The 144179-nt window shown below is 45.7% G+C and overlaps 2 protein-coding genes and 1 pseudogene across 6 annotated transcripts; 2 read left to right on the top strand and 1 right to left on the bottom strand.

Annotated features, from left to right (window-relative positions):
• The first annotated feature begins 35976 nt into the window (after positions 1–35976).
• Positions 35977–79547, top strand: LOC136173168 (testis development-related protein-like). The gene is made up of 4 exons (XM_065942579.1): positions 35977–36058; positions 36598–36785; positions 75348–75451; positions 76763–79547. The coding sequence occupies exons 1-4, from the start codon at positions 35980–35982 to the stop codon at positions 77106–77108; spliced, it is 717 nt and encodes a 238-aa protein (XP_065798651.1). The 5' UTR covers positions 35977–35979; the 3' UTR covers positions 77109–79547.
• A 2792-nt stretch (positions 79548–82339) lies between these two features.
• On the bottom strand, positions 82340–111255 carry FBXO25 (F-box protein 25). Of its 5 annotated transcripts, none has more exons than XM_065942982.1 (11): positions 111131–111255; positions 100745–100885; positions 98190–98293; positions 97041–97090; positions 94762–94854; positions 93012–93105; positions 91309–91493; positions 90197–90376; positions 88870–89013; positions 84635–84661; positions 82340–84043 (listed from the first exon to the last, which is right to left on the bottom strand). In XM_065942982.1, exons 2-11 carry the CDS (start codon positions 100876–100878, stop codon positions 83954–83956), a joined length of 1101 nt encoding a protein of 366 aa, XP_065799054.1. In that variant the 5' UTR covers positions 100879–100885; positions 111131–111255; the 3' UTR covers positions 82340–83953. The 5 variants fall into 5 exon arrangements, with proteins under 5 accessions (XP_065799054.1, XP_065799053.1, XP_065799052.1 ...); XM_065942981.1 differs by lacking the exon at positions 111131–111255 and adding an exon at positions 110748–110864 and having other exon boundaries at positions 90197–90379; XM_065942980.1 differs by having other exon boundaries at positions 82341–84043; positions 90197–90379.
• A 16759-nt stretch (positions 111256–128014) lies between these two features.
• On the top strand, positions 128015–128857 carry LOC136173535 (integrin beta-1-binding protein 1 pseudogene; annotated as a pseudogene).
• Positions 128858–144179: the final 15322 nt, after the last annotated feature.

Genomic DNA, 144179 nt, shown 5'->3' with positions numbered 1-144179 from the left:
ACTTCCTACTTTCAACCCTGAGATTTCTGAAAGAAAGAAGCTGAATGTCACACCTTGGTAGAAATTCTTCTCAGAGGCCAAGTCCACCTATAAATGTTGGTTGTAGTTAACTGCTCAAACACCGAAAAACATTAGTTATAGTTAACTGTCTCCTCAAACAATGGTTCTCCCAGAAAGATCCCCTCAGCCCTTTTGTGTCTTTACATTCTTCAGAAACACACTGTGAGTGATCCTTGAACCCCAGCTTTGGGTTAAAGCTCTTCTTTCAGCATCCAAAACCTAGGTGATTTTACACTGAAAGTTACCTAGAAAACACTCTGGAAAACACTCTGCTTTCTTGTGTGTTATTCAGTTCAACAACTTCCTTAATCAAATCCTGTTGGTCTTGGAAACCAAAGCAAGCTGCTTTTATCTCCTTGTTAGAGGGTCATCTCAGAGTACATTTTCACCTAGGCTGGCTAGTTAGAGTACTCTCTGGTGCTATCCGGTATGGTGGCCCCTGGTTTGGTGACCATGTGGTTCCTCTGTCCCTTCATGAACAGCAGAGGCAGGAACCCCCCACAGCTGTGTCTCTGGAGGTTGTTGGCAGTGAGGCCAGGGCTGGATGACAGGGAGACGAGACCAAGGACACACAGGAGACTTTAGCCTCTGACGCCAGCATCTACAGCAAATGGCAAGCACAGCTCAGCCCCTGGCAGATGAAAAAAAAAACCTCACATAAAAGAACTGTTTACTTCAGTTCCTCTACCCAGTGTATCATGTCTGACATTCAACAAGAAATCACAAGCCACACTAAAAGTCAAAACAGCTTGAAAAAACAGAGCTATCATCAGAACCAGACTCAAAATATAGCAAAGATGCTGGAACGTGTGAACATGCTCAGAGACTGAATAAAGGAAGAGGACAACATACACAAACAAATGGCAATATAATCAGGCAGGGAAACACTAAGAAAGAATGAGAAGGAAATGCTGAAATCAAAAACACCATATCACAAGTGAAAAGCGCCTTTGACAGGCTCAGCAATAGACTGGATACAGCTGAGGAAAGAATCAGTGAGCTTGAAGAAAGGTCAATATATAAACTTCCAAAATCAAGGTGCAAAAGACTTATCCAAAAATGAAAGCTCTGAAAACTAAAAATCAGTTAATATGATCTATCACATCAACAGGCTAAAGAAGAAAAGTCATATGATCATAACAATAGATGCTGAAGAAGCATTAACAAAACCTACCATCTCACCACTGTTTTTCAATATCATCCTGGAAGTCCTAGCCAATGCAATAAGAAAAGGAAATAAGCCATTTGCAGATAGGGAAGCAAGACATAGCACTGTCTGTTCACAGATGATGTAAACTTCTATGTAGAAAACCCCAAAGAATAAGTTTAAAAAGCTTGTGGAACTAATAAGTAATTATAATAAGGTTTAAGGATGCAAAGTTATCATAAAAAAGTAAGTTGCTTTCCATACATCAGCAATGAACAAGGAGAACTTGGAATTACACAATATCATTCATGTACATTTTCACCCCCAAAATGAAATGCTTAGGAATAAATCTAAAAAATATGTGCCTGATATATATAAGGAAAACTACAAAATTCTAATGAAAGAAATCAAAGAAAAAATAAATGGAGAAATAATTTATGTACATGGATAGGAAGACTCAATAGCATCAACATGTCAGTTCTTCAGAACTTAATCTATATATTTAATGCAATCTCAATCAAAAACCTGTTATTTTGTGGATTGATAGACTGGTTCTAAAGCATATATATATATATAAAGAGCTAAGGCCCAGAACAGCTAAAAAATATTGGAGGAGAAGAACAAAATTAAATGACTGACACTCCCTAAATTCAAGGCTTCCTATAGTGCTACAGTGTGGTATTGACAAGAGTAGGCAAGTAAGTCAGTGAGACAGAATAATAGCACAGCATAGACCCACACAAATATGGTTAACAGATCTTTGTTCAATAAGCAAAGTTAATTCAATGGATAAAGGATAGTCATTTCAACAAGTGGTGCTAAGACAACTGGACTTCCACATGCAAAAAGAAAATCAATCTGGACCCAAACTTTACACCTTTTACAAAAATCAACTCAAAAATAGTAAACTAAAATCAGTGATCTAAATTTAAAATGCAAAAGTATAAAACTCCTGGAAGATAACATAAGAAATAATCCAGGTGACTTTGGGTTTGGAATGATTATTTAGATATACCAAATGCATGATCCATGAAAGAAAAATTTGACAAGTTCAGTTTCGTTAAAATTTAAAACTGCTCTGTGCAATATACTGTGCTTCCCAGGTGGTGCTAGTGGTAAAGAACCTACCTCCAATGCAGGAAACATAAGAAACGCATGTTCGATCCCTGGGTCGAGAAGATCCCCTGGAGGAGGAAATGGCAACCTGTATTCTTGCCTGGAGAATCCCATGGACACAGGAACCTGGAGGGCTATGGTCCATGTGGTCACAAAGAGTCAGACACTGTGGAAGTGACTTAGCACGCACACACATGAAATATATTGTTAAAAGAATGAAAAGATAAGCCACAGACAAGAAGAGTAACTTTACAAAATATATATGTGATAAAAGACTTGTATCTAACATGTACAAAGAACTCTTAAAACTCAACGATAAGAAAACAAGCAACACAATTTAAAAATGGGCAAAAGATCAAACAGATATTTCATTAAAGAAGATATTCAAATGGCAAATGAGCATATGAGAAGATGTTTACCTATCCTATGTCATTAAGGAATGGCAAACCGAAAAAACTACACACATGTTAACCTGGCTAAAGTTGAAAACACTGACAGCGTCAAATGCTGGTGAGGATGCAGAGCAAAAGGAACTCACGTTCACCGCTTGTGTGCAAATGGTTCATCCACTATGAAAGACAGTTTGGATTTTTACAAAACTAAACACACTCTTACCCTATCATTCAGTAATCACATTTCCTGGTTTTTACTTAGAAAAATTGAAAACTTATGTCCACACGAAACTGCACACAGACATTTAAAGCAGCTTTATCTATAGTTGCCAAAACTTGGAGGCAACCAAGATGTCCTTCAGTAGATGAGTGAATAAATAAACTGCTCTGCAGCCAGAAATGGAATATTATTCAGCTAAAAATTGCATGGATTGCTACCTCCAGTATAATGTTCTAAAACAGTGCTAGTACTGGGAATCGTTGCTTTTTCTTGATTTCAGTGAAAGTACTCTACTCCTAGGGCTTCCCAGGTGGTGGTAATGGAAAGAACATGCCTGCCAGTGTAGGAGACATAAGAGACACAGCTTCAATCCCTGGGTCAGGAAGATTCCCTGGAGGAGGGCATGGCAGCCAATTCCAGTATTCTTGCCTGGAGAATCCCATGGACAGAGGAGCTTGGTGGGCTGTAGTCCATGGGTTTGCAAACAGTCAGACACAACCGAAGTGACTTAGCACACATGCACACATTCTCATATTAAGCATGAGAATGCATTTTATACTTAATATATTTCTTAATAGTAGGGAAATATCCATCTGTTTCATTTTATTCCATGTTATTGTAAAGAATGGTTCTAGAAATACTTTTGTGGCAACTCCGAAGATGATCATGCAGTTTCTTCTTGTGATTGTTGATGTGATGATTATATGAATAGATAAATCTTACAGACACATCCTAGCATTGCTAATCACCTTGCATTATTTCTAATGTGCTACTGACTTTGTTTCTAGACTTTTCTTACCTTTTCTGCATTGACATTTGCAGGCACGTTGTTGAAAACCTGTATTTTCCTTTGGAACTATCTTTCCAGATCTTTGTCACTAATGTATTCATTTTCAAGAAAAAGTTGAAAGTTTACTTTCCTTTCCAATGCTCTAGAAATTTTTGTTTTGTTTTTCTTGTTTGTTTTTTAATATGTGTCCAAGTCCTAACTCTTTTTTTAATAAATTAACTTATTTTATTTTGGGGGTCTTCATTGCTGCAAGCAGGCTTTCTCTAGTTGCAGAGAACGGGGTCTGGCTACTCTTTAGCTGCAGTGCATGGGCTTCTCAATGCGGTGGCTTCTGTTGATGCAGAGCATGGGCTATAGGTGCACGGGCTCCATAGTTGTGGTGCGTGGGCTTAGCTGCCCCCACAGCCTGTGGAATCTTTCTGGACCAGGGAGCAAACCCATGTCCCCCTGCATGGCCAGGCAGATTCTTATCCAGTGTACCACCAGGGAAGTCCTGCAAACATTTTCAAGTTGTTGGAGACAGCTCTGTTCTGTCACAGAAATAAGCTATGAAAAGAGAGTTCACCATCTGATTCCAGAATGAAATGTCTCTATACCTTTAAAAACATATGATCTAGGGGGAAATTTTAATGATGAGCCACAGGTTACACTAGGACTGGAGTTTATGACTTTCTGATTCTGCAAAAAGATTGAAGTAAAAATGAATATTCTTCTTGTCCAAACAGGAGTCAAGGCTAAGGATACAGGAGCCAATACAGAGGTGGGTGTGATGACTGAGCCATGAGAAAACAACTTCGGACCCACAGTCTTTTGAAACGTGGTTCCTTCCCGTCACTCGTGTGGTTTCTGCGTCTGCTTCAGGCGGCTGCTTCTGTTCAGGCCATTGGCAAGTGGCACCCACGAACTTTACGGGCTGCAGGGACCACAGGCAGGCTGTGTGCAAGTCAGGGACACACCCAATGTGTGCTGGTCTCACACCACGGCAGGTGTTCACCTCAGGTCAGTGGGTAACATCATGTTGACTCCAGCACTGGACCAAGCTGATGTACGCACCCAGACCCAGAGGGATTCAGGTGTTTCCACCCTGAAATCCTGGAAGCCAGTGGTCATGGCTTGAAATAAACACCAGGGCTATTTGATTGTGTGTGGAGATGGAGTCAGCCTGCAGGCAACTGGTGCACACGCAAGGCCATGCAGGGGCGGGAGCACCATGCCCCGACACCTGGGAGCCTGGGGATCCCTGCAGCTCTGGCTGTGTGTCTTCTGTGTTCACTTAGTCCCCAGAGCAGACAGCTGCACACAACGTTTCCACCCTGGTCCCGGCTTCTCCCCGCCTTTGTTTGCTGATTGGTCCCCTTCACTTGGGCCCCTGCCCATCTCTGCTCCTCACGGCTCCACGGCCGAGGCCTTGAAATCCATCCTCAGACGCGTGTGTGGAGCGTGAGCGCCCAAGGGAGGGATCTCCAGCTGCCCCGTTACTGGCATCCGGAGCACACTGCATACCTCAGGGTTTGTCACGTGGCTCTGTGGTGTGCATGTGTGTGTTAATTTCATGAATGGCGGGAAGGATCCTGCTGATGCTGCTCTTCTCTGATGCTTTCTTGTCTCCACCATGTCTGAGACATCTGTCCACGTGCTGTATCAACACCTCGGTGCCCCTTCAGCATGTCCCGCCTGCGGGGATGCGGGTCCCTGTGTGTTCCTGGGCCAACACCCTGCGGTCACTGCCCACGACTCCGCCAGCCCCACTGTGATCACCAGCATCCCATGGGTACCTTCCCAGGGTGTTCAGAACACTGAACTGAGTTGCTCTTTGTCTCCAGGGACTCGGGAAATATGCACAGGGAGCGTCCATGCTCACTCTTCTGTGCACTGTGGAGTCGTTTCCTACGGCCACATCGACAAGTTCCCCCATCACTGCACTCTTATTCTGCTGCAGGTCTGAGGACGGCACCTAGGACTGGGTCAGTCAGGTTGGGTTCCTCTGGGGGTTCTGGGAGATCAGCTTCTCTGGCTTCTTCAGCCTCAGGAGCTCCATGTTCCCAGGCTCTGAATCTGTAACTGTTCCCGTCCTCCCAGCTACTTTGTGGCCCTGCCTCCCTGTTAGGTGGACTCACCCAGACAGCCCAGCAGTCACACCTGCACAGCTCCTCTGGTCAATGAGGTGGGTGGCCTCATCGGAAATTCTGGACTCAGAACCTGGACACCTCTGAGAGAGATATCCACGTTCTGTCCACCACAAATGCTGTTCCAAGTCACTTGAAAATTTTTCTGTTGGATTTTTTTTTGTCTTTTTCTGGATGATTTGAGAAAGCTCTTTATATATTTTAATGGAATTTAATCTTGGTGGTGCTGGTTTAGTTGCTAAGTCGTGTCCAACTCTTTGCAACCCCATGGACTGTAGACCACCAGGTTCCTCTGTCTGTGGGATTTCACAGGCAAGAATATTGGAGCAGGTTGCCATTTCCTTCTCCAGGGGTTCTTCCTGATCCAAGGATCAAACCTGGGTCTCCTGCATTGCAGGTAGATTCTTTACCAACTGAACCACCAGGGAATTCCCAGTATAATCATGGTTGTGTGAAATATGCATGGCGTGAGTTTCTGAACTCTATGGTAAACTTCACTAAGATTGACATAAAATTCTTCTAACTTTATGAACTGTGTTTTGAGATCCTTGTTTAAAAATCTCTCCCTGGCTACTAAGATCCTTACTGTGATTGTCCTACTTTCATCTCTAACATTGGAGAATGAGTCTATCTGGAGTCTACCTCTGCACCAAGGCTGTGATGAGGCACTAGTTCTATTTTTACCCATGCAGTCCTTTTCTGCACACACAGACTAAATGACCTGCTACATCTCCTGCATCATTTATCTGGGTCACTGTTTAAACTCTCCTTGTTTCATTCATCTGTGAAAATGTCCCTGTGTCAGTACTATATTGAACTTTTAAAAAAGATTTTCATCATTGAAAAAACAACTTCAAGAGGAGAGAGCAGTACACATCCCCACACGGTCCCTGCCTGGCTTCCACAACAATAGGTTCCCTGCTCACACTGTTTGTACTGTGACGTATCGTTTTCCCTCCTGGGTTCCCTTTGTAACAGAAATCACATCTACTAACAGGCATCTCTGCTTTCATATTCGTTTAGAATAAATTTGAGGTCAACAAAAAATCCAACTGAAAGAGAAAATTTATAGTTTGAAACGCTTGTAGAAATAAAAGATTAACCGAAAATAGATGAATTAAGCTTGTGACTCAAAAAGCTGGGGGAAGTATAAAAAGTAACCTAGAGGGAAGGGATTACTGAAGATAAAAGCAGAGTTTCATGAGAGGGAGAGGGAGTGACAAATAATTCTTTGGAAAAGAAAGTAGATAAACCATTCGGTGATGTCATCAAGAAGCAAGGTGGGGAAGCACAGACACGAAGGAGGGGGCGAGAGTGAGGAGAAACCTGAGCCTGCAGTGCCCTCAGGGTCACATGCTCCATGAGCCTCAGCCTGATGGAACCTGCTGGGCTGCTCATGAATGCAGAGCTTGGGGTCCCTGGGGAGGCCTCTTCCCGGCCCGAGGACGACGGGCCCTCCTGCTGTTCCTCAGTGAACTCTTCCTCTCCTTACAGGTCACCGATCCCCACTGCAGGCTCCCATCATGACCTCATCCAACCCTCAGCAGCTCTGAAGTCCCCTCCAAACACCCACACACTTGGGGGACATTCCATCCAGACCAGCAGGTTCCTACACCCACCCCACCTCCTCTCCTTTCTGCTGAGGACACTTGAGGGGCCTGTCCTGTAGCTGGCAGCCACGTGGGGCCCCTGGAGCTGTGGGACCAGCCAGGGTCTCTACCTCCCACAGCCTCGGGACGAGATGCTCCCGTACCATCTTAGCTGTCTGGGGGCACGGGTCCCCCTGATGCCCAGAAAAGCCTCCTTCTGTACCAGGACAGACTGTTTACAGAGCCCAGCAGGGGCAGAGCATGGTCACGGCCACTTCCCCATGCCCCGGGTTCCAGTCTGTCCATCCTTGGGGTGTCCAGAAGGGGCTTCAGGCTTGCTGGGTCTTTTAGGTGGCATTTGATACAATTCTGGGAAGGTAAGCAGCTGAACACAGGTGAGGGGCTATTCTCTGGGCAGGTGAGCACAGGTGAGGGGCTGGTTTCCAAACTGGTGGTTGCAAAGGGCAGGCTGGTTTCCTGGGCTGATTACTGCAGGCTGTGGTCAGGGTTCCACTTCTGCACCTGATCTGGCTGTATCACTGCACATGGCACTCGCTCTCTCCTTCTGAAATGACAAGAGCTCCCTGTCTCAGGCTTGACTGGAGCAGAGACCACTGCCTGAGGTCATGGTGGTAGTCTGCTGTCCCCTCACTGTGCTCAGAGCCCAGCTCTGCTCCTGGTCACCCTTCCTGGGTGATGCACAGGACTTATCCCCCCACCAGGAGTGACCACTGGCCATTCTGACCATTTCGTTCTCCTCTGAGTGGCCGCTTTATGCAAGGGCTTTGGCCACATCAGGTCAGCACCCTCAGGTGGACTTTGTGGGAAGGGGCCTTCAAACTTGCAGAAGGAGGGACATGTGAGGGGGTGCCCTCAAATGTTTCTTCTGCAAGGTCGGCCCTCACCCTCCAACCATAGAGAGGGCCCAGGAGACGCCAGCACCCTAGTGACAAAACATGGGGAGAGAGACGGCCTTCTTCCTAACTTCCTTCTTCCTAACACCCCCAGACTTCGTGTTCCTTGGGACAATGAGAGTCCTAGGACTGTGTCAGACTCCACTGCAGGCTCGTCCTCTGCTCAGACAGGCTGGACACTGGGCATTTACTGATGGGCATTTGCACCGAGTCTGTCCTGGGGAAGCATTCAAGCCCAGTGTCGGAGCGGAAGGTTTTCCGGGGTAGCCTGGTGTCAGTCATGGCAGCGCATGGCCTTGACGTGTGCACAGCTTAGGGGAGTAGGGGGTCGGGCCCCCAGGTGAGGCCCCAACTTCAAGCTCTTTGACATCAGAGAGCTGAACAGTGGCTGTGTTCCCACATAACTCCTGTGCTCACAGAAAAGTAAGATCAAATGGATTTGCAGCTGTTATTCTAAACATTCCCTTTGTGAGTTAAAAAATCCACCCATCGGTTTATGAAACTACCACAATCCTGTTATAGATCAAAGAGCCCTGCTTCCTGTGACCTGAAGGAAAAACAAGCTGGAATGTTCCCTGGGGAATGGATGGTAGGGGAGGGAAGCGAGGGAGAGGGAGGGCTGACCAAACCCAGCCTGCAGAGCCTACAGCCTCCACAGGGGATGTTGTTCAGGAGTCAAGTTCACAGTCCAGAGAAATGTCTTACTCATTCTGGTTGTGAACCAAACCATTTGAAAACTTTTAAAACCCCGTAAGGTTTCACACTAAGTCAGCAATTCAGATAATTTTTTTTAAACGTTTCAAAGTTCTTCCTGTAGATTTTACACTCACTCAGAGGATACAAATATGCTTTCCACAGGCTCAGAACTCATCATGTGTGTGTGTGTGTGTGTGTGTGGAGGGGCGATGTCACACAAGCCAATAAAATAATATAAGGTCAGCAGTGAAGCAGTGAAGGGGGACAGTCCTGGCCTGGAGGAGGGACACACAGGTGCTCCCCGGGAGCTCCCCACCAGATGGACAGTCCACACGGGAGCCTGAAGGGAGGGACAGGCGGGGACACGGAAAACTGACTTCTGGAATAGGGGTAAAGCACCTTCGTTTCTGATCAGATGATTAAAACCAAGTGTGTTTAGCTGTTTGGCTCACATATGTGAGGGAAAATGAAAGAAGGAATTCTCAAAAACAGGTGGAAACCTCCCGCACGCATGGGATGCACCAGGAGCCTCGGGAAGAAGGCAGTGTGGGACCTCCAGCCGTGACCACGATGGCCTGGGCTGGAAACTGCTCCTGCTGCTCCCCAAGTGGCAACATTAGAAGCAGCTTAGGAAAATAATTAGAGGAATTGCAAGGGCTCAGAGGTGTGAATGGTGTAAAGTAGAGTCTACCTAGTGAGAGCAATGCATCATCCCCTGCCCCCAGGCGCTGAGGACCTCCCCCCCACCACACACACACACACACTCCCCCACCAAGTGTCCAGATGGTTCCTTCCTTCCTCGAGGAACTGGGACGATTCCATCCAGGGAGGGGCCAGGTGATAAGCTTCCCATTGAAGGAAGTGCAGCTATGACTGCACTCCTTGTGGCCGAGAATCTGCAGACAAAATGCTCTAGAAGAGACACAGAAGGAAGAGAAGAGGAGGAAGAGGAGCTTTCACTGCCCACACACGGGAAAGCCTTTGCCTGGGAGCAGGGGCCAGGGCTCCTCGCAGGCCGGCTGTCTCCATCTGAGGGCAAGCGGGTGCTGCTCACAGGCCTCCCTCAGCTCCCATCTCCTGAATGAACACTGATCTCTGCACAGACTGGGGTCTCAGGCTCCGTGGAAAACATCTGGGCTCTGGCAACTTGTTTAAAGATAAGAAGAGAGAACTTGGGGGAAATTTAGACATGACTGAGTGGGCTCGGTGATCTCTTCTCTGAAGGAAATGGGCACATTTACAGGACAAGAAGCAGAGATGAACATGTTAAAGCATCCTGTGAAGATTGGTTTGTTTTATTTTCCAGTAGGAATGTCTTCTGCATCACCCCCAGATGTTTCTCTTACCTTGGCAGGTGACTTTTACCTGTAAAAGGTCAAATATTGTTTTCCTGCTTCCTTTTGTCAGGAAAGTGTGTGATTTCCCTGGTTCTGTCTCGCCGCAGCAAAAATTTGAAGCAACAGATGGACCAGTGTTACCGCTCAGTTTTATTGGCAAGCAAAAGAAAATACATCCTCGAGGCGTGAGGGTGGGCCAACCCAAAAGACTCGGAGAGAAGAGAAGCCCAAGCTCAGTTTTGGCTCCTCTTTTTTTTTTTCCACTCCCATTTATTTTTATTAGTTGGAGGCTAATTACTTTACCATATTGTAGTGGTTTTTGTCATACATTGACATGAATCAGCCATGGATTTACATGTATTCCCCATCCCAATCCCCCCTCCCACCTCCCTCTCCACCCGATTCCTCTGGGTCTTCCCAGTGCACCAGGCCCGAGCACTTGTCTCACGCATCCAACCTGGGCTGGTGGTCTGTTTCACCCTAGATAATATACATGTTTCGATGCTGTTCTCTCAAAACATCCCACCCTCGCCTTCTCCCACAGAGTCCAAAATTCCGTTCTGTACATCTGTATCTCGTTTTCTGTTTTGCATATAGGGTTATCATTACCATCTTTCTAAATTCCACATATATGCATTAGTATACTGTATTGGTCTTTATCTTTCTGGCTTACTTCACTCTGTATAATGGGCTCCAGTGTCATCCATCTCATTAGAACTGATTCAAATGACTTCTTTTTAATGGATGAGTAATATTCCATGGTGTATATGTACCACAGCTTCCTTATCCATTCCTCTGCTGATGGGCATCTAGGTTGCTTCCATGTCCTGGCTATTATAAACAGTGCTGTGATGAACATTGGGTGCATGTGTCTCTTTCAGATCTGGTTTCCTCGGTATGTATAGCCAGAAGTGGGATTGTTGGGTCATACAGCAGCTCTAATTCCAGTTTTTTAATAAATCTCCACACTGTTCTCCATAGCGGCTATACTAGTTTGTAGTCCCAACAGTGTAAGAGGGTTCCCTTTTCTCCACACCTTCTCCAGCATTTATTGCTTGTAGACTTTTAGATAGCATTGGCTCCTCTTTTTATATATTTCTTTCCCTACCCCTGAGCCTGCCCTGTGTAAATTGGGCTAGCCAGCCAGGAGGGCTGTTTTACATGAAGTCCTCATTCCAGTCCTTGGACCTTCCTTTGTTCTGTTTTCACAGGCTATTCCCTTCTTTGTCTTTTAGCCACCGCCGTTCTGGACTCCCTTTTCCTATTCTAACTACCTAACACTTTCCTCCTGTAAAAATCAAGAATTCTTTCTAACACGTGTTCTTTTTTTTTTTTTAATTTTATTTAGTTTTTTTTTTCAGTTGGTTTTGTCATACATTGACATGAATCAGCCATAAAGTTACACGTATTCCCCATCCCGATCCCCCCTCCCACCTCCCTCTCTACCCGATTCCTCTGGGTCTTCCCAGCCCACCAGGCCCGAGCACTTGACTCATGCATCCCACTTGGGCTGGTAATCTGTTTCACCGTAGATAATATACATGTTGTTCTTTCGAAACATCCCACCCTCATCTTCTCCCACAGAGTTCAAAAGTCTGTTCTGTACTTCCATGTCTCTTTTTCTGTTTTGCATATAGGGTTATCATTACCATCTTTCTAAATTCCGTATATATGTGTTAGTATACTGTAATGTTCTTTATCTTTCTGGCTTACTTCACTCTGTATAATGGGCTCCAATGTCATCCATCTCATTAGAACTGATTCAAATGAATTCTTTTTAACAGCTGAGTAATATTCCATGGTGTATATGTATCACAGCTTCCTTATCCATTCCTCTGCTGATGGGCATCTAGGTTGCTTCCATGTCCTGGCTATTATGAACAGTGCTGCAATGAACATTGGGGTGCACGTGTCTCTTTCAGATCTGGATCCCTCAGTGTGTATGCCCAGAAGTGGTATTGCTGGGTCATATGGCAGTTCTATTTCCAGTTTTTTAAGAAATCTCCACACTGTTTCCCATAGTGGCTGTACTAGTTTGCATTCCCACCAACAGTGTAAGAGGGTTCCCTTTTCTCCACACCCTCTCCAGCATTTATTGCTTGTAGACTTTTGGATAGCAGCCATCCTGACTGGCGTGTAATGGTACCTCATTGTGGTTTTGATTTGCATTTCTCTGATAATGAGTGATGTTGAGCATCTTTTCATGGTAACACGTGTTCTTAATCATGCCTGATGCTCATCTTCCTCTAGTCATGTTCAGTATACAATTGTGACCAAAGTGACATTTTTTTTTCCCCTTCCTTGTTGGGCCAAGAATGCTGCCACAGAAAAATAATTCCTGCCTGCTTTAAACTCTGTGGGCACCAAATTGAAATCATGGCTAATGGTTGAGCTCATCATTTGGAGCCTCTGGCTAGTCTACCCAGAAGGTGGGAGCAGGGGTGCAGCTCTGAAGGTGATCCTGCCGGACGACCGAGGAAAATGAGGGCAGAAACCAGAGAGAGGAAAGAGGGAGACAGACAGAGAGAGGACAGGAGCTACTGCCTGATTAAAAATTGCTTTAAAATTACATGTAAATAGCGCCAGCCAAGTGGTCTGCCTGTTCTGGGCTGTACTTTCTGTGAGTCAATTAACTCATTTTTTCCCCCAGGACATCAATAAGACTTTCTCAAGGCCTTTTAAATCTAGGAAATACTGACTACCTCTGTGAGCTCTTTGTAGAGCAGAACACTTTCTACCAACTTGTGTCTCTTTAACTGGAAGGGAAATTTACATTCTCCTCTTACCCAGTAGAGCAGCCCTTAGGGGAAGAAATTGTACCCATATTAGACTCCATGAATATGGGATTGGAAGTGGGAATTCATGTGGTCCCCACTGAAACATGATGCAGTGTCATCAATTGAAAAGTCAGCCTTTAAGGGTCGGGTTCTTAATACATACAGTCATCCCCCATGTCCTCAGGGGTGTTTTCCAGAATCCCCAGTGGAAGAGCACTGGACCCTACATACACAACATGACTTCTGTCCATATACCCCAGAAAAAAGTTCACTTTACAAGCCAGGCACAGTCTGAGGGATCCCCAGCATTGCTCCTCCTGGGCTGTGGGGTCATTAAGTAAAATCAGAGCCACTTGAACACAGGCTGTGACACCTCAGCCACCAATCTGATAACCAAGATGGTTACTGGTGATGAATGAACAGGACTTTCTGGGCAAGGGTAAATCCACACCCTGGATGGGACAGAGCAAGGTTTTGAGAGGGTTAACAGCTAGGAAGGCTAGGGGCCCCCAAGTGGAGGTAATAAACGGCAAGTGTCAGACATTTTTTTCCCTTCTCTATACAAAATTAAAAGGAGGTTACTTTTAAAATTCTGTGTTGCCATGACAACACCTGGTTTCACCTAAACTTAACTTTTCTCAAACCTTGAGCTAACCAATGCGTTTTTTTTTTAACTTGAAATGTTTTTCTTAAGATATCTTAATGAACTGTGTATTTACCTTAGACTCTTTCTTCAAGTGGGTTCCACATAAGTCTCAGAACCAATAATAGCTCAGCAAACCAGTATGTTTTACTCATGGAAATGTTCTCTTAAGCCATGTTAATGAGACTGTGTATTTGCTTGAAAATCTGCCTTTCTTCAAGATTCATGTCAATTGTTTTACGCCCCAGGATGACTCACTTTGTGCCAATGCTATCTCAAAATGCAGGTTGTGGGTGAAGGATCTGGTGCCACTCTCTGAGTGAGGCATTTCCTTTCTCTAATTAGCAGCTTGCTAATAGGTATATAACTTCTTGTTAAAAACTAGCAAGGGGGCATTCTTTCTGTCCCCTTTTGATGTCTATGTCAGAAGCTTTGCTATCTCTTTTATACTTTGATAAAACTTTGTTACACAAAAGCTCTGAGAGATCAAGCCTTGTCACTGGCCCCGGATCGAATTCCTCTCCTCCAGAGGCCAAGAATCCTAGCATCTGTCATGGCTTATAGCAACAACCTTTCAGTTTCATCTCTGTGCTCACAATTTAAAACTTATGAAGTGCTTATTTCTGGAATTTTCCATTTAATATTTTCAAGTTGCAGATGACCACAGATAACTGGGTGGGAGCTACAATATTTTTTTATTTTTTTAAGAACTCTGAACGGTTTGTTTATTTGGCTGCACTGGATCTTAGTTGCAGCACTCAAAAGCTTTTTTTGTGTGTGTGGTACGTGGGCTCTCTGGATGCCCCATGGCATGTGGGATCTTCATTTCTTGATCAGGGATCAAACCCATGTCCCCTGCATTGGAAGATAGATTCTTAACCACTGGACCACCAGGGAAGTCCCAGGGCTACAGTTTTTAAAGGATCAATGGCCAAAACATACACAAAGGAGAAGTCTGGCCCACAGCCTGCAGTAGCCAACCCAGAGGGGCAGCTCCTCCTCTGCAGTGACAGTCCAGGGACCAGCCTGCTGAGGTCACATGTGTAGGAGGTCAGGCTCTGTTTACTGCAACCAGTCCAGAAAGCCCAATAACCACCTAGAACAGCTGACCAAGCAGCTGGGACTGGATCATCATTGACTGCTGCCCTGAGTACAAGCCAGTGACTCCAGTCTAGAGGGAGCCCTTCTAGCCAACCCACTGGGAACACTGACAGACTATTTTCTTGGGCTCCAAATACACTGAGGATGGTGACTGTAGCCACAAACTTGAAAGATGCTTGCTGCCTGGAAGAAAAGTTATGAGAAACCTAGACATTGTGTTAAAAAGCAGAGACATCACTTTGCTGATAAAGGTCCATATAGTCAAAACTATGTTTTTTTCAGTAGTCATATATGAATGTGAGAGTTGGACTATAAAGAAAGCTGAGCACAGAAGAATTGATGCTTTTGAACTGTGGTGTTGGAGAAGACTCTTGAGAGTCCCCTGGACTGCAAGGAGATCAAACCAGTCAATCCTAAAGGAAATCAGTCCTGAATATTCATTGGAAGAACCGATGCTAAAGCTGAAGCTCCAATACTTTGGCCACCTGATGTGAAGAGACAACTCATTGGAAAAGACTCTGACGTGGGAAAGATGAGGACAGGGGGAGATGGGGGAGACAGAATGAGATGGTTAGATGGCACCACTGACTCAGTGGACATGAGTTTGACCCAACTCAGGGAGATAGTGAAGGGCAGGGAGGCCAGCAGTCCATGGGGTCAAAAAGAGTCAGACACAACTGACCAACTGAAGAACAATGAGTGGGGGGATTATTCCAGGTATTTGGGGGAAGGGGTAGAGATTTTCAGGAACTCGGCCCCCACCCGCTTTCTGTCTTTGATGGCCAGCCTTGGAACTGCCAGGTCGTGCCCTGCCCACATCCCTCCTATTTCAGAATCACTGGTGAGCTTGTAGCATTTCCACTATGTGAGCTGTGATTCCAAATGCTGCTGTCAACTTACTCTGCAGGAAAGGATGGAAGGGGTGTGGTTCTATCACTGTGCTTGCCTTAACCTCCTACCATGTACCACATTTCAGATGTGATATATGTTTCTTTGGTCTTAGATCCACTCATTTTAAGCAAAGACATTCATTCAGCTTGCAGAATGAATACTCGACTCTAGAAGCTATCTTCCCTAAAGCCCTTTTTATCAGCCATGAGCTATGCTATGTCGCTTCAATCAAACTGATCACAGGGACCACAGCCTTGTCTAACTCAATGAAACTATGAGCCATGCCGTGTTGGGCCACCCAAGATGGAAAGGTTATAGTGGAGAGTTCTGATAAAAAGTGGTCCACTGGAGAAGGGACTGGCAAACCACTTCAGTATTCTTGCCTTGAGAACCCCATGAACAGCAAGAAAACGCAAAAAGATTTGACACTGAAAAAGGAACTCCCCAGGTTGGTAGGTGCCCAATATGCTACTGGAGAAGAGTAGAGAAATAACTCCAGAAAGAATGAAGAGATGGAGCCAAAGTGAAAACAACAAAAATGGATGTGACTGGTGATGGCAGTAAAGGTGGATGCTGTAAGAACAATGTTGCATAGGAACCTGGAATGTTAGGACCATGAATCAAGGTAAATTGGAAGTGATCAAACAGGAGATGGGAACAGTGAATATCGACATTTTAGGAAGCAGTGAACTAAAATGGACTGGAATGGGTGAATTTAATTCAGATGACCATTATATCTACTACTGTGGGCAAGAATCCCTTAGAAGAAATGGAGTAGCCCTCAGGAGTCCAAAATGCAGTACTTGGGTGCAATCTCAAAAATGACAGAATGATCTCTGTTCATTTCCAAGGCAAACCATTCAACATCACAGTAGTCCAAGTCTATGCCCCAACCACTAATGCTGAAGAAACTGAAGTTGAACAGCTCTGTGAAGAACTATAAGACCTTCTAGGACTAACACCCCCCCCCCAAAAAAATGTCCTTTTCATTATGGGGGACTGGAATGCAAAAGTACGAAGTTAAGAGATACCTGGATGAACAGGCAAGTTTGGCTTTGGAGTACAAAATGAAGCAGGGCAAAGGTTAACAGAGTTTTGCCAAGAGAACACACTGGTCATAGCAAACACCCTCGTCCAAAAGCACAAGAGAAGACTCTACACATGGACATCACCAGATGGTCAATACAGAAATCAGACTGATTATATTCTTTGCAGCCAAAGATGGAGAAGCTCTATATAGTTAGCAACAACAAGACCTGGAGCTGACTGTGGCTCAGATCATGAGCTCCTTATCACAAAATTCAGACTTAAATTGAAGAAATAGAGAAAACCACTAGACCATTCAGGTATGACTTAAATCAAATCCCTTATGATTATGCAGTAGAAGTGACAAATAGATTCAAGGGATTAGATCTGATAGAGTGCCTGAAGAACTATGGATGGAGGTTCATGACATTGTACAGGAGGCAGTGATCAAGACCATCCCCAAGGGAGGGGAGGGGAGGGAAATGCAAAAAGGCAAAATGGCTGTATGAAGAGAACTTACAAAAAGCTGAGAAAAGAAGAAAAGCTAAAGGCAAAGGAGAAAAGGAAAGATATATCCATCTGAATGAAGAGTTTCAAAGAATAGCAAGGAGAGATAAGAAAGCCTTCCTCAGTGACCAATGCAAAGAAATAGAGGGAAACAACAGAATGGGAAAGACTAGAGATCTCTTTAAGAAAATTAGAGATACCAAGGGAACATTTCATGCAAAGATGGGCACAATAAAGGACAGAAATGGCAAGGACCTAACAGAAGAAGAAACTATTAAGAAGAGGTGGCAAGAATACACAGAAAAACTATACAAAAAAGATCTTCATGACCCATATAACCATGATGGTGTGATCACTCACCTAGAGCCAGACATCCTGGAATGCAAAGTCAAGTGGGCCTTAGGAAGCATCACTACAAACAAAGCTAGTGGAGGTGATGGATATCCAGTTGAACTATTTCAAATCCTAAAAGATGATGCTGTGAAAGTGCTGCACTCAATATGCTAGAAAATTTAGAAAACTCAGCAGTGGCCACAGGACTGAAAAAGGCCAGTTTTCATCCCAATCCCTAAGAAAGGCAATGCCAAAGAATGTTCAAACTACTGCACAATTTCACTCATTTCCCATGCTAGCAAAGCAATTCTCAAAATTCTCCAAGCCAGGCTTCAACAGTGCATGAACCAAGAACTTCCAGATTTTGAAGCTGGATTTAGAAAAGACAGAGGAACCAGAGATCAAATTGCCAACATCTGTTGGATCATCAAAAAAGCAAGAGAGTTCAGAGAAATATCTCCTGCTTTATTGACTACGCCAAAGCCTTTGACTGTGTGGATCACAATAAACTCTGGAAAATTCTTCAAGAGATGGGAATACCAGACCACTTTACCTGTCTCCTGAGAAATCTGTATGCAGGTCAAGAAGCAATAGTTAGGCCTGGAAATGGAACAACAGACTGGTTCCAAATTGGGAAAGGGGATGTCAAGGCTGTATATTGTCACCCTGCTCATTTAACTTATATACAGAATACATCAAGAGAAATATTGGATGAAGCACAAACTGGAATCAAGATTTCTTAGAGAAATATCAATAACCTCAGATATGCAGATGAGAGCACCATTATGGCAGAAAGTAAAGAAGAACTTAAGAGTCTCTTTATGAAAACGAAAGAGAAGAGTAAAAAAGCTGGCTTAAAACTCAACATTGAAAAAACAAAGATCATGGCATCGAGTTCCATTACTTCATGACAAATAGATGGGGAAACAATGGAAACAGTGACAGACTTTATTTTCTTGGGTTCCAAAATCACTGCAGGTGGTGACTGTGGCCATGAAATTAGAAGACACTTGCTCCTTGGAAGAAAAGCTATGACCAACCTGGACAGCATATTAAAAAGCAGAGACATTACTTTGCCAAAAAAGATCCATCTAGTCAAAGCTATGGTTTTTTCAATAGTCATGTATGGATGTGAGAGTTAGACTGTAGAGAAAGCTGAGCGCCGAAGAATTGATGCTTTTGAACTGTGGTGTTGGAGAAGACTCTTGAGAGTCCCTTGGACTGCAAGGAGATCCAACCAGTTCATCCTAAAGGAAATCAGTCCTGAATATTCATTGGAAGGACTGATGCTGAAGCTGAAGCTACAATACTTTGGCTACCTGATGTGGAGAGCTGACTCATTTGAAAAGACCATGGTGCTGGTAAAGATTGAAGGCAGGAGGAGAAGGGGACAACAGAGGATGAGATGGTTGGATGGCATCACCAATTTGATGGACATGAGTTTGAGGAAGCTCTGGGAGTTGGTGATGGACAGGGAGGCCTGGCACGCTGCAGTCCATGGGGTTGCAAAGAGTTGGACACAACTGAGCGAGTGAACTGAACTGACTGATGTCACTTCAGTAGCATCTGACTATAATGCAACCCCATGGACTATATACCCTGCCAGGCTCCTCTGTCAATGGGATTCTCTAGGCAAGAATATTGGAGTGGGATGCCAGGCCCTCCTCTAGGAAGTCTTCCCAATCTAGGGATCGAACCCATCTCTCACGTCCCCTGCTTTGGCTGGTGGGTTCTTTACCACTAGCACCACTGGGAAGCCCAAAGCTCTTCTATCAGCAAAGTCACTGTCTATCTGTGTCAGCTGTGCCTTCCTCCTGCAAGGGAATTCCACAGATGTCACACTGGTGAGTGCCACATCCTTGATGAGGCCCAAATCTCAAATTTTGCAAGAGAATCTCATTCGTCATGAACAAGGATCCTTTAGAAAGACTTAAGGAAGTGATGGGCAGAATTGCCTTGTAGGTTGATTCATTTAAGTTTACCCAATCAACCAATAGTGATTAAACACCTATTCTGTGAGAGGTTCGGAACTAGATTCTAAGTATGTATGTGAGTAAGACGGCATGCGCTGACACCAGGGCTGTCAGTCCAGCATACATGGTCAGGGGCCACAGCCAGTGCTGAGAACTGTGACCAGCCTGTCCCAGCTCAGAGAAGCACCTACCTCTCTGGACATTTTATTTCTCATGGATCATATATTTATTTCATCCTTATGAAGATAGCAGAAATTCTGCACAAAACTCACTCTTTTCTCTTTTCTCAGCATCTGGTCCTTGTCCTTGTGTTAATCTCTTTGCAACCCCATGGACTATAGCCCACCAGTCTCCTCTGTCCATGGGATTCTCCAGTCAAGAATACTGGAGTGGGTTGCCATTTCCTTCTCCAAAAGATCTTCCTGACCCAGGGATCGAACCCAGGTCTCCTGAATTGCAGGCAGATTCTTTACCACCTGAGCTACCAGGGAAGTCCCTAAAGGTGGGGGCTGGAAATGAATTTTCAACCCTTTGACTTTTCCCATGACTGACATGGCCTGTGGAAACAGTGTTAGTCGCTCAGTCCTGTCCAACTCTTTGCACCTCCAGGGACTTTAGCCCACCAGGCTTCTCCATCAATGGGATTCTCCAGACAAGAATACTGGAGTGGGTTGTCATTCCCTTCTCCAGGGGATCTTCCTAATCCAGGGATTGAACTCAGGTCTCCTGCAGTGGCAGGTGGATTCTTTACCCTCTGAGCCAACCGGGGAAGCCCCAGTATCTGGTAATTGAGCCCAAGACATGTTTGTTGAATGAATGGATGAAGGCTAGCTTGAGAAGTCCACCCGTGCTTCTGTCAACTACAAATTGGCACTTGCCAAGAGCATTGCCAGCAACTCAACAACAACAAGGGTGTTTGTCATGTGCTGCTGCAACTGTTAACCTTTAACAACCCCTTAGGGTGTTCAGAGTGGAGTAAGGCACTCTGTGCTACAGGGAATCTGGTGGAACAGGGCTTTAGTTAGATATTTTCAGAAACTGATTTCATGATTCCAATCCTTGCATCTCTTCTTATTTAGAAAAGCACTAAATACATTCATGGTGACATCAGCTCCTCATGACTAGCAGAAAACCTTTTGTAAAGTAAGCCCTTGATTGCATTGAACTTCCTCTTCACCAAAATGCTATAGTTTTACCTCCCCCCACTGTTTCTTTGGAGCAGTGTCTTAGAGCTATCTGAGGTGCTATCTCCCAGGCTGCAGTCCTCATTTTGTCCCATATACAACCTAACTCGCAACTATCAAGTTGTGCTTCTTTTTTAGTTGACACCTCCAAGTCCCTCCTGTGTGGGGCTAGGACCCAGGCCCCATAGTGGGGAAAGAGACCCCCCACACAGCCAAGCAGACATGGAGACCCACAACTCACTGCTTGGTCCCCTTGATGCTCCTGCTCTGGCAGGTCCATAAGAAGATGTTATATTTATGCTGAAAGTTACCAGGCCAGACTGGCAACTTCAGTGGAGCTACTTCTGGCACAGAGACAACCTGACCACATGGGATCCCATCTGGAGTTTTGTGTGTTGTTTGGTCATGAACTTTCTTAGCTGCTGCTGCTGCCAAGTCCCTTCAGTCGTGTCTGACTCTGTGCAACCTCAGAGATGGCAGCCCACCAGGCTCCCCCGTCCCTGGGATTCTCCAGGCAAGAACACTGGAGTGGGTTGCCATTTCCTTCTCCAATGCATGAAAGTGAAAAGTGAAAGTGAAGTCGCTCAGTCACGTTTGACTTTTAGCGACCCCATGGACTGCGGCCTACCAGGCTCCTCCATCCATGAGATTTTCCAGGCAAGAGTACTGGAGTGGGTTGCCATTTCCTTCTCCAGAACTTTCTTAGAGAGATAGACAAATTTATAATCTTGAGAATTTTTCATGTCACTGGAAAATTTTTACTATGTGACATTTAATGAAAAACGCTGGATGAAAATTTTGAAATGAAAGTATAGTTTTTTGTTTTTTAAGACAGAGAAGAGTGAACAGAAAAATTCTTACACACTTAAGCAGAAATCTGGAATGAGTTTTCCCCAAATGGAGTAGATGTCATGTATGTTTGTTCGTGTTGACTAAAAAAGATGCAAAACTTGAGAGCTGTGAGTTCAGTTTTATTTAAGGCAGAATGAGGACTGCAGCCTGGGAGGCAGCACTTCAGATAGCTCTGAGAGACTGCTCCAAACCAGCAGTGGGGGAAGGTCAATATATATGGTTTCGGTGAAGGGAGAGTTCAGTACCATTAAGCACTCATTTTACAAAAGGTTTTTTTGCTAGTCATGAGAATCTGATGTCACCATGAAGAAATTTAGTGCTTCTATAGATACGAGGAGATGCAAGGACTAAGATCATAAAATCTGCTTCTAAAAACATCCAACTATCTAAAGACCTGTCCCACCAGATTCCCTGGAGCACAGAGTGCCTCACTCTACCCTGAACTCCCTGAGGGGTTTTTGAAGGTCAACAGCTATAGCAGCATGGGGTTCAGTCTCTGTAGAGGCAGATGGCAAATGCCTTTGTTGTTCAGTCGTTGGCAATGCTCTTGGCAAGTGCCAATTTGTAATTGACAGTAGTTTCCCATCGCCTCTGACACATTACAAACAGGGTCTTACAAGGACACCAGTTATCTTACAACCTAGAGTCAGGAGTCTGCAGCCAGTTTCCCTGACCTAAAGTCAAGGCATGGGCAGAGTTGTGCCCCTTCAGGAGGCCTGGGTGGGAGTCTGTTCCCAACTTGTCCAGCTTCCAGAGGCTGCTGCACTCCCTGGCTCATCCCGCCCCCTCCCCCCCATTTTCAGCGGTGCTGCCCCTTCTCTGGGTGCACCCACATTATCCAGATTAATTGCTCATTCTAAAGTCAGCTGTTAACAAATGCAATTTCATTTGCAGCCTGAATTCTCCTTTGACCTAACATACCCGTAGGTTCTGGGGGTCAGGATGTGGACAAATTTAGGGGCCATCAATCGGCCAACCCTGTGGCGAGTGGTGAAATTCAATATTAGTTTTACTTTATTTCCATTTTTCCTGGTGTTGTTTAGATTTTTTAATGAATATATATAATTTTTACAATAAAGACATTTGTTTTCTTTTTCTTACAATTTTGGGGGGAGGGAAAGGTCTGTGTATGAACTGCATGTGAATGTCTGCTTAACAGTTCAGGGTACAGATGTCCATTTGGGGATTTTATGAGAGTATCCAGGCAGGAAGGTTCCACCTCATCTCTGCGGTGATGTTCTGGAGAGGACATCGGTGTCACGTCACCATGGAGTGGGATGGGCGGGTCCCTTAGGGACACCTGCTGTGGTTAAGTGGAGGGAATCTCACTAAGTCCCAGCCCTCCAGACAGCGTCATTCTTGTCCAAACACCGAACTCGGTGACATGTACCCAGCAAACATCCAGCCTCTGCCTTGGGTGGGCCCAGGCTGTGGCACCCACCAGGAGGGCTCCCTGCTGAGGCCGTGACATAGACTAGACTTAGGCCCTGGGGGTGGGCATGAACTCGCTCCCCCATCTGTCTGGGCTCCAAACCATCCTCCTCAGCCTTTTCAGCCTGGTCTTTGGCACTCTGGGTGATCACTGGGCTAGCCTCCACGTGACACGCACCACTCCCGGCTCACGTGCTGGCCTCCAACCTCTAGACTGTGGTCTCTGGATCTCCACAAGGCATTCAGAACATGACTCTCCTATTCCCTGAAGCCCCGAGTTGGCATCTTGATCCCTCTGAGCCAAGTCACCTGAGATGCCACAGTTACAGTAAGGGCTTTCTGACCTCTTTCTTCCTGAAAGCAGCACATGAACTTGCCCGTGAGGATGGAGCCCTTTTGTACCAGGGGGAGCAGAACATTTTAATCACCAGAGAAAGGGATCTGGGAAAACCCAGTAACACAACCCTGATCCCCCACTGGGTCCTCTATGTTTCCCAGTCTTCTCCCACCATTTATCTTTTGTCACAGCCCCAGGACTTATCATATTTTTGTTTAAAAAGTGTACGAGCTCTGGATCCTAACCACTTCTTCAGTCCTCATTTTTCTAATGAAGACTCCCCATGTGGACAAAAATATTAAATAAAATCTGTATGCTTTTCTCATGTTAAAATGTCTTATGTTGGTTTAATTTACAGGCACCAGCACAGAGCCTAAGAGGGAGGAAGGAAACTTTTATTGCCCCCAAAACCTCAAAACCTAATTCCTGTCGATGGAAACTGTGATTGGCTTAGTTAGGATGGGCTATCCACTTGACAACTAAGTAAAATCGGCCTTGAGCAGGAGTCTGTAGTGTAAGGGATGTCCTGTCATCAGTGATGAGGTAGACGGAGAATTCTCAGGGAAGGGGCTGACTGGGAGAGTCACGGTGGAGGCGTCTGCCAGGCCCTTGCTGGAGCCCTGGAGTCAGGTTGGTTTTAAACCCCAAAGCCTGCGTGGGCCAGCCCTGCACGTTCCCTCCGGCCAGGCTGCTTCACTGGGTGATGAAGTTACTGCAGACTGAGTAATTCCTCGTTACTTTGGGCTCTTCATTATTTGCCAGGTGGCCTATTATGGTTTTGCATTATCCTTGTAAGCAGAGAAAAAGTGAATATTTTTAAAAGATACTGACTCTTTTAGCACCAGTGTAAGAAATATGTTGCTATTAAACGGAATGAGAGGGGACAGGCAGACTGCACAAGAAAAAGCAAATACAATTATTGAAAAGAAGGAAGGGAGGAGAAGGAAGGAAGAAGGAAAGCCGGCCGCATCCTGACACGGTGGTGGAAACTACCGGCGCCGGGAACCCAGGGTCGACAAGGTCGACAAGGTCACCAAGATCACCAGTCAGCAGGCTCGCAGGCTTGGGCTCCCTCCTCCGGGTCCGCAGCCCTTGTAAAGACTGTGTGGTCTTTCTGCCCTGTTGCTTTTTTCCATTTGACACCTTAAAAAAATGAGTGACTCAGTAGTGAGATGGAATCTACTGTGGGTCTGGGAAAGTCAGAGATTCTGCGCTGCCCAGGGCCACCAAAGGTCAGTGTGGTGGGCACTCCTGTGTGTGTGTTGGGGAGTTTGTGCGGTATGTGTGCATGTGGTGTGTATACATGTACCAGTGTGGCACCTGCGCTGAGAGGGGGTGTAGGTGGGCACGGACCGATGCCACCCCTGCAGTCACTGCCGAGGTGGCAATGTCGGCAGGACCCCGGCCCAAGTACCCCCTGCCACCGGAGCGCCTCCCACCCAAGAGCCAGGCTCAGCGGCCTGTTGAACCCCCAGGTGGAGACCGCAGACCGAGTTGGTGCCAAAGTCAATGTGGAAGCCAGGAAGTGGCCCCCCACCATCTGCATGCTCCTGGGAGGAGGGGCCACCCCCAGGGAGGTGGCGAGGCCTCTGGGAGGCTGGGGGCAAGGAGGACCCGAGGCGGGGGGTGGGGGAGGGTCTGCCGGGGTTGGAATCCGACTGGGAGACGGCCCCAGGGCGCCCCCAGCCACCTGCCCGCCCTAGCCCTTTGCTCCGTGTGCCCGCTAGCCCTAGGCCGCCCTGAGAGGTGAGACCTGCACCTCCACCGCCTCCTGGGACAGATATCCCGGCAGAGAGAAGAGGCTTTGCTCAGAGCCTCAAAGCCCGCCGCGGAGTCTGTGCTGACAGCTGACGGTCCCCAACACTCACAGGTTTATAACTTTCGTTTCCACATTTCTTCAGCATGCAAAATAACTTTAGATACAGTGCAAACTCTTATCACGATTATAATTTTTAAAAGATACAAATACGATAAAACATACAAACTACAATACATAAAAGAGAGAAGCTAGGAGGATTTACTGAAAAGCACAGGGAACTACACTTGGTGTCTTGTAATAACCTACAGCAGAATATAATCTGCAAAACACCAAATCAGTATGCCGTACACTTGAAACTAAAACAATTTTGTAAGTCAGCTGTAGTTCAATAAAAAATAAAACCAAAGGGAAATAAATATTACACTTGTTAATTAAGATGTTGGGAATGATTCAGAAGGTACAGCAGATACAAAAAGGCTTTAAAAATAAAGATGCTAGGGGCGGCAGGACGCTGGACAGTAAGGGTACTCCTTGCTCCTCTCAGGGTTTTATTGCATTATTTACCCTTTTATTTCTTTGGAGAAAACAGGGTTAATTAAAAGGCCCAGGCCCTTGGTGTGGTAGGAACTGCTAACAGCCAGTAAGAGACAGCAGAGCAGGCTCCTCCTGGGAGGGGAGGGCAGGTTGTGGGGGGCGTTCCTGGGAGGGGGACTGGGGGAGGATTTGGAATTTTCTGTGCTTTCATGGTTCCAGAGTGAGAGGGGAACCGAGACTGAAGCTTGCTTCCTGGGCGGCTGAATTATTTGGACAGTTGCTAAAGATGATGAGCTTTATGCCAGCAGGGTTCTGCCAGGGGGTGCCAGCCCAGGACGGAGCAGGGTGGAGTCACGCTGGAAATCCACTGACAGAAAACATCGGAGGTTGGGGGTCTTGCTGGAGACAGCCGGGGGGTCAGATTCCCTGGGTGGTCTGCAGGAGTTCCACTAAGCTGACCAGGGGGTGTCTTGCTGAGACTGGGCGACACAGTCCAGCAGGACCAATGCTGATGGTCAGACCCCGAGGGTCGAGCCAGGAGGGGTTGAGTTTGGGAGGGGAGCGGGGTTGTGTGCCTCACAGAGGGCTTCTTGTGGAAGGGACCCGGGAGATAGGACTCAGGTCACAGAAGCAAGTGCTTCACACGAGTTTACCCAGAGACTTGGTCTGGAAGCAGGGCTTTAACAGTGCAAGAGGGAGGTTAGACCCGGAACACTGACCTGGAACACCGAGGCTCACAGAGGGCAAGGCCCTCTTGCCGAGCTTCACGGCGAGTGTGTGTTGTGTCTTTATGCTTAGGACGAGCCCTGCCGTCCTTAACTCATCCACAAAACCTTCCCATTACTGGTACCAAAATGACCTCTCAGAGTCACAGAGTTTGTAAGTCAAAGAACAGAACTATTTAGACCCCCTAAGGAACTTTTTAATTTGAAAAATAAAGAAAAGACAAGGCTGTATATTGTCATCATACTTATTTAACTTAATCATGCAAAGTGTGAGGCTGGAATCAAGATTGCTGGGAGAAATAAAAACCTCACATACACAGATGATTCCACTTTAATGGTAGAAAGGAAAGAGAAACTAAAGAGCCTATTGATGAGGGTGAAAGAAGAGAGTGAAAAGCTGGCTTAGAATTCAACATTGAAAAAAGATCATGGCATCCAATCCCATCAATTCATGGCAAATAGATGGGGAAAAAGTGCAAACAGTGACAGATTTTATTTTCTTGGACTCCAAAATCACTGCAGAAGGTGACTGCAGCATGAAATTAAAAGATGCTTGCTCCTTGGAAGAAAAGCTATGATAAACCTAGACAGCGTATTACAAAGCAGACAGAAGTCCACATAGTGAAAGCTTGTTTTTCCAGTAGTCATGTATGGATGTGGGAGCTGAACCATAAAGAAAGCAGAATGCCAAAAGAATTGATGGTTTTGAACTGTGGTGCTAGAGAAGACTCTTGAGAGTCCTTTGGACTGCTAGGAGATCAAGTCAGTCAATCCTAAAGGAAATCAACGTTGAATATTCACTGGAAGGACTGATGCTGAAGCTGAAGCACCAATACTTGGGCCACCTGATGCAACGAGATGACTTATTGGAAAAGACCCTGATGCTGGGAGAGACTGAAGGCAAAAGGAGAAGAGGGCAGCAGAGGATGAGATGGTTGGATGGTATCACCAACTCAATGGACATGAATCTGAGCAAACTCTGGGAGATAGTGAAGGATTGAGAAGCCTGGCGTGCGGCAGTCCATAGGGTCACAGAGAGCTGGACATCACTGAGCGACTGAACAATGAAAGTACAAAAATAGAAAACAAATTTCCCAAAAATATAGATGTGATTGTTAGTAACATTTATGCTGTACATTACATTTAATGGTAGGAATGTGAGCTTTTATACTTTCACTATCATTATGCATAAATTTGGATATAGTCACTGAAGTTACTGTAGGATTTTAACATAAGAAAAAAATAAGATAAATTTTATCTTAAGAAAAATAAGATAAGTTAGAACAAATCAATTGTTAGTTGTAAATTTCATATCTGTTGCAATGTGAAAACTGTTTATATTTTATAGAGTAGCAAATTTCTTAAAAGTTCAAAACAGCAAATACTGTTTGATCACCTTGCATATATACTTGTCTTTGTGTTAGTCCCTCAGTGGTGTTCCAACTCTTTGCGATCACATGGACTGTAGCCCACCAGGCTCTTCTCTCTTCTGTCCATGGGATTCTCCAGGCAAGAATACTGGAGTGGGTTCTCATGCCCTCCTCCACGGGATCTTCCCCATCCAGGGATCGAATTGAAGGCAGATTCTTTACCGTCTGAGCCACCAGGAAGTCCAATACAGACTAGATACATGATACACGTAATGCATAATTTGCTATCTATATATGTCAAAATTCATCTATCTATGTAGATAGATAGATAGATAGATAACTACAGAAGTCAAAGTGGAATTTTGTTACTGATTTTCAAGCTTAATTCCCACAGGTAGCCAGTATTGAAGTTTGGCGCAAATCCTTTGAGGCTCTGTTTCTTTTTTTTAAGTGGAGCTAAAATTGTAATCCAGGTCAATGTGCTCCAAATTCTGGTCTTTTTTTTTCCATTAAATAGGACAATGTATATAAAGTACTAGTGAATGCCTGGTGTTCAGTAGCCCCCAGTAAGCTGTATTTGTGTTTCACTTCTGTCTACACAGCTGAATGGAATTAGTGAGCAGTTTGTGAATTCTTGGTGCAAGTTTTGTTCTCAGCACCACACAGGATGTACTTGAGAGAACGTGAAAGGTACAGAATGTCATTTTTAATAATACCTACAGGTAAGGGAGAACTTCCCAGGTGGCTCAGTCATAAAGAATCAGACTACAGTGCACGAAACACAGGATTGATCCCTGGGTTGGGAAGATCCCCTGGAGAAGGAAATGGCACCCGACTCCAGTATTCTTGCCTGGGAAATCCCATGAATTTCCCAGAGGAACCTGGTAGGCTAGAGGCCATGGGGTTGCAAACAGTTGGATATGACTGAGTGACTAATCAACAAACAATAGTTCCTCTTCAAGGGACAGACATAATGATACATCTTTGAGCTCTATGGGAACGAAGGCCCTCACTAGGAGGAGGGTGAAAAATGGGGTTGACCCTACAGAAGGTAGACAACTAGAGTGTGGATTCTGTTGACCTTTCCCCAGTTCTATGCTGATTCTCCCCTACTCAAGCCCCTATGAATATGCATATACCCTAGCTTAAAGCTTAAGACCTCCCCAGTTGTGCTGTTCAGGAAACACTGCTTTTGGAAAAATCCCCGGCATTCTCCTTATTTGCTACCAATAAAAGCTGTTGTTCAGTCACTAAGTCATGTCCCTTTGCAACCCCATGGTCTGTGGCCCACCAGGCTTCCCTGCCCATAGCAAGAATACTGGAGTAGGTTGCCATGTCCTTCTCCAAGGGATCTTCCCCACCCAGGGATCGAACCTGGTTCTCCAGCATTGCAGGCAGATTGAGTCAGCGATGCCATCGAACCATCTCATCTTCTGTCGCTCCCTTCTCCTGCTGCCCTCAATCTTTCCCAACATTAGGGTCTTTTCCAATGAGTTGGCTCCTTGCATCAGGTGGCCAAAGCATTGGAGCTTCAGCATCAGTCCTTCCAATGAATATTCGGGGTTGATTTCTTTTATGATTGACTGGTTTGATCTCCTCGTCCAAGGGACTCTCAATAGTCTTCTCCAGCACCTCAGTTCAAATACATCAATTCTTTAGCACTCAGCTTTCTTTATGGTCTCTCACATTCATACATGACAACTGGAAAAACCATTTGTTATTGTTGTTCAGAACCTCAGCTGTGTCCAGCTCTTTGCAATCCCATGGACTGCAGCACACCAGGCTTTCCTGTCCTTCACCATCTCCCGGCACTTGCTCAAATTCATGTCCATTGAGTCGGTGATGCCATTCAACCATCTCATTCTCTGTTGTCCCCTTCTCCTTCCTTCAATCTTTCCCAGCATCAGGTTTTTTGCCACTGAGTTGGCTTTTTGCATCAGGTGGCCCAAGTATTGCAGTTTCAGTTTCAGCATCAGTCCTTCCAATGAATACTCAGAGTTGATTTTCTTGAGGATTGACTGGTTTGATCTCCTTGCTGTCCAAGGGACTCTCAAGAGTCTTCTCCAACACCACGGTTCAAAAGCATCAATTCTTCTGTGCTAAGCTTTTTTTATAGTCCAACTCTCACATCCATACATGACTACTGGAAAAGCCACAGCTTTGACTATATGGACCTTTGTCAGCAAAGTCTTGCCTCTGCTTTTCAATATGCTGTCTAGGTTTATTATAGCTTTTCTTCCAAGGAGCAAGCATCTTTTAATTTCATGGCCACAGTCACCATCCACAGCAATTTTGGAGCCCAAGAAAATACAATCTGTCACTGTTTCCACTTTTTCTCCATCTATTTGCCATGAGTTGATGGGACTGGATGCCACGATCTTCATTTTCTGAATGTGAGTTTTAAGCCAACTTTTTCACTATCCTCTTTCAACTTCATCAAGAGGCTCTTAAGTTCTTCTTCAATTTCTGCCATTAAAGTGGTATCATCTGCATATGTGAGGCTGTTGACATTTCTCCTGCCAATTTGATTTCAGCTTGTGAGTCATCCAGTCCCACATTTCACATGATGTCCTCAGCATATAAGTTAAATAAGCAGGGTGACAATGTACAGCTTTGTTGTACTCCTTTCCCAATTTTGAACCGGTTCATTGTTTCAAGTCTGGTTCTAATTGTTGCAGACCCTTCTCCCAATCTTTGGCTTGGCACTGTCTGCTGGCTGACACCCACCAAGAGGTGAACCCAGTTTTGCAGTAACAGAACCACCAGCATATGGCAGCTCAAACGCCATTGGACACCCCTGGCTTCATGGCCCCCATAAGTGGAATAATGGGACTTCACCTTGGGCTGCCTTGTCACCCAGATGGACCTCTGCACCATCCCCTCCTGGGGTGAGGACCTGCCGTGAGTTCACTGGGGCTCTGGTTGCTAAGAGGTTCTTTTGGTGCCCAGACAGCACTCTCTTTTAACACTAAGTTTGCCAGAGTAAAATCCCACTAAGTTGAGCCTTCAAACAGGGATGGCACACTCAATCTTTATTAACAGAGTTCCTACTCCAATCCAGTGAATTTTCAGGACTCCATTAGCCAATACAGGCAATTTGGGCTAAAATTAGCTTTCTTCAAGGAGGGCTCAGTAAGTAAATGAAAGGTTAGCCATGTCTTTCTAGATCCAAAAGTGGATTCTTAGGTGTAGGCATTGTTTTTGTGACACTGGATTGTGAAAAGCACATTTGTTATGGCACTTTCACCATAGCAAGACTTAATTTTATAAAACTCATACGTGAATGAATGAATGAGTAGGGTCAGACTCCTAGAACTCCCTGGAAGTGTTCAGAGTCCCAGGCTGCCTACTGTTCAGTCACTTGGCCCTCCTGCTGACCTTAGCCTCAAGAGCAGGCCTTCCCTGCAGAGCTCTCCTAGAAGTTAATGTGAGACACTGTGTAACTGATCTGGAATTGAGCTGTTTTATTTAGTTAGCCTGGCCTTCTTACCCCAGATTGGCCTGCATTTGCAGGAGGTTACAGATCAATTTATTAAGAAAAATCTCAAAACTGAGAAATGCAGATACACCAGGAAAAGCAGGCCAGTGGTCGGGCATAGGCCCCATGCTCTCCTGGAGAGAGTAAAGGCATCTGTGTTTATTTGTTGGAAGTGTTCTGAGTTGGTTTCCCATATTTTGTTTGTAGAGACTTTGAAGGGGCTGTGTTTGGATCCTGGCTTTGTTTTGTAGCCTCTACCTTTTTTTTTTTTTACTTTTATCACTGTTTGTGTTTGCAGTGTGTTTATTTTGACAGTACCCTGTGGGCCCTGGAGTACAAATTTATTGTGTATAGGTCACACATCCTAGAATCACCACCATGTCTACATTCAGTGTTTCCATCCTGAAATCTTTACAGTCGAGAAGACGAAGGTTAATTGACCTGGTTTGAAAAGATGTGTCGGTCAGTTCAGTTCAGTTGCTCAGTCATGTCCAACTCTTTGTGACTCCATGGACAGCACATCAGGCCTCCCTGTCCATCACCACCTCCCAGAGCTTACTCAAACTCATGTCCATTGAGTCGGTGATGCCATCCAACCATCTTATCCTGTTGTCCCCTTCTCCTCCCGCCTTCAATCTTTCCCAGCATCAGAGTCTTTTCAAATGAGACAATTCTTCCCATCAGGTGGCCAAAGTATTGGAGCTTCAGCTTCAGCATTCATCCTTCCATTGAATATTCAGGACTGATTTCCAGTGAGACCAGGACTGGTTGGATCTCCTTGCAGTCCAAGGTACTCTCAAGAGTCTTCTCCAACACCACGGTTCAAAAGCATCAATTCTTCTGTGCTCAGCTTTTTTTATAGTCCAACTCTCCATACATGACTACTGGAAAAACCAAAGCTTTGACTAGATGGACCTTTGTTGGCAAAGTAATGTCTCTGCTTTTTAATATGCTGTCTAGGTTGGTCATAACTTTTCGTCCAAGGAGTAAGCATCTTTTAATTTCACGGCTGTAGTCACCATCTGCAGTGATTTTGGAGCTCAAAAAAATAAAGTCTGTCACTGTTTCCACTGTTTCCCCATCTATTTGTCATGAGGTGATGGGACCAGATGCCATGATCTTAGTTTTCTGAATGTTGAGTTTTAAGCCAACATTTTCACTCTCCTCTTTCATCAAGAGGCTCTTTAGTTCTTCGCTTTTGGCTATAAGGGTGGTGTCATCTGCATATCTGAGGTTACTGATATTTCTCTCAGGAATCTTGATTCCAGTTTGTGCTTCATCCAGCCCAGCATTTCTCATGATGTACTCTGCATATAAGTTAAATAAGCAGGGTGACAATGTACAGCCTCGATGTACTACTCTCCCAATGTGGAACTAACTGTTGCTTCCTGACCTGAGATTTCTCAGGAGGCAGGTCAGGTGGACTGGTATTCCCATCTCTTTAAGAATTTTCCACAGTTTGTTGTGATCCACACAGTCAAAGGCTTTGGCATAGTCAATAAAGCAGAAGGAGATGTTTTTCTGGAACTCTCTTGCTTTTTCGATGATCCAACAGATGTTGGATCTCTGGTTCCTCTGCCTTTTCTAAGTCCAGTTTCAACATCTGGAAGTTCTTGGTTCATGCACTGTTGAAGCCTGGCTTGGAAAATTTTGAGAATTGCTTTGCTAGCGTGGGAGATGAGTAAAATTGTGCAGCAGTTTGAACATTCTTTGGCATTGCCTTTCTTAGGGATTGGAATGAAAACTGACCTTTTCCAGTCCTGTGGCCACTGCTGAGTTTTCCAAATTTGCTGCGATATTGAGTGCAGCACTTTCACAGCATCATCTTTTAGGATTTGAAATAGCTCAACTGGAATTCCATCACCTCCACTAGCTTTGTTCGTAGTTATGCTTCCTAAGGCCCACTTGACTCTGCATTCCAGGATGTCTGGCTCTAGGTGAGTGATCACACCATCATGGTATGAAGTCTAGGTCATGAAGATCTTTTTTGTGTAGTTCTGTGTATTCTTGCCACCTCTTCTTATATCTTCTGCTTCTGTTGGGTTCATACCATTTCTGTCCTTTATTGTGCCCATCTTTGCATGAAATATTCCCTTGGTAGCTCTAATTTTGAAGAGATCGCTAGTCTTTCCCATTCTGTTGTTTTCCTCTATTTCTTTGCATTGGCCACTGAGGAAGGCTTTCTTATCTCTCCTGGCTATTCTTTGGAACTCTGCCTTCAAATGGGAATATCTTTCCTTTCCTCCTTTCCCTTTTGCTTCTCTTCTTTTCTCAGCTATTTGTAAGGCCTCCTCAGACAACCATTTTGCCTTTTTGCAGTTCTTTTTCCTGGGGATGGTCTTGATCCTTTGAAAAGATGTATATATATATATATATATATATATATATATATATATAGTTTTAACATTCTTATATAGTCCCATGAAGAAAGAGTTCTTTAATTTCTAGTGGGTACAGTATTCTTCAGTAGGTATTCTCTGGTTCTACACCAGTTTCGGGTATTTGTGCCTTGTAGATCCAGAGATATTTGGGGCCCTGGTGGGTGTGTCTGTGTGTTTATCTCATGATCCTCCTGACTCAGTGAGAAGGGAGAATGGGGTCTCCTGGGCTTCTTGCCACAGGCTTGGGTTCCAGGTAGCTGGCTGATAGGTAAATTTTCCCATTCCATGCTGGGGCTCAGATGGTAAAGAATCTGCCTGCAATACAAGACACCCACGTTCGATCCCTGGGTCTGGAAGATCCCCTGGAAAAGGGAATGGTAACCTGCTCCAGTGTTCCTACCTGGAGAATTCCAGGGACAGAAGATCCTGGAGAGTTACAGTCCATTGGATTGCAAAGAGTTGGACACCACTGAGAGACTAACACGTTCACTTCACATGCCCTAACCACTAACCCTGAAAGGACTCCCACGCCCCTCACCACTGGGTCTTGTTCTTGGGGCTTCTGCAGGCCTCTCCCAAAGACAAACTCAGAGCCTCTCTTTATTTTAAAACTTTTCCTACTCATTACATCTGGAAAGTCCCGAAAGGTACAGCTGATTTTTTTTTTCCTTAGAGTAGTAAAATCACAAAGCTTAAGAAAATGTTATAGAAGCCAACAATTCTGGATTTCTCAACTAATACACATATGTTGTGAAAATACAAGCAATACTGAAGCATATCACATAAGTAAAAAGTTTCTCTGTGGGTGTTAATTTGCTGGGCAGAGGGTTTGCGAGTTTAAACTGTAATAGATACTAGCACCTGGTACATCCTTGCAAATGTTCACCATCTTGATAGGAGAGAAAAAGGCCTCATGTTCATGAGCAGAAAAGGGTTCTCATGTTCATTTGCATTTCCCTGATTACACTAGAGCCCAAAACTTTGTTTTTGGGCTCCAAAATCACTGCAGATGGTGACTGCAGCCATGAAATTAAAAGACACTTACTCCTTGAAGAAAAGCTATGACCAACCTAGACAGCTTATTAAAAAGTGCAGACATTACTTGACCAACAAAGATCCGCCTAGACAAAGCTTTGGTTTTTCCAGTAGTCATGTATGGATGTGAGAGTTGGACTATAAAGAAAGCTAAGCACAGAATTCATGCCTTTGAACTGTGGTGTTGGAGAAGACTCTTGAGAGTCCCTTGAACTGCAAGGAGATTCAATCAGTCCATCCTAGTGGAAATCAGTCCTGAACCATTCACTGGAAGGACTGATGCTGAAGCTGAAACTTCAATACTTTGGCCACCTGATGCGAAGAACTGACTCATTTGATAAGACCCTGATGCGGGGAAAGATTGAAGGTGGGAAGAGAAGGGGACGACAGAAGATGAGATGGTTGGATGGCCTCACCGACTCAATGGACATGAGTTTGAGTAAACTCCGGGAGTTGGTGATGGACAGGGAGGCCTGGCGTGCTGCAGTCCATGGGGTCGCAAAGAGTAGGACACGACTGAGCAACTGAATTGAACGGATTGCACTGAAGTTGAATATCTTTTATATTTCATTGTATGGCTCCTTTATGAGACAGAAAGTAAAAGTCATCCTGTATTGTGCTTGGGGTTTGGGTAAGAGGCCAGATAGCCGGGTGGACCAGGCCTCCTCTGCCACAGATTGGGGTTCGCTCGCCATGACTGTGACTGTAAAATGCAATTCTGAGAAAAAGTTACAAATTTCAGTTGTCATAACTGACTGTCTCAAAGTACACTCGGCTGCCAATGAACTACACCACGTGTGGGTCATCTTACTTGCTGGTCAACGTCAGGCTCCCGGAAAGCGAGAGTCCGGCGCGCAACAATGCTGCTTCCAAGGTGGTGTGGCCAGCGAGCTGCCCGCTTTCCCCGCGGGCCTTGCGCTCCGAAGGCAGACATTTTCCCGTCCCTCTATCCGCACCCGCCCAGGCGGAGCCCACCGTCTACGGCCCATCCCGGGGCTCGGCCGCACGCTCCCCTCGGCGGCAGGACCGCACGCCCAGAGCCTCCACCCTCTGGGGTGCCGGCCAACATTCGCGCTGTTACCCACCGGAGCCCCAGGCAGGACGCTTGCGCACCCCGGAGACCACCAGGGGGCGGGCCAACCTAGCGGGAACCAGAGCAGCCACCGCCTCCAGCCCCACCCACCGCGCCCCGAGCCGCGGACACTGGCGTATGCGCATGCGCACCATGCCTGCTCCGCGTCCGGTAGTTGTCGCCATGGTGACCGGAGCCCGGCCGCCCCGCCCCCCGCGCCGCCGCCCGGCGGGTCTGGCCGAGACCCAGCGCGGGGTGAAGGGTGAGGGGTGAAAGGGTCAGCTCGGGGTGGGGGTGTGCTCGGGGTGAGGAGATATCACGGGGTGAGGGGTGAGGAGGTGGGCCGGGTTGTGTGGACCTTGGGTCGAGGGGTGAGCGGAGAGGGTCCGAGATGAGTGGGGGCTAGGTGAAGGGAGCTTGGGTGAGGGGCGAGGGGTGAGAAGGTCGGTTTGGGTGGGCGGCCCGCGGAAAGGACCTCCTGGGATTTTGTTAGGGGGTGGGGACCTCTCAGAGGAGGAGGAGCCTCTTGGGGGTGGGGGGTCGGTCGAGGGCAGGGCCTGGCCGGGGGTGGGGCGGTGGTGACCTGAGAGGGGCGGTGAGCAGGGGAAGTGGAGGCCCGGGGGGTGTGGCCCGGGTCTGGAGGTGGCCCCGGGCCGGGACGGACGGCGGGTCTGGTTGGGTGCGGGGACCGAGTTCTGTCCGGGAGGGGGCGGGGTGGGCTGGGGAGGGCCGGGTCCTGGGGGTGGGCCCGCCCCACAGCCCGGCCCCGCCCGGCCCCACTGGCAGCGTCCGGTCCTCCAGGAGCCGCAGCCCGGGCGTCGGTGCTGCGGGCCGGCCGAGGAGGGGCACGCAGGGACACCGGCGCCCGCCAGCCCGCCTGCAGCATGTGGAAGCTGGGCCGGAGCCGGGTGCTCCTGGACGAGCCCCCCGAGGAGGAGGACGGCCTGCGAGGGGGTGCGCCGCCCGCCACCGCCCCCGCCGCTGCTCAGGTGAGGGGGCGCACGGAGGGACGGAGCGCGGGAGGCGGGGGTCGGGGAGGGTGACGCGGGTCGGGATGCGCGCGGCTGAGGCCTGGCCGCGCAGTGGGGGAGGCGCACAGGTGGGGCGCGCAGGTGAGGCCCGCGCCGCGCGGCCCGTTAATTTCCCGAGGCTGGTCCGGGCCCGGCCGCTGTGCCCCGTGGTGACCCCCCCTCCACATTACGAGTGACTGAACCCTGCGCCCCGCCGCCCCTCGCGCGGTTTCGGGATCGCGGGCGCAGTTCGCAGAGGTGGAAACCTCGGGCCGTGGCCTTCCAGCGGCGCGGGGGAACCTGCCTGCCGAGTGGACGCGGCCCTGGCCCCGGCCCGGGCCCCGTCAGTCCAGCTCCGAGTCCGGGGCCGCGCGCCGCGCTGGGCTGGACTCACCGGCGAGGCCTGGGCTGGAGGGGGGTACCGGCCCGCCGGCGAGGTCAGGAGCTTCTGAGGACTGCAGCGGTCGCGCCGAGTGCGCTAAATACTTCTTCAGATAACAAACAGACCTTCACCTCTGTTTAAACCCTCGGTTGGAGGAAGAAGGCAGATGGCCTTTATTTAGACAGACACTGCCGTTACAAGTTCAGAGATATGCCTGGAATGTTTAGAATTTTTTAATTAAAAAGGACCCCAGGTGGATCCTGTGCGCGTTACGTACGCTCCACTCCACCCCACCCCCAACGCTGTGTTCCTTTTCCTATGCAGTGAAATTAGGTCAGAAATTCAGCTTTTTATTTTTAAAATGACGGTGGTCATACAACTTCTTGTTTGTTAAATGTTTGGAAACCCTCTCCTGTTGCTGTTGGCGTAAGACGGAAGTTAATGGTGATCTGTGTCTTTCTTCTCGGCACTTGGACATAGTTCAGGAGATTGTTTCTTTCCCAGTTGGTTCTAAATAACTTCCCTTGAAACTGAAGTTGCTTCATTTGGATATTTTTTTAGTAGGAGTTGAATACCTTTAGATAAGCATTTCAATATGATCCCTATCTGAAGTGTCTCTCAGAAACCACTTTTTGGTAGTTTTAGTGCTCACCCTACTATTTACTTTTTAAATCTCAAAATTTTATGGTTATTCTAAGCAACAACTTTCTTAAATATAATGTTGAGAATTTAAGCGCAGTTTAAATATGGTTACAGAGTTATTTCTGTGTATGACTATTATTGGTCAGAGATAGCAGTATTGTTTCTGAATGAACTTAAAATTTTATAATCTATTTTATAATCTGTTCTTCTGTGTTCTGCTTCTGTTTTCTAATAAATCCCAAAACAGGTTTTTTCCCCTTTTAAGTTAAATTACTAACAGAGAAAAGTTGGAAGGATAGGAGATTAAACACCCACATATATATTACCTAGACATAACCATTGTTGTTTAGTCGCTCAATCGTGTGTCGGACTCTTCACCACCCCAGCGATTCCAGGCTCCTCTGTCATGGGATTTTCCAGGCAAGAATACTGGAGTGGGTTACTGTTTCCTTTTCCAGGGCATCTGCCTGACCAGGGATTGAACCTGTGTCCCTTACATTGGCAGGTGAATTGTTTACCATCTGAACCACCTGGGAAGCCCAGACTTAACCATTAGTGACACATTTATTAAAACTTTTTTTCTGATCTTCAGGTTTACAGAATTACAGTCTATACCTTTTTTTCTCTGTGTGTAGTTGTATGTGTGTTTTAATAGACTTTTTTTTTAATGTACACAACAAAACTCAGTGGAAAACAGAGTTCCCATATACCCCCAGTCCCCACATGTGTACAGCCTCCCCCATACTAGCAAAATCCCATTTGTTACAGTCAAGGAACCTCCACTGACACATCGTTATTGCCCAGAATCCACAGTTTACATTAAGGTTCCCTCTTGGTATTGTCTGTTCTGTGAATTAGATAAGTGTATAATGACATGAATTCACCATTATAGTGCCATGTAGTATAGTTTCACTGCCCTAAAAATCCCATGTGCTCTGCCTATTCATCCTTCCCCTTCTCCCCCACAACCATTGATCTTTTTGCTGTCTCCATAGTTTTGCCTCTCCAGAATGTCAGAGTTGAATCATAAGATGTGCAGCTTTTACAGATTGACTTCTCTTACTGACTGAGCAGTGTGCATTTAAGGATCCTCTGTGCCTTTTCACGGCTTGATAGCTCATTTCTTTTTAATGCTGAATAATATCCCATTGTCTGAAAGTTTACCAGTTCACTGCAGAGTGGCATCTTGGTTGCTTCCAGGTTTTAGCAATTATAAATAACGCTGCTATAAAATACATGATATGCAGGGTTTTGTGTGGATGTTAGTTTTTAACTCATTTGGATAAATACCAAGGACTGTGTGATTCCTGGATCATAGACTAAGAGTCTATTTTGTTTGTTAAAACCAGACTGTCTCCACAGTGGCTGTACCAGTTTGCATGCCCACCAGCAATGAGTGAGACTTCGTGTTGCTTCCTGCACTTGCCAGCATGTGATGTCAGTGTTCTGGGTTTTGGTCATTCTGATAGATGTGTAGTGGCATCTCACTGTTGCTTAATTTGCATTTCACTGATAACATTTGATGCAGAGCATCTCTTCATCTTGCTCATTTGCCATCCATATAGGCTACTCACTCCAGGATTCTTGGGCTTCTCTTGTGGCTCAGCTGGTAAAGAATGCTCCTGCAATGCAGGAGACCTGGGTTTGAATCCTGGGTTGAAAAGATCCCTTGGAGAAGAGAAAGGCTACCCACTCCAGTATTCTGGCATGGAGAATTCCATGAATTGTATAGTCCATGGGGTCATACAGAGTCGGACACTACTGAGCGACTTTCACTCCCTCATGTCTCCTTCAGTGAGATGTCTGTTCAGATTTTCTTGCCCCATTTTTTATTTGTGTTGCTTTTTCCCCCTTATTGTTGAGTTTTAAGAAGTCTTTGTGTATTTTGGATAGCAGTCATTTATGAGATGTGTCTTTTTTTTTTGAGATGTGTCTTTTCCAAATATTTTCTCCCAGTCTATGTCATATCTTTTCATTTTCTTAACATTATATTTCACAGAGCAGAAGTTTTTAATTTTAATGAAGTCTAGGTTATCAGTTACCTCTTTCATAGATCACATCTTTGGTGGTGTTTCCCCAAAGTCATCTGCATTTTATCCTGGGTTACCTTCCAGTATCCTTGCCTGGAGAATCCCATGGATGGAGGAGCCTAGCAGGCTATAGTCCATGGGGTCGCAAGAGTCGAATGTGAATTAGTGACTAAACTACCACCACCACCACCTTCTAGGAGTGAGATTTGACTACAATTTCTATCTTACTTTATCAAGTATATCTATAGTTTGATGTGTTGAAAAAACTTTGCTATAGAAAAACAAAGATTTTTTGTGGCAAGTTCAGTTCAGTTCAGTCACTCAGTCATATATGACTATTGCAGCCCCACAAACCATAGCACACCAGGCCTCCCTGTCCATCACCAACTCCCAGAGTCTACCCAAACCCTTGTCCATTGAGTCATCCATTGAGTCATGGTGATGCCATCCAACCATTTCATCCTCTGTCATCCCCTTCTCCTCCTGCCCCCAATCCCTCCCAGCATCAGGGTCTTTTCCAATGAGTCCCCTTCGCATCAGGTGGCCAAAGTATTGGAGCTTCAGCCTCAACATCAGTCCTTCCAGTGAACACCCAGGACTGATCTCCTTTAGGATGGACTGGTTGGATCTCCTTGCAGTCCAAGGGACTCTCAAGAGTCTTCTCCAACACCACAGTTCAAAAGTGTCAATTCTTCTGCACTGAGCTTTCTTTATAGTCCAACTCTCACATCTATACATGACCACTGGAAAGACCATAGCCTTGACTAGACGGACCTTTCTTGGCAAAGGAATGTCTCTGCTTTTTAATATGCTCTCTAGGTTGGTCATAACTTTCCTTCCAAGGAGTAGGCATCTTTTAATTTCATGGCTGCAATCACCATTTGCAGTGATTTTGGAGCCCCCCAAAATAAAGTCTGTCACTGTTTCCACTGTTTCCCCATCTATTTGCCATGAAGTGGTGGGACCGGATGCCATGATCTTAGTTTTCTGAATGTTGAACTTTAAGCCAACTTTTTCACTCTCCTCTTTTCACTTTCATCAAGAGGCTCTTTAGTTCGTCTTCACTTTCTGCCATAAGGGTGGTATCATCTGGATATCTGAGGTTATTGATATTTCTCCTGGCAATCTTGATTCCAGCTTGTGCTTCCTCCAGCCCAGCGTTTCTCATGATATACTCTGCATATAAGTTAAATAAGTAGAGTAACAATATACAGCCTTGACATGAGATTTGACTGCAGTTTCTATCTTACTTTATCAAGTGTATCTATAGTTTGATGTGTTGAAAAAACTTTGCTATAGAAAAGCAAAGACTTTTTGTGGCAAGTGGGTCATAACTCTAAATTTAGTTCATTTCATCAAGTAGATTGATATTTATCCCAAAGCCAGCTTCTCTTAGAATTAAATTTAAAAGTTTATGACAAGTCTACCATAAAACTTCTGCCTACAAAATTTTATTTTAAAGTTGAAAGAAGTAGGAGTTAATACAGAAGGATTTAATGGATCTGTTAAAATTGTGTCTCATTAGAAAGACATTCTCATTCCTCATTCTCATTCTACTTCATTTTCAGTGTATACCTACCCCTCCCTGTCCCCTAAAAAAAAATCAGTTCATATTAAAACATGTAGGCTAGGAGTGTACTTTGTCTTATTCCAGAAAGGCATTTAATTTGTTTTCAAATCTGGTCAGTCGACTTACTTGAAAATCAGGTCACACAGCTATAATCTGTCGTTTTTTAAAAAAAGAAAAAATAGCTTAATGTTAGGTTCTAGTAAGTTTGAAATGTGAGGCATTCCATCATTCCATGGATTTAAGGAATACTTAACTGTTACTAAAATAGAAATTTTACAAACTTATCTGAGCCTCTCTGTAGGTGATTAGCCTTTTTTGTCATGAATACGCATCTATTTTGTATTAAAGTGTAACAGTGAGGTTTTTAAGGTGAAACATTTATTGTAATCATTTAAAAAAGAGAGATATAGAAGTTTTAATGACTCTAATGTTTGTTTAAACAACATCTGCTATGTATATAGTAAAACATTTCTGGATGTTCAATATTGGGTCTTCTTCCTCTTTCCAGTAGGAAGTATCGTTACTTGTTTAATATAGCTATCCATGAAGCATTTATGTACATTCATAAATGTATGTTTAAAATCACATATTTGCTTTTCCACCACAAACATTTTTGTGTACTTGGAATGGTTCCCTCAGTAAATAATATATGTATCATGGGGCACTTCCTGTCTCAGGCCTACAACTGGAAAAAAAATCACCCTTAAGGCTGGGTATGCCAAAATTTATCTGGTTGGGCCTCTCCTGATGGATGTGGAGGTGGCTGTTTTAGGCACTGCTCCTGGGCGCTGTGTGAGTAGTAAGAGGAAAAGTTGGTCTGAGATGATCCACATGAGGGAGGGTTCACCTGGTTTTCACCTGCCTCAAGCTGCACTGCACAGGGTCCTGGGTGTTAGTACCTCAGTCATGTCTGACTCTCTGCAGCCCACCAGGCTCCTCTGTCCATGGGATTTTCCAGGCCAGAATACTGGAGTGGGTGGCCATTTCCTTCTCCAGCTGCAGTTGAACATCTTCAGAAACAAAACTCACGGCATTTGGGGCATATTTTCATTTAAATATGAAAAGGCTTTACTTAAAAATCTAAATACTTTATTTAAAAGTTTAAAAGGCTTATACATACTCTGTAGGCATTCCAAAAAAAGTCAGAGAATGTTTCAGATGTTTTTTACTCTGCTTTGAGGATAGGAAAAACCAAGAGTCTTAGTTGAGATAACACAGAATCTTTCTTGTATGGTGCTGGGAGGGGTCTGTTGTAGTCTGTTATGGTGAGTTAGTATGTTGCCTGTGAGGTCAACATTAATAACTATGCAGTATATGTTAAATAAAGTTTTATACACTTCCCAGGTGGCTTAGTGGGAAAGAATCTGCCTGCCATTGCAGGAGACCATGGGCTCAGTCTCTTGAATTGAGAAGATCCCCTGCAGGAGGAAATGGCAACACACTCCAGTATTCTCACCTGGGAAATCCTGTGGATAGAGGGGCCTGGTGGGCTACAGTCCGTGGGGTCTCAAAATTGTCAGACACGAATTAACGACTAACCAGCAATAACAACAAGGTTTCATACAGAAACACAAAACAAGGATATATATTGAATGTTTGAAGAAAATGTCACCAGAGGCTCACAGGAACCTGACCCCGTTTTTCCTGTAAGAGCAGCAATTCAGTATTTGCTGATTCATAGCTGTCTTGAATATTGAAAATCGACTGTATTTTACATTTGAATAACTTAAGGAAGCTAAAGAACTTGTGTAGAGTTATGTAGCTACTAACAAGAATTTGAATCCAGGTTTCATATTCTGTATTTAAAGTGCTAGGGCTTCAATAATTAGTGCCTTAAAAAGCATTGATAAAATTATGTCTTGGCTCAAATTTCATTGTGACAAACATCCTAATATACTTACAATTTATTTACTTATTTTTTTGCTGTGCTAAAGTATTGTAATAGTGAGTATATTTATAGAAGTCTTACTGTGGAAGGTAAATGGCTCTCTGGTGAATTAGCAGGTGAAATAAAGAACTGTTGTGCACACACCCTTTTCTTTATTCATCTCCCTTTTAACTTCATTATTTGAAGAAGAGCAGGTAGAATTTAAGCTGATTCTTGAAGAAAGATAGTGAGGGAGGGAGGGAATGGCATAGCTTTGGACCCCAAATAGTTTGGGGGATAGAAAACAAACCAGTTTAATCGGTATAGAAGGTTTGTACAGGGAGAACTGGGAAACCCCACTGAGGGGTTTAGAATTCACCTTGGAGGTAAATATTGAAGGCCTCTGAGTCATGGCTTCCTGCCACTTCACAGGGAAATCTTGTCTGGGGAGGAGGGATTAGAGGTGAGGTGCACGTAAAACAGGTAGGATCTGGGTATCGGAGTTCAGGCTGAAATAAGAGCCTGAATTCTAGATGGATTAGGTTCAGGACAAGTGGGAGGAAGCAAGCTTGCCAAGCCCTTGGAAAAGAGAGCTGGTGCCTTTTGAAGATCAGAGGCTGAAGGGCACCTGGCGTGATGGGGAAGATGATGTCACCTCTGAGCAGCAGGGGATCCTGGGCGGATTGACTGGGGACATGTGACTTAGAGGCAGCTTCTGCCAGATACCCCCATGGATGAGCTGCACAGGTAGAGTGCTGGGTAGGAGCCAGAGGACTCATCATTTGTGAGAAACTGCAAGAGCCTGGCTCTCCACTGATGAATGAACTAGGATCACGGGAAAGGGAGTTGGTAGCCTGGCGTCAGCAGACAGTCCTGGTTCCCTACCCTCTCTCAGCAGTTGTGAGACATGGGGCCAGTGAGTGTATTACGCACTCTGCAGAGCCGCTGTTCTAAGCCAGAGGGTTAGAGCAGGAGTGGAGAAGCTGACTGTAAAGGGCCACACGGTGTCCGTCACAGATGCGCAACTCTGCAGCTGTCATGTGCAGACAGCCATGACCTGTGTTGGTGAACAAGCGTGGCTGTGCTCCAGTAAAACTGTATTTACACAGGCAGGGCTGGGCCATTCTTTGCTGACCCTGGTTTAGAATAAAGGATCTTTGAAGTCTATGCTAATTATGAGGCAACCTAATTCATTAGAGGTTTGCAGTGTGGAATTTGTGATTTAGGGTACAAGTAGGAACTCTTAGTTGCTAAACTTGGAAATTAGTGGCAGATGCTGGAGCTCATTTATATTCTTCCTGGGCTTACATTTTATTAATTGCCCAGTGAACATTTGTGTATCTTTCTGTGCTTTCACATTAATTGTCTACGCTGGACCTTTACTTCTCATTCCATGATGAAATGAGTCATGCTTTATAGTCAAGGAGATGACATTAAGAACAGCACAGCGATCTGCATCATCTCAACCCAAACAGCGAGTGGAGGCGAAGGGAACCGGGAGGTCTTTTGTCGACAGTTAAGAACTGTGTATAGTGGTGTTCATCTTAGCTCTGCAGAGGCCAGGGACTGGCAGGTGCCCTTTTGGGAGAGACTGCTGACTTCCCACTAACAGCACGTGTTCGTCGTGTGTACAGTCCCCAGTTGGAGACTTCACTCCCAGCATGCCTTACGCTAGCAAGAGCTCTGAGTCCAGGTCTGGGAGTCACATGGGAGGAAGCAAGTGTGCCTGCCCTCCTGCTTCCCATCCCCTTGGCACTTTGGTCAATGGTGGTGGGGCTGTCCTCTGCCCCAGAAAGGGTGGGGTGAGGTGGGGTATGGTGTTGGTGTGGTGTTCTGTTCTGTTGTGCTGTATTCTTGCAGCAAATTTTATTATAACTAGAGGCTTTATGACATACATCTACCCAGTTCAGTTCAGTCGCTCACTCGTGTCTGACTCTTTTCCACCCCTTGGACTGAAGCACTCCAGGCTTCCCTGTCTATCACCAACTCCCAGAGCTTGCTCAAACTCATGTCCATTGAGTCAGTGATGCCATCCAACCATCTCATCCTCTGTCGTCCCCTTCTCTCGCCTTCTATCTTTCCCAGCATCCGGGTCTTTACAAATGAGTCAGTTCTTCGCATGAGGTGGCCAAAGTATTGGAGTTTCAGCTTCAGCATCAGTCCTTCCAATGAATATTCAGGACTGATTTCCTTTAGGACGGACTGGTTGGATCTCCTTGCAGTCCACAGGACTCTCAAGAGCTTCTCCAACATCACAGTTCAGAAGCATCAATTCTTCGGCACTCAGCTCTCTCTATGGTCTGACTCTTAACATCCATACGTGACTATTGGAAAAACCATAGCTTTGACGAGCGGACCTTTGTTGGCAAAGTAATTTCTTTTTAATATGCTCTCTAGGTTGGTCATAACTTTTCTATCAAGGAGCAAACGTTTTTTAATTTCATGGCTGCAGTCACCACCTGCAGTGATTTTGGAGCTCAAAAAAATAAAGTCTGTCACTGTTTCCACTGTTTCCCCATCTATTTGCCATGAAGTGATGGGACCAGATGCCATGATCTTAGTTTTCTGAATGTTGAGTTTTAAGCCAACATTTTCACTCTCCTCTTTCACTTTCATCAAGAGACTCGTTAATTCTTCACTTTCTGCCATAAGGGTGGTGTCATCTGCATATCTGAGGTTACTGATATTTCTCTCAGCAATCTTGATTCCAGCTTGTGCTTCACGCAGCCCAGGATTTCTCATGATGTACTCTGCATATAAGTTAAATAAGCAGGGTGACAGTGTACAGCCTTGACGTACTCCTTTCCCGATTTGGAAACAGTCTGTTGTTCCATGTCCAGTTCTAACTGTTGCTTCTTGACCTGCTTACAGATTTCTCAGGAGGCAGGTCAGGTGGTCTGGTATTCCCATCTCTTTAAGAATTTTCCACAATTTGTTGTGATCCACACAGTCAAAGGCTTTGGCATCATCAGTAAAGCAGAAGGAGATGTTTCTCTGGAACTCTTTTCAATGATCCAACGGATGTTAGCAATTTGATGTCTGGTTTCTCTGCCTTTTCTAAATCCATCTTCAACATCTGGAAGCTCATGGTTCACGTACTGTAGAAGCCTGGCTTGGAGAATTTTGAGCATTTTTTAGCTAGCATAGCATTCATAGCTAGCAGTTTTTGCTAGCGTGTGAGATGAGTGCAATTGTGTGGTAGTTTGAGCATTCTTTGGCATTGCCTTTCTTAGGGATTGGAATGAAAACTGACCTTTTCCAGTCCTATGACTACTGCTGAGTTTTCCAAATTTGCTGGCATACTGAGTGCAGCACTTTGACAGCATCACCTTTTAGGATTTGAAATAGCTCAACTGGAATTCCATCACCTTCACTAGCTTTGTTGGTAGTGACGCGTCCTAAGGCCCACTTGATTTTGCATTCCAGGATGTCTGGCTCTAGATGAGTGATCACACCATTGTGGTTATCTGGGTCATGAAGATCTTTTTTGTACAGTTCTGTGCATTCTTGCCACCTCTTCTTATCTTCTGCTTCTGTTAGGTCCATACCATTTCTGTCCTTTATTGTGCCCATCTTTGCATGGAATGTTCCTGTGGTATCTTTAATTTTCTTGAGGAGATCTCTAGCCTTTCCTGTTCTATTGTTTTCCTCTATTTCTTTGCATCAACCCAGGGGCCTGCTCTACGTCATGTACCAGTTACTTAATTCTCCCTCTTCTGTATCAGTTAAACTTTAAAACCTGATATGATTTAATATTTCCATGTAACTATTATGTCTCATTTTAGATTTTCTTTGCTAGGTGTTTAACTGTAGCTCATAGTAAATTTATTGACTGAAGATAAATCAGTTCAGTTCAGTCACTCAGTCAGGACTGACTCTTTGCGACCCCATGAACCGCAGCACACCAGGCCTCCCTGTCTATCATCAACTCCCAGAGTTTACCCAATCCCATGTCCATTGATTTGGTGATGCCATCCAACCATTTCATCCTCTGTCGTCCCCTTCTCTTCCCACCTTCAATCTTTCCCAGCATCAGGGTCTTTTCAAATGAGTCAGCTGTTTGCATCAAGTGGCCAAAGTATTGGAGTTTCAGCTTCACCATCAGTCCTTCCAGTGAACACCCAGGACTGATCTCCTTTAGGATGGACTGGTTGGATCTCCTTGCAGTCCAAGAGACTCTCAAGAGTCTTCTCCAACACCACAGTTCAAAAGCATCAATTCTTCTGCACTCAGCTTTCTTTATAGTCCAACTGTCACATACATGACCACTGGAAAAACTGTAGCCTTGACTAGACAGACCTTTGTTGTCAAAGTAATGTCTCTGCTTTTTAACATGCTATCTATATGCTGTCTAGGTTGGTCATAACTTTCCTTCCAAGGAGGAAGATAAATAATACTTCTTAAAAATAAAGTTGTTTAATAATGGTGTTTTAAACAACAAATGGAGAAGTTTTGTCCTAAGGTGTATTTATAGACATTGATTGATGTGGCAGGAGAGTGTGCTAAGAAATTTTACAGAGAAAAAACAGTGTATAACTATAATTAAGAGTGGTCATCTTCACACATTTCCATTTTTATCATAAGAAATATGTATATCCCCATGTTGTTTTTTTCCTGATGCCAAGCAGTTCTCCAGTCCTCTAACACCAACTGGGTGTCGTCCGATTCAGTTCCGTTCTGCCACTGCCTCAAGTTAGCACAGACCCCACAGGTTACAGGCTCAGTCCCACACAGCGGCCCTCACTCAGAAGTCGGCCACCAGCAGGTGCCCAGGCAGACATAGGAAGAGCGAAGCCAGCACGGTGGTGGAGAGGGAATCCCTGATCTGTTAACCCTCAGACGCATCACCTTAATAGTAATGGTCCGGAAAAGCTTTTATGACTCCAGAAACCAGTAAAGAAGTTAAGTCACCCAAGCCAGCACAACGCCAAGAGCAGCCGCACTGAAGTGGTGACGGGAATGGTGACAGGCCACTTCACTCCCTCACTCACAAGAGCCACATCCACAAGTGCCCCTCAGCCGGACTTTCAGTGAATGCCATGCTCACAGCTTCCTGGTTACAGGCCCAAGAGAAGCTACCGCGGGTTGATTTCTCTCACCTGACTGGCATGATTGACTCCCGTGGGGCCGCTGAGAACAAGGAGCGTTCAGCTGCTTGTGACCAGAGAACCTGCAGCCCCGCAGATGGATGCTGGAGGAAGAAGCAGCTTACAGCTCTGGGCAGTGACAGGTGGAGAGAAGACACATGCCCAGAGAAGGTTTGGAGGCTCCCAGGATCTAGCCAGGCTGATTGGTGAAAGTCTTTCCCCGTATGAAGCCAATTCAGAAAGACTGGGAGAGGTGGCAGTTTTTACAAATGCCCAAATGCCGGCCAAAAATAATGAGGCAGATAAAGAAACAGGGAAAAGTGGCCCAGTCATAGGATCAAAATACATATCCAGAAACTGACCCCAAAGAAGCTGTGTGAATTAATGAAGGATTCAAAATAATAGTCTTAACCTTTAGTATGCTACAAGAAAGCAGTTGAATGGCAGTTGTGAAAATGAATAAAATGTAAATATCAACAAAAGAAAGAAAAGAAAATGTAGTCACTCAGTCATGTCTAATTCTTTGTGACCCCATGGACTGTGTAGCCCACCAGGCTCCTCTGTCTATGGAATTGTCCAGGCAAGAATATTGGATCGGGTTGCCATTTCCTTCTCCAGGGGATTTTCCCAACCCAGGGATCGAACCCAGTCGCCTGCATTGCAGGTGATTCTTTACCTTCTGAGCCACCAGGGAAGCAAATATCAAGAAAGAGAAAGTATAAAAAAGAACCAAACAAATTCTGGAGCTGAAGAATACAATGACTAAATTGAAAAATTCTCTAGAGTGTTCAGCAGCAGAATTAACCAAGCAGAAGAAAGAATCAGAATTTGAAGACAAGTCACTTGAAATGATCAAGTCAAGAGCAAAAAGGAAAAAGAATAATGAAGAGTGTGGAACGCCTCGGAGGCTTATGAAACACGAACAAATAGACCAGGTTATGTTGCGTGGGAGACCTAGGAGAAAGGTCAGGAAGCTTCTGAAACCCACGGCAGGATATGGACATCCAAATTCAAGATGCCCAAAAGAGGCCTGGACCGAAACACATTGTAATAAAACTCACAAGGCAGAGGCAAAGAGAGAATCTTGAAAACAGCAAGAAAAAAGCCAGTTGTCACAGGGGAGCTCCATAAGGTTCTCAGCAGGTGTTTCAGCAGGGGCATTATAGGCCGAGAGGGAGTGGGGTGATGTAGTCAAAGTGCTAGAGGAAAAGAGGAGTGCCAATCAAGGGAACTCGATCAGGCAAAACTGTCCTTCAAAAGTGAAGGAGAAATAAGACTTTCCAAGAGAAGGAGAAGGGACTGCACCATCACTAGACTTGCTTTGCCAGAAATGCTAATGACAGACAGGATGCAAGGTGTGATGTGAAAGCACACGAAAACATAACACTGTGTTAAAGGTGAATATATAGAGAGGTGTGTGGATGCTCAATCATGTCCATTTCTTTGCGACCTCATGGATTGTAGCCCATCAGGCTCCTCTTTCCATGGGATTTTCCAGGCAAGAATACTGGCATGGGTTGCCATTTCCGCCTCCAGGGGATTTTCCCAATCCAGAGATCAAACCCACGTTTCCTGGGGCTCCTTTGTTGGCAAGCAGATTCTTTACCACTGAGCTACCTGGGAAACACATATAGAAAGGTCCAAAATCTGTAATACTGTCATGGTGGTACATAAATTAAAATATAAAAACCAGTAACTGTAGTAACCATAAAATATAAAAAGATATAATTTGTGATGTTTATAACATAAGTGGGGGGAGATGTACAGGAGTAGAATTTTTGTATGGGATTGAAATTAAGCAGTAATTAGTTTAAAAGATTGTTGTAACTATAAACTGTGTTATGTAACCTCCCCACAAAGAAAATACCCATAGGATATAGGTGGAAGATGAGAAAGGAATCAAAGCATGTCACTGCAGAACACCAAGGAAGCATGAAGGCAGGAAGCAAGAACAGAAAAGAGGAGCAGATAAACTGTAAGACAAAAAACAATCAACAAAATGAAAATAGTAAGTGCTTCCCTGGTAACTCAAATGGAAAAGAATCTGCCTGCAATGCAAGAGATCTGGGTTCAATCCCTGGGTCAGGAAGAACCCCGGTAGAAGGGCATGGCAACCCACTCTGATATTCTTGCCTGGAGAATCCCATGGATGGAGTAGCCAGATGGGTCATAAAGAGTCAGACACAACTGAGTGACCAACATTTTCACTTCCACTATCAGTAATTACTTTCAGTGTAAATGTCTTAAACTCCCCAATTGAAAGATACAGAGTAGCTGAATAAATGTAAAAAATAAGTATGCAAGTACATCAGACAAAAATTTGAGTCAAAGATTCTCACAAGAGACAAAGATGGTCATCATATGATTATACATACTACATATGTATTATATGTGTGCATGTACATATATATCCTATAAAGCTTTCCGTGTTCCAGCACTGAGCAGGATGGGTTAAATGACTGGTCGGTCATTGCTCCGAGTCAGCTTAGCCTCTCTCAACCAGCAGGGGAGGCATGGTGGTGGGACTGAAAGAGAGTTCTGATGTAGGAGTTGCTTTTCTGGTGACCAGCCACCCCACCCCACCCCACCCCACCCCCAGTCCTGAAGTTCTGAAGCCCCCAAGACCCCCGTGTCATCATAGTAGCACACAAAAGACTATAAATTCCCAGACTTTGGTGACTTTGTGCCAAGAAACAAAGATCAAGTATTTTCTTTTTACTGTACTAGATTCCCAATATTTGATTTATTGTAAATGTATGTGGATTTTAAGTTAGACTTTTTATTAAAATATGTAAATGTTTTCTTAAAAATCTTTAAAAAAATGAAATCTCAGTTTTTCTGTCTGTTTTTTTCCTGTTGCTTTTATGCTGAGAAAGGCATTTCCTTCCTTGAGATCAGATTCTCCTTAGTTCCTTTATGGCTCCTGTTAAAAGGAACAGCTCTTTCATCTGTGTGGAATTTATTTTCTGTGAAAATAAGGATTTTAGTTTTTCCTCTCAAAATAGATAACCAATTGTTGTAAGTCTGTTTTGTTTTGTTTTTTTAATCATTTTTCTTTTACCCTGTTTGTCACATCACTCTTACTAAAATTCTTCTCTGTTAGGGTTTGTAGGGTTTTCCCTTCTCTTCTCTTGAACTCTGTATTCTTGTTCCATTTCCACAGTTTACTTACTGAAGTTTTATAATATATTTAATAACTTGTGGCACAGATTGCACTTTCATAGCCTTTTTAAAATGCCTTTGTTTTTGTGAATTAAAAACATTGCATGCCACATTCTTAGAAAACAGATTTTTGGAGCCATCAAACCACTACAGCTGCCCGATGGTGAGCCCAGAGGGGACTCAGGCTGGCAGAGCACAGGATTCTGGCCCCAAAGAGTGAGGTGCACAGCAGAGGAATGATTTCAGTGAGCCCAGACTCTTGCATCTTGCCATGCATAGAGAAGCACTAAATTCCTTAACTTGGTTTTCTTTAATTATCAGTAATCTTTGGATGTTCCCACTGCCTGGTCTGTGTTGCAAAAATTCCTGTAGATTCAGCTGCTGCTCTCTCACTCTTCATAGCAGTCCCTCAGGACTACCTGGGAGCTGCCCCCAGGCTTGCGCCCTCAGGAAGTTCTTCAGATCAAACTGTTGTCAACTTTTAGGTTGTGTTTTTTTTTCTCCCAGTTGACACTTTCCTGTTTACTTTTTGTATATATGTGTCTTACTGAGCTAGATTATTATCTTCTTTGTTTTTAATATGCCTTTTATTTCATTTAGAGCAGTTTTAGATTCACAGTAAAACTGAGAGTAAGGCACAGAGGTTTCCTGTAAACCCCAGTCCTCCACCTCCTGTTTCCACACATGCACAGCCTCCCCTGCTGTCACCCCATCCCCACCAGATGGGATGTTTGTTACAATCGGATATATCGTCATCTCCCAGAGCCCATGGTTTACATCAGGGTTCACTCGTGGCCCATTTTGTGGGTTTGAACAAACATGTAACAACACACATCCACCATTATGATGTCACACAGAGGGGTTTCGTGACCCAAAGGTCCTCTGTGCTCCACCTGTTCCTCCCTCCTCCAAACCCTGGTGTTATTACTGTCTCCACAGTTTTGCCTTTTCCACAGTGCCACACAGTTGGAATTTATAGTATGTGGTGTTTTTATATTGGCTTCTTTCACTAAGTATGCATTTAAGTTTCCTCCATGTCATGTCTTTTCATGGCTTGGTAGTTCATTTCTTTTCAGCTGAGTAATGTCCCATTGTCTGGAAATACTAAGTTAATTTATCCATTCACTTGCTGAAGGACATCTTGGTTGCTTCCAAGTTTTAGAAGTTGAGAATGAAGCTTCTGTAAACATCCATGTGCAGGTTTATGTGTGATCATAAGGTTTTGATCCCTTTAGGTAAGTACTAAAGCATGTGATTGCTGGATCTTACAGTTTGTTGTTGTTGTTCAGTTGCTAAGTTGTGTCTGACTCTTTGCAGCCACATGGACTGCAGCATGCCAGGTTTCTCTGTCCTTCACTGTCTCTTGGAGTTTGCTCAAATTCATGTCCATTGAGTCAGAAATGCCATCTAACCATCTCATCCTCTGTCGCCTTCTTCTTTTGCCCTCAATCTTTCCCAGCATCATGTTTTTTGAGTTGGCTCTTCACATCAGGTGGCCAAAGTATTGGAGCTCTACCATTAGTCCTTACAATGAATATGCAAGGTTGATTTCCTTTAGGATGGACTGGTTTGATCTCCTTGCAATCCAAGGGACCCTCAAGAGTCTTCTCCAGCACCACAGTTCAAAAGCATCAATCTGTTATGCTCAGCCTTCTTTATGGTCAACTCTCACATCCATTCATGACTAGCAGAAAAACGTAGCCTTGAGTATATGGACCTTTGTCAGCCAAGTGATGTCTTTACTTTTTAATATGCTGTCTAAGTTTATCATAGCTTTCCTTCCAAGGAGCAGATGTCTTTTAATTTCATGGCTGCAGTCACCATCCACAGTGATGCCCAAGAAAATAACATCTGTCACTGCTTTCACTTTTCCCCCATCTATTTGCCGTGAAGTGATGGGGCCCAGTACCATGTTCTTAGTTTTTTGTTTGTTTGTTTAATGTTTTATTTTATTTATTTATTAGACATGCAGCATGTGGGATCTTAGTTCCCCAACCAGAGATCAAACACATGCCCCATCCATTGGGTGGGCAAAGAATCTTAACCAGTGAGAACCACTGAATCTCAGAACCTTAACCACTGGACCACCAGGGAAGTCCCGATCTTAGTTTTTTGAATGTTGAGTTTTAAGGCAACTTTTTCACTCTCCTCTTTCACTTTCATCAACAGGCTCTTTAGTTCCTCCTTGTTTTCTACCATTAAAGTGGTTCCATCTGCTTATCTGTGGTTGTTACTTCTTTGATCACTCTTGAGTCCAGCTTGTGACTCATTCAGCCCAGCATTCCCCATGATATATACTCTGCATAGAAGTTAAATAAACAAGGTTACAGCATACAGCTTTGTCATACTCCTTCCAAATTTTGAACCAGTCAGTTGTTCTATGTCTGGTTTTAACTGTTGCTTCTTTATCCACATACAGGTTTCTCAGGAGACAGGTAAGGTGGTCTGGTATGCCCATCTCTTTAAGAATTTTCCACAGTTTGTTGTGATCCACACAGTCAGAGACTTTAGCATAGTCAATAAAGCAGAAGAACATGTTTTTCTGGAATATTCTTGCTTTTTCTCTGATCCAGTGGATGTTGGCAATTTGATCTCTGGTTCCTCTGCCTTTTCTAAACCCAGCTTGTATGTCTTCAAGTTCTTAGTTCACGTAATGCTAAAGTTTAGCTTGAAGGATTTTGAGTATAACCTTACTGGCATGCAGAATGAGTCCAATTTTACAGTAGTTTGTACCTTCTTTGGCACTGCCTTCTTTGTAATTAGAATGAAAACTGATCTTTTCCAGTCTTGTGGCCACTGCTGAGTTTTGCAAATTTGCTGACATTGAGTGCAGCACAGTAACAGCCTCATCTTTCAGGATTTTAAATAGCTCAACTGGAATTCTATCACCTCCACTAGCCTTGTTTGTAGTGATGCTTCCTAAGGCCCACTTGACTTCAGATTCCAGGATGTTAGGCTCTAGGTGAGTGACCACACCATTGTGGCTATCCAGGACATTTTTTGTATAGCTCTTCTCTGTATTCTTGCCACCTCTTTTTAATCTCTTCTACATTTCGTTAGGTCCTTACCATTTCCGTCCTTTATCGTGCTGATCCTTGCATGAAATGTTCCCTTGATATCTCCAGTTTTCTTGAAGAGATCTCTGGTCTTTCTCATTCTGTTGTTTTCTTCTACTTCTTTGCACTGTTCTTTGAAGAAGACCTTCTTATCCTTGCTATTCTCTGTAACTCTGCATTCAGTAGGGAATATCTTTCCCTTTTTCCCTTGCCTTTTGCTTCTCTTCTTTGCTCAGCTATTTATAAAGCCTTCTCAGACAACCACTTTGCCTTCTTGCATTTCTTTTTCACTGGTTTTTGTCACTGACTCCTGTGCAGTGTTACAAACTCCCAATCCATAATTCTTTGGGCATTTTGTCTTCCAAATCTGATCCTTTGAATCTGTTAGACACCTCCACTGTATTATAATCATAAGGGATTTGAGTTAGGTCATACCTGAATTGCCTAGTGGTTTTCCCTACTTTCTTCTATTTAAGCCCAAATTTTCCAATAAGGAGCTGATGATCTGAGCCAGTCAGCTCCGGGTCTTGTTTTTGCTGACTGTATAGAGCCTCTCCATCTTCAGCTGCAAAGAATATAACCAGTCTGATTTTGGTAAAAATCAATCTGGAGAGTCCATGTGTAAAGTCATCTCTTCTATTGTTGGAAGAGGGTGTTTGCTATGACCAGTGCGTTCTCTTGGCAAAAGTCTGTTAGTGTTTGCCCTGCTTCATTTTGAACTCCAAGGCCAAACTTTCTTGTTACTTTCGCTTGACATCCTACTTTGCATTCCAATCCTCTATGATGAAAAGGACATGTTTTCTTTGGTGTTAGTTCTAGGTCTTGTAGATCTTCATAGAACCAGTCACCTTCAACTTCTTTGGCATCAGTGGTTGGGCATAGACTTGGAATACTGTGATGTTGAGTGGTTTGCCTGGAAACGAACCAAGATCATTCTGTTGTTTTTGATATTGCACTCAAGTACTGCATTTTGGACTCTTTTGTTGACTATGAGGGCTACTCCATTTCTTCTAAGGGATTTTTCTACTATCCACAGTAGTAGATAAAATAGTCATCTGAATTAAGTTCACCCATTCCCATTCCTAAGATGTCAATGTTCACTCTTGAAAACTGCTGTTTGAGCATGTCCTACTTACCTTGGTTCATGGACCTAACTTTCCAGGTTCCTATGCAGTATTGTTCTATATAGCATCGGACTTTACTTTTACCACCAGACACATCCACAACTGAGCATTGTTTCTGCTTTGGCCCAGCCACTTCATTTTTTCTGGAGCTATTTCTCTGGTCTTCCCCAGTACCGTACTAGACACCTTTCAACCTGCAGGGCTCATCGTCCAGTGTCACATCTTTTTGCCTTATCATGGGGTTCTTGCGGCAAGAATACGTTAGTGGTTTGCCATTCCCTCCTTCAGTGGACCATATTTTGTCAGAACTTTTAACTATAACCCATCCATCTTGGGTGGCCCGGCACAGCGTGGCTCGTAGCTTCATTGAGTTATGCGAGACTCTTTGCTATGACAAGGCTGTGTGTGATCCGTGAAGGGGCTGCTTTAGAGTATATTTATTTGCATAAGAAACTGCCAGACTCTTCCAAAGTGACTTTTCCAGTTTGCATTACTACCAGCAGTGAATGAGAGTCATTTGGTGGTGTCAGTATTTTGTGTGTTTTGAACAGTATCTTAATACCTGATAGGTGTGTCTCTTGCAGATGTTTTCTTCAAGTCTGTGGGTTTTCTTCTGTCTAGAATTTTCACTGTTGTCATTGTACTTCACATCCTGAGGACTGTGACTGGTGCCATGGGGGCGGCGGCTCACTGCCTGAAGGGACTCAGGGAGACACCCGGGGCTTAGACTTTTTTCTCTGACTCTGCCTGCCCCATGTGGAAAGTACACTACCAGACCTGTACCTCAGAAGAAATTAATATTTCCTAATATTTATTCTTGCCATTTAGGTAATTTTTTAAGGTAATGATTTTTTATCTTCATTTATTCAAGTTTTTAAATATAATCTGTCAAGGTAACATGTAAAAGTTTTTTCTGGACATTTTAAATGTTCTCTCGAGAACAGCATTTTTTCTATGGTCTTTAATTGCAGTAAAGCTATTTGGTTTTGTACATTTATTTTATATTTAGCCTTTTCATTAGGTCTAATGTTTCTTCATTTGATGCTTTTTCCATCTTCTAGTTATATGGTCTTTGCCTAAATAATAGTAATTGTATTTTCCTTCCCAGTAGTTTTAACTCTTTTCTGTTTAATGCCTTGTACTGATTAGAACTTACAGAATAATAGTGAGTAATAATGTGGGAGGGTGGCCATATCTTTTTTCTGACTTGACTGTTTTATGCTGGGTAGAATATCATTTATTTTGATAGTACTGTAAGCATTCTCATACGTACAGTGTTTTGAATGCCTGTATTTGTAAGTTTAATCAGAGGTAGGTTTCATAGATACAGTTTTTTGGCTGGCCAAGAGATTGATTAGTGAGCATTTAAAAATCATCAGAAATGTAGATCAGCAACTATATTTAAAGTGAGGGTGGAGGAGGGACCTAAGATCCAGTCCCATGGCTGTCTCTTCAGGCAAAGGTCAGCATTTGCCAAGTTTAATAAGTTTTTGACTGAGTAGGTGCTGCTTTTCTGGTAGGCTGCAGATGTAAGGGGGCCCTGACCTGACCTGCATTCCCAGTATTTATGGTATCTTTATTCAGCTGAAGTGTAGGAAAATCTGAATGCAAAATGTTTCCCTTCCTAGATTTTTTTTTCAAGATAGAGTCCATCAAGATCTAGTTCTGCTGACTTATGAGATGAGGATCTTTATTTTAGGTGGCCCTTCAAGGGCAGAAACAAATACTCACAGCCTGTTGGCTGCAGCCTCTGGCGGAAGTGGGGGGCGAGGGTGGTGGCCCATGGGAGCTGCCAGTGGTTTCTCTCAGCCCGTGTCCCCATGGTCTCGGTGAGACTCCTGCCCGTGGAGCAGGAAAACTGAGTTTGCCATTTCCCAGTGCCTGTGAGGCCTGCCCATCCCTGCAACCACTTACAGAGAACCGCCCATGTGCTGACATGGAGCTTCTAGTCCGGACGGCGTCCTATGTGGACATGTGTGAGCTGAGGAGTCAGCAGGGTAGGCAGAGGCTTGCCGGACACTGGGTTTCAGCCGAGCATGTTGGTCTAGAGGAGCTTAATGTGACTGGCCAGTGTGTCCCTAGCAGATCCACTCTGGTCCAGTTTCCTGGGGGTCGGTCGTGCAGGCTCTGTGTGGAGTGCATCCGTCAGTCTTCATGCCGATGGATGTATTTTTCTGTTAAATTAATGTGTGTGTTAAATGGTGGCTGGTGTTAGTTGTCTGTGCCAGGCTCTGTGGGCCCTGGGTGTGCTGCTGCCGGGACTCAGGCATGTTAGGAGCATCACGGCAGTTGGTGTCGCGTTCAGGCATCTTCACAGAGGAGCGAGAAGGCTGGTGTGTGCCTTGCTTTTGCTGTGCACTGCTGCACCTGCGAACCTGCTGTTGAGAGTTCTGTGATGTGACCAGATATTCCCAGCATCTTCCTCAGTTGTTGACCAAGGCTGGTGGAGGTGTGGGAAGAAGCTTTCTGGGTGTGTCCTGCACGCCTTCCACAGCATGTTAAAGTACAACCGTCTCCCTTAATTCATTCACTCAAATGGTACAACTAAATGATTCTTGGTGTAGTCACAGATATGTGACTACAACCTACCAATTTGAGGACATTTTCAGGCCCTCAGGAGGAAACCCTGTGGCTCTTCACCCCCACTGTTTTCCCTCCCCAAGCAGCTGCTAACTTGCTTGTGTCACTGCATCTTCACTACTCGGGTTCTGTTTGAACAGAAGATCGTGTAATGTGTGGACTTTGGTGACTGACAACTTTCACTGAGCATAATGTTTTAAAAGGTTCATCTGTGTTATAGCTTATGTCAGTACTTAGTTACTTTTTTTGACTGAATCATGCTCCATTTTATCAATTTATCACAAATGTTTGGTTGTTTCCACTTTTTGGCTATTATGAATGATGTTGCTATAAACATTTGTGTAAAATATTTTGTGTGGCCATGGCCTTGTTTTCAGTTCTGATGGGTATATATCTAGGAGTGGAATTTCTAGGTGCTTCAGACTGAATGTTTATTCTCCCAGATTCATATGTTAAATCCTACCCCTTGTGATGGGGGCTAAGCAGTGGGGCCTTTGGGAAGTAATTAGGTCATGTGCCAGAACCCTCATAAACGGGACCCCCGAGAGCTCCCTGCCTCTCCCACCACATGGTGGTAGCCAGCTGTGAGGCAGGAAGAGTGCCCTCACCGCTCAGCCTCTGTTAGCACCTCGTCTTGGACTACCTACCCTCTGGACTGTGAGGAGCACCCTTCATTGTTTACAAGCCACCCGGTCCGTGGTCTTCTGTTAACAGCAGCGCAGATGGACTGAGACACTGGGCCACACAGTTTCTCTGCGTGTAATCATTTTACACACCTGCTGGCTGTTTCGTTCACGTGATGGCTTCGTTTTTCATTCCCCCAGTAGTGTGTTAGGGTGTGATTTTGCCACTTCCTCACATATGTATTGCTCTGACTTCTTGATTCTAGCCATCCTCGTGGGTGTGAAGTAGTATTTCACTGTGGTTTGACTTGTATTTCTCTGATGACACATGTATTGAGCATCTTTTTGTGTACTTCCTGGCTGTTTGTATAACTTCCTGGAGAAGTGTCTATTCTGGTGCCTTGTTCATGTAAAAACTTTTAGTTATCTCTTTATTATTGAGTTGTAAAGTTCCTATGTGTGTTCTAGATACATATAAGAACTTTATCAGATATATGGTTTGTAAATTCTTTCGTTCTGTGGATTGTCTTCACTTTTTTGCTAATGTTCTTTGAAGCACAAGAATTGTAAATTTTTATTAAGTTCAGTTTATTTTTTCTTTTGTTGTTCATGGTTTTACCGTTTTATTTAAGAATATGCAAATCTAAGGTCATAAAGATTACCCCTGTGTTTTCTTTAAAAGTTTTATAGTTTTAGCTCTTCTGTTTAGTTTTTTTTTTTTTTGATCCATTTTGTGTTAATATTTGTATATAATGTTCTTTTACCTATTATTACCCAGTTGTCACAGCACCACTTATTGAAAAGATGATTCTTTTCCTATTTGTCTTGGCACCTTTTCAAGAAAATTAGTTGACCTTGGAGGTATGGGTTTGTTTCTGGATTCTCAGTCCTGTTTCATTGATCTGTTTATTTTTCCATTCGCCAGTAGTGTCTTGATTACTGTTGCTTGGTAGAATGTTTTGAAATGGTAAGAGTGAGTTCGTTTTCAAGATTATTTTGACTATTTGAGTCTCTTGTGAGTCTATATGAATTTTAGAATCAGTTTAACAATTTCTACAAAGAAGTCAGAATTGCAATGCATTGAGTCTATAGATCTGTTTAGGGGGAGAATTGCTGTCTTAATAGTGTTATGTTTTCTGATCCGTGAACATTGTATGATTTTCTCATATTCAGAGCTTTTAAAAGTTTATTTCAGTACTATTTTGTAGTTTTCAGAAAGGAAACTTTGAACTTTTGTAAGCTGTATTCCTAAGTATTCTTTTTGATGTGTTTGTAAATGGCATTTTTCTGTCTTTGATTGCTCATTGCTGGTATATATTGACAACTGATTTTTGTATATGATCATGTAACCTGTCACTTCATTGAACTGGTTTATTCTAGTAGGTTTTTAGGGGATTCCTTAGGGTTTTCTCTGTAAAATACATCACCTACAAATAGAAGTAGAAATGTTATACTTTTTCCTTTCCAATCTGGATCTTTTTTATTTCTTTTTCATGTTTAATTCCCTCACTGGCACCTCAGCACAGTGTTGAGTAGCAGTAGGCATCTTTGTCTCATTCCTCATTAGGGGGAAAGCTTTCAGTATTTTACCATGCAGTCTGATGTTAGCTGTGAGTTTTTCATAGATGCTCATTATCAGATTGAGGGAGCTGTCTTTAAAAAAAAAAAAAAAAAGAAGAACTAATTTTTTAAAATAGCATAACAATCAAAAGAAACACTGAAAACTTATTGCTGCCATACTTAGCACATACAGTGACAGTTTTATTATAACTATGCAATATATGTAAGTTACACTTAAAACTTGAATGTTTCTGTCTTTGCTTTGATTCATTTCAAGCTATTTCTCATTTCCTTATTGAGTTCTTGTTTGACCCCTTGGTTATTTAGGCATGCGTTGTTTAACTTCCACCTAGTTGTGAGTTTTTCCTGCTATTGACGTTTCATTCCTCTGTGTCAGAGGAATGATCTGACAACTATGAACAATTTTACCCTATTAAATGTATTAAATGTTTATTTTATGACTAGCATATGGTCTGTGTTCCATGTGCACTGAGAAGAATGTGTATTCTACTGTTGAACAGAGTGTTTTGTTGATGTCTATTAGGTCTCGTTAGTTTGTAGTGGTTTTCATGTCCTCTGTTGTTTATTTTCTGTCTAGTTCTATCCAGTGTTGATGCTGAAGTCTCTTCTGTTGTTGGGTTAACTAGTTTGCTTTTAATTTCTCCACATTTTTCCTTCTTGTATTTTTTCTGTTGTTATGTGCCTATAAGTTTTGTTATATGCTTCTGATGTTAAGATACAACAGTTTTCATTGTTTATCCAATTTCCATTCCTTCCATTTATCATTATGAAATAATCTCTTTATCTTTAGTAACTTCAAAAATTTTAATGTTTATCTTGTTGATATAGCCACTCCAGCTTTATTTGTGGTTGCTGTTTGCATGATTTATCTTTTCCCTTCCTTTTACATTTAATCTTTTTTATCTCTGAATCTCAAGTTGTCTCCTATAGGCAACATTTAGTTGAATCAGTTTTTAAATACAGTATGACAATCTCTGCCTTTGATTGGATTGTTTAATCAGTTTACATTTAATGGTATTATTGCTTAGGTGAAATCATATTACCATTTTTTGTTTTCTATGTGTCTCATGTCTTTTTTGTCCCATGATTCCTCCTTTAGTGCTTTCTTTTGTATTAAATGTGTATTTTCTAATGTAGGACTTTGCTGGTGGCTCAGATGGTAAAGAATCCACCTGCAGTGCAGAAAACCTGGATTCGATCTCTGGGTTGGGAAGATTCCTAATGTAACATCTTAATATCTTATTGTTTTACCGTCTCTAGTCCAGTATTCCCACCCACCTCTTTTATGCTGTTATTGGCAAATATATTACACCTATGTTATATAGGCCCAGCATTACGTTAAATATATATTAGTGTATATACTTATTTAAGTTAGTTATAAGAAGTAAAAACCATGCATTTTTACTGTGTTTTATGTTGATAATTACATAATTACTTTTACCAGTGGTCCTTGTTTTCTCATGTGGGTTTGAATTACCATTTGGAGTTACTTGCTTCAGTCTAGACCATTATTTAGTGTTTCTTATAAGACAGATCTGCTAGCAACAAATTCTTTCAGATTTGCTTATTTGGGGAAGTCTTTCTTTCACCTTCATTTCTGAGAGATGGCTTTGTTGGGCTCGGGATTCTTGCTTTTCAGTGTTTTCATGCAGTGCTTTGAGTATGTTGTCTTACTCCCTTCTGTCTTCATTATTTCTCTGAGAGTCAGCTCCTACTCTGACTGCAGCTTCCTTGGTAAGTGACCAGATGTTTTTCTCCTTGTAGTTTTCAAGGCTTTTTCTTTGTACGCTGTGGTAAAGAAGATGTCTGGTCTTCTCTCCAACCCCCATTCCTAGCACAGAGCTTCTAAACCCTTGGGATTCCTGAGGGTCAGGAATCATTGTTATACTAGGGACATGACTCCCCTGTGCCCCTCCATAAGCATAAGGATGGGGCTTGGTTCTGGTACCAAAGACTAGGCATAGGAATAGAGATTTGGGGTTTTCAGCCATGTCACCCCCAGGGAATGGAGAGGGCTAGAGACTGAGTTCTTTCACATAGTCAATGATTTAATCAATCAGGCCGACATAATGAAATTCCAATAAAGAATCAGTGGAGCCTTATGGTTGGTGAACTTGTTGATGTGTGTGTGTGAGAGAGAGAGGCAGACGAACTGGCTCTGAGTTCCTAGGAAGACTGCGGGCAGCACCGCGTTCCCCACCCTCTGAATTTATATCCCTTTGATGAGAAGTGTAACTTAAGTGAGCCCCTGAAGTGAGGCTGCTGACTTGCCTGAAGACAGTCTTGATGAGGACTGAGCCTTGAACTTGTTGAGTCCGAGGCAGCCTCTAGGTGGTTAACTTTAGGATTGATGTTGACTCTGACTTTGCTTTACAGCAGTCTGTGTGTTTGTGGGTCTCAGGATTGGTGTTGGCTCTGACTCTGTGTTACTACAGTGTGTGTGCTTGTGGGTCTCTGTGTTCATCCTACTTAGAGTTTCTTGAGCTTCCTGATGTATGGATTTTTGGTTTTCAATAAATTTGGTAATGTTCTGTTATTTCTTTGATTTTTTTTTTTTTGTGCTAATTTTGCTCTTCTGGTACTGTGTTTTGCATATATTGATGTGCTTAATGGGTATCATGCATTTTCCTGAGGCTCTTCATCTTTTTCATTTTTTCTCTCTGGTTTTTGACTTCAAGTTTGATAATTCTTTATTCTCCAAACTGAGACCTACTTTTGAGCCCCTGTAGTGAATTTTTAATTTTGTTTATTGTACTTTTCAACCTCAGAATTTCTGCCTGGTTCTCTTTGGTCGCTTCTGCCTCTGCCCTTTTTCATTGGGTGCCACAGTGCTGGCACGCCTTCTTTTGCTTCATTAGTGGCATGTCCTTCTGTCCTGTGAATGTGTTTATGATGGCTATTTTGTCAAATCAAACATCTGGTTTGCTCTCAGAGTCAGTTTGTTTGTCCACTTTCTTTTTGGTCTATGGGTCTTCCTTTCCTCCTTTTTAGGCTGCTTCAGAGTTTTTCATTAGAAAATGGACATTTTCTTCTATTTAAATTTTTTAAAACTGAGATATAGCTAGGATATAACAGTATATTAGTTTAAGGTGTACAGCATAAAAATTTGATATGTATACTGCAAAATGAGCACTACAATAAGTCTAGTTAATATCCATCACTAGACGCAGTTAAAAGTTTTCTCTTGTGGCTTTTCCCCTTCTGCCTCTGACAACCTGTGAGTTATCTGTTCTGTCTCTGTTAGTACTGTGTGTACATGCTAAGTTGCTTCAACTCTTTGTGGGGACCATAGCCCACCAGACTCCTCTATCCCTGGGCTTCTCCAATACTGGAGTGAGTTGCCGTGTCCTCCCTCCAAGGGATCTTTCCGACCATGTCTCTAAAGTCTCCTGCACTATTAGGCAGGTTCCTTACCACCAGCACCACCTGGGAAGCCCTGTGTGCTGGGTTCTTTTTTGTTTTGCTTTGTTTTGTTTTTGATTCCACATATAAGTGAGATCATACGGTATTTGTCCTTATCTGTCTGACTTATTTCACTTGAACATAGTGTCCCCAAGGTCCATTCATGGTGCAGACAGCAAGATTTCATCCTTTTTATGGCTGTATAATAAACCGTGTGTGTGTGTGCGCGCGTGCGCGCACGCACGCACATCATATTATCTTTATCCATTCATCTGTTGATGGACATTTAGGTTGTTACCATGTCTTGGCTACTGTGAATAGTGCTACAATGAACATGAAGTACATATATTTTTCCATATATTTTTTCCAGTTAGTGTTTTCATTTCCTCTGAATCAATATGCAGAAGAATTGCTGGGTCCTTCTATTTTTAATTTTTTGTGAAATCCCTATGATGTTTTTCATAATGCCTGCACCAATTTACATTCCCGCCAGCCATGCACAAGGGTTCCCTTCTCTTCACATCCTTACCAATACTTGTTATTTTTTGTCTTTTTGATAAGAGCTGTTCTCATAGATGTGAGGTGATTTCTTGTGATTTTTAATTTGCATTTCCCTTAGGACTAGTGACGTTGACTATCTTTTCACATGCTTGTTGGCCAGCTGTGTGTTGTCTTTGAAAACATGCTGAGATCCTCTGCCCATTTCTTACTCAGGTTGTTGCTCAGTTATTTTCAGTAATAGTCGGGGAGGGGTGTGAGCTGCTCTGGAGCTGCATCTGCTCTGACTGGCTCCTTTGAGGGAAGCATGTCTGAGGCTCCAACCTCAGGGGCCCCCCTTGACTTCTCTCCACTGGGTCTCCTGTAGTCTCACTGCTCAATTTGGCTGCACCTCAGGTCCCCACCACCTCCTGCTCTGGACAGCTCCTCTGTGCTCTGTTACAGCGAGGTGGGTGCCTGTGGGAGGGTCTCTGGTCCACGGCTCCAAAAGCTCCTGCAGGCTTACAGTGTCTTGTGTCCTGCTCTTCCTGCAGGGCCTCTGAGCTGGTCTCTGGAGCAGGTGTAGAGGCCATGATAGGCTTCTCTCTGAGTGGCACCCACTCTCAGAACCAAGCGCTTGCTGGGGAGCGGGCAGCAGCCTGGGATCTCCTGGTGCACTCTGGCTGCCACTACGTGAGCCAGGCCAGGTGAGCCTCTGTCCCTTGAGGGGGGCTGCATGGAAGGAAGGAGCCCCCTCTGGGGCCCACTCCTAGGGAGCCTCAGGATGAGAAGTGCAGAAGCCCAGCCCCTCACCAGGCGACTGGGGGAGACTGAACTCTGTTAGCAGCCACCCAGGGGTCTGGGGGCTGTGTTTGGGCTCAGATGCAACCAGGGCTTGTTGCCTTTTGTTCACTTCAGTTCAGTTCAGTCACTCAGTCATGTCTGACTCTTTGCAACCTCATGAACCGCAGCATGCCAGGCCTCCCTGTCCATCACCAACTCCCAGAGTCCACCCAAACCCATGTCCATTGAGTCGGTGATGCCATCCAACCATCTCATCCTCTGTCGTCCCCTTCTCCTCCTGCCCTCAACCTTTCCCAGCATCAGGGTCTTTTCAAATGATTCAGCTCTTGGCATCAGGTGGCCAAAGTTTTGGAGTTTCAGCTTCAACATCAGTCCTTCCAGTGAACACCCAGGACTGATTTCCTTTAGAATGGACTGGTTGGATTTCCAAGGGACTCTCAAGAGTCTTCTCCAACACCACAGTTCAAAAGCATTAATTCTTCGGCGCTCAGCTTTCTTTATAATCCAACTCTCACATCCATACACGACCGCTAGAAAAACTGTAGCCTTGACTAGACGGACCTTTGTTGACAGAGTAATGTCTCTGCTTTTTAATATGCTCTCTAGGTTGGTCATAAGTTTCCTTCCAAGCAGTAAGCATCTTTTAATTTCATGGATGCAATCACCATCTGCAGTGATTTTGGAGCCCCCCAAAACATAAAGTCAGCCACTGTTTCCACTGTTTCCCCGTCTATTTGCCATGAAGTGATGGGACCGGATGCCATGATCTTAGTTTCTGAATGTTGAGCTTTAAGCCAACTTTTTCACTCTCCTCTTTCACTTTCATCAAGAAACTCTTTAGTTCTTCTTCACTTTCTGCCATAAGGGTGGTGTCATCTGCATATCTGAGGTTATTAATATTTCTTCCGTCAATCTTGACTCCAGCTTGTGCTTCCTTCAGGCCAGCATTTCTCATGCCTTTTGTACATTTTCTTAATTTTGAGTTAATGAATTTCATTTCTCAAAATGATGATTGAGGGGTGGGAGTGCGTGAGGTAGAAGTCTTGTGTTAATTCCACTGTTCCTGGTGTTCATCTGGCTGTGTGGAGAAAGGACACACCACTGCCACACTGTGATTACGGGCGCAGCTCTGCTCCAAGGTTGGACTCTTGTTCATTGCTGCTGGAATCAGTAGTTTAAAATCAGCATTTAGAATCAGTGCTATTGATATATTTTTCTGTCTCCAAATATAACTTTCAAAGGGAACAGGGGATTAAGGTGTGAGTTTATTGATTGTTTTTTCCAGCTCTTACATATACCCATCCATCTTTTTAAGTTTATTTTTGCAGTAGTAACTTAGAATACTGCCGTGACCTATAATCACTGGCTTACTTTGGTCTGAGTTTTATATATTTGATTTGTTCGTTTTAAATGTTTGTTTATGCAATTTGGAATTCCTCTGTTTTGACACTTAGAACATACTAGGTTCTGACTACTGTTTTTAGTTGTATCATTGCAGATGCTTAAAATTTTAGTATTGCTCATGATTATATGGTTGTTATATACAGTTAATGATTAGCTTGTCATCTCACTGTGGGAGTGGAGAATGGAACCTAAATTTTTGGTAGGATTGTGGACTGTTCTGAGGGGCACCTGGTGGGTGCTCCACCAGCTTCCCGTCCTGCTTCCTTTTCCACCCACTGCTGCCGGCTCGCTGGCACCCCTTCCGACTGTGAGAGCTCAGCGGCTTGCCTTTGAGGCTACGGCCGAGCTGGCCTTTTCTTGGGACAGAGGCCCATGGTGGCTGGGCCAGATGGGCCGGAACGGTGGTGGTGGTGCCATTGGCTCAAGATGGCGGCAGAAACAGCCCAGGACCCAGTGCAAAGGCGGGCTCCATCCCTCCCACTTCCGCAGAGCCTCAGAGCTGCCCCCTCCTGGGTGGACCCGGGGGGAAAAGGGGGCTTGCTCACAGGAAGCAGGAAGACCAGCTGGAGGAGAGCAGGAGCCAGCGCCCCCGGTGCCCTTGGGTCCAGGGCCCACCTAGCTGTGCTGCCTCCTGGTGAGGCCACCTCCTTCCAGGGCTGCCCCCAGAGGGCGTACACACCGCACCGCATGAAGTCTAGGCTCTGAGAAGAGCTGTTTTTGCTTTCCGTCTGCCCTAGCCTCATTGATGTATTGGTTATCTGATAATGTTGGGTTTTGTCAGCTTTTTATTCCCATTGCTGTGACTGCAGAGGATATTCAGAGGCTGCAGGAAGTGGGGGGAGCAGATGGAATTTTCCTTTGGCTTCTTGCAACAGGTTAAGTTCATCTGTCTAAAATATTTCTAGCAAAAAACCCCACATATTTTGGATTTTGGTTGGCAAAGTGAAGGCCTGTGTTTCTTCATCGGGATTACTTTTTCCAGTTTCTCTGTGGCACCTTTGTGTTCATGGGATCAGGTTGCTGTAACATAACACCAGGGACTGGGGTTCAGACAGCTCTGGTGAGGCCAACAGGACACTTCCTGCTGGGCTGCGTCCCATCCCATCGTAGGGCTCCACCTGCAGGGCCTGATCAACCCCCACATACCATCATGTCCCAGTTTAGGATTCCAGCAGATTAATTCTGGGGAGAGACATCCATTTAGACCATTGCCTTCGATGAGCCGAAGACCAACATTTCTCCTTTGGCAGGCCCTCTGGCCCCAGAGTTCACCTGTCATTAAAGCCGTCAAGCACTCAGTGGCCAGTGTGCGTTTACATGAGCGGTTAACACTCCTGCTGGATGGGTCCCTTCCAGCGCTTGGCAAACCTGCTGCACAGTTTGTATCGAGGAAGGCTGTAGTGGGCAGTGTGTAGAGGTTCTGATTTTCAGTCCCATAAGTATGCCACATGTATAAATGATGTTTGTTTTCATCAGGCCTACAAGATTATGTGAAGGTCCTAATTTATACTAGTTACATAAATTAAGTCATCATTTAAGGTTAATTTTTATTTCGGCTAAACAGTTGTGTTAAAAAATTTGGTTTGGAAAGGAAAAATTTGCTTTTCTCCACTGTAATCCTACTCTGAATAAGAAATTGCCACAATTAATTACCACTACAGTTAACGATTTAGTTTTCAAATAGCTCTTAAAAGGACATAAAGTGGAAGTTTTTTAAAAATGAAATGATTGAAAATGCAGTTTAAAAACTCTGAATGAATGTATTATGTTTGGTTCCTAAATGTGCAAAAGCAGAGGACAAGTTGTTTTGTTTTATGTGTCATCACTGTCTCTGAATATCTTCTGGTGTGTTAGATTCTAAACGCACTGAGATCTGTGTTCGCTTCCTGAGACAGTGAAGCACAAAGGAGTTGGGGACCTGGAGTGTAGGCGGGCAGTGCTTGCAGGGAACCGGGAATAGAGAGGGCCAAGTACTTGCCGGGGGCTGGGAGCGTAGACGGCCCAGTGCTCCCGAGGAACCGGGGATGTAGAGGGCCGAGTGCTCACAGGGAACCGGAAGCGTAGACAGCTGAGTGCCCCCAAGGACCCGGGGGTGTAGAGGGCTGAGTGCTCACAGGGAACCAGGGATGTAGAGGTCCGAGTGCCCCCAAGGACCCGGGGGTGCAGGCGGCCGAGTGCTCACGGGGCAGCCCAGCAGTGGCCTTGTCCCCCCTGAGGTGCAGGGTGCTAACAGGGTGGTGCCCAAGCAGGTGCAGAGACCCACCCACCTCTCTGGGGACAGCGTCCACCACCCTGTGCCTCCTGGGGATCTCCATTCACACCTCATGTGGTAAATAGATTTGTTGGGGACTTTATACCAGCTTCAAGACTCTTAATAACACTTCCTGACTGCACCCCAAAGCTAAACAAGAGAAAGAAAACCAAAGGAAAAAAGGGCATGCTACCAAGCAGACAGTGTCCTGGGCAGCAGGGGGTGCAGAGCTGCTGGGTGCTGTGTGTGACAGATCCAAGTCCTTTCAGGCCCAGAGCCCACCCTTCTCTCTGATCCAGAACCAGAAGGCTCGCCTGACAGGGTCTCCTCCTGAGACACCTGGACTGAAGACCTAGTCACATGACCGGCTTCTCCCACATACTCAGAGAGCCTTCCCAAGTCAAACAATTCTGTTTTGTTTTGCCCATTTTCCTACTAGGTCATTTGATTTTTTTTTTAATTGTTCTATAAAACTCTTTATATTGAAGACATTAGATTTTTACCATTATACATTACAATCTTTGCTAGCAAAGTTGTTTGTCTTTTTGTTTTTCAAATTCGGAAAGAACTGTGAAGTTTATAATTAAAAGAAGAATACCCATTTCTCCCCTCCCCACCATGAATTCTGCTCTCAGAAGTTACCAGTTAATGTTGAAGCTCTTTCTCGAGATACTTGCCAGCAGGTTTGCAAGCTCAGTGCTTGTCTCAGGTTGCAGTGGGACCCTGTAGAAAGCAGTCTCCCTAGAGACTGACCCTTGTGCATGTGAACTCTTTGCTCTTTGCTACTATGTTTCAGAGGAGGGCGCTGTTCAGAACAGTCTTTTCCATTGCATCTGACAGATGTTTCCCAGGGGGCAGGGTGAGGTGTGTTTTATTGCACTTGTTACCTGTGGGTTAGATTTCTGGGTACGCACTTGCCTGCCCTCAGCCCCTGGAAGACGCCACTAGTCACGGCCTCTGTTGCAGGTCAGATGTCTGCTGACATCGGAGGCTGCATTGCTGGACATGTCCCTCTCTGCAGTGTCCAGGCGGGCACTGTCCTCCAGTGGCTGAGAGCTGTGGTCCCCACAATGGGGAGCTTTGTTCTGAACTGGGGGCTGCTTCTTGTGGCCACTTTACATCTGCCCTTTATTGATTTTCCTCACAAAACTCCTCTTAACTGCGTTTATATCTTGAGTGTCTGAGCTCTGCCCTGCACCAGTTTCTGTCTGGTGACTTTCCCTGTTCTCCTCCTCCCAGAAAACTCAGTATCTGCTTGGCAACACCTCATGCTCTTTCTGTCCACCATCTGTCGTTTAGTTTCCTGGGGCCGCCCCCTCCCGTGGCCAGTCCACCACTCCAGGATGCCCTGTTTCCTGCTCCTTCCAGCAGGGACACATGATCTAAGACTGAAATGGACTGAAGGGGATGTGGTGAGTCTCATCTCTGCCTGCCACCCAGTTCTGCAGTTCACAGCTCTTGCTCCTCCCTCTAGAGGTCCTTTCTGCATATAATGTATAAACACAGGACATGTCAATATGCATACACGTACACAGATGTCACATGTACAAAAAGTGAGCGCGTGCGTCCCCAGATATACACGGACAGCTAGTAGCACGTTGGTGTCTAGCTGGTGGGCTGGGGTTAGTCCCTACAGCCCCTTCTGCCTGCCTAAAGAGGCCTCAGCTGACAGACGTTCAGGTCACCCCCTCAGGGTGCATTCCACAGTGCATTTTCCTGCTCATGCTTATTGGCACAGAGATGCACTTGGCTTTGAATCAGGAACCTCTCTCTTCTCTTCTGTTAGCATGAATAATTGAGTTGACTGTCAACTGATTTGGGTATTGAAAAGATATAAACATTGTTGCACAAGTGACCAAACAAACCAAGAACTCAAAGTTTAACTGGCAGTTGATCAGGAACATTTTTCACATTTTAGGACCACTACATGTGTTTGTTACTATTAGCAAACGCAGCTGTAGCATCATCGCACACTCTACAACAAGTGTGTGTCTTCTTTGTGCTTTGTGGGTGAGTCACTTTGATCTGTGCATTCCCACTGAGGAGCAGGTCCACAGCAGATCATTGTATGGTATGTAGTTTCAGAGCACAGATAAGGCAATGGCACCCCACTCTGGTACTCTTGCCTGGAAAATCCCATGGACGGAGGAGCCTGGTAGGCTGCAGTCCATGGGGTCACTAAGAGTCAGACACGACTGAGCGACTTCACTTTCACTTTTCACTTTCATGCATTGGAGAAGGAAATGGCACCTACTCCAGTGTTCTTGCCTGGAGAATCCCAGGGATGGGGGGGCCTGGTGGGCTGCCATCTATGGAGTTGCAGAGTCGGACACGACTGAAGCAACTTAGCAGCAGCAGCAGCAGTTTCAGAGCAAGCCATGTGAAGCCTTAGCTGTTTCTCTACTTAGTCTAAGGAGTTTCTGCAGAGTTTACTGCTGAGAACCATCCTAACATTAAAAGGGTCAGCTGTATGAATGCAGAGCCCCCATCTGGGGAGCAGGGTGATAATCAAGTGTAATCACATAGTAACTTCTAATGATCCCTGTATTTACTTGGTATCATTTGTAATGTTTCTTTCATTTAGAATTTTGTTGAGTTGGTTCTTTGTTTTCCTTGGTGAGCCTAGCTAAAGGTTTGTCAGTTTTGTTTGTTTTCAAAGAACCAACTCTTAGTTTTATAAATCTCTTCTGTCATTTCCTTGTTCTCTATTTCTCCTCTCTATCCCTCTGTTTTACTAGCTTTTCACTCAGTTTGTTCTTTTTCTCGTCCCTTAAGGCATAGAGCTGTTATTCCACATCATTATTTTGTCTTGTGAACTTCCTTCTTAGAACTGCTTTTGTTGCATTCTGTATATGTTGTGTTTCGATTTTTGTCTGTCTCAAGATACAGTTTTATTTCCTCTTTGATGTCTTTGACTTGTGTGTTGTTCAGGAGAGTGTTGTTTAGTTTGCATGTATTCATGCAAAGTTTCCACTTTTCCTCCTCTGGTGGTATATGTTGCAGTCAAAAAAGATACTATGCTTACAGTCTCCTAAATTTGCTCAGACTTGTTTTGTGGCCTAATATATGGTCTATCATAGAAAAGGTTCCATGTATTCTTAAAAGAATGTGTATTTTGCAGTCATGTTATAGACTATTCTATATGTGTTTGTGAGGTTCATTTCATGTGTAATGTTGTTCAGACTGTTTCCATATTGATTCTTTGTTTGGATGATCTGTATCCATTGTTGAGAGTGTTGTATTAAATTCCTTAGCTATTATTGTACCACAGTGTCTCTTTTTAGCTGTTAGTAGTGGTTGTTTTGGCTGCATCGTGCGGTTTGTGGGATCTTAGTTCCCCAATGAGGGATCAAATCCAAGTCCTCAGCAGTGAAAAGGCTAAGTCCTAACCACTGGACCACCAGGGAATTCTGTTAATTTCTGCTTTCTACATTTATGTGTTCCAGTGGTGGGTGCATAAATATTTAATAACTGGATCTTCTTGATAGAACTGACCCCTTTATCATTATATAGTGACCTTCTTTGTCCCTCTTCACCATTTGTAAAGTCTGTTTTGTGTTACATAAGCATAGCTATCCCTACTGTTTTTGGGTCACCTTTTGCTTGAAGTTAGTTTTACATCCATTCACTCAGGCTATGTGTGTCTTTAAAGCTAAAGTGAGTCTCTCTGTAGGAAGCTTATAGATGGGTCTTGTTAACCCATTACAGTTTACGTATATTTTTGTGTATCTGAGGACAGATTATTGTAGCTGAAATTATTTTTAGTACTTTTTTTCTACTTTTAAATTAGAGTTGTAAGTGATTTATGTGCCACCATTACTGTATTACACTCTTGAGTATAAATTTACGTGTACTAGTGAGTTTCACTCTACCTTCATGTTTATTTTCACTCACAAAACTCCTTTAAGCATTTTTTGTTAGGCAGGTCTAGTGCTGATGGACTCCCTCCACTTTTGTTTGTTTGGGAGAGTCTTTATCTCCCCTCATTTCTGAAGAACAGTTTTGCTGATATAGAAATCTTGGTTGATAGGTTTTTTTTGTTGTTGTTATCCTATGGTAATTATAATTCAGTAAGTAAATTAAGAAAATGTTTAGTAGTTAAAAAATCTTTTGATTATATCATCTCATCCTCTCCTGGTCTGAAAAGTTTCTCTTGAGAAATCTCTTCATATTGGGGTGAAGGGTTCCTTTGTATGTAACTAGTCTCTTTCACTATGTTCAAAATTCTTTGTCTTTGAACAATTATGTGTCTCAGTGTAGATCTACTACTAAGGATTATGTTCAACTACTGTTTGAAGGCAAGCCTCTGTTCATTGGCGTGAAACCAGAAGTCCCTGAACTTTAAACAAATGGTGAAGTAAAGTAGAAAAATGATGGGGCTGTCCAGCCATTTGACCCATGCCTTAGTACTTACCGACCTCAATAGGTCCCTGAGTCACTCCACCCGATATGCCATGTATACCAGTATCCCTGTTTGGGCGCCATTTGTTAGGGTCCTTTAATGGACCAGAACCTGGTGGTACGGAGTCGATGATAAGAAACTAAAAGAAAGAGAGAGAGAGAGAGACAAAAAAGACCCAGGGACCTAAGCTCTGATGGAGCAAAGGTGCTTTAATGATTTTTTTTATGAGTATATATAGGCTGTGGTACAAGAAACTTCTTTCGGGAATGATGGAGATCAGAAAACCAAACGTACAGCAACCATTACCAAGGGAACAAGGGGTAATGTTAGTCATAAGGTCAGGAGACAATCCATATCTCAAGAAAGGGGTACAAGACTAAGCAGTTTTGTTCTAAAGAGAATGTTTACTAAAGGAGACCTAAGCCTGCCTCACACAATGACCTCAGTCCCTGGGAGCAGCGTGCTGTTCTGCTTGAAGAGGGACAAAGGGCTCATGAGAGACAGCACGTAGGAATCCTCCTGTCAAACATTCCCTGACAGGGTTCAGCTTATTTGGGGTCCTTTGGTCTCATGGATTTGGATATCCATTTCTCCCCCCCAGGTTTGAGACATTTTCCGCCATTACTGTTTTAAATATACTTTGTGTCCCTTTCTCTTTTATTCTGTAATTCTAGCAGTGTAGATACTGTTTCTCCCGATTGTGTTCCACAAGTCCCTTTGACTTTCCTTAATCTTTCTCATTCTTTTTTGTTGTTGTTTTTCCTTCTTCTCTTACTGGATAATTTCAAATGTCTTTGTTTCTCTGTATTGTCAAGTCTACTTTTGACCCTCTCTATTAAGATTCTTGTTTTGTGATTGTGTTTTTCACTTCTAAGTTTTATTCTTTATGGTTTCTGTTTGTTTGTTCCATGGGTTGTTTTCCTAATTTCATTTAGTTATCTTTGTGTTGTTGTGGTTCACTAAATTTCAATAGGGTTATTTGGAATTCTCTGATAGTTCATAGGTACCACATTTCTTTAGGGTCAGTTATTGAAGCTTTATTAGCTCCTTTAGGTGCCATGAAATTAAAAGACTTTTACTCCTTGGAAGAAAAGTTATGACCAAGCTAGACAGCATATTAAAAAGTAGAGACACTGCCAACAAAGGTCCGTCTAGTCAAGGCTGTGGTTTTTCCAGTGGTCATCATGTATGTGAGAGCTGGACTATAAAGAAAGCTGAGCGCCGAAGAATTGATGCTTCTGAACCGTGGTGTTGGAGAAGACTCTTGAGAGTCTCTTGGACTGCAAGGAGATCCAATCAGTCAATCCTAAAGGAAATCAGTCCTGAATATTCATTGGAAGGAATGATGCTGAAGCTGAAGCTCCAATCCTTTAGCCACCTGATGCCAAGAGCTGACTCATTTGAAAAAACCCTGATGCTGGGAAAGATTGAGGGCAGGAGGAGAAGGGGTCGACAGAGGATGAGATGGTTGGAGGGCATCACCGACTCAATGGACATGAGTTTCAGTAAACTCCGGGAGTTGGTAATGGAAAGGGAGGCCTAGTGTGCTACACTCAGTGGGGTCACAAAGAGTCAGACATGACTGAGCGACTGACCTGAACTAGGTGGTGTCACATTTGCCTGCTGTTTTGTGATTTCAGGCTCCAAAACCATCAGAGTGACTCCAGGAAAAGGCAGTTGACAGAAGAGCTCTACAGATGCACTTCCTTTTCTCCATCCCTCCCTTCTTATTACTGTATTTCTTTGAATCTAAGGTGCCAGGTGTTAAGTATATCCTGATTTCAGAAATGAAAAGTAACAAAATCATTTCTAAGAATACAAAATGTGTTGTGGTGCAGCCTCAGCACCCCTCTGCTCTTGGTTGGGAGTCCCATCAACCTGGTCTGGTTTGGCTGCAGTTACTCAAACGTGGCTCACTGTCTTCAGCCACATGGAGACTCCCTGCAGCTGATGGGAGAACGCGCTGTGCAGACGCACAGATAAGGGGACGTGGGCCAGCTTCTCTGCTGAAGTGTCAGTTTCACGGCCACCGGGTGACACAGCTGTGACCTGTGTATTCACTGCATCAGGTCTGAGCTTCTCTTAACCTTTCATTAGGTTCCAGGAGCAAGTTTCCGAGGCTGGAAAGAAGTGACTTCCCTATTTAACAAGGATGACGAGCAGCAGCTGCTGGAAGGACGAAAATCCCCCAAGTCCAGAGCGTGAGTAGCCACTGTCCAGGGAGCGGGCATTCCAGAGACGGAGGGCAGGGCCATGAGAGGGGACGAGAGGGGCTTCCTCCCTTGTGAGAAGATGGAAATGTGTTGTTCTAAGTGTAAGTACTTTGAAAGACTATAGAAAAATGGAAAAGAATTTTAAAAAGCTTCCCAGACCAGGTCTTGAACTTCCAGCTGTAAACTGAACTTACAAGCCTTAAAGCAGATGGTAGCCACATGTTTAAGGTGGGCAGATGGCAGTTGTTACAGAGAATCAAGGAAAAACCCAGTTAAAAATGCAAAGATTGACTGTAAACTATACTTACGTGCTGAAGTGCTACTAGTTTAGTATAAACATTTTGAATTTAAAAATTACATACTTAGGGAATTCCCTGGTAGTCCCGTGGTTAAAACTTGGTGCTTTCACTGCTGTGGGCCTGGGCTTGATCCCTGGTGGGTGAACTAACATCTCACAAGCCGTGTGGCATGGCCAACAAAAAAATGTAGTTAAAGGATGAAAATATAAATATAAATTTGAAAATATAAATGGTGTTGCCAACAGCGGGTGAATCCTGGGGAATCTGACCATAGGGAGGCTGCTCCTCCGTGGACAGGGCATCTTGGCAGCACTCAGGACCCATCAGAGCCATCCAGTCCCCCTCCTCTGACCACGTGACTGTAGCCTCCCCACCCTGTCTTCAAGGACTGTGTCAGTCAGTCCTCTGGGCTGTCTGGGTGGCAGCTAACAGGCCAGCGTCTCCCAGTGGCCTTGAAGCTGTGCCTGTGTTCTGCCCCTTGGTCCAGTTAAGCAGGACTTGGAAGGTTGGGCCTGTGTCCTGGGGATGCTCTCGGCAGCCCGGCCAGGGGACCCGTGGCCAGGGCGCTGTGTCATTTCTGGGGACCCACCTCCAGTTGGCTGCGTTTTCCTCAGGGCGCACAGTGCTCTGAACTCTGAACATCTGAGGCTGCAGCTGAGTAAACCTGTGGCAGCCCGACTTGGTACCAGGAATAATCTGTTTCTGAATCTGGGATCTGGGGCCTGTTTTCTCCTGTCTCCAGAGACAAGCTCGGCCTTCTGTGCGCCTTGAGACAGCCTTCTCTTCTCTCTTCTCTCTGAGACTGACTTTGCTCGCGTTTTGCCATATTTCCCTTAAATATGGCATTCACAAATTTTATTAATCACGTGTACTGACTGACTTTTCCATATTAATATTCAGGTTTTACAAATGTATCTGTTTGAGTTTATTTGTAAAATAAACACAACTTGACACCCTAAGATGACTGATCACCAACACTTAACTCTTTCGTCTCCTGTAGCACTAACTTACGATTAAAAGAAGAGTTGAAGACAGAGAAGAAGGCTGGATTTTGGGACAATTTGGTTTTGAAACAGAACATACAGTCTAAGAAACCAGATGAGATAGAAGGTTGGGAACCTCCAAAACTTGCCCTTGAAGACGTGGCAGCAGACTCGGGCGGCCTTGTGAGTGACCGTGTGTCTCGGCCGGGCTGGCAGGAGGACGCCAAGGGCTCTACCAAGTACACCAGCCTGGCCAGTGCAGGGAGCAGCTCGCGCTGGAGCCTCAGGTCGGCTGGGAAGCTGGTCAGCATCCGCCGGCAGAGCAGAGGCCACCTGACGGACGACTGGGAGGAGCTGGAGTGACCACCCAGCCCCCACGTGTCCTCACACCAAAACCTGCCTGATCGTGCACCTTTGTATCTCATCTCCTTCACATTCCTAGAGTCTGCGGTATCGTGGTGTTTATTAGTATAGTGTCCTGTTTGGTCTTTCCCAGATGAAAGTCACAGAGAATCTGCTCTGTGCTGTTTCATTTGGCTTTCCTCTTCAAATGCCAAGTGAGGAAATGCCAGGCGTCCTGTGATCTCAGTGGGCACGCACAGGGTCCACCTGTCACCCGCGTGTTGCTGACCTTAGGTGGGAAGTTCACCGCAGTGGGGATTTGCTGTTTGCCACAAAACTGTCTTTCTGTGTCCTGAGTTGCGGTTCTGTGTTCTGTGACTTGATTCCTGTCTCTGCATGTAGCACATAACCTGTAATCTATGACACAAGAATGTAGCAGCCACACACTTCTTTTCTGTTGCCAGAAACCTGCAATCCAGGTGTAACGTGAATCTTCCAAAGGTCACGTCACATTGTGCTCACTCTTCTTTTGTATTAAACCATAAAATATGCAAGCAAATTAAATGCTGGCGAAGTGAAGGCTGTATCATCCCCAGAAATACACAGTCTGCAAACACAGCTTCACCTCCCACAAGCGTATTAGATGGTGACAGTGTTCCCATCTTGAGGTTCTTGAACTTTTAAATACTGATATTTCTTTTCTTCTAAAAGTTTGTTCTCTTATTTTGATTGCAGACTAAAGAATGCTATAAAGCATGGATCAGTTTTAATAACTTGACACTTCAATTTGTTTGGAAAATATTAACTTGCTTGTTAGAGTTGAAATTGTAGGTAAAATGCTGAAAGTGCCTCTCTTCTGTAACACCCAGGGTTTTGTTTTTTCAAATGAGACTGTTGGACCCTGAGAAGCTATGTGTTGTGGCTGGTTCAGGAGCATCACTGAGCATCTCTTGTGTCTCCGAACTTGCTTGTTGACTCCTTGACAGAGTGGGCTCCAGGTCAGGTACGAAGCACGTGTGTCCTCAGCAAGACAGACCCAACCCACAGGAGGACCACGTGTTTCTGAGATCAGAACAGGTGTAGGGGTTTCTGGTTAAAAAGAAAAACTTCCAGTTACACTGTGCATTCCTCCCTTGTGAAAGCCACTGTCTTCAAGGTATTCAGTGAGCAGTTCCGTGCTGTTCCACACAAGGGGTGTCATTTAGCGTTTCTGTGGACCCCAAGGGGTGACGGGGGTGACAGAGCACCTGCCTGTCACCTGCTATTTCTCGATCCATCAGTCTGTGGACACTCTGTCATCTGACTACCAGCTGTCTAGCCAGTCTCCATGTCATCTAACCATCTGTGTCTGTCATCTGTGTAGCGTCTGTCAAAATCACCTATGTCCTTCTCTTTCTAATAGACAAGTTTACTTCACCGAGCCTTGAAAGGGGGACATGTGAGTGGTGGTAAAATCCTATTTGTGTTAGAACCTTGAAGTGGTTAATAGCGGAGTTGAAAACCGTGTTTCCTCAGGTAAACAGTTCAGCTCATTGACTGGAGTCCTTCTCTCTAGAGACACTTGCTGTGACTGAGATGAGCTATCTGAAGCAGGAGCTTCGGGCTCATCTTGGGCTAATCCTGTGATGAGGTGCAGGGAAGGGACTGTGTGTTTGAGGTTCTGGGCAGAGAGCGCGGGGTGGGGGGGGCGGGGCAGGTGGGACAGCCTCCACCTCGGGGAGCCTGTGCCGGTGTGCTGTGATGCTAAGTGCCTGCGACCCCCTTGGGGACACACGTGATGCACAGCTGGCAGAACGGCCCCTCGCACCCCTCATTCCTCATAGCCGAATGCAAGCCAGAGTGGGGTTGGATTATGCACATGAATAATACTTTTTCTTATCTACAAACATTAATGTAAAAATGAATTTTTCTTCTGTTGTATCTGATTAAAATAGCTCTGTGGATTTTAATATAAATATTTATTGGTGTGCTTTGGGGGAAAGATATTTTTTTCTTGATGGAATTTACCAAAGCGACTTTATTTTGTTCACTGGCTGATGAGAGAGCGGGTCTGTCCAAATTCTGTAAACTGCACAGCTTCTCTGAAGAGTGAAGTATCTGCTCTTCTGACTGTTGTTTTGTCATTAACAGGAAAGTGACTGATTTTAAAGAAAGTTGAATTCATCCATAATGCTGAAGTTTTTTAAAAATAAAAACATGGTTTATATCCTGTTAGTTTGTACAGTTATTGACATCTGCTTCTGACGACTTAGAACTGATGACATCTTCTCAACACTTTCAGTGTCTTTCAGGATGCCAACGAAATGTGTAGATTCATGGAAAATGACCAGCTTCAACCTCAGTCATCAGGATGTAGCTTTTACATATGGGATGCTGTTCGGAGTAATAGGCGCTGTCAGTTATGGGGTCGCACAGAGTCAGACATGACTGAAGCGACTTAGCAGCAGCAGCAGCAGCAGTGCCCCACGTCTGAGCCGCCCGCCCTGGGCCCTGCTTTTTTCCAGTCACTTGAGGAGGGGGAGCCTGAAGCAAGCCTCCCCTTCAGCCACCAGCCTGAGTAGGTTCTTTAATCATCTTTTAAGGTTTCATCTCTTCTTTCCAAACAGTGGCCTCTTGGAAAGAAACCCTGACTCCCATTAGGACCTGGGTAGCACCTGCAGTGCTATCTCAAGCCAGGCGATGCGCACGTCCCACCAGCCTCCTTCCCAGCGGGGTGTGTCCCGGGCAGCCTTGTCCTCACCAGTCTCGTGGCCTCTGCCCTCCCCCCAGTCCAGCTCTGCACTCCCCCCTTGGGGCCTCCGGCTCTGTGGTAGTGTCAGACCCCCACCCTTGAGTTCTCACTCACTCCACCAGATACTTCCGATTCTTGTACAGGTAAAGGACCTTCTCTTCTCTCTCTCAGTTTACTTCTAGCCATATAGCTTCTTTCCAAATTTTATGGTTAAGTCTCAATTGATACTTGACTGAACCAAAGATAGGCAGGACACTATTTATAATAAGCTTTAAGACAGGAACTGGCTAAAATTTTTGTTAACTGATAAAATAGCCCAAAGGGCGTGCAGATGGTCCTAAGTGACTGACAAAGGGAGTGGCTGCCACTTGCCTTCTGGCAGAAGTGTGGTTCTGGTGGTGGGTGTGAGGCAAGGAACCCTCTGAGGGGCTTCCGTGGCACCATGCCCCAAAGACAGATACCACCGCTTCCTGTAGTTGCTGCGTCACCACGCGTGTCTGAGGGGCCCGCAGCCTGCACGGGATGCGTCCCCACAGCTGTGTTCTACAGTCTGTAGTTGTGCCGCATCCCATCCCGTCCCAGCCCAGTCCAGTTGCTGCAGGCCAGCTGCCAGACTGTTCAGCCAGTTGAATGCACTTGCTTTCAGAAAAAGCACTACTCTATCCTAAATGTCTCTCAGTTCATATTGTGAAGAGTCTCTGCTCCCAAAAGACATAATCAATACAGTGAAAAAGGCAACCTAGGGAATCAGAACGTTTTCAAGTCATCTGGCTGGTAAGGGCTTAAATGTCCAGAGCTAGAGTAGTTCCTTCTACATTCAACAAGAAAACCACCACAACTCAATTAAAAGGCAGGCAAGTCCTTGAACAAGCAAGGAAAAGATGCTCAACATCACGACAGAGAAATGCAAATCAAAGCCACAATGAAATACCACCTCCCACCCATTTGGATGACGACTATCAAACCAAAAACTCAACTCCACAGCCCAACAAGTGTTGGCAAGAAATGGAACTATTCCACACTATCAAAGGCAGCACCATTTTACATTCCCACCATGGAAAATAGTATGGTGGTTCTTCAAAATATTAAACATGCATTTACCACACAGTCCTGCGGTTCCACTTGTGGGTGTATCTCCCAAGAGTGATGTGTATAGCATGTTCCCAGCAGCCCAAAGCAGGGGAGCACCTCCACATCAGCAGGTGATGAAGAAGCAGAATGTGGAGGACAGGTACGACAAGGGAGGGAAAGCCTAAGCCACGCTACAACGTGGATGAGACAGACACTAAAAGATTCCAATTATGCAGCGTGTCTTCAGCAGTCTGATCCAGAGAAACAAACTAAAACCCCCAAGTGCAAGGCTGGTTCAGCCAACAAGTCAGCACGTGACCACCTCTGTGGATGCAGAAAGGGAACTCAACAAAACCCAACACCCTTTCATCTAAAATGCCCCCAACAACATGAGGCTGGAAGGGAGCACCTCACCCTGAGGCGCCCAGAGACACCCAGCTCGCAGCACACCCACAGGTGAAGGACAGACAGCCCCCAGGGACTGCCGTCCACACCCATGGGGATCTGGTGGAAAAGCTGGCCAGGAAGGGAAAAAAGGGTATCCCACTGAAAGAAGGTGATGTGCCCCCTTCATGTGCAGACCTCACAATGTACAACTGCATCCCATGGAGTCTACAAAATACCACTAGATCCATTTAGTGATTTCAGCAAAGTTAAGAGGACTTCCATGGTGGCTCAGATGGTAAAGCATCTAGCTACCATGGCGGAGACCCGGGTTCAATCCCTGAGTTGGGAAGATCTCCTCGAGAAGGAAATGGCAACCCACTCCAGTACTCTTGCCTGGAAAATCCATGGACAGAGGACCCTGGTAGGCTACAGTCCACGGGGTCACAAAGAGTTGGACACAACTGAGCAACTTTACTTTCTTTCTTAAGAGGATACAGAATCAGTGTACAAACACCTTACATCTTGTTTGTGTATGATTCTAAAAGTGGCATTTACAGCAAAACTAACACCAAACACTTCAATACTGTCCCGAAAGGAGATGTGGTTCTCTGTGGACAGCCCTGAGCACACACAGCCGACTCTGTGACACCCGAAAGCAGCTTCTGTGTTGGCTGCAGAACCTACCGAGGCTCCTCCTGACCCACAAGTCACAACCTGGGTGGGAAAATGTACCTCACTGCCAGGGCGGACACCCATGGATGTGCTGACAGCGCTTCCTGGAGGCGGGGCTTCCCACAGGGCTGCTGCGGGTCCCCTGCAGCTGTCCAGCAAGCACAGGGGGCATGCAGGTGCCACATCATGGGCAGGGAACCACGCTCGGGAATGCCACAAAAACCTGCGGCTCAGGACAGCACCCCTCTTCCTGATCCATGCCATTCAGTCGTCGGGAAAACAACCAGTCGGGGCCCAGGGACTGTGTGCGTGGTCTCTCTGCCCCTCCCTCACTGTACCCCAGTCACATCCCCGCTCCGCACAACTGCTGGAAGTCCTGCCGACGCCTGTACATGGGTTCCGGTCCAAGCACATCTGCTGCCTGTGGAGATGGGCTGATTAATGGGGAACGGCTACACACATCTCCCAAGACTTTTCATGCTGTTGAGGGGGAAGAACTCACGTCAAGAGGTTAATGTCTTCTTAAGAAATTAACACAAAAAAGACCAACACCCCAAAAGTAAACACACATTAGGTAATTTGCCAAAAGTAAAACAGAACAGAAATAGAAGCAACCAGCAAGCTTTCAGGAGAAATGCCCCCCCTCACAGCCTCTTCATGCATCCATCTTCAGGGGAGAAAGATGCCACCAACCGCTCTCGCCACTGCTCTGGGAATGTCCCCGCAGATTTCTGACTTGCTTCCCGGGCTCTGCTTCTTGTTTGACGTGAGGAGAGCATCATCAGATGGATGTAAGCACCTGTGTAGTGTTGCTGATCACAGAGTGATTCTTTCGAGCTGCATGTGGTACCATGTCACCAATAAAAACCGTATTTCCACAAACTCTTGTGAAAAAAGAGCTGGTTGTAAAATGAGAACACTATATATGCCGTTGATGGTTTTATGAAAAGCTTCCACCTGATTCACACACAGGGAAACTATCATCTGACAACTAAGCATAGTTCTGGCTGCACCAGTTTGGCACAGGATGTGTGCTGAAAGCAGAGACTCTTTATTTACAAATACGCAAGACTGCACATTTCCATCTGCTAAGAAGAAGGAAGCAGAAATGACTGGGCTTGGGTTCCCTGACCCTGTTCATTTCTCCCCTGCATCTGCTGGGGCCATTCCAATGTGCTTTCTGGCAAGCACAGCTATTCTGGGTGCCAGGGTTATGCACCAGTTTTATTCTTTTATAAACCTTTATTTTCAAAATTTTCTAAAATGTACATGCAATATTTTTAAAATGATCTTTGAGAGGTTTCAATAAACGATTATCAAAATCATTGACACTACTTTTTTTCAGTAAGATGCAAAATTGACAAAGTTAAAATAGGTAGACAAACATGATTTATTATTCTGCTAGAAGAGGATTCCAAGCAGTGTGGTACAGGCCACACCAGGCTCCCCCAGGTCAGGGCCCTGCCGGTCAGCATTGGGCATGAGGCCCAGGACCACAGCCCCAGACTCGCCCTCGTGGGTCTCAGCCATCTGCACAATTCACAACCCACTGCTGAGCATCCAGGAGACAGGCACATACTTCCCTGGATCCTTCTGTATCTCAGAAGACTCGTGCAGACACAACCAATACAGTTAATATACATCTTAAGAAAAATAAATATTCTGTACAATGTCATTACAAGGATCAGTGATCTACCCTTACCCCAATCACTACAAAATCGGGAAACCATCATTTGAGTTAAGAGGCATAGTCTTCTTGGCTGTTAGTGTCAGTTCAGCACAGGATGTAGTGCTGAAAACACACTTTTTGAACCATATTTACAAATACACAAAGTTCCAAATTTTAATGTGCTTAGAAGAATTTTTTAAAGAGAGAAGCAGAAATGATTTTGCCGGGGTTCCCTGACCTGGTTTCACAGGTGGAAACCACAGGCGCCCCTGCCCACAGGCCCTTTCACGTTCTCTCCAACGCAGGCTCCAGGTCACGGTGGGCCCGGCCAGGCCCTCAGTACTTGAAAAGGTCAATGAAGTGCTGCGGGGACACAGGCGTGAAGCAGCTGTCCGGGTCGGCGGCCGTGCAGGGATGGCCCGAGTCCTGTGGGAGGTGCAGGGCATTACCACACGTGCCGGGAGGGAAGACAGCTCAGAAGTCACCAGGCATTCACTTAAATGCACCTGGACCCCACCACACAGGTATGCGGACAGCAAGTGAGAATTAGGAACACGTGGCTGCTCAGCGGGGAGAGTCCCTGTGCCAGTGCATGGGGGACAGGGCAGCCCTGAGTCTGGGGGCCAGGAGGAGCCCATGCTTCCCTGCTCCCCAGCCCCGACCCCATCCTGGTCACGCTGCCCCCTCTGCCCACAGTGGGTCAGGATCCACTCTGGAACTGCGCCAGGCATCACCCACCCATGTTCCCCCGAGGGCCCAGCACCACGTCCCCCGGCAAAAACACCCAGGGCTCGCTTGAGTCAGAACAGCCTCGGGACCTGGGGGCCAGTTAGGCCAGTGTCTGGAGACGGGACCACCCCTCCCCAGTCAAGCCTACACCCTCCCTCTGGTCTAAAGGCAGCTCGAGGGACCCCGATGGTGGCCAAGTAGGAAGGCCAGTCACACGTCAGCAGAGGCCATGGCCTCATCGGCCCAGCCCCCCGGGGACGCGCACAGACTCAGGCAGAGAGGAGGTACCTCGAGTAATAAAGCAAGGCGGCAGTCCTGGAGGTGGCGGAGGAGGAGAGCAGTGAAGGGAGGAAAAAAGGGAAAACAGGGTTAGGAAGAGCCAGGCCACACCAGGACTCAGGCTGAACATGAATCATTTATGGAAACGACCAACATCACTGGGCAGTGAACAGGGGAGAGCTGCCCCCGGGGCCCCTTGCAGCAGCTGGAAGCCAGAGGACCCACAGGCCATCTGGGACCCGACGTGGCTTCCACCTCCTCCAGCCTCGGGCCCACAGCTGGTGAGACAGCAGAGCTAAGTGACCGTCACGACTTCACTGAGAACACGCACAGCAGCACAGCGGCTCACACTGGGAATGTTCCCAGCAGGTTTCCCTGAAGCCCACTCACTCCCTCTTTGCGGTCTGAGCCAGCTCGGGGGAAGTAAGTGAACGATGCAGGTTCCCCAGGAGCAGGCTCCTTCCTGCTCACCCACAGTTTCCAAGTCAAGGTCAGCACCAACCTGCCCCTCTTACCACCCGCTGGCTGCCCCACCCTCGCCACAGCCCGGGGGTCTGCAGGGCTCGCTGTCAGCACAGCCGGGATCCGTGGCCTCCTGGCCCCGGCTGCGCGCCTGCAGTGTGGACCTGGCAGTGGACACACGGAGACCAAAAACAACACACAGTCGCGATCGCTGCCTTTGACTGGATTCATTCTGTCTGGCTTCCAGCCCACTCATCACCTAGTTTTAGCTGAAGTTCCCTGAAAAACAGCTAGAGGACAGTGGGGTGGGGGGAGCACAGCAGTCTCACAGGAGGGCCACCCCACAGAAGGCAGACAGACCTGAGCTGGGTCTGCGTGCACACAGGTGACTCAACCACTTCAAAACCTCCTTTCACCTTGCTGACATTCCCCCAAAGGCAAGTAGAAAAACTGACAGTGTCCAGAGTGAAGCCAGGTCAGACAGGATGGCCGGGGGCAGCTGGGGCGGCGGCATGAGCTCGCGGCAGAGCCCCAGCCTGTGTGTGTGGAAGAGGACAGGTCCGGTGGGAAGTGGGCAGCATCGGCACAGCGGGGTATCGCCCCACCATGCAGCCTCCATGCAACAGGTCTGCCCTCACAGAGGCTCCAGAAACTGGGCTGAGGCCTGCGGGGGCCAAGCTGTGTTGGGGGGAGCGGGGTGGGGGCGGTGGCCAGCTGGGGGGCTTGCTCAGGAGCCGACACAGGCAGCAGGGTCCACCACAAATTCCAGACACTCGTCTTTTCTTTTCATTTCCACCCATAGACTCAGAAGAAAGTGGAATGGCGTCTGGGAGAAAAACCTGCTCTGTGACCTCACAGATGGACAGAGCCAGTCCCCAAGGCTGCACAGAGGTCAAGGTGCTCAGCCTTCAAGGCAAGACTGTGAACAACATTTCAGAGCCCAAAGACCAGCAAGACACTTGTTCTGAATTTTCATAAACAAAAGAATCTGTAGGCAAATTTTTCTGGAAACCTAAAAAAATCACCTCTCAATTTTTAAACATCCAGAATGTCCCTATTTCTCGATACTTCACCTGAATATTCTGTACGCCAACACAGAAAGTAGCAAAGGTGTTTCTCGGTTCAGTACATCAGAGACAGTGTTCTCGGACAGTCTAAGACAGTCTGCCACATGCAAAGTCAGAGACTTCTGTCCAGGGGGGACACACTACTGCTCCCAGTGTCTCTGGAATAAACCATCTGCTCGGGGGAAGCATCTTTCAGAGCAGCGAGCAGATCATCTCATCCGCTGACTCGGCCCTGAAGCTGCCACATGTCTGGGACCACCCTGTGTGCTGTGGCCCCGGGGCTGACTGGTTCACCCGTGTCCCACTAGCACCCTGGCAAGACTGAGTGTGAGGTGCCCCTGGCCTGGAGGAACAGGGTCACAGAACCACCACTGCAGCCACACAACACCTTTCCTCTTGTTAACTGTGCAGAACAAGCCGTGCCAGGCTCCAAAACAAGTCAGAAATGACATGGTCTTCCGGCTGGCCCCCGCAGCACCAGCAGTAAAGCCTTGTTGACACGGGGACTCCCACCGTACAACCACAGGGGTACAGGCAAAAAAACCACATTATCATGTAAATAACCTGAAATGAAAACAATTTAAAGTGGTCATTTGTTTTTCAGCAGTTTAGAGTTTGCCACATAATCCAGTCAACAAATTACAGATAAACAGAAAACAAAAAACAGCCACGGTGCTTCAGACCAGGCAGAAGGCATGCAGCCCCATGGCCCCATGGGAGGACATGGAGCGGCGGGGCAGACCGTCTGTCACCCTTCTCCCCAGTCAAACTTCACAACGTTAAACAGACTCAGACTCAAGGCAAACTACGGAAATGGTCTTTCTAAGAGGAGGTGAACAGAAGCACCCGTCCCTCCCCCAGAAACTTGCTTTCATCAGAGTCTGGAGAGGAAGAGACCAGACGGGAGAGGAAGGGACCAGAGAGGAAGAGGATGGGCCTGACAACTGTGGACACAGCTCAGTTTCCACAAGGACCAGACATGCTAAGTTCGGGTCAAAAAAACAGGAGGAGCCTGGGTGCCCTCATGGGGCTCTCTTCTGCTCCAGGGCTGTGCTTTGAGGAGAAGCCCCTGGAGACACAATTGCTGGGGGTCCTGACAGTGAGCTGAGACCAAGTGTGAAGAATGGGGGACAGGGGTGGCCTCCCTTGATTCTAGAAGAGGCGGGGATCCCGACCCTCCTCTCAGCTGAGCCGTGAGAACAGGGGGAAGCAGACTGCCAAGACAGCGTGCTCACGGCCTGGGGACAGGTGCTGCCCTACCATCCTGCACAGGGATGCGGTGGGTGGCCCCACATTCAGGTCCAGCTACAGTTCTGCTTTGGTGAACCTGCCCCTGGTCCCAGTCCCTGGTGAGATGCTATCATGTCATCACACTCTACACTCGGGTGGACAGTCCCTGGTGAGACACCATCATGTTATCACACACTACACTCTACACTCGGGTGGACATTCCTGGTGAGACGCCATCATGTTATCACACACTACACTCTACACTCGGGTGGACATTCCTGGTGAGACGCCATCATGTTATCACACACTACACTCTACACTCGGGTGGACATTCCTGGTGAGACGCCATCATGTTATCACACTCTACACTCGGGTGGACAGTCCCTGGTGAGACGCCATCATGTCATCACACTCTACACTCGGGTGGATAGTCCCTGGTGAGACACCATCATGTTATCACACAATACACTCTACACTCGGGTGGACATTGCTGGTGAGACGCCATCATGTTATCACACTCTACACTCTACACTTGGGTGGACATTCCTGGTGAGACGCCATCATGTTACCACACTCTGCACTCGGGTGGACAGTCCCTGGTGAGACGCCATCATGTTGTCACTCTACACTCAGGTGGACAGTCCCTGGTGAGACGCCATCATGTCATCACACTCTATAGTCGGGTGGACAGTCCCTGGTGAGACGCCATCATGTCATCACACACTACACTCAGGTGGACAGTCCCTGGTGAGACGCCATCCTCAGGTGGACAGTCCCTGGTGAGATGCCATCATGTCATCACACTCTACAGTCGGGTGGACAGTCCCTGGTGAGACGCCATCATGTCATCACACTCTACACTCAGGTGGACAGTCCCTGGTGAGACGCCATCCTCAGGTGGACAGTCCCTGGTGAGATGCCATCATGTCATCACACTCTACAGTCGGGTGGACAGTCCCTGGTGAGACGCCATCATGTCATCACACTCTACAGTCGGGTGGACAGTCCCTGGTGAGACGCCATCATGTCATCACACTCTACACTCAGGTGGACAGTCCCTGGTGAGACGCCATCATGTCATCACACTCTACACTCAGGTGGACAGTCCCTGGTGAGACGCCATCATGTCATCACACTCTACACTCAGGTGGACAGTCCCTGGTGAGACGCCATCATGTCATCACACTCTACACTCAGGTGGACAGTCCCTGGTGAGACGCCATCATGTTTTCACACTCTACACTCGGGCGGACATTCCTGGTGAGACGCCATCATGTCATCACACACTACACTCGGGCAGACAGTCCCTAGAGAGACACGATCATGTCATCACACTCTACACTCGGGTGGACATTCCTGGTGAGACGCCATCATGTTATCACACTCTGCACTTGGGTGGACAGTCCCTGGTGAGACGCCATCATGTCATCACACTCTACACTCGGTGAGACAGTCTCTCTCCGGGAGCACAGGCGCTCTCCTTACCTTCCAGAAGAGGATGCTGCAGTGCCGGCAGAAGTGCAGGGTGTCTCCGTACTGCTCCTTGGTGGGGTAGTGCTTCTGAAGCGCAAAATACATCAGCTTCCACTCCACGTGACCTTTTTCTGAAAGGATCAAGTGTCTACAAAACTAGACAAACAGACTTCTGTTCAGAATCAGATGACTTTCATAGCGGTGTCATGTGCACAACAACTTTAAAAGGCAACACACTGCAGGAAACATTCAATTATCTGAAATTAAATTCGAGCTGAATCTAGACAATGGAATACCATGCAGCTGTTCAACAGACTTAAAGGTTTTTATCTGGAGTGATGTCCATGATGTCTACTAAGGTAAAAATAAGTTACATGTATCGTGTCTGACAGGGACTTGTCACCAGAATGCAGAAAGTATCCAAATACAACATGGGCAAAGCACTTGGAAAGACACACAAACAGGCAAACAAGCACACGAAAAGATGCTCAGCGTCTTGGGCCCCAGAGACGGCAGGAGGCATCACCTCACACCCTGCGGGGCAGCGACCACACCCTCAGAGGAACAGGCACGGATGGCGTGCTGAGCAGGCGGGTTTGGGCATGGCCAGGGGCTGCCCAATGCGGCAGCATTTTCACGGTTCCTCACAATGTTACCCTCGGTTTCCGTAGTGTAGTGGTTATCACGTTCGCCTCACACAATGTTACCCTCTGCTCGTGAGCCCCATGCCCCCAGGAGAAGGCAACCATGGCGGCCCCGCAGCCTGGCTGTGCCCAACCTCTCACCCTCTGATTCAGGCGGGAACCTGCTCGCTGCCCCCACCACCTGACTTTCTCCTGGATAGGTACGTGACCCCTCAGGTCTGCGAGCCTGTGTCTGAGGAGACACATGACATCTGGCCCTCCCTGGGGCCTCCCTGGGGCAAGGCTGTCTGCTTTGGCCCGGCACGCTGCTATGTGTGTCGTGGACACCCAGCTGATGGTGCTGCGCTTCAGAAACCACACGGGGTGGGGGTGGCAGGGAGGGGCAGCAATAACCGGGAGACACACAGCATCCACGGAATCCAAAGCTTGCCCCATCCTGGGAGGGCAAGGTGCAGGGAGCAGGCGCCTACCTCTGAGTCTCGAGGGGACACGCCGCCTGGAGAGGGGCCTCCAGTTATAGCAAAGATAATGGCCCGTCCTTGACAGGAAGAAACTGCCCCGGTCCTGCTGCTCTGTTCTGGGTCGTTTTTAAAATTATGGCTTTCTCCCCATGGAAAGCAAGCTTTCCCGCAGTGGTTCCGGTCCACTCCCTGAAGCGGCCAGGCTCGGCCATCGGGGCCACAGCCCCCACTCACCTGCTTCTCCCCAAAGTGGTACTGGCAGAGCTTCTTCCACAGCTGCCGGTCCTCGCTGAGGGCGAACAGTGTCGGGGTCACCTGGCCCAGGGTGACGATGTCCCACCCGTCTGAGAACCTGTGCAGGATGTTGCTGAGCATGTGCACAGGGAGGTCGCTGAGCGTCAGGCCGCTGTCCACCTGCTGGGAGGGCCCCACACTCACTCCAGCGGCAACACAGGAGCACGTTGGGCACAGCGACATCTGCTGCCTCCCCACTCCTCCCAGGCGACACCCTGCGGCGGCCCTGGCTGCACCTGGGGCCCCGGACACCGACACCCTAGTTCCCGCATGCGCTGGGCGACGTGGCGTCACTGCACGTTGGGGACTCGGGGACAGTGGCGCCTGGGGCGCATGGCCTGGGCCAGGTCTGGAAAGCAGACACGCCCCACGTGCTAAGTGTCTCACAGGCGAGTGGCCCTCACAGCACAAGCCCCTGACCACGGGAATGAGGCTGCCTGGACACGGGCTGTCAGATCACCCCTGCTAACTGCGGGGCCTTAACTAGGGAATCACCACTCCCTATAAATCCCGCATTTACACGGCTAATATATGGCCCAAGGTCACCTCTGAACCCAACCAGAGATAAACCAAACACAACCTAAGACACTTCAGTGAATGGGGTGAACATTTCTCTTGGTGAAACCAGTTATCAGAATCAACACAAAACATCAAAGACAGCAAGAAGTGGAGATGAAAACACCAACCCTGAGAAGCAGCAGCAGGTGAACAGAGTGACTACTATACGGTGCCGCCTTAATTTACCGAAAGTTATTCCAGCCTAAAATATCTAATCTGCTGTCAAGGCAAATTAATTTACCACCTCATCATTCATAGGACCAGATGTTTTTAATAATCACCATCCCCACTGTCTTTCCAGTGACACCTATAAGCCATTAAAGAGTCTTTAGGCTCTGAACCCATCTTATGACAGTTTAATATGTATTCACGAAATATAAAAGAAAAAAACCTTTGGAAGAGCTGTGACAGTCTTCCACATACACTTAGAAGTAGCAATGGCTTCTGTGATGTAACAGCAGAGACTACTCACTTGCAGTCCAGAAAGCACATACCTCAGTCATCTGAAGATTCTGCAGCTGCTGCTGCCAGCGGAGAACAGTCTCTAATCGGCAAATCCAGATGTTGATGTTTCCCACCAGCACGGACTTCCCCACTCCTCGGATCAGAATGCACAGGGTGGAGCTGAGGTCTTGGAGAAGATCCTTGATCAGGCGAGGGTTTTGGTGGTCACCAAGAACTGGAATAAACAAAAACGAAACAATGCAACAATACAGTCAGCCCCCACTGTTAAAAATGACCTGCTTTCAGGCTTCCCTGGGGCCTCAGTGAAGAATCCATCTGTCAATGCAGGAGAGCCACGGCTTGCTCCTGGATCCAGGAAGATTCCACATGCCTCAGAGCAACTAAGCCTGTGAGCCACAACTATTAAGCCCATACTCCAGAGCCTGGAAGCCACAACTACTGAGCCCATGAGCTGCAACTACTGAGGCCTGAGAGCCCTCGAGCCTGCACTCCCCAACAGAAGCAGCCACGATGAGAAGCCCATGCACCACAACTAGAGAGGCGCCCCCACTCTCTGCAACCAGAGAAAAGCCTGTGCAGCAACGAGGACCCGGCACAGCCAAAAATAAGTAAATAAGTCAAACGATTTCTAAAGTGACCTGCTTTCACAACCCAAGGGCCTCTCAGCAGATGCCACAGGTAAACAGAATGTGATTTATACACACAATGAAATATTACTCAGCCTTAAACAGGACAGAGATTCTGACATGTGTCACATGAGACCTGAAGACCTTATGATAAGAACCAGTCACAAAGGGACAAGTGTTGTCTGATGCTCCTAATATGAGGTCCTTGGAATAGTCACATTCACAGAGAGTAGATGGTGGGTGCAGAGGAGGTGGGATTAGTGTGTGGGGGGACAGCTGCCATGATGTGACTATGCTCAGTGCCACCAAGCTGTGCACTCGAGATGCACAGGAAAGATGGTGTTTTATGTGCATTTCACCACAAAGAGAAAATAATGATTTAATTTCACTGCATATCCAAAGTGGCGTCATCTTTGAGGTATCACAAGTATGACGAGATCCGAAAACTTCGAAATTGAAAACTTCCAAATGCTGTCTGATAGTGTACTTGGGGTTGAGTCTACAGTTTTGTCTTTAAAGCCATCTCTACTTTCTTTTATACTTAATCGTAAAGAGAACTGATAGTTAAAATGGCATATATGTGCATAAACTCTTAAAGTTCCATTTACTATTGGTCACTAACTAATCAAGACAAACATTAAGTTAAAAAGAAAATTACAGGCTTATCTGATGCCTAAGAACTAAGTCACAACCTTGCTAATTACAGAATCACTATATAGCGAAAGTGAGCTATGACTAGTTAACCATGAAGCAGTAAGTGTCCATTTAAAATTCAGGGATTACTTTCTCAGGGACTTCCCTGCCAGCCCAGCGGTTAAGAACTTCTACTGCAGGAAGCATGGGTTTAATCCCTGGTGGGGGAACTAAGATCCCACATGCCTCAAGGGGTGCCCCCCAAACTGTCTTTCTCATTACAATATATTCTGTGTCCAAAAGCATCTTTTAAAGAACAATACTAAGAACATCAAGTCCCAAGCGGCCAACCTGAGCCCATCACATTATTTGATACCATTAATACTGGGGGTAAATGAAAGAAAAATCCAGTCTCCTTGTACTAAGTTTCTAACTAAGACTGAGATCGTTAAAAATGTCAGTCCTCGCCTTACCCTTCTGAACGATCTTATCCAGGATGTTGAAGTAATTCTTCTGGGCCACACCACTCAGCGAGGTCAGCTGGGACTTTGCAATCAGCTGCAACAGCTTGGGGGGGCGGGGAGGGGTTACAGGTGAGCATCACCTCTGAAGGGAAGCCCACCTCCCCACCCCAGTGACCTGAGAAGAAAGCAAAGGATGCAGGTACAGCTGCTGCTCAACCCCCACCCTCCAGCCCCGGCCAGTGTCCTGGCCGCCCCTGCTGCACTCTCTGCCCTCTCCTTTGACCACCCCAGCCTCACAGGAGCCAGACCTCCCCTGATGGCCCCCCAGCACATCTGTCCCACTGCTCCTGTGGGTCCATCCGGCCCCAGTGTCCACCTGCCTCCCGGGTGCCCCCTCCGTCAGAGGCAGGCTGCTCTCAGCACATGGAAGCCGTTGCATCCCTCCTCGGCTCTAAGGGAGGAGCGGTCCCTGTGGCCAGCAGGGATGCCGGCAGGGAGGACCCAGGGGGGACACGGCAGTAGTGCCGGCTTCTTGGCCACAGAGCTGCCCCTCACCTCTACACGTCAGGGACACTGGTCACCACAAACACAGCGCATCTCTAGGAGTCTCCAGTGCCCCACGCCCAGCTCTGTGCACACCGGTTCAGGAGACCTGTGCCAGCCCATTCCCACCCGCTCATGTCCTGCAACTGCTGTGCCCGTGCAGGCCCTCACTGAGGCCATTTCTCTCTGGGGTGCTGGTCAGACCTGCACCTGCACACACACACCCGTTCACTGCTGCCCGTACTGTTCCTGAGCAATCTGAGCCCCTCTGGGTGAGCCGTAAACACCTTCCAGAACCCGGATCACATCTGCTCCTGTGTCTCTGAAAAGGGGTTCTTCATCCCTCTTTTCCAGCCCTCCCTGCTGCCTGAGTCAGCTGCAGAGGGAGCAGAGAAAGTGCCAACTCACACACACTTACACACTCGCGCACACACTCGCACCGCTGTGTTGACTGTGGAGGCCAGAACAACAAACATGACAATCACATGGTAACTGCTGGGGAGGATCACACTGCTAACACTAGTGTGTCTATGCACACGTGCCCGGTGCTGCAGTGATTACAGAAACCACACCCCAGACCCGGCTGGAGGTCACGTAACCAGCCAGCGTTCTGTCCTGACAGGAGCACTCCTACAGGCCCCTACAGGGAGTGTCTACCACAGCCTCGTGGCACTATTAAAAATCCCAATTGACAGTTTCATGACTCACCACTTACTCCTGGCCTAGAACAGTCAGGTGAGTAAACTTGCTAGGCAAGTAAAAACAAACAATAAATGGAATATATAGTGAGATCTCTTATTTTCTGAATGCAGGAAAAGGTAAAAATTTCTTCTAAAAATGTATCATTAACACAATAAGGCTTCTATGCAGTTTTGTTCTGTATCAATTCCCTTCCCTCCACTAGCTTGCTCCCCTCTACCAAGCAGGGCTCATGCTCTGGGAAAAACACCAAGTAGAAAATGCATATGAGACCACCAGGTAAGAAACCCTGAGAGGAACGCCCGCCTCTCCTTCCATCTCCAACATGACACGTGAGGTAGGCTGGAGGGAGCTTCAGTCCTCCTCCTCCTGATCCCCAGCCCCCACCCCATGGCTCTCCACCAGGAACAAGCACAGCTTTACGTAGCTGCCCAAAGCATCTTAAACATGGGACATGATAATCTTTAGGGCGCAACCACTCCACGTGTCCTCCGGTGGCTCTGAAATGAACACTCACCCTGACCACGTAATTGAACCTTCGAATGTCCTGGATCGCACTCGAGAAGTCTAAGCGATTAAAAGCTTCTCCCAAAGTACAGTAGCCGTGTCTCTGGAAAAACAGACATGAGTTATGATACATCAAATCAGCCAACCAGGCTAAATGAACGGACAGCTAACGGGAATTAATCTGTGCAACTTTTTTTTTTAATTTGCGCAAAGGACAGTCATTTTTACTATGATTTATTCCATATTTAGATTTAATTTTTTAGTAAAATTAAAGCCATTCTAAATCTGTCATTTATGTATAATCAATTATGTATACGCATTGACACTTTACATCACTGTAGATACAAAGGTAAATACTGGTTAAATACTTGTCAATTTCTTTTGTTGACATGTATTTGGGGAGGACAAAATTAAGCCTAAAATAATAAAATAACCAGATGTATTCTAGGCTGTGCAACTACAAATACATAAGTCATGCTTGGCCACTATAAAAAGGCCTCTTCTATGAACACACATGTTGCCATTCAATCCCTCTCCATGCAGTCCTGTGTACATTCAGCCACTCAGGATCAAGGCCGGAGGCACCTGGGTGGGGCCGGAGGTTTGCATACCAGTGTTTAGGTGGCAAGGGCTGGAGGCGATGGAATGTGACAACAGGCAGTGTTCAGGCTGGGAACTGGGGGCCTAGTACCCCAAAACCCAAGCATGTGGTAAAAAGGCTCACGGGTTCAAGAGTCAAAGACCACGAAGGAAACCTGACTTTTTTTTATTACCAGAAACACTGCTATTTTAGATGTTTTTCCTTAATGATATGCCCCATATTCTATATTAAGCGCTGTAGCGATTTGAACCCTAGGTTTCAGAAGACATTTTAAACTCTATCCCTGTTTTTGAACACTTACAACACAGAGAGGTTTTCAGTTCAGAGTTGTGAGCATAAAGCGTGGAATAATCACAGAAAACATGAGGAGACAGACACGCCTCTCATTTCACACAGACAGGAGCGGGCCATGTGGGGCGGCACTGGGGACACCTTGTCTCGACACGAGACACACCCGCAAACCGCAGCAGCCTCAAGGTGCAGAGAAGCCAACAAGACACACTCATCGCAAATGCTCAACATCACTAGCTGCAGAACGTTCCCTGGGGGCTGCGGAGGGCACGTCGGTCATAATACGAAACCCATCACAGCCGATCACGTTTCTCTTTCTCAGTGAACAGCATCCAGACACCCATCTCACAACAGGACTGGAAGACGCACGTGTGCACTGCAAGCAGACACTTGGTGGGCCCAGAGGAGAAGACCAAAGGTGCGATGCTACGTGGAGAGAGGGGGGCCCTCCTGATGCCTGCCTGTGCCCCTGCTCCCCAGACCCAGCAGCATCCAAAGCCTCGCAGCCCCCTCCCCTTCTGCCTCGTGTGCACCAAAGCAGGACATCTACTCTGTCTCGGAGTCTTTCATGAGCTCACACAGGTTCTCCCGGCAGCACACATCCATTTAACAACAGCAACTACTGCCAAACAGGTCAGATTAACTTCCTGTCTCAGGATCTAACCCTTAAGCTTCTAGGAAATGGGGTTGGTTTCAGAACATCCACTACCAACACTGCCAGAACACTTTACTCACGCCAACAGTCTAACACATGCTAAACGACTCCTCCCAAATCATTTCCCCTAACTGTCTCAAAACAAGGCAAAAGCAAAAGTCTTTCAGGCTACAGATGGAAGCAAGCTTCCCCAGACACCAAGCAGAGAAAAAGGAAACAGACAGCTGAGGTGAACAGACCACACCTTCCATCAAGAAAGGGGGATGGCAGGGCTTGAACGGCTTTTTGCAGATTCCAACTTAACTACCAACACCACCTTCACTGCTCTACAAATAAAAAAGGGTTTATAAGCTGTTCCCACCCTTCCAGAACCCACGGGGGCCAAAACACAGCCTCACCAGCAACAGCAGCCCACTTCTAAACAGCTCGGGGAGGGTGGGGAGAAAATATCAAAGCACCTGCGGGCCCCTACTTGTTCTGAAACAGCCCTCAGCTGAATCAGAGCTGTACAGGGCACTGACATGCACCACACATGCACACACACACACACACACACACTCACCACACACACACACGCACGTGCACACACACACACTTGCACTGAAAGACCCTCATAAAGCTTTCACCTGTCAGAATTTGGACACTGATTTGATACTGCAAAAGAAACACTTTACTTAAGGTGACATCAGACATCCAACAGAAGCAATACAAAATATACTCTTATTTATAACAAAATACTTACTTCTCTTGTGCTTTCTTTGTGGACATAGATCCAGTTTTCACGATAAAAACCTAGAATAAGATCATTTGCTTTTAACATCTGGTGACTCATTACCAAATGAAGATTTTGAGGAGCTTCAAAAGCTGCACGTGTGACAACACTGTCAGATGCCATGGGGACAGGAGACCCCTGACTCAGCCATGTGCTTCGCCTCCCAACATCAGTTTACCCAAGTGCTGAAACGTCTTTGCATGAAAGATGACATGACACGCCACGTCTTGGTGACTTAGAAGAAAATAGTGTCACCAGTGACTTCAGCCATCTCCAAACATAAATGGCTACAAATGTGCATTTTATATATACCCTAATAAAAATTATCTTCCTCTTTCATTGTCCCTATATGGTATTCCATTTAAATACACTTTCCACTTAACTCACATCCCAGAGTTTCAAGGATGGAGACTACATTGCCCATGGGAGCCTCCAGGGGGCGCAGGACTGATCGCACTAACAGGCCCTCAGTGACTCAGGGCTGAGCACACGCACAGGCACTCTCTCAGAGCAGCCCCATCTCCAGGCCCTTGCCCACCCTGCCTACAGGCTCCAACTCTGACCGAGACTATCTCCTGTTCGGAACCAGCAGTGTCTCCTGCACCAAAGCAGTGTCAAGGCCTCCAAAGGTCAGTTTCACTGCTTAGGAGTGAACAGACCTGAATTCAGGATCGCTACTGTGACTCAGTGGTAAAAAACCCACCTGCAACGCAGGAGACACGTTCAGGGTTCAATCCCTGGGTTGGGAAGATCCCCTGGAGGAGGAAATGGCGACCTGCTCCAGTATTATTGCCTGGAGAATTCCATGGGCAGAAGAGCCTGGCAGGCTCGCAAGGAGTAGGACATAGCGACTAAACACACATAATTCAACATTCAGACAGGCTGTTCTGTAGGTTTTCCTGTCTTTTATTTCATTGCTGTAAATCTTACTGATGACTTAGTCAAGCAAACGGCAGAGCTGTAAGACTCTGACCCCCAAGTCTGACCACCTCTGGCCACACTGCTGCTTATGTAACTGGATCAGCATTTTTGCCCTAGAACAGCACTGTCAACACAATCCAATTTATTAAAACAGTCCACAAGCAAAAATCATGAGATTATTAACGAAAATGATCTTACACTGAGTATTTGTGTCATTTCTAAAATGGTCCTTTTTCCTTTTTTTGGATGCATATTCGTGTTCTTCATTACTGAATATTTCTTCATCTTCACTATTTAAGATACTGAAACAAAGATACATTTTATTAAAATATTTTTAAAGGATTTCTTCATTTGGATTTTCTTTTGTAAAATAAATAAATAAATTTTGGTTTATTGGGACAATACTTATACAATTCAGGAGCCCAAAATAAAAATCATGTTAAAATCTGAAGGCAATCACTTAATTTTCAAAGCAACAAATCACACGCTTGAAATTACAAGGCTAATATCTAAGTTTTTTGTTTGTTCTGAGAAATCTGAGGTGTATCCTGGTTCTTATCAGAAAGTTGTATCAGGAAGTGATGTACATGTTTTAGAATCTCCTAAGGATTTTGACATGCTCAACCAAGGTCATTTCAGGCTTTAAAATTTATATTTATCTATACTCTGGAAAAAAGTACCTGATACTAATGATCTGCTGTCTCCCTGATCCAATGCTGAGGAAACACCCAACATTTCTGCTTGTCCCCACGTTTCCAAAGACTCAACTAGAACATTACTGCACTGGCACGTATCCATACGAAGCATCAATCAAATAATGCTGCCTATTAAGGCCTCTAACTGAAGCCAGATGAAGTAAAACATGTCTTTTATCCACTGAAATACATGTAATTTAAAGCTTTCCCATTTTTTTTTCTTTTGGATGAAACAAGATAATAAAATCATAAGGTGATAACTAAACAACTTGAAAACACTTTCTTTAAAAAAAAAAAAAAATCTTCCTTGTAGTTAAAAAGAAAAAAAAAGACTAGGCAAAACGCAGCCCACCCCCTTCAAAAGCAAAGATGACGCAAGGTTTACTCTCGGCACACTGACCCTGGACAGCCTTCCAGCTGGTGGCAAAGAGGGGCTTCCTGGAGATCCTGACCAGCAGAGGTCCAGCACCGATGCGCAAAACCAAGGAGGTCACACCGCTGGCTTCCTCGCCACCACTCTCTGACAAGAAAATTGTACACAGGCGCCATCCACTAACCTGAACTCACTTTTAATAAAAAACAGCTTAATTTGCCAAATGAATGCATGCATCACTGTCAGAATAGACTTAAACAACACTGGCAAGAACTGTAAATCATCAAGACAGGCAGAAGAGCACTTACCAAAAACAAACAACTTAACATTCAGTGACAGGTGCTAAATAACACCAGTTCGTAGAGATTGGATGATCCTGTCTGTATCTCACACCGAGTCTCACACAGAGTTTGCTATCACTGATTCAAGCACTAAAGGCAGAAGTTCTCCGATCTGAACCGCTTCGCTAATGACAATCACAAGGGTATCTGGGAAGAGCGGAACCACACTGCTCTCCAGAAAGACATCAGAGAAGTGGAACCCTGCACGGGGATGAGGGAGCTGCCCTGCATCCCCACACCCGACTCTCCGCCCCCGGACAGTCACATCTGGCTGGGCGAGAGCAGCGAGGGGCCCTGGGGAGACACGCCCACATGTGCTCTGCCAAACTCTGCCCCGTGAGGGCCAGGCCGCCAGACTGCCCCTCATCTGAAGGAACAGTCCGGGGACAAACGTATAGGAGAACGCACAGACACCTATGCACTTAAGCTGTCTGACTTACACTGTCAGTTCAAAATACACAGTTGAGAATTAGGTCAATGTGAGACAAAAATATGCAGTATGATCCACGGCAAGACCCATGAGTCGCTGGAGGAAGAGCTCCCCAGACCTCCCACTCCCCAAGCGCTGCAGGACACTGGTGACATGGACTATGAGTGACTCGCCATGGCCCGCCAGCCTGCTCCTGCGTCTGCAATCACTCACTTCCATTTGGGGTGGACCATGGCCCCCAGCCGCCACTGCCGCTCACACACCAGCTCATGAGGTGGGGACAGGCGTCTCCCCCTTCCCTTCTCCCGCCAGGAGGAAGCTACACCCTGAACCGCACACGTGAGGCCGCACTCTGGGACCCGCAGAGCAAAGAGACACGTCACTTCAGCCCCGAGCAAAGTCACAGCGCCATTCAGGGCCCCAAGAGAAACCTCTCCCATCTAGCACAAGCCATTATGAGGGGCCTCGGACGTAGGCCACCAGCACTGCGTCTTTTCATTTCTTCTCCTTCCTCAGCTAGGCATGCATGTTTAATCACTTCAGTAGTGTCTGATTCTTTGTGACCCCATGAACTGTAGTCCGCCAGGCTCCTCTATCTGTGGGGTTTTCCAGGCAAGAACACTGGAGTGGGTCGCCATTCCCTTCTCCATCCTCAGCTATAATGGAAGGTTAATAATAACAACACCTATCTCTCAGAAAGCTGTAAGTAGTAAATGTTTTAAATAAAAAGAAGATAGCAGCATCTGTATGTGGGCACCAGCACTCCACCAGGCTCAGACTCTGGCTAATAACTTGTCTCCTCACACCAGCCTGTCTGGGGGTGATTCTCAGCCAACTGGTAAGTCAAGGGGCTTCAGCAGATGCGACATCAATGTTGGATGGGAGACACCATGGCTCTGCTGAGCTAGACTCACATGCCGTGGCCAATGTCACACTGGCTGTTCTCTCCCTCAAGTTCCTGGCTCCATGCATCACATCTTTTCCAGCCGTCTTCCGTTTTGATCCAACTCCATCCAGGAGATCTCCAGTCCTGGCCCAAAAATGGCATAGTTTGCCTATAAAACATGGTTACTTTATGTTAAAAATGTGTCACTGATATGGTTCTTTTCATTTAGAACATGTGTTCATTAACTTTAATGAATACAATCCTATTTAAATGTCAGTATGTGCCTTACATGCTGGCTACACAGAAAGATAAGACAGTGAAGATAGCACAGTCCTCAGTTGTCCTAACATGGTAAGACAGATGACTGGTGGATTTCCTAGCTCAATCCTGCATGTGCCATGAAAGGTGTCCCAGGGCTGACATCCCAGCTCATACCTGAAGAACAAGCAGTCAGAGAGTGAGGAAGAAAGGGGGAAATGACACAAGAGAAAATCCACTCAGAAGTTAGAAGCAAAGGACATGAGACACTGATGCTCAGCCCTGTACACAGTCGAGTTTGGTGAAGCTGACCATGAAAGGGGAGGAGCAGGGAGTGGCTGGCATGAGAACGAAGAGGCCACCAGCGCAAACGACTCAAAGGAGCTGGACTGCACTCTGAGGACTGCAGAGTGGCCAACCTCTGCAGGGAGGCGACTCAACCAGATCTGAGCTTCACAAAGACCTCAGGCTACTCAGTCTCTCTGCCAGCACCTCGCGTCATCCCAGTGATGAGTGTCCTCTGAAATTACATGGCTGCCACCTGCCTTCCTCAAGAAAATACCATGTCTTGTTTAACTCTGTATCCCAATATCCAGAACGATGCCAGGCACATAGGGAGCTCACCAGTCACTGAATGAATGGAAGAATGAATGAAACACAAGCAGATCCACGACTCGGGGGAGAGGGTGAGGCAAGAGAGTAAGGTGGGAAAACCATCAGCATCCAGACAGTATGACCACAGGAACCACGTCTCAGACAGAGACCAGACCGAGCGGGACAAGGAGAGTCAAGCCACAAGCTCTAAGACCCACTGACATATAAGGAATGGGCAGATGAACATGAGACAAGAAAGGACACCAAAAAGGAAGAGCCACAGATGCAGCAGAAGTGGCAATGCAGGACAAGAATGGATTCAAGAAAGAAACGATCAACAGAGAGGTAAGTGTGATAAAGAAGCCAGTACGGAAAGAATTTAAAAGTATACATTGTATTCAGCTGTACAAAAAGGTACTTCATAATCCAACAGAAAGCTTCAATAGAGTAACTGTATTAAATTAACCTCATGTCCAAAGTAAATCTGGGGTATTTCCCTAATACCACACATCATATCACAGAGTACACAAGAGATTAAAGTGTTTAAATACCATCTCCCAAATATATTTAATATAACTCACAAAAAATAAGCTATTAAAAAGGCATTTATACGGGCTTAAAAAAGACAAAAATTTCAGAGAGAAATTCTAAGCCTTCAACAATATTCCTGAGTTAACTACAAGTGCCCAACATGAAATGTATGAAGTAATTTTCCGCCATACCAAGAGGATATCAAAACCTTGTTTAATTAATAATCAGAACACACCTTTTTTAGTCATATATTATTTAATTTAAATCCTTGCTTTAGAAAATAATTAAAAATAATTTCCTAAATCTCAACAGTACATCAATAAAGCTCATATTACACTCCTGTTTCACAACTACAGATCACCCTGAAACGCAAAAGCCGCCACCCATGTCCAGTCAATCCAGATAAAACACAAACAAGAGAAAAATGTCTGTTAGGACCACTCTGACAACTGCCAAAATATCTTTCAATATCATATTTAAACTGCATTTTAGAAGAATCAAGTGGCAACCGTACAGAATATTGCCAATAGGTCCAAGATACGATTTATTCAATGACAAACATATAAACACAGACTAAATGAGTTGTTCCAATCCCAAAGAAAGGCAATGCCAAAGAATGCTCAAACTACTGAACAACTGCACTCATCTCACATGCTATCAAAGTAATGTTCAAAATTCTCCAAGCCAGGCTTCAACAATGCATGAACTATGAACTTCCAGATGTTCAAGCTGAATTTAGAAAAGGCAGAAGAATCAGAGATCAAATTGCCAACATCCGTTGGATCACCAAAAACGCAAGAGCCTTCCAGAAAAACATCTACTTCTACTTTATTGACCATGCCAAAACCTTGACTGTGTGGATCACAACAAACTGCGGAAAATTCTTCAAGAGATGGGAATACCAGACTACCTGACCTGCTTCCTGAGAAATCTGTATGCAGGTCAGGAAGCAACAGTTAGAACTGGACCTGGAACAACAGACTGGTTCCAAATCGGGAAAGGAGTATGTCAAAGCTGTATATTGTTATACAGCTGGTTATTTAACTTACATGCAGAGTACATCAAGAGAAAAGCTGGACTGGATGAAGCACAAGCAGGAATCAAGATTGCTGGGAGAAATATCAGTAACCTCAGATATGCAGATAACACCATCCTTATGGCAAAAAGCGAAGAAGAACTAAAGAGCCTCTTGATGAAAGTGAAAGAGAGTGAAAAAGTTGGCTTAAAGCTTAACATTCAGAAAACTAAGATCATGGCATCTGGTCCCATCACTTCATGGCAAATAGATGGGCAAACAGTGGAAACAGTGACAGACTTTATTTTGGGGGGGCTCCAAAATCACTGCAGATGGTGACTGCAGCCATGAAATTAAAAGACACTTGCTTCTTGGAAGAAGAGTTATGACCAACCTAGAAAGCTTATTAAAAAGCAGAGACATTACTTTGCCAACAAAGGTCTGTCTAGTCAAAGTTCTTCCAGTAGTCATGTATGGATGTGAGAGTTGGACTAAGAAGAAAGCTGAGCGCCAAAGAATTGATGCTTTTGAACTGTGGTGTTGGAGAAAATTCTTGGAGAGTCCCTTGGACAGCAGGGAGATCCAGCCAGTCCATTGTAAAGGAAATCAGTACTGAATATTCATTGGAAGGGCTGTGGTTGAAGCTGAAACTCCAATACTTTGGCCACCTGATGCGAAGAGCTGACTCATCTGAAAAGACCCTGATGCTGGGAAAGATTGACGGCAGGAGGAGAAGGGGACGACAGAGGATGAGATGGTTGGATGGTACCACCTACTTGATGGACACGAGTTTGAACAAGCTCCGGGAGTTGGTGATGGACAGGGAGGCTTGGTGTGCTGCAGTCCATGGGGTCACAAAGAGTCGGACATGACTAAGCAACTAAACTGAATTGAAATATGTTGTTACATTATGCATCCCTTCCCTAAAGGTATACCAGTATACTCTTTTGATGAACTGAAAGAAAAAAAAAAAAATGAAAGCCCCCTCCACATACAATATATGTAAATACATTTAAACATATATGCATATGAAGGCAGTCAAAACGCACAGACTTACAGTTATAAAATAAACAGGTACTATGGATGTACTGTACAACAAGCTAGTTAAAACTGCTGTACATTATTATGAAAGCTATAGAAACAGCAAATCTTATGATTTCTCATCATGAGGAGAAATACTTTTTTTCCTATTACTTTACTGTTGTATCTATATGAGATAATAGATGTTCACTAAACCTATTGGGGTACTCATTTTGTGATGTATGTAAATCAGACCATCATGCTCTACATATAACATTTGGTTTAAAAAAACTGAAAATAAAGCTACCATAGGATTCTGCAATCCTACTCCTGGGCATATATTTGGAGAAAAACATGATCTGAAAAAATGCATGCACCCCAATGTTCACTGCAGCAGTGCTTACAATAGCCAAGACACGGAAGCAATGGACAGAGGCCTGGATAAAGAAAATGTGGTACATATATACAAAGGAATATTACTCAGCTGCTAGAAAGAATGAAATAATCCCATTTGCAGCAACATGGGCGGACCTAGAGAGTGTCATACTGAGTGAAGTTAAGTCAGAGAGGAGAAGTATCGTAGGACATCCCTGATGTGTGGAATCTAAAGAGAAATGATACAAACAGTAAGACTCACAGACTTAGAACAAACTTATGGTTGGAGAGGGTGGGGGAAGGGTGAAGGGAAGACACAGTTTTGGAGTTTGGGATGGACATGGACACTCTGCTATATTTAAAATGGACAACTAACAAGGACCTATGGTACAGCACATGGAACTCTGCTCAATGTTATGTGCCTGCCTGGAGGGGAAGGGGGGTTGGGGGAGAATGGATACATGTGTATGTATGGCTGACTTCACCTGACACTATCACAACATTGTGAATCAGCTAAATCCCAATACAAAAAAAAAGAATTGTTTTAAACTTATATACAGTACTATCAGTTCAGTTCAGTCACTCAGTTGTGTCTAACTCTTTGCCACCCCATGGACTGCAACATGCCAGGCCTCCTTGTCCATCACCAACTCCCGGAGCTTGTTCTAACTCATGTCCATCAAGCAGGTGGTACCATCCAACCATCTCATCCTCTGTCGTCCCCTTCTCCTCCTGCCTTCAATCTTTCCCAGCATCATGGTCTTTTCAAATGAGTCAGTTCTTCTCATCAGGTAGCTAAAGTATTGGAGCTTCTACTTCAGCAGCAGCCCTTCCAATGAATATTCAGGACTGATTTCCTTTACAATTGACTTTGCAGCCCAAGGGACTCTGAAGAGTCTTCTGGTAGATCACAGTTCAAAAGCATCAATTCTTCGGCACTTAGCTTTCTTTATGGTCCAACTCTCATATCCATACATGACTAATGGAAAAACCATAGCTTTGACTATACGGACCTTTGTCAGCAAAGTAATGTCTCTGTTTTTTAACATGCTCTCTAGGTTGACCATAGCTTTTCTTCCAAGGAGCAAGCATCTTTTAATTTCATGGCTGTAGTCACCATCTGCAGTGATTTTGGAGCCCAAGAAAATAATGTCAGCCACTGTTTCCATTGTTTCCCCATCTATTTGCCATGAAGGGATGGGACCAGATGCCAAGATCTCAGTTTTCTGAATGCTGAGATTTAAGTCAGCTTTTTCACTCTCCTCTTTCACTTTCATCAAGAGGCTCTTTAGTTCCTCTTCACTTTCTGCCATAAGGGTGGTGTCATCTGCACATCTGAGGTTATTAATATTTCTCCCAGCAATCTTGATTTCAGCTTGTGCTTCATCCAGCCCAGTGTTTCACATGATGTACTCTACATATAAGTTAAATAAGCAGGGTGACAAAATATAGATTTGTCAAACTCCTTTCCCATCTTGGAGCCAGTCCATTGTTCCATGTCTGATTCTAACTGCTGCTTCTTGAACTCCATACAGATTTCTCAGGAGGCAGGAAAGGTGGTCTGGTATTCCCATCTCTTGAAGAATTTTCCACAGTTTGTTGTGATCCACACAGTCAAGGTTTTGGCATGGTCAATAAAGCAGAAGTAGATGTTTTTCTGGAATTCTCTTGCTTTTTCTATAATCTAATGAATGTTGGCAATTTGATCTATGGTTCCTCTGCCTTTTCTAAATTCAGCTTGAACATCTAGAAGTTCTCGGTTCATGGACTGTTGAAGCCTGGCTTGGAGAATTTTGAGCATTACTTTGCTAGCGTATGAGATGAGTACAATTGTGTGATAGTCTGAACATTCTTTCCCATTGGCTTTCTTTGGGATTGGAATGAAAACTGATCTTTTTCAGTCCTGTGGCCACTGCTGATTTTTCCAAATTTGCTGGCATATTGAGTGCAGCACTTTCACAGCATTTTCATATACAGTGCTATATGTCACTAATATCTCAGTAAAACTGGTAGGGGTGATGTTATGTAAAAAATGTCCTTTGAAGAATTTTTTAACAGGAACAAACTGTAACAATTAAAAACAATTCAAATATCTAAAAGAGGCTTTGTTAAATATATGTTATTACACCAGGGATGTAAGTGACTGTAAATAATAATTGTGTGAATATCTCTTATCATAAAAAGATATTTATAGTATATTAAGTGGAAGAAGCAAGTTTTAGAAAAATATATGTGATACTTCTGTGTATTTCTACATGTGAGCACAAGTTTATACAGATGTGCACAGAAAAAAAAATCTAAAAGCAGATAAAACGAAATGTAAACAGTGAATACATCTGCATGTTTGAATTTCAAGTGATTTCATGTTTGAATTTCAAGCACATTATTTTTTCTTTGAGACATTTTTATTTTTAATATTTATTTTCTTAGGCGAACATGTATTAACCATGTGACAATTTTTATAGAACACAATTTGCTGATGTGAAAGACAGAAATGGTGACAGTGTTAACCTATATTATTTGATTCCTGATGTAGTTGAAGAATTATCCCCAGTATTTGTTTCTTTTTTCTTTTATGATTTGTAAACTCACAGGTTTAATAAATTTATTATTTTAGTTTTTTCCTTTCTTGTAGAATTTAGAAGTTTTTGTATAGTTAAATTAATAAACTTGGTTTCTCATTTAAAAATACATATATATATATATATGTATACACGCACTCTTGTAATATGAATACTGAGTGAGTGAAGAAAGAATGATTAAAAGAAATTTTGAGTAAAAAGCAAACCATCTGGGAAACGCCTGAAGAAAAATGAGGACATGAGCTTAGCCTTGGAGCATGGTTAGACCTTAAGTGAATGGGGAGGAAAGAAAAAATACCAATCACAGAAATGATGGGTGAGAAAAATATGAAGACAGGAATACATGCGACATGATTGAGAATAAGCAGAACAGGCTGGCTGAAATACAGAAATCTATAGCAAGGCTGGCAGGTATGTTGAAAAGGAGACAGAGAATGTTGACTATCAGAGATATTGGACTTTATTCTCTAAGTAATTAAAAGTTTTGAGCAATCCAGCAATGTGAGCAGTGCTATTTTGAGAATCATTTGCCAGGGTCTGAAGGATAAATTGAAGGGGAGAAAAGAGGCAGAAAGAATAACTACTTAAGCTATAGAAACCTCTTGTCAACACCTCAGCTATCAAAATATTTTAAGACTTTACAACACACATTGTACTTGCCTATGTGAATATCATGCCCACTCACCACTTAATGCATTTATATTCAGGCCTCACAAGCAATCCCTATAACATTTACACAAAGTGTCTACTGTAAAGTTAAGAGTCATCTATTCCTTTACAACTACCAAAACTCGACAGATAATCACGGTGACTTTAACAACTCTGTGAGAAACAAATATATTTGTTTCAAAACAAATGTGTGTATTCCATCCTAGAAATGTGAATTATCTTTATACTTATGCTTTATACTTGCATATAACCTTTTTAAAAAATTGATGTATAGTTGATTTACAATGTTGTGTTAGCTGCAGGTGTATAGTTAAGTAATTCAGTCATATACACATTTTTCATATTCTTTTCTATCATAGGTTATTACAATATATAACCTTATATAATACTCATATGTAATCTTTATGCTTTAGTTCATAAACTAAAGCAGAGATTCTGAAAGCACAGTGATCACAAACACTAAACAACCCCGCCCCCCCAAAAAAAAAGCCATCAGGGAAAAGAAAAAAAAGAAAAAACATGACTTGAAATGTGAAAGACTTGGCTCTCAAATTTTCAAAAATGTTCCCAGTGTGAGACATCTAACAAATCTGCATATTGAAAAACAGTATTGCTAAACTTTTGGAATGATGACAACCCATCATCTTGTATGGAAATATATTTATCTGTTCTACTAAAAGATCTGAACCGCTAGCATTTTACAAATTTACTTAAAATTACTTTTTTAATAATTTCCAAATAAAAAAATAAAAACTAGAAATTACTCCTGAAAATTATTAAATGTGTAAGAGTAACGACTCAAAGTGTGGCTACTCTTGTGAGATAGCTGGTACAATCTGCAATATTATGCACATTTTACCAACTAATGTCAGAGAGCATATGGGGCTGTCTATTGTAAACTTTTCCTTGATGTCTCTTTTATACAGCAGGACACGGAGGTGAAGCACTGCAAGAGAACTGGACTTCATCAACTTCATTTACCAGCTCAAACTCCTGCACAAGAGAATCACAAGTAACCAAAAAATGTCTTTCCTTCAAAAAATTAACTTTCTGTTAACTAATAATAACAGCAGCAAACATTTATTAGATCTCAGTATGGGGTAGGCATTACTCTAGACAATTTACTATCTCATTTAGTCCTTACACTACCCTACAAGGCAGCAAATGTTACAATCCCCTTTTAAGAGTTTAAATCTGTATTTTACAGATGAAGGAACTGAGGCACCAAGGTTGGTGGAGCTGGGATTTACAGTTATGGAATCTCAATCTACGATCCATCTCTAATACAACACTGTTATGACAGCAATTCCTGGATACCACCATCCATCTCTATCACAACACTTTTATTTTTTTTTATCACAACACTTTTATAACAGCAATTCCAGGACACCATATAAAAACAGATGTCATAAAACTGCAGGGTTTTTTCCCCTTATATTTTTTGGCTTATATGTCATACATCAGATATGATCTAAAGTAATAAACTTCTAGCGGAACTCAAAGAAGAACTAAAGAGCCTCTTGATGAAAGTGAAAGAGGAGAGTGAAAAAGTTGGCTTAAAACTCAACATTCAGAAAACTAAGATCATGGCATCTGGTCCCATCACTTCATGGCAAATAGATGGGCAAACAGAGGAAACAGTGGCTGACTTTACTTCGGGGGGCTCCAAAATCACTGCAGATGATGACTGCAGCCATGAAATTAAAAGATGCTTGCTACTTGGAAGAAAAGTTATGACCAACATAGACAGCATATTAAAAAGCAGAGACATTACTTTGCCAACAAAGGTCTGTCTAATCAAAGCTATGGTTTTTCCAGTAGTCATGTATGGATGTAAGAGCTGGACTATAAAGAAAGCTGAGCATCGAAGAATTGATGCTTTTGAACTGTGGTGATGGAGAAGACTCTTGAGAGTCCCTTGAATAGCAAGGAGATCCAGCCAGTTCATCCTAAAGGAAATCAGTCCTGAATATTCATTGGAAGGACTGATGCTGAAGCTGAAAGTCCAATACTTTGGCCACTTGATGCGAAGAACTGACTCATTTGAAAAGACCCTGATGCTGAGAAAGACTGAAGGTGGGAGAAGGGGACGACAGAGGATGAGGTGATTGGATGGCATCAGTGACTCTGTGGACATGAGTTTGAGTAAACTTCTGGAGTTGGTGATGGACAGGGAGGCCTGGTGTGCTGCAGTCCATGGGGTTGCAAGGAGTCGGATACCACTGAGCAACTGATCTGAAAGTAATGGTTGGTCTAAATATAAAACACAAGACAAGGAAAACATATGAAAGAAAACAGAGCTAGTAAGTTTTAAAAGGCTACATATACCTTGCTGTTTTTCTTAAAGTCAGATGGAAAGGAAATGGAGTAACAGTACTTATCTCAATCACTAAACTGATTTTCAAAACAATAAAAACTATAACTGTACAGCAAGAGCTATTGCTATATATACTAGGAACAAGAACAAGTTACAACGAAAATAAAAGGCAGTTTCATATGTAGACAAAAAGCTGGCAAAGGAGTTTCTTCTCCAGTATTTATCTTTCATCATCAATTTTGAGAAAATAATTTCCATTGTTCTGAGATAAGAATGACTGATTCTTCATTTGATAAGCATTTGACTTTTTCTGTTGCTTTCTTTTCCTTACAAGACTTCCAAATAATGTTGACAGATAAAACATGAATATGGCTTCTAAGTGTGGAAGAATCTTATCCAGAGAGATCAAGCAGGGGTAAATCGAGGGCTGGGGATCAGAAACGGGATTTACCATAAGAAGGCCTGAGATATAATCACAGATGCCACAAGGAAACGGAAAACAGTCCCGAAAGAGGGGAAGTGGAATAGGAAAGAAAAGAGAACGCGAGTCATTTCTGATTAGGGCTGGAGGGAAGGGTTTGCGAGAGGCAGGAAAGAAAGGTTCCTCAGGACTCCTTTCAGATGAGTCTTAGCAGGTCAGGGCTGGGAGAATGGGCAAAGCGGAGCTTACCGCGAAGAGGATGCAAAATGCAGAGGCGTCAGCTCAAGATAAACAAGGAAGGCAACCGCAGAGCGGCCGGAGCCGAGTGAGGGCAGACGACTGACGCCGGGAGGACGGGTCTGGCCTGGGGAGGGCGGAGCCGGAGGGCGGACTCACAAGACGCCGGGCCGAGGGACTGGGATCCCGGAGACGGAGGACTAGGGGCGGTGGGCAAGGGGGCCGACCTGTAGAGGGCGGGAGACGGCTAAGGACTGGGCGGGGTCGTGAAGGAACCTGGACGGCGTGTCGCCGTGGGTGGGCGCGGGGTTGAGGCCGACAGGCTGCCTCGGTCCCCACCTGACGCGCGAACGCCTACAGTCCCCACCAGGCGCGCGCAGCCTCGCACTCCTTACCTAGCGCGCCGACGATCCCGGCCCCACCTGGCGCTCAGAAGCCCTCAGCCCGCACCTGACGGCGGAGCGTCAGGCTTTATTGCCGGAAGTTGCCCGCCGCCTACCCGGGAGCGCCACGGGAAAGCCCCGCCCCGGCCGCGCTGATTGGCCGGCGCGGCTCCTCAAGGCCGTGTTGCTACCCTGATCCAAGAGTAGGCAGCGCGCGCGTGCGCAGTGGGCTTCGCCTGCCCTAACCCACTGGGCTGCTGACTGCCAGTTCTCAGTGGGTGCGGCCCGGGCCGGAGGGTACCGGCGCTGCGGGGTCCTAGGTACCCTAAAGGGTGTGGGTACCTGGGTCCTGACTGCCGTGTGGACTGCAGATTCGGTCACCCCCACCTGCTCAACTTTCCAACCCAACGGCTGCCCAGAAACCATCTGAAATTCCTGATTGTAACTTCACTTTACGCCCAACTACCTTGTGCACCTAATTACCTTGTATATTGAGTTAATATTAATATATTAAGATCGCACTGAATAGTCACTGAAGGTACTGATGCGAAGAACTGACTCATTTGAAAAGACCCTGCTGCTGGGAAAGATTGAGGGCAAGGAGGAGAAGGGGGTAACAGAAAGAGATGGTTGGATGGCATCAACTACTCAATGGACGTGAGTTTGAACAAGCTCCCAGAGACAGTGAAGGACAGGGAAGCCTGGGGTGCTGCAGTCTATGGGATTGCAAAGAGTCGACAAGATGTAGCGACTGAGCAAGGACAGCAACTACTGAGTTTAAGGCCCAAGTCCTTTGTGTTTATAAACGGTTTAGAGTACTGCTCATTTTTTGGAGGTGAAAGTGTCAGCCTGTGGGGTTTTCCCAGTAAGGAGACGAGAATGTGGAGTACCGGGGGCAGGGGAGGAGCAGGGCCCTGGTTGTGACCAGTCTCCCCCATCTGTGGAGCAGGACCGGAGGCAGGAGGCTGGGGATTGACTGAGGCCAGAACCTGTCTCTGCCTCACTTTCTCTACAAGTAAAATGGAGCTGGTAGAGGCACTTACATCACAGATCTTGATAAAAATTGAGTTAACATGCTCAAAACATTCAGGACAGTGCCTAGTGTATAGTAAGCAGTATGGTATATATTCCTTGTGGCCATGTTTTCACTTATCTTTGATAAATATTGAGAGTGGACTGTGCTGGGGCATGTGTATGCAGGTAAACATATCTGTAAGTAGAGTTAGAGAAAGCCTTGCTGCTCTAAGATAATATGTGTATCCTCTGATTGGGAACCAGGACCCTGCTTCAAAGATAGACTATTGTTTCTTCTGACAGTACCTCTCTTGTCTCTGCAACCACTCCCTTCCCTAATTAACAACTACTTGAGCCTGTTGGAACTTGGAGAAGGTCATGGAGGCTGAATGCAGCTCATTTCCAAGGATTCTGTGCCCAGGAGCCTCATGGGGTCCTGATCGGTATCAAGGCATGTACAATAATGCTCATAGTGGTTTATTGGTTGGAACAACCTAGAAACCTGTCTGCAAGGAAGTGGACTAATGGACAGGAATATTCAAGCCATGGTCCATTACCCAGTGGAAGAGAATGAGCCTCTGATACATGTGACAATGTGAATGCTTATTAGGAATAGAATGTTGGTGAAGGAATGCAGACACGGAAGTGTATGCCATATGACTCCATTCATGTGAAATTCTAGAACAGACAGAGCTAACATAGTGGTAGAATGACACCTGTGGTGGCTTTGTGTTGCCAGAGGAGGGACAGGGCAACTTTCTGGGGTGGTTTGGAATGAGAATATGAATGTGTTAAATATCACGGAGCATATCACTGGAAGTATGTTAAACCTCAATAAGCCAATATGTATTTTTCATTGGCAGAAACATTTCTATCTGACTTTTCCTGGTCAAATTTTATGCAACATGTTGAATTTAAAAATCAAACAACTAGCAAATATGTTGAGTGCTTTCCCACACTCAGAATCATATTAAGAATTGTGGGAAGTGCAGAGACACATAGAAACAACTAGGAGTTTGTGCTCTATAATTGAGGCAGGAAATATATGTAACAACAATTGAGGCAGGAAATACATGTTAGAAAGCAATCAAAAATTTAAATAAAAATTCAAAAGAACCCAAGGAAGTGCCAAAACAGTTGCACAAATGACTAGTAAGCTTTGATGAGGGGGTCATAGATGCAGAGAAATCACTTTAGCCTGAGCAGTCAAAGAAGATACTAAAATACACTTTGGCAGGTGAGATGGGAAAGCTTAGTCTCCTTACTTAGTAGGGAATCTGACCAGACACATGTTTTTGGCAACATCTCTTAGAGCTATGCTCCCTTTCCTCAAATGTAAATCCCAGATAGCAGGTACTCCAATCTAAAAACACAAAATGCTAGGTCTCTAAGTCTCTCCCAGTCCTGGGATCTTGAAATTCCATCCACAAGTTTAAGGGAGCATCTGTCCACACAATCCTATTCCTCAAGGCTCACACCAACCTTTTCCTTATACGGTGATGACAACGACAGCTCTGATAATGACAATGGTGACGTGAGTGGCTGACCTTTACCTACTGCTCACTGCACACCAGGCTTTGTGCCAGATGTTCTGCTTGCTTTATGTCCAAGATTACACTAGAAGGTCAATCCTATGCTACTGTGTCTTGAAGATGAAGCCCTGAGGCTTCCAGAAAGCTCAGCAACCTAGTTGGAACCCCACAAGTAGGCAGATGTGACTCCAGGGAATGACCTGGTTAGTCTGACACCATCACTGTGTGTCCAGCCTCCCTGGGAGTCACCCCACTGGGCATGAGCTCCTTCCCCTAGCCCTCCGGTGCTTGTAGTCTTTACCAGTCACTAGAAAACCACAAAGGCTTCCCAGATAGCTCAGTGGTGAAGAATCCTCCTGGCCAATGCAGGAGACTGGGGCTCGATCCCTAGGTTGAGAAGACCCCCAGGAGTAGGAAATGGCAACCTACTCCAGTATTCTTGCCTGGAGAATCCCATGGACTGAGGAGCCTGGTGGGCTACAGTCCATGGGGTTACAAAGAATTGAACAAGATTAGCAGCTACACAAAAAAAGACAACCACCGTTTCTTGTAAATTCTTTCAGTCACTTAAATCCTAGCTGTCCAGAGGTTCAAGGGAGCAAAGCTGCCCAGAGCTTTGCATGAAGACTGTAAGCTCTCTGAAGGCAGCGACTAGGGTCTGAATCTTTACAGAGCCCTGAAAGCCAAATTCTCCTTGGAGAAGGCACAGAGAGGCTAGCTACCCATCCAGCCAACGCCATTGGATCTCACAACACAAGCAACAGGAACAAGTCTGCCTTCAGAGTCGCCTCATATATGGTACTGAGAGCTGGCTCGGCGTCTGCATGGTTGGGGCTTCTCTGACGGCTCAGATGATAAAGACTCTGCCTGCCAATGCATGAGACCCGGGTTTGATCCCTGGGTCAGGAAGATTCTCTGGAGAAGGGAATGGCGACCCATTTGTGCCTGGAGAGTTCCATGGACAGAGGAGCCTGGCAGGCTACAGTCTACAGGGTCGCAAAGAGTCAGACACGACTGAGTGATTGACACTTTCACTTTCTGCACGGTTAGTTCCAAGGTAGCATGTGCTGCTTTTATTTCTGTGTTGCTTTATATGAGATCCAAGCCATAGATTAAACTCCGTACATTGTTAGAACCGAGAGAGAACTGTGCATGGAGCCTACTCTTGTAGATAAGGCCACACTTTCATGACTCAGCTTGCCCATCAGAGCAGCAGAGATGGGTCCAACCTCCCACTGCAAACATGGCAGATGCGTTTCTGTGTCTGCTAGCCTCCGAGCCTGGAATTCTTGATCCTTCTCCCTACCTCCATCAAATGGGAGACCACCATGGGTTGCGTGCAGTTGGTAAGGTGTCTGCAGCCTTTTATCAATAGCACTGCTGAGCAGCCCTCTGACTGGCCCAGACTTCACCTATGGTCACCCTGGTCTCCTGTCCCTCGGCTGAGTAGGGAGAGACCTTACTGTATCCCCTTGGGAGGAGCACAGAGGCACAGCCTCTGGAAGATGAGCAAAGTCTACTAAGGGGATCCTTCTTTGTGAGGAAATGCATGAGCAGAGCCTCTCTTGTCCAATGATGAGAATTTTCCGAGTATCTGGTCAAGTCACTAACTGCACAAATGGAGGCAAAGTGCCCCAGATGCCCTGTCACCCGGGCTACAGTAAAAACCTAATAAATGAAAACAGCAACATTGCCTGCTAAGTGTTAGTCGCTCAGTCGTGCCCAGCTCTTTGCGACCCCATGGACTGCAGTCCACCAGGCTCCTCTGTCCATGAGATTTTCCAGGCAAGAATACTGGAGTGGGTTGCCATTTCCTTCTCCAGGGGATCTTCCCAACTCAGGTATCAAAGCCTGGTCTCCTGCACTGCAGGCAGATTCTTTATCAACAGAGCTACAAGGGAAGCCATTCAGTTCAGTTCAGTTCAGTTCAGTCGCTCAGTCGTGTCCGACTCTTTGCGACCCCATGAATCGCAGCACACCAGGCCTCCCTGTCCATCACCAACTACCAGAACTTACTCAAACTCATGTCCATCGAGCCAGTGATGCCATCCAGCCATCTCATCCTCTGTCATCCACTTCTCCTCCTGCCCCCAATCCCTCCCAGCATCAGGGTCTTTTCCAATGAGTCGACTCTTCGCATGAGGTGGCCAATGTATTGGAGTTTCAGCTTCAACATCAGTCCTTCCAATGAACACCCAGGACTGATCTCCTTTAGGAGATCACTGGTTGGATCTCCTTGCAGTCCAAGGGATTCTCAAGAGTCTTCTCCAACACCACAGTTCAAAAGCATCAATTTTTTGGTGCTCAGCTTTCTTCACAGTACACTCTCACATCCATACATGAGCACTGGGAAAACCATAGCCTTGACTAAATGGACCTTTGTTAGTAAAGAAATGTCTCTGCTTTTTAATATGCTATCTAGGTTAGTCATAACTTTCCTTCCAAGGAGTAAGCGTCTTTTAATTTCATGGCTGCAATCACCATCTGCAGTGATTTTGGAGCCTCCCAAAAATAAAGTCTGACACTGTTTCCACTGTTTCCCCATCTATTTGCCATGAAGTGATGGGACCAGATGGCATGATCTTAGTTTTCTGAATGTTGAGTTTTAAGCCAACTTTTTCACTCTCCTCTTTCACTTTCATCAAGAGGCTGTTTAGTTCATTTTCACTTTCTGCCATAAGGGTGATGTCATCTGCATATCTGAGCTTATTGATATTTCTCCCAGCAATCTTGATTTCAGCTTGTGCTTCCTCCAGCCCAGCATTTCTCATGATGTACTCTGCATATAAGTTAAATAAGCAGGGTGACAATATACAGCCTTGACGTACTCCTTTTCCTATTTGGAACCAGTGTGTTGCTCCACGTCCAGTTCTAACTGTTGCTTCCTGACCTGCATACAGGTTTCTCAAGAGGCAAGGTCAGGTGGACTGGTATTCCATCTCTTTCAGAATTTTCCACAGTTTATTGTGATCCACACAGTCAAAGGCTTTGGCATAGTCAATAAAGCAGAAACATGTTTTTCTGGAACTCTCTTGCTTTTTTTTTTTTGATGATCCAGCAATTGGCAATTTGATCTCTGGTTCCTCTGCCTTTTCTAAAACCAGCTTGAACATCTGGAAGTTCACAGTTCACATATTGCTGAAGCCTGGCTTGGAGAATTTTGAGCATTACTTCACTAGCATGTGAGATGAGAATTTTGAGCATTACTTCACTAGCATTGTGTGGTAGCTTGAGCATTCTTTGGCATTGCCTTTCTTTGGAATTGGAATGAAAACTGACCTTTTCCAGTCCTGTGGCCACTGCTGAGTTTCCAAATTTGCTGGCATATTGAGTGCAGCACTTTCACAGCATCATCTTTCAGGATTTGAAATAGCTCAACTGGAATTCCATCACCTCCACTAGCTTTGTTCATAGTGATGTTTTCTAAGGCCCACTTGATTTCACATTCCAAGATGTCTGGCTCTAGGTGAGCGATCACACCATCGTGATTATCTGGGTCATGAAGATCTTTTTTGTACAGTTCTTCTGTGTATTCTTGCCACCTCTTCTTAATATCTTCTGCTTCTGTTAGGTCCATACCATTTCTGTCCTTTATTGAGCCCATCTTTGCATGAAATATTCCCTTTGTATCTCTAATTTTCTTGAAGAGATCTCTAGTCTTTCCCATTGTGTTGTTTTCCTCTATTTCTTTGCATTGATCGCTGAGGAAGGCTTTCTTATCTCTCCTGGCTATTCTTTGGAACTCTGCATTCAAACGGGAATATCTTTCCTTTTCTCCTTTGCTTTTCACTTATCTTCTTTTCACAGCTATTTGTAAGGCCTCCTCAGACAACCATTTGCCTTTTAGCATTTCTTTTCCATGGGGATGGTCTTGATCCCTGTCTCCTGTGCATTGTCACAAACCTCCATCCATAGTTCATCAGGCACTCCATCTATCAGATCTAGTCCCTTAATATATTTCTCACTTCCACTGTAAAGTCATAAGGGATGTGATTTCAGTCATACCTGAATGGTCTAGTGGTTTTCCCTACTTTTTTTCAATTTAAGTCTGAATTTGGCAATAAGGAGTTCATGATCTGAGCCACAGTCAGCTCCCCTGGTCTTGATTTGCTGACTGTATAGAGCTTCTCCATCTTTGGCTGCAAAATACATAATCAATCTGATTTCAGTGTTGGCCATCTGGTGATGTCCATGTGTAGAGTCTTCTCTTGTGTTATTGAAAGAGGGTATTTGCTATGACCAGTGCATTCTCTTGTCAAAACTATATTAAGCTTTGCCCTGCTTCATTCCGTACTCCAAGGCCAAATTTGCCTGTTATTCCACGGGTTTCTTGACTTCCTACTTTTGCATTCCAGTCCCCTAAAATGAAAAGGATATCTTTTTTGGGTGTTAGTTCTAAAAGGTCTTGTAGGTCTTCATAGAAGCATTCAATTTCAGCTTCTTCAGCATTACTGGTCAGGGCATAGACTTGGATTATCGTGATATTAAATGGTTTGCCTTGGAAACAGAGAGAGATCATTCTGTCGTTTTTGAGATTGCATCCAAGTACTGCATTTCAGACTCTTTTTTTGACCATGATGGCTATTTCATTTCTTCTAAGGGATTCCTGCCCACAGTAGTAGATATATTGGTCATCTGAGTTATATTCACCTATTCCAGTCCATTTTAGTTTCCTGATTCCTAGAATGTCGACAGTCACTCTTGCCATCTCCTGTTTGACCACTTCCAATTTCCCTTGATTCATGGACCTAACATTCCAGGTTCCTATACAATATTGCTCTTTACAGCATCGGACCTTGCTTCTATCACCAGTCACATCCACAACTGGGTATTGTTTTTGCTTTGGCTCCATCCCTTCATTCTTTCTGGAGTTATTTCTTCACTGATCTCCAGTAACATATTGGGCACCTACTGACCTGGGGAGTTCATCTTTCAGTATCCTATCATTTTGCCTTCTCATACTGTTCATGGGGTTCTCAAGGCATGAATACTGAAGTGGTTTGCCATTCCCTTCTCCAGTGGACCACATTCTGTCCGACCTCTCCACCATGACCCGGCCATCTTGGGTGGCCCCACACACCATGGCTTAGTTTCATTGAGTTAGACAAGACTGTGGTCCGTGTGATTAGATTGGCTAGTTTTCTGTGATTATGGTTTCAATGTGTCTGCCCTTTGATGCCCTCTCGCAACAACTACTGTCTTACTTGGGTTTCTTTTACCTTGGACGTGGGGGTATCTCTTTACGGCTGCTCCAGCAAAGTGCAGCTGTTGCTCCTTACCTTGGACGAGGGGTGTCTCCTCACGGCCGCCCCTCCTGACCTTGAACGTAAACATAGCTCCTCTCGGCCCTCCTTCGCCCGCGCAGCCACTGCTCCTTGGATATGGGGTTGCTCCTTTTGGCCGCTGCCCCTGACCTTGGGCGTGGGGTAGCTCATCTAGGGAGCTTTCCAACCCCAATAGGGAAGCCCTATTGCCTGCTAAATAGCTAGGTTTTTCCAAGCAATTTTGCCAGCAGAAGTTTACTGCTTTTTGATAGAATTGAAAATAAGCAGAAACAATAGAAAGAGTATTATTTTACATGCATCTGGGTTTTAGTAAATCTTTATAGTAATGTACCATATAATTTGGGGAAATTAATTCTGGTTTGATTAAGAGCAATAAAATGATAAAATGGTTCAGTCAGTTCAGTTCGGTTGCTCAGTCATGTCCAGCTCTTTGTGACCTCATGAATTGCAGAACGCCAGGTCTCCCTGTCCATCACCAACTCCTGGAATTTACTCAAATTTATGTCCATTGAGTTAGTGACACCATCCAGCCATCTCATCCTCTGTCGTCCCCTTCTCCTCCTGCCCCCAATCCTCCCAGCATCAGGGTCTTTTCCAATGAGTCAACTCTTTGCATGAGGTGGCCAAAGTATTGGAGTTTCTGCTTCATCATCAGTCCTTCCAATGAACACCCAGAACTGATCTCCTTCAGGATGGACTCGTTGGATCTCCTTGCAGTCCAGGGGACTCAAGAGTCTTTTCCAACACCACAGTTCAAAAGCATCAATTTTTTGGCGCTCAACTTTCTTCACAATCCAACCCTCACATCCATACATGAGCACTGGAAAAACCATACATAGCCTTGTCTAGACGGACCTGTGTTGGCAAAGTAATGTCTCTGCTTTTTAATATGCTATTTAGGTTGGTCATAACTTTCCTTCCAAGGAGTAAGCGTCTTTTAATTTCGTGGTTAATGAACTGCATAAATCATTCTTCCAATGTCTGGGGGAAAATGAAGTTAAAGCAAATCCAACTAATTTAGAAAAGCAAGTGGAAATGAATGGGTGAAAATGTTGACAGAAATGAGCCTCATCTTTTGGAGACAAGTGTGTAATGCACACATGGAAATATACAACCAGAATACAGAAAATTAGCTTCTCTGTTCACATGGAAATCTCATCTTCCTCTGAAGTGCTGAGGATGGCAGAATGGAAAGAGGGTGAATTCGTATCATCAAGGAGTCTGGATCGGCTGGATGAAGGCAACCACAGCCAGGGGAGGGGATGTGTGCAAGGGCAAAGTTTGTTTCTGTGCACACCAGAACTCACGCTCACAGGGACATGTAAGCGGGGGAGGCACTTCACGGCCCCGTGACAGCTCATCTTCCCTCCATATGCTGACCCACAGAGCGTCATTCCAGGTGTCTTCACTCAACCCCAAGGTCAGGGGAAGTGAAGGAAGGCAAAAATACAAAAATTTTGCTCAGTCTTTCATCAAACACTTTTTTCTTTTACTCCAGCCTGAAACCTGGGGCAGTGTGAGTGACCTGAGCCTCTGGCGGGAATAGTGTCTCTGAGAGGACCATGTAGAGTACATCACGTACTGCCTGCAGCTTCTCTGCTCAAGTCCTTCTTCCTGGAGAACTTCTCTGACCTGTCTGAGTGGAAAGAAGCAAGGAGAAGCAAATGGCGATGCTATGAACATGCTTAGGCAGGGAGCCCGACTCCAGATGCATAGTTTATAGATATGCTGCAGACACCTTGAGGCACAACCAAACCGGGGCGGTGGGTGGGGGGGCAGGCAGGGGGGACTTCCACTTGTCCTGTGTTCTGGGTCGCAGTAAGAGTGGGTCCCCAGTGTAGCCTCTCGGTTGGGACTCAGCGAGGTTTTGTGCACAGTCAGTGTCTCATGTCATGTGATTTTTCTCAAAACTACAGGCCTTTATTTTGCCAAAGCAAGTGGAAAGAGGTCTGTGTTACCTACTAGGTCCCTGGCTCCATCCTTAGCTGTCACAGGAGCCCTGTGGGGAAGGCTGGAACCTTCATACGGGGGTAGCTGAAGGAGGGTTTAACACAAGGACTATGTACACATGTGTGGGCAGAGTTTTGGACACCCAAGGGGACAGTGCAGCACCCGGGGCTGGGGAACGTGGTGTCCCCGTCATCCCTGGGTGAGCAGAGTCAATGCCCAGGACAAAGGCTACAGAGATCAAGCCATCTGAGGGAAGACCTCCTGATAACCCAGGACAAGAGGTTTATGGTTATGGAAACAGAGCAACTTTTCCTTATTGCTGATAAGGAAACATCATGATGCTTTTCCAGTGGATCTGCATGTGAACTTTGGTTCTTTTTATGGCTCTCCTGAGGTGGTATGTTACATGTGTAACTGAACAATTTAGTGTTTAGAAGTGAAACTTAGTAGAGGCAGGTCCTCGTCAACAAGGGCTGAGACATGCAGTGTTTTCCCTGGGAATTCCCTGTTGTTTGGAACCCTCCTGATGGGCCATGGAGGGGGGCGGTGGGAGGCAGGGCTTGTGGGTGTGGGGAATGAGGGTGTGGGTGTGGGTGGGGCGGGAGGTGGACAGGGTCCAAGCTGAGCAACCGGAGTTTGTCCCCTGTGGACAGAGACTCGCAGAGGAAGGTGACAGCAGAAGGGAGGAGGAGCTGAGCCCTGCCCAGATAAGAGCCAAAGAGATCACTTGTTCCTCCTTCTCAAGGTCAAGGAGACCTTCCTAACTGCACAGGTGCAGAAAGACTCCTTGAAGGTCAAAGAGAGGCAGCCCCACCCCACAGTATATGATGGCAACCTACCCACAGGCCTCTGTGTTGGAATCTGTCTCGGCTAAGAGACGCAAGATACTCCAGACAGGAACTCAGAGTCAGACAGAGCCAGGTGACTGGCCAGAGAACACCAGAAGAAATGCCTGCGTAAGCGATTCAGAACACCCGGAGGGCGTGACTCCCTCTCTGAGCCCGCCTGGGGGTCTATCTGCTGCTGCTGCTGCTAAGTCGCTTCAGTCCTGTCTGACTCTGTGCTACCCCATAGACGGCAGCCCACCAGGCTCCCCATCCCTGGGATTCTTCAGGCAAGAACACTGGAGAGAGTTGCCATTTCCTTCTCCAATGCTTGAAAGTGGAAAATGAAAGTGAAGTCACTCAGTCGTGCCTGACTCTTAGCGACCCCATGGACTGCAGTCTACCAGGCTCCTCCGTCCATGGGATTTTCCAGGCAAGAGTACCGGAGTGGGGTGCCATTGCCTTATCTGTGCTCTGAAACTACATACCATACTATGGTCTGCTGTGGACCTGCTCCTCAGTGGGAATGCACAGATCAAAGTGACTCACCCACAGAGCACAAAGAAGACACACACTTATTGTAGAGTGGTCTAGTGGCCAGGATTCAGCGCTCTCACTGCCATGGACCGACATCAGTGTCTGGTCTGGAGCTGAATCCTGCAGCAGGCCGAGGCCCACTGAGGCCACAGCGATGTGGGCGTCGGGAGTGGAGGCTGGGCTTGGGGGCTGGGGGTGTGCCTGCATCTCAGGCTTGAGGGCGCCTGTGCCTGGGGTATGACCTTCACAAGAGCCCCCTCCCCACCGCAGGTGAGTCCTTCGGTTTGCCCTGTGATCGCAGCTCTCTTACAGATCTAAGAAGCACTGTTGGTTTTCAACTTGTTGGCTTCTCAAACTTGTTGTAAAACCACAGGGGTGGTGACATCCAGGCTCTTTGAATGCCGACTGGGAGCCTGAAGGCTGGAAGGCAACGTTGTAAGCTCAGGGCTCTCAGCTGTTGCCCTGGGAACCTTCTGGACAGCACAGGAACTATCCTCAATATTCTGTGATAACCTATATGGGAACAGACTCTGGGAAGCAATATATATTCAGTTATATGCCTATAACAGAATCACTGTGCAGTACAACTGAAACTAACATGGCATTGTAAACCAACAGTACTTACTTCAATAAAAAATATATTAATAGGGACTTCCCTGGTTGCCCAGTGGCTGAGATTCCACACTTCCAACACAAGGGGCCTGGGTTCGATCCCTGGTCAGGGAACTAGATCCCACATGTCATAACTAAGAGTTTGCATGCTGCAGTGAAGATTGAAGACCCCCACACGCCACAACTAAGACCCAGCACAGCCAAATAAGTAAATAAACCTTCCATTCCAGAGGACGCTCGAAGCTGAGGACTTGTATACCAGGCTCGGCAGTAAAATGCATTTTGGATGCTGCAGGCTTGGCTGCTGGGAGTCTTGGGACTCTTGGCAGCGTGTGTCACAGGGACTCTCTACTCAGCATGGTCCGAAAAGCAAACATCTTTCACCCGTGGCACCTTGTCTACATATGTACTTAGATGTATTTGTGGTTAATAACACACTTATTTGTTAAATGTTACTGAACAAATAGTACCTTTAATCATTACACCCTCTCCCAGTAAACAAAAATTCTGAGTACAATAATACCAAGTATGTGTTCATGAGAAACTGGGAGGTAAAGTTGTGTTTTCATACCTTCATTTGGGAACCATGAGGGAGGCAGCCGGCAGACTGGTCAGCCAGCCAGTCTGGTGTGGCCACTGCTTCCAGGAGGAGCCCCAGCCGAGTGGGAAGGCCAAGGGCCCAGGAAGAACTCCTGGAGGCACCTCCTCCAGTGCCTTCAGGCAAGGCTGGTAAAGTCTGTTCACTTGGCGGACATCTCAACCACGAGAGCCTGGAGCTCACTCAGAAAAGAGGGAGTTGTTGTTGTTCAGTCACTAAGTTGTGTCCAATTTTGTGATCCCACAGACTGCAGCATGCCAAGTTTCCTCCTCCACTGTCTCCCAGAGTTTGTTCAAACTCATGTCCATTGAGTCTGTGATGCCATCCAACCATCTCATCCTCTGTCGCCCCCTTCTCCTCCGGCCCTCAATCTTTCTGAGCAACAGGGTCTTTTCCAACGAGTCAGCTCTTTTCCATCAGGTGGCCAGAGTATTGGAGCTTCAGCCTGAGTCCTTCCAATAAACATTCAGGGTTGATTTGCTTTAGGATGGACTGGTTTCATCTTGCTGTCCAAGGGACTCTCAACAGTCTTCTCCAGCACTACAACTTGAAAGCATCAATTCCTCGGTGCTCAGCCTTCTTTTAAAGTATGTCAATGTCATTTATATAATGTCACTTTGCGACCCCCTGGACCGTAGCCTACCAGGCTCCTCCATTCTTGAGATTCTCCAGGAAAGAATACCGGAGTGGGTTGCCATTTCCTTCTCCAGGGGATCTTCCCGACCCAGGGAATTGAACCCAGGTCTCCCACATTGCAGGAAGATGCTTTACTCTCTGAGCCACCAGGGAAGCCCATAACATCAATTAACTCTTCAAAAAAAGACCTAATGCCAAGAATCTGAATTGACCTCTAGTGGTCACTATTGAGCAAAAGGAAACTAAAAGACATGGTACCTGATTAGTCTTTGCTCCTCCACCTCACTTTGCCCACCAGTGACCATTAGAGGTCTAGGAACCCTTCACTCTGGTGTAAGGCCTACTTCAGTAGTAGTACAAGAGCAAACAATTACTTCAAGAGAGGCCTTATTAAATGTCCTGAGTGGAAATGAACTTATTAAATCATCAGTCCTGGGGACGTAATGGTCTGCCCAGGGTCAGGGGCAAAGTAGCCACAGGGGAGTCCATGACTTGTGGCAGGTCACAGGGGTCTTGGGCGGGAGAAGCAAAGAACTCCATTCTACTGGAAAGGCAACAGATGAAATGGGCTTCCCAGGAGGCACAGTGGTAAAAATTCCACCTGCAGTGCAGGAGACACAAAAGACACAGTTTCAATCCCTATGTTGGGAAGATCTCCTGGAGAAGAGGATGACAACCCACTCCAGTATTCTTGCCTGGAGAATCCCATGGACAAAGGAGCCGGGTGGGCTGCAGTCCATGGGGTCGCACAGAGTCAGACACGACTGACCACACACACACTCATGTATGAGATGCACTGGTTCTAGTTACTAATAGAAAAGAACAAAATTTTGAGGGTCCAACATGCTACGAGATACTGCATGTAGGCTAATTATGCTTAGAAGAATTCACCGTCAAAGCAGGCAGGGCTGCTGCCACAATAATCATTTCTGACTTTAATTGGGGAATGACCCTTTGGAAGCAGAGCTCAGAGAATCAATTTGCAGATAACATCAAAAGAGATTTAATCATATGTCTTCCTGTTTGATCATATGTCTTCCTGTTTGATCATACGTCTTCCTGTTTGAAAATGTTAGCTGCCGCTGTGCAGCCATATAATCGTTAATCTACCAGGTGAAAGATAGAAAACTTGGCCCACCCACTAAATCTTCTTCTCTTTTAAAAATACGTTTTCTCTGATTGCTTGTTTTCTAACTGAGAAACATTCTGCTTATGCGGTGGCTTATTTCTCGCCGCTAAGTTACTCGAGGTCCAAATGTCCTGAGGAGGAATATGAAAAAACAGGCTCTTGGATCTTCCTCGACATGACCATACAGGAGGCTGTAAGTAGAGCCTCGTTTTGCAATCTTGGGAATCAGGTGCAGGAGGGGAGGGAGCAAAGAAAGCCTGAGTGCCCTGGGCCTCCTGCACCCCAGAGTCGCCTGCCCCCCACCCATCTTCACGTCCCGCCCCTGACTCACACCCAAGGCAAAGAACAGAGCCAGGGAGAGAAAGCACTGGGGGTACTTGCCCCATTCGACCTGCTTCTGGAGCTTAGCTGTATCCCAGAGGTGGGGGTGCAGGAGAATTCCCAGATTGATGGGCCTGAGAAGGGGGACTGAGACCCATCTCCAAAGCAGGAGGTAAAACTGAAAGCCAGGGCCTTCCCTGGTGGCTCAGTGGTAAAGAATCTGCCTACTGATGTAGGAGACACAGGTTTGATCCCTGTTCTGGGAAGATCCCACCTGCTGTGGAGCAGCTAAGCCTGTGTGCCACAACTATGAGCCTGGGCCCCAGAGCCCTCACGCTGCAACTGCTGAAGCTGGTGTGCTCTAGAGCCTCTACACCACAAAAGAAGCCACGACAATGAGAAGCCTGAGCACCGCAACCAGAGAGTAGCCCCTGCTTGCCACAGCTAGGGAAAAGCCTGCACAGCAACAAAGACACAGTACAGCCAAAATTAAATAAAGAAAATTACTTAAAAACAAAAACTGAAGGCCAGCCTGCACAGGAGCTCTACTGCCCATAATTCAGCCTTTTAGCTGAGGAAGTTGGTCAAGGGGAGGTGGCAGGGGCAGGGCGAGGAGGGTGGGCAGCAGTCGCCCAGTGTGATTCAGAGGTGCCTGCAGGGACGATAGCAAACTCAAGTGGCAGTCACAGTCTCTCTGCAGCTCAGCACATCCCTCCCTCCACGGGCCTTCAGGACCAGGCTGGCTCAGCCCATCCCCTGCCCCAAAGATGAATGACAATCGGTCAGAGTCAGCCTGGGGCTGGGCTGAGACCTGGAAACAAGTCAAACAGCTGGGCAGGAAGAAAACTGTAGGCGGATGGGAAACCTTCCTGACCCACAGATGTGAAGGCGAGTTAGCACTCCCTTCTCAACCATGCGCTGGAGCAACAAGCCTTTGTAGCAAAATGAAAAATAGAAACAATGAGTGATGAGGAATAGTTAAGAGCAAAACGATCATTTTCTTGCAGATGATACGACTGTCTATGTATAAAATCCAATAAAATATCCTGATTAATAAAAGTTCAGTAAGATTTGCAGAGAACAAGAGCATTGCATGAAGTTCATAGTATTTCTTTACAATAGCAATAACAAATGGGAATTATGAAATATTCATAGCCATAGTAAAATCAATGACATTCATAGTTGTGGCAAAACCTAACAAGTATGCAAGCTCTTGACAGAGAAAACAACAAATGCGTTATTGAAAGATATAAAGAAAGCATTTAATATATGGGGAGAAGGGCAAGTTTCATGGATAGAAAGATTCAATTGTGCAAGTGAACTCTCCAAAATCTTTAAATTCAATGATAATTCAATCAAAGCTCCATCAAAATTATGGAGAACTTAAAAAGCTGATTTTAAAGAATGTGTGTAAAGAAACAGCTTAAGGAATGCTTGGAATGACACAGTACCTGGTTGAGGGATCAGGGGGAAGGCACAGATGAAGCGTACTGGGCAGAAGTTGATTATCACTGAAGCTGGGAACGAGTTACACTACTGGGCCCGACTCTTGAGAGTTCCTTGGATAGCAAGGAGATCAAACCAGTCAATCCTAAAAGAAATCAACTCTGAATATTCAATGGAAGGACTGATGCTAAAGCTGAAGTTCCAAAAATTTGGTCACATGATGTGAAGAGACAACTCATTGGAAAAGACCCTGATGTTGGGAAAGATTGAAGGCAGGAGGAGAAAAAGGGCAACAGAGGAGGAGATGGGTAGATGGCATCACTGACTCACTGGACATGAGTTTGAGCAAACTCCAGAAGATAGTGAAGGACAGGGAAGACTGGTGTGCTGCAATCCATGGGGTTGCAAAGAGTTGGATAAGACTTAGCCTCTGAATAATAACAGCTACTTTTGCATGTTTAAAATTCATAATTTTATAATTTATATAATAAATTTACAATACAAGATTTAAAAAGTTTGAGAAGAAAAACTAACTAAAAAAATTTTTTTAGAAAAAGTCAAATTGGGATTACTTATAAGAAAGTGAATATGTCAAAGGTACAATAATAAAGAGTGTGACAACAGCAGAGCAGTAGAAAAGTAGGCCAATGGAGAAGACCTCAGACAATCCTGTACGTGTTTGAGGATTTGGGGATCTGACAGCATCGGCATCGCCAGACGTTCAGTATGTAATATGGGGAGACTAGACTTCTCGGTCAGAAAAACCATTCAAGGAGATTCTTACTTCACGAATAAGATGAATTAAAGCTTAAATGTGGCCTCCCAAAAACTAGTAGGATGAAATATAGATAACAAAGGATTCTGTGATCATAAACATGGTGTGAGAAGAGGAAAGGGCAGAATAATCACTGCAGCATGGTGCCATTTGTGTAAAGTAACACTTTCAAAAACAAGTTTGGGGGCGGGGCCAGGTGGGCGGGCCCAGGTGGGCGGGGCTCAGGGGCCCGGAAGAACTGGCGCTGGAATTAGAACCCGAGGAGCCGCCGGGGCTCCTCTGGCTGCCCGGCCTGGGGGTGTCTGACGCCCCCAGCGCGGACGGCGCGGAGGTACTCTGTTTTTCTGTCAAGAGCTGACCATGTCAGAGTGAAAGGAAGCTATCTTTGCAGACTGCTGTCTGTGGAACCTTTGAAGACGGTAGAATAGCATTCGATTCGATTCTGCAAGGAGCCTGTGGATCAAGCTATGGTGGAAGATGTTTCGGAAAGGCAAAAAGCGCCACAGCAGCAGCAGTTCCCAGAGTAGTGAAATCAGTACCAAGATCAAGTCTGTAGACTCCAGCCTTGGGGGGCTCTCACGGTCCAGCACCGTGGCAAGCCTTGACACCGACTCCACCAAGAGCTCAGGACAAAGCAACAACAATTCAGACACCTGTGCAGAATTTCGAATAAAGTATGTTGGTGCCATTGAGAAACTGAAACTCTCAGAGGGGAGAAGTCTGGAAGGGCCACTGGACCTGATAAATTATATAGATGTTGCTCAGCAAGATGGAAAGTTGCCCTTCGTTCCACTGGAGGAAGAATTTATTATGGGAGTTTCCAAGTACGGTATAAAAGTATCCACATCAGATCAGTATGACGTTCTGCATCGGCACGCTCTGTATTTAATCATCCGGATGGTGTGTTACGACGACGGTCTTGGAGCAGGAAAGAGCTTACTGGCTCTGAAGACCACAGATGCGAGCAACCAAGAATACAGCCTGTGGGTTTACCAGTGCAACAGCCTGGAACAAGCACAAGCAATCTGCAAAGTTTTATCCACTGCCTTCGACTCTGTATTGACTTCTGAGAAACCTTGAATTCTGCAAGGGGGAAGTAAACTTCATGTGCAAATTCAGCTGTTTTCTCAATAGTTTCTGTTTCCAGTCTGCAGTGTTGAACTGTTACAGAAATATGAGCAATCTTTTGCTCTTGATTTTCTGAAGAAAATGCAGAGTATAAAATACCAGTCATTTGTTTTTCTAGTAAAAAAAAAAACAACAACAAGTTTGAATGGTTGATACATGTACATTTAGTTCAGTTTAGCCACTCAGTCATGTCTGACTCTTTGCGACCCCATAAACTGCAGCATGCCAGGCCTCCCTGTCCATCACCAACTCCCAGAGTTCACCCCAACTCATGTCCATTGAGTTGGTGATGCCATCCAACCATCTCAGCCTCTATCATCCCCTTCTCCTCCTGCCCTCAACCTTTTCCAGCATCAGGGTCTTTTCAGATGAGTTAGCTCTTCACATCAGGTAGCCAAACTATTGGAGTTTCAACTTCAACATCAGTCCTTCCAGTGAACACCCAGGACTGATCTCCTTTTGGATGGACTGGTTGATCTCCTTGCAGTCCAAGGGACTCTTGAGAATCTTCCCCAACACCATAGTTCAAAAGCACCAATTCTTTGACGATCAGCTTTCTTTATAGTCCAACTCTCACATCTGTATGTGACTACTGGAAAAACCATAGCTTTGACTAAACAGACCTTTGTTGGCAAAGTAATGTCTCTGCTTTTTAATATGCTGTCTAGGAGTAAATGTCCTTTAATTTCATGGCTGCAATCACCATCTGCAGTGATTCTGGAGCCCTCAAAAATAAAGTCAGCCACTGTTTCCACTATTTCCCCATCTATTTGCCATGAAGTGATGGGACCAGATGCCATGATCTTAGTTTTCTGAATGTTAAACTTTAAGCCAACTTTTTCACTCTCCTCTTTCACTTTCATCAAGAGGCTCTTTAGTTCTTCTTCACTTTCTGCCATAAAAGTGATGTCATCTGGATATCTGAGCTTATTGATATTTTTCCCAGCAATCTTGATTCCAGCTTGTTCCTCTTCCAGCCCAGCATTTCTCATGATGCACTCTGCATATAAGTTAAATAAGCAGGGTCACAATATACAGCCTTGATGTACTCCTTTCCCGATTTGGAACTAGTCCATGTTGTTCCATGTCCAGTTCGAACTGTTGCTTCCTGATCTGCATACAGGTTTCTCAAGAGGCAGGTACGGTGGTCTGGTATTCCCATCTCTTTCAGAATTTTCCACAGTTTATTGTGATCCACACAGTCAAAGTCTTCGGAATAGTCGATAAAGCAGAAATAGATGTTTTTCTGGAACTCTCTTGCTTTTTCCATGATCCAGCAGATGCTGGCAATTTGATCTCTGGTTCCTCTGTCTTTTCTAAAACCAGCTTGAACATCTGGAAGTTCACAATTCATGCTGTGAAACTGTCACAGCTAACGCCATGACAGGCAGCCTAGATTAGGAGTAGGCCTGGTTTTCTGGGGTAACATAATTATCAGGCTACCTGGAGCCAGCCAATCAACATATGCCTAGCAAGAAAAAAGGGAACCTATCAGGGGAAAGCTGAAAGCCCCACGTTGGGCCAACAAAAATTACCTTGCAACTGTGTAACCAATCTGCTTATGCCAACTACCTGCTGCTTTTTTGACCTAATAAATACCTGAGAGAACTGGGGCTTGGGACCTTTATCCTCACACCCTTCGTGAGGGTGGGAGGCCCTGACTCGAGTCAGTAATAAATTCCCCTATTGCAAGTTGCATTGTTTTGAGGAGTCTTCTTTCCCGACCGGGGACTCGGACTATGGGCAGAACATTTGGGGGCTCGTCCGGGATCCTTTGACCGGGGAAGAATGCTCTTTGGAACAAAGGGGTAAAAGGACAGGTAATAGCACCAGTGCTCAGGCAGGTCTAGAAAAGCCCAGAGTAAATCCAAGGCCCTGCTGTGAAGCAGGAAGGTGTCTGGCGCAGAAAGCCCAGAGTAAATCCGAGGCCCTGCTAAAAGGCAGGAAGGTGTCTGGCATGAAGGAAAGCTTTCCATGAGGGAACGGATTGGCCGTTCTGGCTGGTCTGAGGCCGAGGCCAGTGAGCTCGCTGGAAGGCAGCCAGCTCTGCGGGAAAGAGACCTCCTCTCCTAAGCCCAAATCTGGGGAACAGTGGATGCCATTCGGTAAGGTGACCCTTGTTCCAGAGGATCTGTGTTGTCGGCCAATGTGTGTCTGTCTATGTGTTTTTCTGTATAACTGCTGGCATTGTCTCCTGTCTCGTTGTTTCGTTGTCTACTTCCTCATTTCTGTTTCTGAGAGTTCAGTGAACGGGCAGACAGTTGTCGGGGCAACTGACGAGTCCTGGCCAGGACTACTCCCTGGTGGATTCTGAAGGCCTCCCAATAAGTCAGCCCCAGTAACGGGAGCCTGAGAGGGTGAAGCTCTTTTCTTTTTTCTTGTATTCTAAACTGAGAATCTGGCCAAATAAAAACCCGTCTGTGTGGGCACGGAACAAGCACTTAAGAGCTGATAGGGCACCTGCCACTGGAAGACTCCCGTGAAAGGATAAGGGGGTCACGGAATGGGCTAGAAACCCTTAGGGTGCCCGCCCCCAACAAGAAAACTTCCGTGCAATGACTAAGGCACTCAAATAGTTCCACAAAGCATACCACAAGCCCAACCTCCTGGCCGCCACCACTCCTGATAGGATTTTTGGTGGTAATTCTCAGTGACTTTCTTCTGACTCTCACTATGGGGCAAGAAAAATCTATCCCACTCTCTCTCATGACTGATCATTTCTCGGATGTCAGGGCTAGAGCGTATGATCTGTCGCTACTGGTTACAAAGAGTAAATTAATAAACTTTTGCTCTGCAGAGTGGCCCGCCTTCCAAGTTGGATGGCCTCCAGAGGAAACTTTTCAACCTTCTAGTATTCGGGCAGTGAAAGAAAAAGTTATGGCTCCTGATCCCTGGGGCCACACGAGCCAAGTCCCATATGTTATGGTCTGGCAAGATCTAATAGAAGATCCGCCCGAAAATGGTTAAAACCTTTTGTTCACAAACTCCCTGATTCTCCTAATGTACAGGCCCTGGTTATAGAAACTCCCACTCCCCCAGAGGAAGTCGAGAATAAGGGCCCAAAACCGGTCTTGCAGGAATCCTCCTACCGGAACCTGATTGACTTGGAGACAGAAATTAGGCCCCCACCATATGCCCCTCCTCCGTTGCAGGTTACCCCGGGGGGAAGAGCCCCCCCCCCATGCACTCTTAACCCCACCTGAGATGATTGTCAGCAGCTGTTGCAGGTGCTCTTCACCACGGAAGAACGGGAGCGAACCCTGGCAGAGGAGCGGAAATGGGTCCCGGGGGTTGATGGGAGCCCAACCGCCCAGCCTCATCTAGTGGACGAGGGGTTTCCTCTGTTGCGGCCTAACTGAGATTTTGAGCAAGTGGAAGGTAGGGAGCATCTCCGAGTGTACCACCAGACTCTAATGGCTGGCCTGCGGGCCGCAGGTAGGAAGCCGACAAATTTGGCGAAGGTAAATTTAGTAAGGCAAGAGCCCACTGAGAGCCCATCAGCCTTCCTAGAGAGGCTAATGGAAGCCTTTAGGCAATATACACCCATGGACCCCCAGGCTGAGGAATCACGTGCTGCAGTTCTACTAACGTTTGTGAATCAGGCAGCCCCAGATATTAGGAGGAAATTACAAAAGATAGAGGGGTTAGGAGAACAGACAATACAAGACTTACTGAAAGCAGCTGAAAAGGCATTTGATAATAGGGAGATCCCAGAAGAAAGGGAAGAACGACTTCGTCGGGAGGAAAGAGAACTAACTGAGAAGATCAGGAAAGAAGATAGGGAACATAGGGCGAAGGAAAACCAGAAGAACCAGAGAGAGCTAGCCAAGATTCTTTTTGCGGGGATGAAGGCCAGAACAGAATTGAGGGAGCCTTGAGGCCCCCAGACGGGAGAAAAAGAGAGACCAAAAAGGCAGGCCCTAAAGAAAGATCAGTGCGCTTACTGCAAAAAACGGGGGCACTGGAAAAATGAGTGCCCTAAGAGAGACCCGAAGAGAAGAACAACCCAGAGAGAGAAAATTTCCCCTGGAACTCGAGTTCTATATGCGGGGGAAGACAGTGACTAGGGGAGTCAAGACTCGGCACCCCTCCCCGAGTCCTGGGTATCCATACATGTGGAGGGGAAACCCGTTGGCTTCATGGTGGACACTGGTGCCCAACACTCTGTTTTAAATTAAAAACTGGGACCAATGTCTAAAAAAACCCAGCTTGGTGCAGGGAGCCACGGGGACAAAATGATATTGTTGGACCACGGAATGGAAAGTAAATCTGGGGACCAACCAGGTGTCCCATTCATTTTTGGTGATACCAGAATGCCCAGCCCCTCTACTTGGACGGGACTTGTTGACTAAAGTTAATGCTCAGATCCATTTTGACCCTGGGGGAATGTCAGTCACGGATGGACTTGGACAGCCGAAACATGTCTTGTCTCTAGCTTTAAGAGATGAATACAGACTTTTTGTGCCTAAGCCCTCAGAGGTTATAGCACCAGATATACAACCGTGGGTCCACAAATACCCATTGGCATGGGCAGAAACAGCAGGAATGGGACTGGCTAAACAGAGACATCCGATCGTCATTGAACTAAAAGCCGGGGCGACTCCTGTGAGGGTGAGGCAATACCCTATGAGCCAGGAGGCTCTGCGGGGGATCACTCCCCACATTCGACGGCTCATGGATGCCGGAATTCTCAAGCGGTGCCAATCCCCTTGGAACACCCCCTTACTACCGGTGAAGAAGCCAGGGAGTACGGATTACAGACCTGTCCAGGACCTACGAGAAGTCAACAAGTGGGTGAGTGACATACACCCTACTGTCCCCAACCCGTATACCCTCCTGAGCAGTCTGCTGCCTGAGTACTCTTGGTACAATGTGTTGGACTTGAAAGATGCTTTTTTTCAGCCTACCCCTGGCGGCCCAGCGCCAGGAAATATTTGCCTTTGAGTAGACTGAGGGGGAAGGCCAACCGGTAGTACAACTAACTTGGACCTGCCTCCCACAAGGGTTCAAAAACTCCCCTACCTTGTTTAATGAGGCTTTGAGTGAGGACCTCTATGAATATCGGACTCACCACCCAGAGGTCACCCTGCTGCAATATGTGGACGACCTTATGTTGGCTGGAACCACAGAGGAGGCATGCAGCCGTGCCACCGGTGACCTCTTACAGACTCTAGGCACCTTGGGGTATCGTCCTAGCACAAAGAAGGCGCAAATATCCTGGCAAGAGGTCACCTATTTGGGGTATAAGGTCAGGCAGGGGCAAAGGTGGCTAACTCAGGCTGTGAAGGAAACAATATTGCAGATACCAGAGCCCAAGACCCCCCGCCAGGTGAAAGAGCTTTTGGGGACTGTTGGATATTGTAGACTGTGGATCATGGGGTTTGCTGAGAAGGCCTGGTCCTTGTATGAGGGAAGTAAAGAGACCCCAAACTAGACGTGGACTGAGCCAATGAAACAGGCTTTCCAGGCACTCAGACGGGCCCTACTAGAAGCCCCAACCCTTGCCCTGCCTAACCCAAATAAGCCATTCCAGCTGTTAGTAGATGAAAAGCAAAAAAAAAAAAGGGGGGTCTTGACGCAACAATGGGGACCATGGAAGCGGCCGGTAGCATACCTTTCAAAGCGATTGGACCCGGTGGCCTCTGGGTGGCCCCCTTGCCTCCGCATCATTGCAGTCACTGCCCTCCTCATCCACGATGCCGACAAGTTGACATATGGACAACAACTCTGGGTTTACACCCCCCACACCATCGAAGGGGTTTTAAAGCAGCCGCTGGATCAACGAGGATACCACCCTCCAGATGGATGACAAAGATGGATGGTACCGAGATCGAAACAACAACCTGATATTGCCTGCCATCTTGGGTCATCACCTATGTGAACACCTGCACACAACTACACACTTGGGGGAAAAAAAGACCTTGACACTTCTCCAGACGGCCTGCCTGAGGTTCCCTCGACAAAATGCAAGTGTACGAGAGATAATCTAGGCTTGCAAAGCGTGCCAGCTGATGAGAACAGGGAAAAAGCAGCACACGGGAATGAGGTACCGAGGGGAAGAACCAGGGCAACACTGGGAGATAGATTTCACTGAGGTGAGACCAGGCAAGCACGGGTATCGCTATCTGTTGGTTCTGGTAGATACCTTCTCGGGGTGGGTAGAAGCCTTCCCCACTAAGGAAGAGACAGCAACAGTGGTTGCTAAAAAGATCTTAGAGGAGATAATGCCTAGGTACGGGCTGCCAGTGACTATGGGCTCTGATAATGGACCTGCCTTTGTGAGCCAGATTGTACAAGGGCTGGCCCAAGCTCTGGGGACAAAATGAAAGTTACATTGTGAATATAATCCCCAGAGCTCAGGACAGGTTGAAAAAATGAATCGGACCCTAATAGAAACTTTGACAAAGTTGGCAATAGACACTGGCGGGGACTGGGTGACCCGCCTTCCCTTCGTGCTCTTTTGAGCATGTAACACCCCTTATAAGCTGAATCTTATCCCTTTTGAGATTCTGTATGGAAGACCCCTTCCTGTGTATCCTATATTCGAGGGAAAATGCCTACCACCCCCTACCTTGGGACAATTTCAGCAAACACTGATGGCATTAAGTAAGGAGCATAGCCATGTTAGGAAATTAATTTGAGAGATACACGAGGGTCCAAGCAAGGGAACCATCCCCTCACATAATATTGGCCTGGGTGATTGGGTTTGGGTAAAACAACACCAATCTAAAGCATTAGAACCTAGATGGAAAGGCCCTTATGTTGTTCTCCTTACCACTCCTACTGCTGTATGGTCGATGGGATCAGGCCCTGGGTTCACTGCAATCACGTGCGGCAAGCCACCCCGGAAGAACAGGAGAAGGCGCAAGCAGAATGGGAGGCAAGACCTCACCCGTCAAATCCTTTGAAACTGAAACTCTTACGAGGGAGCCCTCTTAACTCTCCTGCTGATAACAGTTTTCATCAGCCCAGAAGCAACCAGCCACAACCCCCATCAGCCAGCTAACCTGACTTGGGTGATCTACAATCCTGAGACTGGAGAAGTGCTTGATTCGAGCTCCAACATGGCCCCCAAAGGGACATAATGGCCAACACTGACCTTTGATTTGTGCGTGCTGGCGACTGACGGTAATGGGTTTGGTCCCCACCAACTGACCAAGTTCTTTGCCCACGGCTCTTTCAGTCTGTTCACCCGTAACTGTGAGCGAAAAGGCCCACAGTACTACGAACAGGTGCCTGTCTATGTCTGCCCGGGGGGGGGGGGGGGGAGGGATCAGAACCAAATTAAAAAGTGTGGGGGAGTTAACTCTTTTTATTGCACCGCTTGGAGTTGCGAAACCACGGGAACAGTCCATTGGCACACTAACTCCGACAAGGACCTCATTCAGGACCAGCATTAGCAGCCCAAGGTCCACGCATTTTAAACCGTCTGGTCTCATTTATTAGGGAGCGCCTAAATGCCATCCAAATTATGGTATTAAGACAACAATATCAGTCAATTTCACAGGTGAAGAGAAAGATTCCTCTACAAAAGTACAAAGACAGGGGGGAAATGTGAGACTGTCACAGCTAATGCCTTGACAGGTAGCCTAGATTAGGAGTAGGCCTGGTTTCCTGGGGTAACATAATTATCAGGCTACCTGGAGCCAGCCAATCAACATATGCCTAGCAAGAAAAAAGGGAACCTATCAGGGGAAAGCTGAAAGCCCCACGTTGGGCCAACAAAAATTACCTTGCAACTGTGTAACCAATCTGCTTATGCCAACTACCTGCTGCTTTTTTGACCTAATAAATACCTGAGAGAACTGGGGCTTGGGGCCTTTCGTCTTCACACCCTTGGTGAGGGAGGGAGGCCCTGGCTCGAGTCAGTAATAAATTCCCCTATTGCAAGTTGCATTGTTTTGAGGAGTCTTCTTTCCCGACCGGGGACTCAGACTACGGACAGAAAAATGCATTGCTAAAGCCTGACTTTGAGAATTTTGAGCTAGTTCACTAGCATGTGAGGTGAGAGCAATTGTGCAGTAGTTTGAGTATTCTTTAACATTGTCTTTCTTTGGGATTGGAATGAAAACTGACCTTTTCCAGTCCTGCGGCCACTGTTGAGTTTCCAAATTTTCTGACATATTGAGTGCAGCACTTTCACAGCACCATCTTCCAGGATCTGAAATAGCTCAATTAGAATTCCATCACCTACACTAGCTTTGTTCATAGTGATGCTTCCTAAGACCCACTTGACTTCACATTCCAAGATGTCTGGTTCTAGGTGAGTGATCACATTATCGTGATTATCTGGATCATGAAGATCTTTTTTGGTACAGTTCTTCTGTTGTATTCTTGCCACCTCTTCTTATATCTTCTGCTTCTGTTAGGTCCATACCATTTCTATCCTTTATTGAGCTCATCTTTGCAGGAAATGTTCCCTTGGTATCTCTAATTTTCTTGAAGCGATCTCTAGTCTTTCCCATTCTACTGTTTTCCTCTATTTCTTTGCATTGATCAATGAGGAAGGCTTTCTTATCTCTCCTTGCTATTCTGTGGAACTCTGCATTCAAATGGGAATATCTTTCCTTTTCTCCTTTGCTTTTCACTTCTCTTCTTTTCACAGCTATTTTTAAGGCCTCCCCAGACAACCATTTTGCCTTTTCACATTTCTTTTCCATGAGGATGGTCTTGATCCCTGTCTCCTGTGCAATGTCATGAACCTCCGTCCATAGTTCATTAGGCTCTCTGTCTGTCAGATCTAGTCCCTTAAATCTATTTCTCACTTCCATTGTATAGTCAAAATCTATTTCTCAATTCCACTCTATAGTCATAAGGAATTTGATTCAGGTCATACCTGAATGGTCTAGTGGTTTTCCCTTCTTTCTTCAACTTAAGTCTGAATTTGGCAATAAGGAGTTCATGATCTGAGTCGCAGTCAGCTCCGGTCTTGTTTTTGCTGACTGTATAGAACTTCTCCATCTTTGGCTGCAAAGAATATAATCAATCTGATTTTGGTGTTGACCATCTGGTGATGTCCATGTGTAGAGTCTTCTCTCGTGTTGTTGGAAGAGGGTGTTTGCTAAAACAAGTGTGTTCTCTTGGCAAAACTCTATTAGCCTTTGCCCTGCTTCTTTCCGTACTCCAAGACCAAATTTGCCTGTTACTCCAGGTGTTTCTTGACTTCCTACTTTTGCATTCCAGCCCCCTATAATGAAAAGGACATCTTTTTTTGGATGTTAGTTCTAAAAGGTCTTGTAGGTCTTCATAGAATCATTCAATTTCAGCTTCTTCAGTGTTACTGGTCAGGACATAGACTTGGATTACCATGATATTGAATGGTTTGCCTTGGAAACAAAGAGAGATCATTCTGTCATTTTTGAGATTGCATCCAAGTACTGCATTTCAGACTCTTTTATTGACTATGATGGCTAGGTACTACTATGACTATGTACATATGTAAATGTTTTTAAAGGAATATAATAATACAAACCACCAAACTATTTACCACTGGATCAGTGAGAACAGGCCTGTGTGTTGTTTATAAAGGATTCCTAAGCTGTATCTGTTTTTTTTTTTTAAGGGATTAGAAGCAAATATGACTACATAAATAGCTAAATTTGGGTTATGGGAACACAGTCTGTTTTGTAAAAATTCTCTGTACTTTTCCTGTAACTTTAAATTTTTTTCAAAATTGCAAAAAAGCAAAGAAATAAGAAATAACAATATCAGTGAACAAAATGAGAGCCCAGACAAGCTCTCAGGAAAAGAGAAGAAGGAAGAGGTGTCAGGACTCAAGGAGAGCTTTGTCCTGGGCCTGGGGAGTTAACCTGGAGCCACTCAGGATGCAGGTGTGCATCTGCAAAGCCTTTAAGAGACTCGGAGGCTGAGCGTGGAAGCCATGGGAAATAACCTGTGTATCATTGGTGCTCTTAAAGATAAAAACAGAAGCAATAAAGGGGGAAATTCAAGATGTGAGTGCATAAACATATCTCTTAAAAAATGAAAACTTTTTATCTGTTGGTCGCGTGTTCCAGGAATAAAAAATGATACAAGAGGATGGATATAAAACACCTCGATTAAGTAACTCAAACTTGAAGGATAGAGAAAGCCCCCTGAGGTCTAAAAGGAAAGGTATCAGAGGCAAGAAGAAGTTCAGACACTAGGACCAGAGGAGGGGCCGGATCACCAGGCAGTTGGAGGGCTCTCTCCCAGCCTGCGGCGGCTGCCACACAGCATATGTCATACGCTCTATAGTGGCACTCCCCTGCCTCCCCTGGTCTCCCCTGCCCCTGACAAATAAACGGCAGGCCCTGGTCCTTGGAATGTGTGAGTGCCACCTTGTGTCTGTCCTGGGACGACTTGTGTCCCTGAGTGTGAGTCCTCCAGACTCATCCATTCTGTTGCACACCAAAAATTCCCTCCTTTTCTAGCAGCCTCGGCATGTGATGAAACCTCCCCCCTCCCCACTTATCACCAGTTTAGCTTCTTGCTTGGTTGTATTGATCAAACATGTGTCTTTGACTCCACTACCTTAAATGGTGCTCTAGAGCATGACCATGAGCATTGGGCGGGGAACTCAGAAAGAGTTGCAGGGTCCAGAGGGCATGATGTGGGGAGAGTCAGCTGTCTGCCCTCCTCACCTTCAGCCTCAGAGCTCCAGGGCTGACTGTCTCATGGCAGACCCGCCTTCCAGACTCCAGTGTGGTAACTGACTGGACACTGCTGAGCAAGTAATTTTCCTGACTATGTAACTTTCTGTGGTGCAGAAGGCCCTGCAAAGTCACTTGAAGTGAACATATGGGCTGTGACATCTCATTTATGAATTTTGTCAGCAGAAAACACATGGCTTCATTAATGACATAGCATTTGATTAAGTTTAATCATGTAAAGTTATTACCACCATTAAGCCAGACAAAGTCACCAGTGAGTGCTTTACTTAATTCATTAGCAGATGTGAAAAGTCGCCAGGGAATATGTCATCTTGAAAGCTCAGCAAATTGGCAAATAAAATGACAGAGAATCTCACACTTGGGTGGCTCTTCAGAAACCAAAATGTGCCTTGTCCTCTGGGACAGGCTCCCCTGGAGGCCTGAAACCCTGCTGTTTTGTGGGCAGCTGGTGGATCCAAACTCCTGCCTGGGTGTGTCCAGCACTGCAGACCAGGAGACCCCCAGGATCCGGAGCCCTGCAGCCCAAACAAGATGAGCCTGTGGGGAGGCAAGGAAAGTCATTCCTCTTGCCCATCCCTGAGACTTCCCCCTGGTTTGTCACCACGCCTCAGTCTAGCTGGTCTTGACTCATGCCCCCATCTCTCGTTCCAGAAAGTAAGACCAATTTCTTGTGACATTGCCTGTCTGACCTCCGCGTGCATTTCAGCAGCATGTGAGAACCAGTGACCATCTGAGGCTCTGCTCACTCATACTCCAGCCAGCTGCTTCCCATCCTCTGCGCCAAGGCCTCGGCTGATCACCCCCAGTCAGGTGTGTTTTGAGGGCTGGGCCTTTGCACCGTCTAGGCAGTGAGGTAAGGGTGGCGTGGTCTTGACAATGATGTTCTAGGCAGTGATGGCAGAGCCCCAGGCTCTCTGAACAGCTGAGGGTTGGCATCGTTTTCAGAAGAAATTGGAACCCTGGTCATGCACTACCAAGACCTAGGGTCGGCCACTCCCTTTTGAGGGCATCAGCTCCCCTGGACCTGGAAGACCCATGACCAGGAGGGGTCAGAACCCTTGAGATGAGAACCTACCTGCACTTGTCTCAAGAAAGCAAAGAGGTCCCAGGAAATGGTGGACGAGCCCAGAGGGGAGCCCGCCTAACACTGGCCCCCAGCATCAGGCAAAGGGTCTGGCCGGGGGGGGGAGCACTGTGGTGCTGGGCCCCCTTCTCCTGCTGGCGCTTGAACCATCCAGATCTTCATGTTCATTCTCTTTCATCCTCCTGTCCCTGGGTGTCCACATCACCAGGGGGATGCCAGAGTGGCTTCAGGGCATCACTCTTCCCTTGGCTGAGCTTCTCCCAGTAAATGGTTACCAGTGTTCCTCTGCTTGGTTCATAAGCACGCTGACCACACTGTGGAGGAAGGAAGTTTTAAATTGAAACAAACACAATAAACACTCCAGATCCAATGGTCATTCAGTCACAGCAGGGCCAGCTTCCCCTTGTCAGGCTTCTGCAGGAATGTTGTCCCTCGGAACTGATGTCCGAGGTGCCCACACCTTGTCCATCAATTTGAATTCTTCGTGAAGAGGCTCTCTGACCTGCCTAAGTTCAGACCCTACAGAGCCTGAGCCCGCCCCGTCCCCACCACAGACTGTCCTCAGGAACCGAAGTCCCCAGAGCCCATCCTGATACTGCTCTCCCCCAGCTCTGCATTGCAGACCCCTTCACCTCTGAGCCCTGCAAACAGCCCCATGTCTTCCCGGAAAGAGCAGGTTGCTGACTTCACTCGCTTCCATACCCGCTCTGCTCCTTCACCTGCCCCCCAGTCCTCTCTCCGGACCCAGCACAACATGAACCACATCTTCACTTAATTTCTCCCTCGGTTGAAAGGCATCACCCAGACACCAGCAGGAACAGGAGCCTATGAAACAGGTAATCCCTTCAGAGGAGAGTGTTCACAGCTAACACAGTCTTGCTGGGGAAATAAAGCTAAATCTACCTGCCACAACTACTTTGGACCTGGCACACTGCAGGAGGGGGGTTTGATTTGCAAAGATCTGTGAACTGACTGGTAAGAAGAGTCCCTGGGTGGCTGATGAGAGGAGACGAATGGGAAACACCAGCCAGTCTTTAAGGAAGGCTACTGTGGGAGGGCGCCCCTGCTCCATGCCCTCCTCCTCAAGCAGCAGCCCCAGCCCCTTGTCACCATCCCATAATGTCCCAACCATTTCTCCCCAGCTCAGCCCACCCTGGCAGACCCTAAACCCTAGGTTCTCACCTCATGGTGCCAATCTACACAGTCCACTCTTTCAGACTGGGTCTGTGGCCACTGTGATGGTCTGAGTCCCATTACCACCCCACAGTAGGTGTCCTTGAGGGCTGGGAAGTTTTTCCCTTTTGCTTGGATAACATCCACTTAAACAGTCTTTCCATTGTCCCCTCTCTGCTGTTAACCATCTCTTTGTCTCCCTGCTCTACACTTCTAAGCCTTGTCTTCTGACCATTCCACTGCATTGTGGCCTCCATTTTTGTTGGTGTTAAGTCACCCAGTCACGTCCGACTCTTTGCAACCCCATAGACTGCAGAATGCCAGGCCTCCCTGTCCCTCACCATCTCTGGGAGTTTGCCCAAGATCATGTCCATTGCATCGGTGATGCCATCCAACCACCTCATCCTCTGTTGCCCCCTTTTCCTCTTGCTCTCAATTTTTCCCAGCATCAGGGACTTTTTTTAAATGAGTTAGCTGTTCACATCATGTGGCCAAAGTATTGGAGCTTCAGCATCAGTCCTTCCAGTGAGTATTCAGGGTTGATTTCCCTTAAGATTCACTGGTTTGAACTCACTGTCCAAGAGATTCTAGGAGTCCTCTCCAGCACCATAGCTTGAAGGCATCAGTTCTTTGGTGTTCTGCCTTCTTTATGGTCCAGTTCTCACAACCATACATGACCACTGGGAAGACCATAGCCTTGACTATAGGGACTTCTGTTGGCACAGTGATGCCTCTGATTTTCACCACACTGTTTAGGTTTGTCATAAATTTCCTGCCAAGAAGCAACTGTCTTCTGACTTCATGGCTGCAGTCACCATCCACAGTGATTTTAGAGTGATTTTAGAGATTTTAGTGATTTTAGAAGAAGAGGAAATCTGTCACTGCGTCCACCTTTTCCCCTTCTATTTTCCATGAAGTAAAGGGGAAGGATGCCACGATCTTAGGTTTTTGTTTTTGTTTTTAATATTTAGTTTTAAGCTGGCTTTTTACTCTCCTTCATCCTCATCGAGAAGTTCTTAAGTTCTTCTTTGCTTTCTGCGATTAGAGTAGTTGATGTTTCTCCCACCTACCTTGATTCCAGCTTGTAACTCATCCAGCCCAGCATTTCTCATGATGTGCTCAGCGTATAGATTAAATAAACAGGGTGACAGCAGACAGCCCTGTTGTACTTTCTCAGTCCTGAACCAATCAGTTGTTCCATACAGGGTTTCAACTGTTGCTTCTTGACTTACATACATGTTTCTCAGGAGACAGGTAAGATGGTTTGGTATTCCCATCTCTTTAAGAGCTTTCCACAGTTTATTATGATGCACACAGTCAAAGGCTTTAGTGTAGCTGATGAAACATAGGTAGATGTTTTCTGGCATTCCCTTGCTTTCTCTATGATCCATTCCCACTAAAGCATGGCTACTATATGTGGCCTGCTACCCCCACATCCTCTGGTCAGGGACCCACACCCCGGCTGCCCAACTGCCAGCCCGAGCCTCACCCACATCCACACTCATCAATGGACGTTGGTGGTGGATGGACCGCGTCTCAGAGCCTGGGGGGCTTCAGAAAAGCTCCTGCATGCTGTTTGGAAAATCAGAAGGAGGACAGTGATCATTTTATCCTACTGCTCCTCATCTTGTGGGTATTTAAAAATGCTGCCCAGAGCATGAAAATTAACTCAAAATGGATTGAGGACTTGGACGTAAGACCTAAAACCACAAACTTCCAGAAAGAAAATATAGGCTGGGGGCATCTGGCAGGCGCTTCTTTTCCCACCCTCCTCCGGCACTGAGCCTCCACTGGGGCCAGAAGCCCCACACTTCTCTCCTCTGCCCAGGCCCTTTCTTGGGTCTGAATTTCACCTGCAACCTGCTGGTGGCTGAGGAGGCAGGAAGGCCAGAACCAGAGGAAGAGGATGTAAGAGTGGAAGCAGAGTCCAGGAAAGAAGCTGCTCTTAGGCCTGGAGGGCAGAGGAGGGGTGGAGCGTCGAAGGCAGGGTAAGGGAAGGAGCATCACCTGTGAGAGGGTAGAGGAATATCAACCACGTTTTCTTGGTGGCCGAGAAAATTATTTCATAACCTCGAGAGGAGCATACAGACCAGAACATTTGGAGACAACCTTCTAGAGGAACCACACCAAATTCAAGTTTCAGTGAATGATTATATGGTCCACAATAATAGTGATGTGTTCTTTTCTATCAACCCTGTTCTGAGTTTCATTACAGAGTTGAAAACCCATTTAAGAAGGAATCTGGGAAGATGGCGGCAATTTACTGTTTTTGTATTTTCTCCAAATGCTCCCAGATAGACATACACTAGATTTGAAAAACAAAACTAACAACCTAATTGTTTAGTTCAGTCCCTCAGTTCTGTTT

This window comes from Muntiacus reevesi, chromosome 8 (assembly GCF_963930625.1).
Source record: "Muntiacus reevesi chromosome 8, mMunRee1.1, whole genome shotgun sequence".
Classification (NCBI taxonomy): domain Eukaryota; kingdom Metazoa; phylum Chordata; class Mammalia; order Artiodactyla; family Cervidae; genus Muntiacus; species Muntiacus reevesi.
The sequence above is the reverse complement of the archived record's forward strand: the minus strand, read 5'-3'. Positions and strand labels throughout refer to the sequence as shown.

What these genes read in the sequence shown, in the direction of transcription:
- LOC136173168 (XM_065942579.1), top strand. Translation starts at nt 35,980, where the DNA reads ATGGTGACCGGAGCCCGGCCGCCCCGCCCCCCGCGCCGCCGCCCGGCG. An exon ending in CCGCCCCCGCCGCTGCTCAG is followed by an intron (nt 36,786 to 75,347) that starts GTGAGGGGGCGC and finishes ACCTTTCATTAG; the next exon opens with GTTCCAGGAGCAAGTTTCCG. An exon ending in AAATCCCCCAAGTCCAGAGC is followed by an intron (nt 75,452 to 76,762) that starts GTGAGTAGCCAC and finishes CGTCTCCTGTAG; the next exon opens with CACTAACTTACGATTAAAAG.
- FBXO25 (XM_065942980.1), bottom strand. Translation starts at nt 100,878, where the DNA reads ATGCCATTTTTGGGCCAGGACTGGAGATCTCCTGGATGGAGTTGGATC. An exon ending in GGTTCAATTACGTGGTCAGG is followed by an intron (nt 93,106 to 94,761) that starts GTGAGTGTTCAT and finishes CGCCCCCCCAAG; the next exon opens with CTGTTGCAGCTGATTGCAAA. An exon ending in GCAGCATCCTCTTCTGGAAG is followed by an intron (nt 84,662 to 88,869) that starts GTAAGGAGAGCG and finishes CGCCACCTCCAG; the next exon opens with GACTGCCGCCTTGCTTTATT.